We start from the raw sequence: 121896 nt of genomic DNA, 5'->3' as shown, positions 1-121896 counted from the left end.
GAGCTGTCGGTGTGCAAGAGAAGCAAAACTAAAATCGTGGATGACTGACAAATACGTGTCTGGTAAAACAGCAAAGTATCTATTTTACTAGTTATCATTCAGCTACGTCACCTAGGATTGTGCTGGGCTGGTGAAAAAAGATATTTACATCACATATGTTGCGCTCTCATTGACGGCAGATGAGTAAATGCATTTTTAACCACCAAATATAGGTTTATTTCACTGTATGCTGTTTATCTGACTTTTATAACATGGCCATTTTGGTGTTTTTACACTTGAGGGTGCATAAAATATTATTTTCTTTTGCCAGTGAGAAATAATGATCTTGATTTGAATCTTATTTTATACTGGGATGAAATTAAAAGAACAGTAAATTTCAGAATTTTGTTTGCGTACCCCCATCGTTACCTCACATACCCCAGTTTGGGAAATACTGCTTTAAAGGAATGTTCCAGGTTCAGTACAAGTTAAGATCAATCGACAGCATAAAAAAATATTTTGACTCATCTCTGCTTTTTTACTTTAAAAAAAGACAAATTGAAGCTACAATAAGGCACTTAGATATGAAATATAAAAATATCTAAAAATCCTTAAAACAAGAAACATTTACCTAAAGCAACATATCATATATTTAGACTTGCTTTCAGAGAATGTATCTTGAATATAACAATGGAAGTAAATGAGGCCCATTTGGAGGCCAGATATGTGACGCTTATAATTTTTATAAAAGCACTTGCATTAATTCCTCTGTTAAAACTCATGTATTATTTGAGCTGTAAAGTTGTTTAAATCGGCGTCATATTTGGGTTGAAATTTGAAAATTATTCATCATGCTCCATGAACCACTCTTTCACAATTTGAGCCAAATGAATCTTGGCATTGTCGTCCTGGAATATGCCTGTGCCGTCAGGGAAGAAAATTCCATTGATGGGATAACCTGGTCATCCAGTACATTCAGATGCTCAGCTGACTTAATTTTATTGCGGCATAACATTGCTGAGCCTAGACCTGACCAATTGAAGCAACCCCAGATCATAAACATTATTTAATCCAAATGGCGTCTTTTTATTTTTGGCCAGGCAGTGTATGTTTCTATGATTCTATGATTAAGTTTCTCCGGTATAAGCTATATATTCTGTATAAGCAAAGTGAGTTCTCAAATGAGATTTACATGTAAACTGGTCTTTCCATTCTTTTTACAAAGCACATGGCTTCCATACATTCTTCACTTACTCATCGGACCAAAACAACTAATTTGTTATTTATTTTCAGCAATATGCATTTCGATTGTACATTTATAATAAATGAGTGTGTGTGTGTGTGTGTGTGTGTGTGTGTGTGTGTGTGTGTGTGTGTTGATCATACTGTCTATATTATTTTGCTATGTTAACTATATTTTTCCTTACTTGTGATTGGTTTATTTTATCTGTGCTATGTGCATTGTCCTTAGGTCCTTTATAGGTGCTGTATAAATAAAAAAATATATATATTATGATTATTAACTGTGTTTACAAAGTGCATTACAAAGAAAATACTGTATGTAGGATATACTGTATGTAAGGTAAAACAAAGTAAAATGTGGGGAGAATTAAATAAAACTGTAGGAAAATCTGTAGGGGAAAATCTGTAGTAAGCAAGTGTTCTTTGTGATATTTGTTTAAAAATGCTAAGTGAGTCAAGTGCTCGAGTTTGACAGCTTGTAAACATAGTGACTAAATTAATCCTCACTTTTCAGCCATATTTTAGGTACAACCTGCAAGTTGCAGTTGGATGATCTGAGTGATCTAGCTGGGGTTTATTAAGTAATCATAACGCTGACAGGTGTGTAGAGGCAACCTCATGGAGACATTTAAAAATGTATCAGAGAATCTTAAAATCATTTCTGTAAGACACAGGTAGCCAGTTAGGGATTTAAGTGGCACAATAATGTGAGTCCAGTATTAGTCAACATTCTTACAACCACATTAATAACTCTTTGTATCTCTCTTCTAATGAGTCTGAGGCAAAATGTAAAGAAAATTCAAGGGACAGTTCATTTAGTTTCTTCCTTTGCAGAACACAAATTAAGATTTTTAGAAGATTATCTCAGGAAAGGCTATTCCATGCTCTATTGTTTTGAAAAAGAATCTCTAACCGGGATAGAGAGGGAAGTGGACGGCCCAGATGCACAACAAAAAGACAAGTACATTTTGAGATATTATTATTAAGTACATTGTAGCATTTGGTTAAATTATGTTTTATGATTTTTCATACCTTCTTTATATAACATCCATCCCTTGCACACTTTTTGACTCTAGTGGGTGAGTATTTTCAGACAGATTAACAGCAGCACATGGCAGGGAACTACAGTACAGCACAGTGAGCGAGAGTGTTACCCACTAGGACAGTTTAATTTGAACAAGAGGGATGCAGGAGTACAATACTGAACTAATGTGGATTGATAGAAGCATAGAGCCCATCTGTGCACGCAATGGTGTAAAGAACTGGGCAGTGGGAGATAAAATGTTCAGTGAAAAATCTAAAAAACATTGCAAGGTATGTAATTGTAACTATATGAGATTTTATTACATGTAATAAAACATGGGAACTCTTCCCCCATATTTTGAATTTTGGGGATATTTTTGTCAATTTCGTTGGCATTTTTGCCCTGATTCCCCATTATTTTCTGCCACTATTGGCATTGCATCTTTCTGTGGTATTTAAAAGTTTGTTTTAGACATATAGTAGCAAGTAAACAAGATATCCCCACATTTATGTCAAACTACATTGTGTTAATGTTTGACACAGTTAAAACATTGCCTAAAAACAAGTGAAGTTTGATCAGTGGTTAAAGTGGTCGTTCAGATGGTTCCCTCATACCTGAATGAATGGCTCCTTTCCAGAATAAAATGAAATGTGCAGAAAATCACAGTATTACAGTTCTTGTATAGTGACAGGGCAGAAAGTCTTGGAGAAGCTAGAGAAGAGAGGACACTGGCAGCAGTTTATGCAAGAAGCTGTGCTCATAATACGGTGCCCTGCAGGCTTCTGTCATCCCGCACACAGCATGTTTTTAGTTTATAAACAGATTTAGCGCTTATAGCTTGCTCATAATATCAGAAATATTATGTATTTTTTGTACTTTGTAATTGTGGTGAAAAATAACTGTAGCGAAGTTGAGTACTTCATTTTTAATCAACTCAAGTAAAAGTACTATTATTTATATATACTTAAACAAAATTTGAAAAATGTACTCAAGAACTGTAACGAGAGAAGTTGTAATTCGTTACTTTCCACCTCTGCATAAATGTAATCCGAATGTGAAAGTGGAGATTTATGTTAAAAAGGATTGGTATATTAATCTGTTTCTCACCCACACCTAAAATATCACCTTCGAAGATATTAATTTAACAACTGGATTCATATGAATTAGTTTTATGCTGCCTTTATGTTATATTTGGAGCTTCAAAGGTCTTTTCACCGTTCACTTGCATTGTATGCACCAAAATAGCTGAGATCTTCATTTGTGTTCTGCAAAAGAAAGAAAGTTATACACATTTTGGATGGCATGAGGGTGAGTAAATGATCAGGGAATTTTCAGTTTTGGGTGAACTATCCCTTTAAATTGACTTCACACTGAGATTTGGTTGACAGTAGGTAAGTTTACTCATACTAAGTCCTACAACACACAGGGCAAAGAAGATTCTGATTGGCTGAGGGGGCTGTCAGCATTTGGTTTTGAAGCTTGTGGTAAGATTAGATGAGAGAATAGTAGAACTGTGGCAGTGAAAAGAGGGACTTGGCTAGCAGGAAAGACGAACTTGAGAAAGCCCTCAGACTTTGCTATGACTCTCACTGAGATTATCTTTATCTTGACCGGGACTTGCGCTGTCCTGTTTTGTGGAGGAAAACTAGTATGCCTATTTATGATACTCACACCGAAGCTCTGCTATCCTCTTCCTGACTCTTTTTTCACCTCTCTGGGGAAATGGGCAGGTGAGATGCAAAACACTTTTTCATTTGTCATGACATTTGCCATAATCTTAATTCCTGTATTTTTGTCTCAGTCATGGAATTTTTATAAACTAGTTGTCAAGTTTAAAGTTTCAGATTTGGCACAGTCTGTCAGTTGCAACTCTTGTACAGATTTATAATAAAGTACACAAAAAGAAAAGAAAGAAAGATAGATAGATAGATAGATAGATAGATAGATAGATAGATAGATAGATAGATAGATAGATAGATAGATAGAAAAAGAAAGAAAGAGAAGGTTCAAGTTGCAGATGCTTTCCTCTTATGCAAAAATAACGAAGCAATTTTTAACCTATATTATTCTTAACCTATATTATAAATTCTGATTGATATATGATTTCATTCACACACTGTCCCATATTCAGTATTTTGCATAGCTTTACCTACAACATTTTCCACCAGCCCTGCTATGTGGCAAAACATATTCTGTTTATTCAGACCTACATTTACAAAGCCACTCATGTCTCTCATCCACCAGTGAGCACTATGTTTGTTCCACTATTTGCTTCCCAATATACACATAGCAACACACCTCGACCTGTGGCCCGGGAACAAGTTTTCATCTCACTTTGTAAATTTCAGTCACGCAAAATGTCTTGCTTCCCTAAATAGCTTTTATTATTTTCAAAAGTGACCCTTCTCTTCTGTCTTGAAATCAAACTGCGGTGTACAACTTTAGCAACAAGAAACAACAATTCCAGACACTTTTTCCCAAGATTTTTGATGTGTGTGTGTTTGTGTGTGTGTGTGTGTGTGTGTGTGTGTGTGTGTGTGTGAGCGTGTATTTATCACTTTGTGGGTACCAAATGTCCCCATAAGGATAGTGAAACCCGAAATGTTTTACCTTGTGGGGACATTTTGTCAGTCCCCATGAGGAAAACAGCTTATAAATCATACTAAATTATGTTTTTTGAAAATGTAAAAATGCAGAAAGTTTTCTGTGAGGGTTAGGTTTAGGGGTAGGGTTAGGTTTAGGGGATAGAATATAAAGTTTGTACAGTATAAAAACCATTATGTCTATGGAAAGTCCCCATAAAACATGGAAACACAACTATGTGTGTGTGTGTGTGTGTGTGTGTGTGTGTGTGTGTGTGTGTGTGTGTGTGTGTGTGTGTATTTCCAAGGGGTGTTTTTTAGCATGTTCAGACATAGTACATCTGTTTTTCCTTTCACTTTAATAAATAATCATGAGAGTCTTGTAGGATGCTTTGAACATTCTAGAATATCCCAGTAGGTTCAGACATGACTGAATGCTTAAAGGGATAGTTCACCTGAAAGTTAAAATTATTTCATAATTTACTCATTTTATGTTGTTCCAAACCTGTATGACTTTCTTTCTTCCATGGAAATGTTAGGTCAAATGACAGCCACAGTCACCATTCACTTCAATGAAAGAGAATGGTGACTGAGGCTAACATTCTGCCTAACATCATCTTTTGTGATCCATGGAAGAAAGAGTCGTATGGGTTTGGAACAACATAAGGGTGAATAATTATGTCACATTTATCCGATTTTAACATTCTTTGTCAAGCCAACTGAAAATGGAGTTCCAGACACAATCCAAATATATACCTCTTCCTGAGATTTCCCCGAGCTTTAGATTGTAAAGCAAGGTACTTGTACTTTTTGTGCATCAAGAACATTGGCACAAAGAAAGAACAAAAGCATGGGAAATGAGAAGGAAAGACACAAACACAAAAAAAAGTCAATTTCCTACACAGGAGACAGCACGGACATTAGTTCAAATCTTTGGCCTTTGTAGTCTGTAAAAGTAGTATAAGCAGTGATTACATATTACATCATTTCCTTGATATTATTCTTACATTGGCCAACCAAGTGTCTTTCCAGACCCCTTTTTCCTCCCACACCCTTTTACCACCTTCAATGTGAACTTCTCAGATGGAGTAATAGTTGTTAGCAGTGGAGAAAAGATACAGGCCCAGCCATTCAGATCTAACAGCCTCAGAGAAGATGACTTTCCACACAAATGCACCACCCATGGCTTGCTCCTTGTTTGTTTATTGAATTACTGAGTACACACAGCCTGTCCGAGTACATGCTGTTAAAACAAAGCAAACAAGTGTGTGAGATTATCAGAGGGAGTGGTGATAGGAGACTATCATGTTCTGGATATGGATTCTTTTAGTTATTTTCTTTTCTAAATTAAGTAAATTATTTACAGTTAATAGTTATTTAGATAGAATACATGGATTTATAACCAAAACTAATATGAATTTGTTCAGCTCTGATAAATCTAGAAGAGTATTGTCAATAATGCTATGTCAAATTAGGTTTTTCAGATTTAACAGTTAAAAAATCTGCACAAAACAAAAATCATCAAGCCATGTAGCTTTGTTAGGCCTAAATTATTTATGTTTATTTCAGTATTTGTTCACAAATAACTGCTGAATATCATACTGTTATTCACAACTTCCCATGTATGATGTAAAGAATAATCGTAAAAATGTCCTCTGTTTCAGTCGTCACTGGAGGTTCAGATGGAATAGGCAGAGCATACGCACAAGAGGTAACAAACCTACCACTTAAAGGAATATTCCGGGTTTAATACTCAGTCAACAGCGTTTCTGCCTAATGTTGATTACCACAATAATTAATTTAGACTCGTCCCATCTTATCTTTAAAAAAACAAAAACCGAGGTTACAGTGAGGAACTTGCAATAGAAGTCAATGGGGCCCATTTTTGGAGAGTTATAGGCAGAAATGTTTTGTAGATTTTATTACATTTTTTTTACACTAAAATAATGTTAACACGCATATTACGGATTGGCTCTCATTCACTTTCATTGTAAGTGCCACACTGTAACCCAAATCTTAAAAAAAAAAGAAGAGACAAGTCGAAATGTATTTATGTAGTAATTAGCATTATGCCACAAAAGCTGCTGATTGATCTTAACTTGTATTTAACCCGGAATATAAGTAATTTCATCCATGGTCAATGACAATATTGGAATAAGATTAGTTCAACAATTAGCAAGAATGATAAGATTTTAAATTCTGTCCATTAAATTCTTAAATACCGTAAATAGTCTGGGTTCAATACAAGTTTAGTTAAATTGACAGCATTTGTGGCATAATATTGATTACCACAAAAATGACTCATCCCTCCTTTTCTTTTTCTTTTTTATCTGAGACACAATGGAATTTAATGGGGTCCACTTTTTGAATGTTAAAATACTCACTGTTTCTTAAGTACAGCCACAAGAAATTAATAATATGTGTGTTAGCATGATTTTAGTGTAATAAAATCACCAATTAATCTTTTCTGTGTAAAGTTATCTTACAACTTCGTTGCCATGACAATGTAATGTCAACAAGCAATAAAATGACTGTAGAAATGAAGCTTTAAACAACTTTAAAGCTCAAATAATACATGCGTTTTAAAAGAATAATTAATGTAAGTGCTTATATAAAATTATAAGCTTCACATTTCTGTCTTTTTTTTAAACCCTCCAAAAATTGGCCAAATTCACTTTCATTGTAAGTGCCTTAATATAACCAAAACATTTTTAATGAAAAGGACAGACATGTCAAAATACATTTTTATTGTAATCAACATTATGCCACAAATGCTGTAGATTGACCTTCACTTGCATTAAACCTGGAACATTCTTTAAAAATATTCCAAATGAATAAATAAAAATAAAAAACTTTATTGGTCAGTCCATTATTCCATTATTTTGAGGAGTCCTCTGTTGATATTTTATGAAAATCTGTAAATTAATTAGAATTTCTCAAAACTGTCATGTTGAGGACATCTTTTTGTGTTTTCTGCTCTGACTAGTAGGTAAAACGGTATAAAAGTATGCACAATGTTTTCTTCTGTGAAACATTTTTAAAACCTGTCATAAGGACCTGTAAACAAATTACTGCATCAGAGCCACCATAAACTTTGTCATTTGGTCCCAGGCCCCATTAATTCAGTCAATGGCCCTACCTAGAATGATTTTGATGTTCTGACTTTTTTTGCAGTTTTGAAAACATGGCATGAAAGTGGTCATAATCAGCAGAAATCAAGAGAAGCTTGACAGGGCAGCCAAGAAGATTGGTAAAGCATTTTATGTTGGAATCAATTTCTCAATACGTCTGTAGTCTTTGGGCTCAGTTTAAACAGCTTTATCTTCTTTGATTTAACAGAGCTCAATACAGGAGGGGAAGTCAAAGTTATAGTTGCTGACTTCACCAAAGATGATTTATATGGAAACATTAAGGAAAACATTGAGGGTTTGGATATTGGTATTTTAGGTCAGTAAGCATCAGATGCATTTTTAAATAAATCAAATTACGAACAGCAATAATGTTAACTAGTATATTAACAAATTGAATAAGATGAACAAATTTCAGAGCTGTTTTTCTTAACTTTAAGTTCTAACCTGTTTGGCATTGCTGCTTAATGTTACTTATCTTTAAACACAGTGAACAATGTTGGGATTCTGCCCAATCAAATACCCTGCAAGCTGCTTGAAACAGCCGATTTGGAAGAGGTGAGATCACCCGATGTCATTGTTAATATAATCATTGTATGTGTCTTCCAGATCCCATTATATTACTACAGTATATTGTAATGTAGTCATCTTTGAATTGTTTAGATATTCAAACATCCCCCAGATGGTTGGGTAAAACTCTTACAACCCTTACAATGCTCATTTACAATGATTGAAAACCAAATAATAACATAAATCTACATGGAGAGACGTTGTAATGAAATATTATTTTAAGTCACTAATAAATTCTGAATTATACCCAGCAAGAGTTATAGATGTGATATTTTGGAGTGTTTATCCAATATTGTCATTTATGTATTTTTCATGTGGTTGCCTCTCATAGAGAACACATGCTGTTATCAACTGTAATGTGAAAGCCATGGTTAAGGTGAGTAAAAGCATGAAAACAACCACAGAAAATAGGCCCATACCTCACGGTATCTGAATAACTACATCCCAAAGGTTTCCATTAATTGCACATACTGTTTTTCTTTCTTATTTAGATGTGCAGAATTGTGCTTCCAGGAATGCAGGAAAGGTTTGGCTCTTTCAGTTGTATAGTTTGCTCTAAATGATCTGTTAATAGTTTTCAAAAACTTCAAGATCACATCAATTTGAACATAAATGTATGTTAAATATGACTGAATATATGTATTTCTTTAGAAGAAGGGGAGTCAATCTGAATGTGTCCTCTGGTATAGCCAAAATACCTTGTCCCATTTATACCTTGTATGCAGCATCAAAGGTAAATTTAGTTAAGAACTAGTCATCTTGTTGAAAGTTAAAAAGTGCTATCTGTCTTTTTCTGAATTCCTAAATAACATTCTGCTAGACTGCATTATTACATTAGCGTGACTTAATTGTCTTAGTCTTATCTTATACCTGCTCAATGTTGCTGGTGTTCGTTATCTGCTTTTCTTCATAAAATGTCATAAATTGAAATACATTCATTAAAAGCAAACAGTTTCCACAACATCTGTATGTTTACAAGATCAGGTAACTATCTACCTAAACATTTTATTTGAACATATCAGTATATGGATCTTGTAATCTGACTATAATAGCTATTTAAGAGCCATAATATCCCCATCACTTTGTCTTTCAGGAGACATTTGGTAATCAGCTAACGTCACTACACTGAATAAAAAAAAAGATTCTGTGGTTGATATAGACTATTGTATAGGTAAATATAGCAGAAATGTTTATTTTTTTTTACATTGAATAGGATGTAGGATGTAGAAAGGAAGTCCCGCCTTACAGTTAAAAGAGTCAATCACCTTTTAGATACAGACATCATCTGTCAATCAACTTAAAAACAGGCATGCGCAACAGCTATACAAGCCGGGAAATTTTTATTTTTTTAGCGTAATATGAGGTAAAGAATCACAATTGATGATACCAATGTTGTCAGATTTGATAGGGCTGCAATTTAAAAACAACTGTTCCCCGTCTGTCGCTCTCTCGACGTTGTGACGGAGAAGCGGCTCGAGGTAACAGCGGCTTGCCTCACGGCCGGCCGGTTCAGATGAGTCCAGAGGACGCCGCTACAGGAGCTCCTGCTCAGTCACCAACCCGCCCCCTGCCAGGTGTGCGGAGGAAGGTAAGTGCTTTGAGTCTTTTCTCAGCACCAGAGCCTCGGGATGCATCCTTGCCTCCCGACACTGTTTTACCTGCTCCGCCCCACTGCGAAGCCCGGCCGGGTATGTCAAAAATACTCGTCCCTTTGGTGCCCCTAGCACGGAGTCTGGATGCGTGGCTTTCACTTCATAAACCCGTCTCGCTGGCTGGCCCAGACCATCCGACTCGGTTATGCAAATCAGTTTGCCAGGCCTCTGCCCCCCGTTCGCGGGCGTCCGCTCTACCGCAGTCCACGGCGAACATGCCAAATCTCTGCTTTCTATGGGCAGGAGTACCCTTGCAGCAGGCATATCAATTGCCTAGAGTTGCTGACTGTTTTCTTTGCCCTGTGGAAGTTCCTCCCATTAGTTCGGGACAAACATGTCCTAGTCAGGTCAGACAGCACCACCGTGGTAGCGTACATAAACTGCCTGTCGTCTCCTCCTTTGGAGCCACTCACATCCCCGCCAAACTCAATGTGATAGCGGACACGCTGTCACGACAAAGCTTGCCCAGCGGAGAGTGGAAGCTTCACCCCCAGTCGGTCAAGCTGATTTGGAAATGATTCAGCAAGGCCCAGGTACATCTGTTTGACTCCCGAGAGACCTCCCACTGCCCGCTCTGGTATGCCCGAACAGAGGCTCCCCTCGGGGCAGACGCACTTGCACACAGCTAGCCTGCAGGGCTATTTCCATTTCCCCCAGTGAGCCTTCTTGCACAGGTGCTGTGCAAGGTCAGGGAGGACGAAGAACAAGTCACGCTAGTGGCTCCCTATTGGCCCACCCGGGTCTGGTTCTCAGACCTCATACTCCTCGCGACAGCCCCTCCCTGGCAAATTCCCCTGAGGAAGGACCTTCCGCACCCAGACCTTTGGAACCTCCACGTCTGGCCCCTGGATGGGACACGGAAGATCTAGCTGGTCTACCACCTACTGTCATAGACACGATCAACCAAGCCAGAGCCCATTCTACCAGGCATCTCTACGCACTGAAGTGGCGCTTGTTCACAAATTGGTGTTCTTCCCGGGCCGAAGACCCGCAGAGGTGCGCAGTTAGGTCAGTGCTCTTATTCCTGCAAGAGAGGCTGGAGGGGAGGCTGTCCCCTTCCACCCTATAGGTGTATGTCGCTGCTATCGCGGCCCACCACGACGCAGTATGCGGCAAGTCCTTGAGTAAGCATGACCTAATTATCAGGTTCCTAAGAGGTGCCCAGAGGTTAAATCCCTCCCGGCCAAGCCTGTTCCCTTCCTGGGACCTCTCGGTAGTCCTCGCGGGCCTCCAGAGACCTCCCTTCGAGCCGCTAGAATCAGTTGGACTCAGGGCCCTCTCACTTAAGACTGCCCTCCTGATCGCGCTCGCCTCCATCAAGAGGGTCGGGGACCTGCAAGCGTTCTCTGTCAGCGACACTTGCCTGGAGTTCGGTCCGGCAGACACATATGTGATCCTAAGACCGCAACCAGGCTACGTGCCCAAGGTTCCTACCACGCCCTTTAGAGACCAGGTAGTGAACCTGCAAGTGCTGCCCCAGAAGGAGGCAGACCCAGCCCCTTCGTTGCTGTGTCCGGTACATGCTTTGCGTACCTACCTGGACCGCACACAGAGCTTTAGATGTTCTGAGCAGCTCTTTGTCTGCTTTGGGGGACAGCGGAAAGGGAACACTGTCTCCAAACAAAGGCTTTCCCACTGGGTAGTGGATGCCATTTCATTGGCCTATCACACCCAGGCCATGCCCCCCCCTTGCGGGTCCGAGCTCACTTAACAAGGAGCGTTGCGCCCTCGTGGGCACTGGCCAGGGGGACCTCCCTGGCAGACATATGTAGAGCAGCGGGTTGGGCAACACCCAATACATTTGCAAGATTTTACAGTCTCAGGGTTGAGTCAGTATCATCCCGTGTTTTCTCAGGTCCGAGCCAGTAGAACTCGGTAACACGTTGATGGGCTGGCCAGGTGAATCGCTTGCATATAGCGTCCTTTCCCTCGGTTGAGTTAAAATTGTGCGCTTTTTCTCCCAGGAGATCCCACTCCTCGGATCCCTGGATGATTCTTCCCTAGCCCTTGTGGGTCCGCAGTTCAGCGGAGGAACTCGCCGACCCAATCCACTGTGGGTACTTAATCTACCCTGTACTGGAATAGGTGCTCCACAGGGCAGGACTCCTACGTGGACTCCCCCTGTGTGTATTATCCACGGTACGGTCCCCTTACAAATGTGGACCCGCGTCTCCCTTTAGCAGTCCCAGCTGCCCGGTCGCCGTGTTGTAGCAACTCCCCCCTCCTTGAGGCTGGATCTACCACTGTGCCACTTTCCACATGTCACCTAAAAACCCATGTGATGTTTCACCACTCTTACCTCCCCTGATGGGCAGGTGTGGTCTCTGCAGGGTCTTTTTCCCCTGAAAGAATAGGAAACTGGGTAAGACTCCCTTCCCTTGATGCATGTAAGGGCCCAGGCCGTTTATTGCTCTATGCGAGAAACATAGAGAGAAAAGAGGCCCAGCCAGGCTCGGCCCGTTCCCAGGTTGGCAAGCGTCACCTTGTTCCCCTGTCTAGGGTAACCAAAAGGATTCCGACAACTTTTTTGTGGCATTGGGGAAGGGTACATGCAGTCTGACACAGCTGGTCACCTGTGCACGTAAAATACCTGCCAGCTCCTGTGTCAGCAGAACGCGTACACAGCTCAGCGCATGGCGTGATTTAAATTGGACTCCCAGTGTCGCTTCTCCGACATAACGTCGAGAGCGACAGACGGGGAACGTCTAGGTTACGGATGTAACCTCCGTTCCCTGATGTCCTCCCGGCCACATCGCTGAGCCGAGCCACTGTAGTGGCCGGACCATTTCTGGCTCCTCAGAAAAATCCTGAATGAACTCATAGTATTTCCTCACCTTTATACCCGTATGTCCGGGGCCGGGGTATGCAAATACTATCTGCCAACTTCTCATTGGCCTTTTTTCATAGATCAGAGGCATATTCGGCACTCGCTTCTCCGACACAACGTCTCGTTCCCTCCATCAGGGAACGGAGGTTACATCCGTAACCTAGACGTTTGTTTATGCTTAAATATGTGGGCCCCACAGCTTATACAAGGCCCCCTCAAAAGGGCCCTGTGACTATGAGGGCCCCCAGCCCTCTTATAGGACCCTTTTGCCTTCCTGCTTCTAATTAAACTTTAATCATATAACACCACCTGGTGAAAGTTTCCATGCTTTTCTGGAAGTTGAAGACCTTGTAAAATCATTTCTAAAATAGCTACCTTCATATTTTGATGTATTCATGTGAAATCTTTGCTGATTTTGATAAAGTAAAAAAATGTCCTACTCCCTTAAAGATATTAATGAAATAAGTGTCCTGAGATATCTCACCGGTCTCTGTGATAGCTGTAGACTTTATAAACAGCAAACTAAAATATGCCCGTGGACATTGACACTTTTCACCTGTCAATCATTTTGCTTGTTCTCATAGTGTTGTATTTCAAGCAGATCATTGAGGCTATGATTCATAATTTTTGACAGTTGATGGTGCTCTTGTGCCGCTGTTGAATTTGACAGCCACAGGAACAAACCTGTCCTGGCCTGGCCCCAGGTCCCTACTAGTCATAATTCACCACTAATTCACAGGGAATAATGGCAATCGCTTGGCTACCCAGTGTTTGCTGCTGTTGATGGGATACACGCTCGTTTCATTACATCAACACTGGATGAAGAAATGTTCATCAATTGAAAAATCTATCTATCTATCTATCTATCTATCTATCTATCTATCTATCTATCTATCTATCTATCTGTCTGTCTGTCTGTCTGTCTGTCTGTCTGTCTGTCTGTCTACAGTATATATATATGTGTGTGTGTGCAGTTGAAGTCAGAAGTTTACATACAACTTAGGAAAATACATTTAAACAAAATTTTTCACAATTCCTGACATTTAATTGTACATTCCCTGTCTTAGGTTAATTAGGATCACTACTTTATTTTAAGAATGTGAAATGTCAGAATAATAGTAGACAGAATTATTTATTTCAGCTTTTATTTCTTTCAACACATTCCCAGTGGGTCAGAATTTTACATACACTTTGTTAGTATTTGGTACCATTGCCTTTAAATGTTTTAACTTGGGAAATTTTGGCCCATTTCTCTAGACAGAACTGGTGTAACTGAGTCAGGTTTGTAGGCCTCTTTGCTCGCACATGCTTTTTCAGTTCTGCCCACAAATTGTCTATCAGATTGAGGTCAGGGCTTTGTGATGGCCACTCCAATACCTTGACTTTGTTGTCCTTAAACCATTTTGCCAAAATTTGGAGGTATGCTTGGGGTCATTGTCCATTTGGAAGACCAATTTGCGACAGAGCTTTAACTTCCTGGCTGATGTCTTGAGATGTTGCTTCAATATATCCACATAATTTTCTTTCCTCATAATGCCATCTATTTTGTGAAGTGCACCAGTCCCTCCTGCATCAAAGCACCCCCACAACATGATGCTGCCACCCCCAAGCCTCACCCTTTTTCATCCAAACATAACAATGGTCATTATGGCCAAACAATACAATTTTTGTTTCATCAGACAAGAGGACATTTCTCCAAAAGTAAGATCTTTGTCCTCATATGCACTTGCAAACTGTAGTCTTGCTTTTTTATGATGGTTTTGGAATAGTGGCTTCTTGCTTGCTGAGCAGCCTTTGAGGTTATGTCAATATAGGATAATTTACTGTGGATATAAAACAAAAAGCATCTAGTGAGTAGCAGTACTGTGGACGGAAACGCCATGTAGATAAGAAAGGTCAACAGAGAATGGCCAGACTGGATTGAACTAATAAAGTCAATGGTAACTCGGTTAACTGCTCTGTACAATTGCGGTGAAAAGAATAGCATCTCAGAATGCTATTCTGAGATGCGGGTTGGCGCTGTTTTGGTGGCACGAGGGGGACCTACACAATATTAGGCAGGTGGTTTTAATGTTGTGGCTGATTGGTGTATTTACAGTACAACAGTTAGTTCCGGTCCTCAAATCTGATTGGCTGAGAGATGTTCGTATGAGTTCTGATTGTCTCACACCATCAGCACTTCGATGCTTCACTGTTTGTATCACTCTGCTTGTATTCATGCTGTTCTAAACTAGTGTAAGAGAAGTGCATATGTGTTAAGAGCTATATGTGTCCCTTTAAAATGAATTTTGTGACAGTACATATTTTAGCTTGCAGGTAGCAGGCTAAAATACTAAATGTGTAATATTAGTCAGTTCAGATGACAAAGTGAGTCAGTGTCAGTCAGTGATTTCATTCATCAGCACTACATAATCACTTGGATTACTACTACACTACTAAAGCTAAGAAATAACTTTAAATTACTTTAAACTAACAACTTCAGTATTAAGGCTCATAACAGCTGAGTGACACAACAGACTGATTAATTACACAAACTCATGGTGCTTACCTCTTAGCGGATTTTCCTCATTGGAGAGGACATACTGTTCAAAATGACAGAGGAGATTGCGGTTTCTATGGTGAATGATTCTTGCATACCAACTACTGTGAAATAGGGAGGAATACCCCTGCTTGAACAGCTATTTTTCCACTGAGAATACAGGATGAATTTGACCAAAATTACATTGTCTTCAGAAAACTGACTAACACACTACAGCATCTCTGCTTGGGAGTGGCACCAGAGACAGGTGATCACACACACTCCATCTCTCTCTTACACACACACACACACACACACACACACACACACATACACACACACTCACACACACACACACACACACACACACACACACACACACACACACAGCTCACACACACACACACACACACACACACACACACACACACACACACACACACATCCTTGTTTCTCCAATAACTTGTTAGAAACAGCCCAAGCCATGATACTAGTTGACATTAGTGTTTCAAAAGTGACATTTTTCAATTACTAATGGAGGCTTGGATACATCATTTGGTTTGAACTAGCAATGGCAGATTCTGATCCGTCATGTAAGAAAGTAGTTCCATGCACAAATGAATTTTTTTTTAATGACAACATTTTCCAAATTTTTAAAAATGTACTTTTTCATAGAACTGTTGTGTATAAGCAATATCACACTCACAATCATGCTATATGGCCCTAAATCAGCACTTCTGTGATTCGGACACAGACCGAGTGTTGCAGGTAATCAGCATATCACTCTCTTGGTCATGTAATATTACTTAAATACATGTGTATACACATCGTTGTCTGACAAATAGCAGTTTCCTGTCTACCAATCACTTTGGGCGATGTAAAAGAGCACACTAATAAAATGTGATGTCAATCATAGCAACAAGGTCATTCTCATCATTTACTCACCCTTATGCTATCCTGGATATGTATGACTATAAATTCTCCTCCCTGCTCAGTCGATCTTTCACTTTCAAGTTCTTCTTCTTGTGTTTTTGGTGATTCACATTCTTCATTCTCTACTAACTAAGGAGAAGAATTTCTTGCAAAAATGGTCTGAAATATTGATCTGTTTCTCACCCACACCTATGGATTTAACCACTGGAGTCATATAGACTTTTATGCTGCCTTTATGTGATCATCAAAATTTTGGCACTCATTCACTTTCATTGTATGGACCTACAGAGCTGAAATATTCTTCTACAAATCTCAATTTGTGTTCTGCAGAATAAAGAGTCATACACAACTCAGATGGCATGAAACTGAGTAAATGATGAGAGAATTTACATTTTTTATAAATAGATTTCCTTAATAAACTTGCTCTGAGCAGTTTTTTGAATAGGTGTTAAGCAAACACTCCTAGCTAGGAACTCTTTGGAGAACTCCTAGTGGTAGGATAGACATTCAATTTTCAGTTCATCCCTATTGTTTCACTGAATATCTTGGAATAGAAGCTCTGTCTAGGTGTCATTGGAAAGCTGGGATCCTCTCCTTTATGAGGATATATTACATTTTATATATTTATATTGAATAAAATTTTATTAGCAGTAGGTGTGGGAAAAGTTCGGAGAAGCCATGGAGAAGGACTTTCGGTCCGCACCGAAGTGCTTCTGGAAAACCGTCCACCACCTTAGGAGGGGGAAACGGGGAACCATCCAAGCTGTATACAGCAAAGATGGGACGCTGTTGACCTCAACCGAGGAGGTTATTGGGTGGTGGAAGGAACACTTTGAAGAACTCCTAAATCCCAACATGTCCTCTATGCTAGAGGCAGAGCCGGATGCTGATGGGGGATCAGATTCTATTTCCCTGGGGGAGGTCACTGAGGTAGTCAAACAACTCCGCAGTGGCAAAGCCCCGGGGATTGATGAGATCCGACCAGAAATGCTGAAAGCTTTGGAAGTGGAGGGGGTGTCATGGATGATACGCCTCTTCAACATTGCGTGGAAATCTGGGACAGTGCCTAAGGAGTGGCAGAAAGGGGTGGTGGTTCCCCTCTTCAAAAAGGGGGATCAGAGAGTGTGTGCCAACTACAGGGGTATCACACTTCTCAGCCTCCCTGGTAAAGTTTACTCCAAGGTGCTGGAGAGGAGGGTTTGGCTGATTGTCGAACCTCGGATTGAAGAGGAACAATGCGGTTTTCGTCCTGGCCGTGGAACGACGGACCAGATCTTTACTCTCGCAAGGATCCTGGAGGGGGCCTGGGAGTATGCCCATCTGGTCTACATGTGTTTTGTGGATCTGGAGAAGGCGTATGACCGGGTCTCCCGGGAGAGGCTGTTTGAGGTGCTGCGGGAGTACGGGGTGGGGGGGTCCCTTCTTAGGGCGATCCAATCCCTGTACGTCCAAAGCGAGAGCTGTGTCCGGGTCCTCGGCACGAAGTCCAGTTCATTCCATGTGGGGGTTGGTCTCCGCCAAGGCTGCGCTTTGTCACCAATCCTGTTTGTGATATTCATGGACATCGAGGCGTATTCGGGGTGGGGAAGGTGTGCGGTTCGGCGGGCTGGGGATCTCATCGCTGCTTTTTGCAGATGATGTTATCTTCATGTCATCATCGGTCCGTGACCTTCAGCTCTCACTGGATCGCTTGGCAGTCGAGTGTGAAGCGGCTGGGATGAGGATTAGCACCTCTAAATCTGAGGCCATGGTTCTCAGCAGGAAACCGATGGAGTGCGTACTCCAGGTAGGGAAGGAGGTATTGCCCCAAGTGAAGGAGTTCAAGTACCTCTGGGTCTTGTTTATGAGTGAGGGGACAATGGAGCGGGAGGTTGGCCGGAGAATCGGGGCAGCGGGGGCGGTATTGCACTCGCTCTGTTGCACCGTTGTCACGAAAATTGAGCTGAGCCGGAAGGCAAAGAACTAGGTCACGAGTACAAGCGGCCGAAATGGGCTTCCTCAGAAGGGTGGCGGGCTTCTCCCTTAGAGATAGGGTGAGGAGCTCAGTCATCCGTGAAGAGCTCGGAGTAGAGCCGCTGCTCCTTTGCGTCGAAAGGAGTCAGTTGAGGTGGTTTGGGCATCTGGTAAGGATGCCCCCTGGCCGCCTCCCTAGGGAGGTGTTTCAAGCACATCCAGCTGGGAGGAGGCCTCGGGGAAGACCCAGGATTAGGTGAAGAGATTACATCGCCACACTGGCCTGGGAACGCCTCGGGGTCCCCCAGTCAGAGCTGGTTAATGTGGCTCGGGATAGGGAAGTTTGGGGCCCCCTGCTGAGGCAGCTGCCCCTGCGACCAGACTTCGGATAAGCGGTTGAAGATGGATGGATGGATAGATGGAAAATGTTATTATCAATAGTCAAAAACATATTTTTCTGATGATTTATTTAGCATGTTTTTCTTGCTGGACCGCATATTTTGTTCTGGGCATCTAAGATGTAAAATTGGATTATTCAGCCAATAAAGCTCACAATCAAGTAAAAAATGGCTCATTTAAAAAAATATATAATTGGTGCATAAAAGAGTTTGTATTTGGTGACTTATATAAATCATATTTCACTTTGTTATTCATTTGGAAATCTTTCAAACTGTGGTATTAGGGAAAACAAATAAAGATTATTGTCACATTCCTGAGAATGAGAACGTCTAGGTTATGGATGTAAACTCCGTTCCCTGATGAAGGGTACGAGACGTTGTGTCAAAGAAGCGACACTAGGGGTCTCTCTTGAGAGTCTTTTGCATCTCTGATCTATGAGAAAAGGCCAATGAGAAATTGGCAGACAGAATTTGCATGTCCTACTCCCGGACATACGTGTATAAATGGAGAGAAATGCGTCTGTTTCATTCAGGATTGAGGAGAAAATGAGGCCGGTTCAGAAACGTGGCCGGGAGGACACAACATCTCGTTCTCTCCATCAGGGAATGGAGTTTACATCCGTAACCTAGACATTCCCCATCTGTCGCTCACTTTGACATTGTGTCAAAGAAGCGACACTATTACGTGCCAACGCGACCAGCTCTGCCAGGCTGCAAGTAACCTTCCCCAATGCCCCATAAAATCGTCAAAGCCTTCTGGTTCTTTACCCCCGACAGGGGGAAACAAGTCGACGTGCCAAGCATGGGAGAAGGAGCATTTCTCGCATAGATTTAAAGCGGCTGGGGCCACCTTAACGCTATCATACACTCTTGGGGAAGGCAATCTTTCCCAGTTTTCTATTCTTTCAGGGGGGAAAGACCCTGCGGAGACCACAGGTAAAGAGTGGTGAAAAACATCACATGGGGTTTTAGGTCACATGTGGAGAATGGCACGGTGGTAGATCCTACCTCATTGAGAGGGAGGAGTTGCTACAAACACGGCGACCAGGGGCCCATGAGGACTGCCCAAGGGAGACGCGGGTCCGCTCGCAAAGGGACCATACTGCGGAAAATACGCACAGGGGGAAAAGTCCACGTGGGAGCCCGTCCTGTGGAGCACCTATTCCAGTACAGGGTAAATTGAATACCCGCATTGGTCTTTGTCAGCGAATTCCTGCGCTGAATTCGCGGACCAGAGGGCTAGGGAGGACTCATCGAGCGAGCCGAGTTTGTGGGATCTCCTGGGGTTCTATATGCAAGCGGTCCACCCAGTCAGTTTGTCAGTGTGTACCGAGTTCTACCGGCTCGGATCTGAGAAAACACGGGACGAAACCGACTCAACCCTGAGATTGTAAAATCTCGCAAATTTATTGGGTGCCTCCCAATCCGCTGCTCTGCATATGTCTGCTAGGGAGGTGCCCCTGGCCAGTGCCCATGAGGACGCAACACTTCTTGTTGAGTGTGCTCGGACCTGCAAGGGGGGGGGCACGGCTTGGGTGTGATAGGCCAACGTAATGGTGTCCACTACCCAGTGGGAAAGCCTCTGTTTGGAGACAGCGTTCCCTTTCCGCTGTCCACCAAAGCAGACAAAGAGCTGATCAGAACGTCTAAAGCTCTGCGCACGATCCAAGTAGATACACAAAGCACGTACCGGACACAGCAACGAAGAGGCTGGGCCTGTCTCCTCCTGGGGCAGCGCTTGCAGGTTCACTACCTGGTCCCTGAAGGGAGTGGTGGGAACCTTGGGCACGAGTGTCTGCCGGACCGAACTCCAGGCAGGTGTCGCTGACAGAGAACGCTTGCAGGTCCCCGACACTTTTGATGGAAGCGAGCGCGATCAGGAGGGCCGTCTTCAAGGAGAGGTCCCTGAGTCTGACTGATTCTAGAGGCCCGAGAGGACCACTGAGAGATCCCAGGAGGGGAACAGGCTCGGCCGGGAGGGTTTTAACCTCTGGGCGCCTCTTAGGAACCTGATAACTAAGTCGTGCTTACCCAAAGCCTTTCCGTCTACTGTCGTGGTGTGCTGTGATAGCAGCTACATACACCTTCAAGGTGGAGGGGGATAGAGGAGTACGAGATCCGAGAACCAAGTCCAAGTGGGCCAATAGGGAGCCACTAGAATGACTTTTTCCCCTTACTCCCTGACCTTGCACAGCAACTGTGCCCAAGTGGAGCCTCCGTTTGGGCATACCAGAGCGGGCAGTGAGGTTTCTCAGGAGGCGAACAGTTCTACCTAGGCCTTGACGAACCGTTCCCAAATCAGCTGGACCGACTGGGGGTGAAGCCTCCACTCTCCACTGGGCAAGCGTTGTCGGGATAGCGCGTCCGCTACCACGTTGAGGTTGCCCGGGATGTGAGTGGCATGCAGCGACTTGAGTCGACGGGCGAGCTGTGACATGTGACTGGAGCGTACGCCGCCTTGCTGATTTATGTACGCTACCGTGGTGGTGCTGTCTGATCGAATCAAGACGTGTTTGCCATGAATCAGCGGGAGAAACCTCCCCAGTGCATAAAGGACAGCCAACAACTCTAGGCAGTTGATGTACCCTTTCCAGCGGCCCGCGGCTGCGTGCCCATTGCACACGGTGCCCCAACCCAATTTGGAGGCGTCTGTGGTGACCAGGACGCGTTGGGACACCTGTTGCAAAGTTACTCCTGCCCGCAGAAAGCAGAGGTCTGTCCAGGGTTTGAATGTTTGGCGGTAGGCAGGGGTGACCATTTCAAGTTGCGTTCCGTGGTGCCATGCTCGTCTCGGGCCTCGAGTCTGTAGCAAGTGCTGAAGCGGTCTCATATGCATCAACCCCAGCAGTGCGACCACCACGGAGGATGCCATATGCCCCAGGAGCTTCTGGAAAAGTTTTAAAGGGACCGTTGTGCCTGGCCTGAAGGTGGCGAGGGATTTCAGCACTGACTGTGGTGAGGCGCGCTGACATTGAGACATTGAGTCTAACTCCATGCCGAGAAAAGAGATGCTCTGAACCGGGGCGAGCTTGCTCTTTTCCCAGTTGACCTGAAGCCCTAAACGGCTGAGGTTCCTGAGCACCTGGTCCCTGTGGGCGCAAAGTAACTCTCGGGAGTGGGCCAGGATGAGCCAGTCGTCGATGTAGTTGAGTATGTGAATGCCAGCTTCTCGGAGCAGGGCAAGGGCTGCCTCTGCAACCTTCGTGAAGATGCAAGGGGACAGGGACATGCTGAAGGGGAGGACCTTGTACTGATACGCCTGGCCGTCGAACGCGAACCGTAGAAAGGGTCGATGTCGAGGCAAAATTGAGACATGGAAGTATGCGTCCTTCAGGTCTACCGCTGTGAACCAATCTAGATGCTGGAAGCAAGTTAGAATGTCTTTGAGTGAGTATTTTGTAACGGGAGTTTGTGTAAAGCCCGGTTAAAAACTCGCAAGTTCAAGATCGGTCGTAAGCCGCCGCCTTTCTTGGGTACGATGAAGTAAGGGCTGTAGAAATCCCTCTTCATCTCGGTTGGAGGGACAGGCTCCATCGCGTTCTTGAGTAAGAGAGTAGTGATTTCCATGCGCAAGGATTTGGCATCTTCGCCGTATACTGCGGTAAAGCGGACGCCCCTGAAGGTGGGGGGGCTATCAAACTGAATTGCATAACCGAGTCGAATGGTCCTGGCCAGCCAGCTTGATGGTTTTTTACGTACCCGTCGGGGCTTCGCATCGGGGTGGAGTAGGTAATGTGGCATAGGGAGGCAAAAACACGTCCCGAGGCTCTGGTGCTGAGAGAAGACTCAAAGCACTTACCTTGCTCCGCACACCCAGGGGGTGGGTTAGTGACTGAGAAGGAGGTCCTACGGAGGCGTCCTCTAGACTCATCAGAACCGGCCAGCAGGGGGACAACAGTCGTGGGGCTTGAGGCAAGAGGTCTGCATCCAATGTGCCGGGACTGTTGAAGTGTGGCGGCAGAGTGCCATGAGAACAGCATTTGCGGGCCAGGTGACCGAGAGACAAAGGGAATTGCTCTTTTATAGAGAATGTGGGTACCGCAGCCCGAAGGGCTTACCAGCTCTAGAGGAAACATCTTGGTCACTGGGTCGTCCATCTCAGGCATGCTTGGGAGCCTTCCGGGTCCTCAAAGGGGTTCGTGAGACGGGGGGCGTGCGCCTCCTTCGGGGTGCTCGACGCTGGGGCTGAGAACTGGGCCCGGGTTGAGGCAAAGCTGTGTGTTTTTTAGGGCTCGCAGGGGGATGCCCTCGGCGCTGGAGGTGTGGCGGGGCATGATGTGAGATATGGCCTATGTCTGCTTTTTCACCGCTGAGAACTGCTGGGCGAAGTCCTCTACAGTGTCGCCGAAAAGGCCGAACTGGGAGACAGGTGCGTCGAGGAAGCGTGTTTTGTCCACTTCACGCATCTGGACCATGTTCAGCCACAGATGTCTTTCCTGAACCACGAGAGTGGCCATCGCCTGCCCGAGTGACCGCACTGTGACCTTCGTGGCCCTGAGGGCAAGATCGGTCGCTGAACTCAGTTCCTACAGCACATCGGGATCAGGACTACCCAAGTGCAGAACTTTCAGAGCCTTGGCCTGGTGGACTTGCAGGAGGGCCATGGCATGCAGGGCGGAAGCGGCATGTCCGGTGGCACTGTAGGCTTTGGAGGTCAATGAAGACGTCATCCTACAGGCCTTGGAGGGGAGCACAGGGCGACCCCGCCAGGTGGCGGCGTTCTTGGGGCACAGGTGGATCGCAACCGCTCTGTCCACCTGAGGGACCGCCGTGTACCCGTGGGCCGCTCCGCCGTCAAGTGTAGTGAGAGTAGATGAGTGAGAGGCAGAAGGGTGTTCTCCATGAACTCGTCAGCTCATCATGCACTTCCGGGAAGAAAGGAACGGGGGGGGCATCAGCCTCAGACTGGGCGTGCTGGCCCGAAGGCGGCAGCCCAGTCGAGTCATCCGCGTCAGACGCAGGACCACTCTCCGATGCAGCGGCGAGCTCATCCAGCTCAGGGGGCTCAAGAGGATAGGCAGGCTGGCCGGAAGTCAATGAGCGTGTCGGGGGCGGGTGGTTTGCGGGGACGTACCTGGCGAAACTGTGTCCGCTGCCAACTGGGTCATCCTCAATCCCGTGGGAAGAAGGAGCGACACCAGACACACGAGACAGTGCCTGTGGCCGTCATGGGAGCGGAGAGCACTCTACCGCATCCAAGAACTACACAGGGGCGGAAGGGCATCTTTATAAAGACGCGTCCTGAAAAGGACGTTCAACGCCAGCTGTGTATATGATCTTTTAGAGAAAATAACTCTTTTAGAGAAATAACTCTTTTAACTGCGCTGTCGAAGCGCCAAGGGGCAAAGCTGCACTGCCGTGCAGAGAAGGAGAAAGCCACTGATATGCGCCATAGATCCAACAGCAGTCGCTCAGAGATGGGAGGAACAGTGTTTGACTCGCAGCTCGTTGCATACACAACCTGTCGGCTCCGAAGGAAATTTCTGAATGAAACAGACGCATTTCGCTCCCTTTATACCCGTATGTCAGGGGTCGGGACATGCAAATTCTGTCTGCCAATTTCTCATTGGCCTTTTCTCATAGATCAGAGATACAAAAGGCTCTCAAGAGAGACCAATAGTGTCACTTCTTCGACACAACGTCGAAAGTGAGCGACAGACGGGGAACTTTAATTTGATATATGACTTATCCATTTAAGCGCTATGTGAAAAACCTTCATATTCATATGATTATTTCTATCCCATTAAATTTGGGGTGTAGAATTTGTATTTCATGTACCATAAATGCAAAAGTGATGATGTTCTCTGAATAGAACAGATTCTAAGATTTCAAATGATACCTCATATGCCTGATCTATGTATACAGGGACTTTTCGCGATATGGCATATAATTTTGGACCCACCGCAGGGCCCATAGAGTTATTATTTAAGTACTATGTACATCAGATTTGTAAGTTCAAGTATTAACTGAAATGATTCATTTAAATTTACTCACTTTAATCAATATTAAGTAATGAAGTTAAGCAGATTTTACTTAAATTTATACCATTGAAATTTACTTCGCAAAAACGTGCTGAATAAACATTAAATAAATATTACAAGTCATTTTTATTCAGCTTACTACTGAAATAATAATATGCTTGGTTAATGTTGGTAACATGTTGTGATATACACTCACAGACCACTTTATTAGGAACACCTGTATAACTACTTCTTCATGTGATTATCTATTCAGCCAATCATGTGGCAGCAGGGCAATGCATAAAACCATGCATATATGGGTCAGGAGCTTCAGTTAATGTTCACATCAACCATCAGAATGGAGAAGTTCTGTGAACGGAAACGCCTTGTTGATGAGAGAGGTCAACGAAGAATGGCCAGACTGGTTTGAGCTTATAGAAAGGCTATTGTAACTCAGAGGAGCACTCTGTACAATTGTAGTGAGCAGAATAGAATCTCAGAATGCACAACATTGTCAAACCTGGAGGCGGATGAGCTACAACAGCCGAAGACCATGTTGGGTTTCACTTCTGTCAGCCAAGAACAGAAAGCTGAGGCTGGAGTGGGCCTACCATTTGTGTACTTCAGCAGAAATTGAGATTCATCAGACCAGACGATGTTTTTCCAGTCTTTAACTGTCCAGTTTTGGTGAGCCTGTGCCCACTGCATAATTAAGTGGTCTGTGAGTGTATATCATATTGATGGTCTTTTTATTGATGGCTTTTTGTCAATAGAAATACAAACCAGAGATTTTTTTCTCAGAAAACGGTGCCATTTGTGTCTGAGGTTGTTGCTAAATTTTTAAGAAATTATATTTTCCCACCTCAGGCCCAAAGTACCAATCACAATAGACATTGAAGAACCACCAAAAGTGAATGTTCCCTCATGTCACAGAATACCAGTGCTGAACAGAATGTGAGGGACTAAGCCAATTCTGTGTTTTCACAGAAAATGCATTAAACATTTTAGAAAAAAATTAGAATAGGTTGTGTTGGATTTTTGTTTTTTAATTATTATTCTACATAATTCATTAAAATGTAATGGTGGAAATGATCAATTAAAATTGCCAGATATTTTGATGAAAAACAATCATTTAAAACTGAAATAATTCCATTTTATTTATTTTATTTTTTGCATTACACACTAAAGAGTTAAATCTATCTAATAATGTGACTAAGTTAAGCCTTAGGGACACAAATGGAGCACGAATGCACAACTGAATAAAAACACATTCTTTTCACATACAGGTTTTTGTCGAAAGATTTTCAGAGGGTCTTCAAGCTGAATATAAATCCAAGGGAATAATCATTCAGGTACAGTGCCATACTGTAATGTTTATTAATGCTTGTTGTTTTGTTCTTCACCACACACAACTTTTCAATCATAAGGTTTTTCATGCAGTGAATTGGGTCAAATGGAAAGTGAAAACTGTAGAATTTTAAATAAAGTTAACGTTCTTTGTTTAATTTTGTTTGTACTTTTCAATCTCCCAATAAGGACTGGTTGACTTTTTACTCAATGGACATAGTAAAATATCAATATCCTCAGTCAAGATTACTTTTTTTCTCAGACAGTGGCTCCGTTTGGGGTTTCGACATCAATGACAGGATACCAGAAGCCAGACATGGTCACATTCACAACTGAGGAATTTGTGAGGATCTCACTAATGTATCTGAAGGCTGGTGATCAAACATATGGCAGTGCCACTCATACCATACTGGTGATGACCTCCAGTGTTATACATTGTTATGATGCTTTCTTTTAATAATCATATACAGTATAATCAGTGTTCAATGCATGTATTGTGCTACAGCAATGTGGCTGAATGACTATGGTTCACCTTTAGGGTTGGATTGTGCAGGGCATTCCCACATGGATCCTACAGAGTGAAGCATTTCAGCAACACTTGAAGGAATATGTGAAGGAGAGGATCGGAAGCTGAGATTTCATTCTCTCATGTATATATTTGCAAGGCTTAAACATACCTACATTTGTGTATTAATGATCGTGTTGGTTTGCACTAAAACAATTGTGTTCATGGTCCTTCAAAATACACATTATAAGAGTTGATAATGGAATGTTATTATCATTAATAAGGTTGTCTCATAATCATAATCAGTAGACAGGAGAGATACTGGGAGAGACCTTGATAAAATTAAACAGATTGTCTCCCAAAGGTCAAATGACACACTCAAAAAAATATTTTAGCCTATTCTTAAGATTTATCCATTTCAATTGAATAACAAATTTCCATTTAATTGAATTGAATAGTCTTGAAGAAAATGTAATTAATAAAACTTTTTTAATTTTATTTTGTTAAAGATTAGGCAATTCAATTAGATGGACATTTTTTATTCAATTGAAATGGATAAATCTTGAAAATAGGCTAAAATGTTTTTTGGAGTGCATGTAGATGTAGAAAGAGAGATATGTGACCTTTTATTTCAATTGTTTTCCTATATTATCAGATTTGAACATGTTTGGTCTTATTTAAAAAAACATTTTAAAATCATGTTTTCATCAGCAACCTATCTACAAAATATTTAGTGCCACACAGTGGTTAAATGTACTTCCACATGAGGCAATTTTCTAAGTTGGAATTGTTTTTGCAAAATGTCCCTTTTTATAATTTATAAGGTTTTGCGAAGTTTTTGCATTGTTGTTTGTGTTTCCTTCAAAATGTAAACATGTTTAAATAAATATTTTAAAGTCCCTCTACCAAAGTAATTGCACTAATCACTTTTAATCTCATTTACATAAAAAGGTCTGTTGTACAAAGTGCAGAATCTGCAGAATTTCTTAATCTTGACTTCTGCTAGATTTGTTCCTGATTGTGACATTCTGCCACCAGAGGGCAGCATTTTAAACTGGAACGTTAAAGAAGGAGAACTCTAAAGACAGTTCTCCTGTAATAAATCTCTGCGTAGTTTGATTTAAAAGATCTCTGAAAGATACTGAACAAGTATAGGTCACAAACAAGTGTACTTGATGGGGGATTTCCATTGAAGATGAAGTTTTTAATGAAGCAGTTCACCCTTGAGCGAGCTGGCTTGATTGAAATGCAATTGAAAAGATGTTTTCCAATCATATTCATATTCAGTTTTCCAATTATATTCAAAGGGGTTTGTGTAATTCCCGCTGCTATTTTATAATACAACTGTTTGTAAGTTTACAGAAAAGAGAATTATGTGGTATAAGACTAAGGCACTGATTAAAATGTAACAGGTTAATTTCACATTTTTATAACGTTTTATAATCTCACTTTCCAACTGCTTTCAATAAAAATGTTTATATCAGTGATTTCTAAAAAAAAAAAAAAATAGTGTTTAAAGGGATAGTTCATGCAAAAATTATGATTTACTCAACCTTATGTTGTTTCAAATCCATATGACTTTCTTTGTTCCATGGAATATGGTCAACAGAATTACAGCCTTTCACTTAAAAAAAGCAGCAGCAACATTCTTAAAAATGTTGTTGTCAATGGAAGAAAAAAGTGGCATGAGTATGGTCATATGACATGAGGGTGAGTAAATGATGACAAAAATGTTTTTGGCTGAACTAAGCCTTTAATGTTTATTTCAAAACAAGACATTCTTTAAAGGAATATTCCCACAGAATACAGACTACAAGAGTACAAATCAAATGAAATCCCAGATGCAGTTTATTGTGCTACTCCAATCCAAATCAATATTTACCGGAAGAAAAAAGTGGTGCACAATGCGGGACGTTTCATTATAAAGAAGCCCAAAAAACAGACTCTTATTTTGAAATATCTACGCTCCTGAACTCACTGACACTCTGAAAAAGTGTAAACTGCTAACCTGAACTAAAAGTTCAAGCCCTGTTCACACAGCGGATGGTATGTTGCTAGACTTTGCAATCTGTGTCGCTGGTGGGGGTTCCTACTGCTGCCGCTACACTAATGTTATTGATCTACTGCACAACTGGCCATAGTTAGCGATGGGAAATCTGATTCTTTTTTGCAAACTGGTTCTTTCGGACGGTTCAAAAAACCAATTCACCAATTAATTTCCATAATCACGTAATGACGTCACTATATATAATGCTAATACGCTGGCGTCATAGAATACACACGCACAAACACATTCAATAAATCCATATGTAAGGGCATACTGCTGATTATAATATTTTATTTAAGTTATAATAATATGTGTGTTTATTGTCATCAGTGTTTCATTCAGGCCTACTACATTAAAGTTTTGCACCTAAAGCACATATTACTTACACTGATACACAAACGTGGATGTTCTACACATGTTTAAAGCATAAAAGGTGATTAAACTAGTCTTAATCAAGTCACCCTTCTTTACAGAAACAATGCTCCAGCTCATCACAACTTATATAACAACAGGTATAATCTGCATGCACAATACTCTATAGTAAAATTTGTTTACATCTCTCCAATGAAACGTTACCCCTCAATCAAGTCCTCTGTTCACACATGCTCATCAGCTGCTCACTGATCAGCAGTTCTCTGTATTATGTCCAAAAGAGGCGATTCTCAGTTCAGTGTACTGGTGGCTCACAAACTGCTGTGATCGACTCAATGTACTGCTGACGTGAGAGTTGCTGTCCTCGTATCAGTGTACTGTTGACTCGAGAACTGCTGCAAACGACTCAATGTACTGTTGACTCAAGAGCTGCTGTCCTCGGATCAGTGTACTATTGACTCGAGAGCTGTAGACTGGTCATCTTCATAAGTTTGTAAAGTTTTGCACCTAAAGCACACATTACTTACACTGATACACAAACGTGGATGTTCTACACATGTTTAAAGCATAAAAAGTGATTAAACTAGTCTTAATCAAGTCACCCTTCTTTACAGAAACAATGCTCCAGCTCATCACAGCTTATATAACAACAGGTATAATCTGCATGCACAATACTCTATAGTAAAATTTGTTTACATCTCTCCAATGAAACGTTACCCTTCAATCAAGTCCTCAGTTCACACATGCTCATCAGCTGCTCACTGATCAGCAGTTCTCTGTATTATGTCCAAAAGAGGCGATTCTCAGTTCAGTGTACTGGTGGCTCACAAACTGCTGTGATCGACTCAATGTACTGCTGACGTGAGAGTTGCTGTCCTCGTATCAGTGTACTGTTGACTCGAGAACGGCTGCAAACGACTCAATGTACTGTTGACTCAAGAGCTGCTGTCCTCGGATCAGTGTACTATTGACTCGAGAGCTGTAGACTGGTCATCTTCATAAGTTTGTGAAACGGTTATACAATCAAGTCATAAACATATTTCCAGTATGTTTTATTTGTTACACTATCTGTTGTTCAGCAAAACACACCTAAAGCATACATTTCACCCCTTAATCACACACATGCTCAATGTCAGCAGCTCATCAGTTCTCAGTATGGCGGACACCTCCAAATGAGGCGATTCTCAGGTCAGTGTACTGTTGACTCTAGAACTGTTTTGAGTGACTCATTGTACTGTTAACTCGAGAGCTGTAGCAACCCGAGTTCAGTCCGATTTGTGTACTAGTTGTAGCGGTTAATTGACAAGAAGAGTTGGCAAAAGCAGATATCACCAGTTAATTTGGCTAGGAGGGAGTAAAAGATCTCATCTCCCTAATTAAGTTCTTTCTTGGGGGTGACATCAATCAAAAACAAATCAACTTCTTGTATAAAACCATGTGCGTGCAGATTTAGCCTTCCGTTTTGTAGAGTCTTATTTCAGTAGGTTAACATACTTGAGAAATTAAACAATATCAGCAAATTACTCAGTATATGATATGTCCCACGATGTCAGAGGAACTCACAGACATTTCCGGTAGCCTGGAGTGCTATCTGGTGGTGTTGGAACAGACAGCGGGTTTTTAAACCACCAGTAGAGTCTTGCTCTTGCTGCTAATCGCTCATTTCTTCATTTTGTGGTGTCTTATCCTCTGGCCCTCCTGTGGTACTTCCAGTGTTTCTAAATGTTAAACATGCATACTATATTTCATTTAAAAGTAATTTACTTGGTTAATAGTACCTTCAGAAATGATAGAAAAATAAATTATATTCAAGCAGTACATAATTTGATTAAACAATGAACATATTAAATTGAATGCTTAAAAGAAAAGGATAAATTACTTCAAAAAAATTCAAAAAAGTAAAAGAATAATAACTTCAGGAAGGGGCGTATGCAAAAATAATAGACATAACACCCTCTATCTTCCTGACTACTTAAGTACTACCTAATTTTGTTATAAAAAAAATGAGTAGGCTTACTCCCTTGCTATCCAAAAACAATAGAACATTTAAAATAAAGAGTCAAAAATAAAAGGCTCCCCTTCCCTACCACTCTTGTGTAATTCCAGGGTTTTATATTATTTCATCCAGCTCATCCAGTCCAGGACCTACAGTACATACGGTGGCCCAATATCAATTCCAGATGGCTTTACAGACACATTGATAATCTGTTTGGCTGCAGCACTGGCCAGCATTGATCTGAGGAGAGGTACAACACAACAAAACAACAATACAAAAATAACAACAGCTACGGCTATTATTATCCCACTTAAGTAAGCCAATCTTTCCAGGATCCAAATTGTTTGTCAAACCAATTTCCAAAATGCTGATCTCTCCCTGCATTCTCAGTCACCTCCTCCCTTATTCCCCTCAGATTCTTCATTGCTTCAGTAAGGGATCCATCAGGATCTGTATTATTTTGGATATAAGTACAACAGTCAGCTCCAAACATTACACAAACCCCTCTTTTTCCGCCAGTAGCCAATAAAGTGCTGTCTATTTTGCCATGCCATTTTACTTGTAGGTCCTAGTTGTTCTAAGGCCTTCAATGCATCTTCAGTATAATTAATTAATCTTTGCTGATTATAGTAAATGTAATTAATCTGTTCTGTATTCTAATTGGGTGTTATCCATATGTGTATTGACTCGAAACCTGATAAATTATACATTAGGGTCAGACAGATTAGCTCTTTTTACTCTATAATTTGTTTGTACAGTCTCTCTAGACTCATTTGGGGTTTCAACTTCATTTGGGTTCCATGTTAACATTATAATTTCTTAGTCTTACTCTAGTACATGTTCATTTCTACCCTTTGGGTAATATAGCTCTCAATAGTTTTCCTCCACAAATCCAAAAATAGTCTGCTTTGGCTACTGTGTGTTCCTCATACATTTTTATCACTGGGGAAATTAAAGTTTAGTTTTCACAATTTATAAGGCATCCTTCCCCAGATTTACCTGTGGGTAAATCTGGGGAAGGATGCCTTATAAATTGTGGGCTTCTATTACTGTAAAAAAGTCCTTCATCGTGGCTATTGCAAATATCATTCTGCTAAACGTATAAACTCCTTCCTGATCATAAATTTTTTCGTCCAGATGCCAAGTCATTGCACAGTAGCCTCAACATTTCCCCATATCTACCTCTCCTTTGGATTTATTAAAAACTCATATTCAAGAGTGCAATTTATTACATATACTAAGGGTTTTTCTCTTTTTCTCGCATCTATTTGAACATCTAAACATTTACAGTCATCTCCCCATCCTTCCCTGTTGTAATATTTTTTTTACATTTTGGATGTCCTAAAAATGCCAGACACTCGGCTGGACAAAAGGGTGCCTTTTCCCTTTTAACACAATTTTGTGGTTGGGCTCTACTGTAAGCCTTTTTAGAGGTGATGGTGAACATAACACACAACTAGACATTCCTGATTGTTTTACTGTGTACTCTGCCCATTTGATCCAGTCATTTTGATGTGCATTTTCTAGCAATCTTTATTTTTCCAATAATGGGTCTGCTTTATCAATACCACCATACGGATCATAGTCATCATAAGACGGGCTAAAAGACCTATTTTAATGGATTTATTTACTTAGGGACCTTGGGAAACCACTCAAGGGCTGAGAAGTCAATTATGGGAAAACTTCCTGCCTTGGATGTGGAGATTGGTCTATGGAAAGCCTTGGGTCTGGGGCAACTGCTGCATCAGCTGTATCAGCATAAATATTAATGTCAGAACCTCACAATCTCACCTTTCTGTTCTGTCTCTGCTGACTACAGCACCTCCTCCTTCAGCTGTAATAATATTTAATTTATTGCTTCATCATGTGCAGTTGCCCTAGAATAAGGTGTAACAGTGTTACTACTCTCTCCTTCCTGCTCTGCCCTTTCCTCTCCTTGTTCTGCTCTTGGTCATGAGCTTCAAGTTCTCTTTCAACTTCAGGAGGATCAATGTCTAAATCTTCCTGATCATCTTCTGCCCTATCAGTTTGATCTTCTCGTCTTCTTGGTTTCAATCTAGGCACTCTAGTGCAGTGATTCAAATGATACCACGTTGTACTACCCTCTACCTGTACTGCTGTTGGGGTTGCTTCCCTTCCCTTCTGGGTTCATTCCATCTCCTCCTAAAACCTCTCTGGTACACTTGGTCTCCAGGAACTATGGACAGGGTGCTTCTTCTTCTCTGGGTCCCATGCTTTGTTCCTGTGAATAAATGGCTTCATGTATAGCAGTTGGTTGTCTCATGTAAGCATTAATTCCATCTGCAACTGTTCTAGAGTTGGGCCTTCATAAGGACCTCTTAAGTATGGTACTGGCATGGGTCTGCCTGTTAGCACTTCATGCGGTGTTAGATTGGTGATTCTATTGGTCTGCATGTGGTAACTCATCAGTGCAAGTGGTAGAGAATCAACCCAATTGAGTTTAGTGTCAGCACAAATTTTGTTGAGCTTAGCTTTGAGAGTTCCATTTACTCTTTCTGCCATTCACTGTGACTGTGGGTGATAGACACACCCTAGTCTTTGTTTTATTCTCAGCTTTTGCAACACTGTGTTCACTGTTTTTTTTTTTTTAATGAATGCTGAGCTATTGTCAGAACTAATTTGAAATGGTATACCAAATCTTGGAATGACTTCTCTGGTCAAAATTTGGATCACAGTTTGAGCTCCCTGATTTGCTGACAGCACTGCTTCTACCCATCTGCTGAATCTGTCTATTATTACAAGCATGTATCTTTTTCCTCTCAGTGATTTGATCATATCCACATAGTCTATTACCAGATGCTTAAATGGTCCTTCTGGGACTGGTATGTGACCTATTGGTGCAAATGCATCCTTTCTGACATTATTTTGGGCACAAATTTCACATTCAGCTAAAAATCAATCTACCATTGCCTGTAGGTGTGGGGACCAATATTCCCAGTCATTTTATTTTTCTAATCATTTCCCCCTTGCGCAATGATCAAAACCATGCACATCCGTGATTAGAATAGTAAGGAGTGCTGTTGGAGCAATCATGTGTCCTTCATGCGATCGCAATATACCATTTACATCCCTGCTTGCACCTCATTGTTGCCATACCCTGTGTTCATAAATGCCAGCTTGTTGCTGCATACATGCTATATCATCTATTTGGGGTTGAGGCTGAATCAAAACTGAAGATGCCGTTACTGCTACTTGGCATCCTGAGGTCCTTTTGGCATATAATTCTGCAGCATTGTTACCTTGAATGACAAAATCATTGCCTTTTTGTGTACTTGACATTTGATGACAGCCAATCTCTTTGGATGCATCATGGCTGAAATAATCTTGATTATTTGGTCACCATGCTTGATTGGTGTCCCATCACTATGTTTGAATCCTCTTTGTTTCCAAACTGCTCCAAATAGATGGCACACTCCACATGCATATGCAGAGTCTATATAAATATTAACAGTTAGATTTTTAGCCAATAGACAAACTTCAGTCAGGGCTTTTAATTCAAATAATTGTGCTGAGCATGGCCGCTCATAATGCTGCAACACAAATGGGACAAAATATCTGTCTACTCTTTTGACAATAGCATACCCAGCATGATTTCCCAAATGATCTCTAAAGCATGACCCGTCTACAAAATAATCTGCCTCTGCTTCAATGATTGGTGTTGATTCTAGATCTGGTCTTAAATGAGTAAAAGCTAAGGAGTCTAATACACATTCATGAGGTGTTCCTTCCCCTTCTAGATTAATGTAATTGGCTGGGTTTACTGTTGTGTATCGCTTTATGGCAATGTCTGGGTAAGTTAGCAGTGTTGAATATGTCAAACACCTAGCTTGGGTTAAAACAAATATACATTGTTCTAATAATTCTGATACTTTGTGATGAGTGTAAATTATTACTGGTTTGCCCATTGTCACAATGGAAGCTTTGTCATAAGCAAAAAACACTTCCTCAACTCCTTGAAAGCATGGCGGTTAGCATTATCCAATTTGGTAATATAATAAACAATTGGTTGCTTTTTTCTTCCACTACAAGTTTCCTGCATTAAGACAGCTGACACATATCCATCTCCTCTATCTGCTACATACAAATGAAATGGATTGGCATAGTCTGGGGTTGCTAGAGCTGGAGCTGTCTGAAGCTCTTTTTCCAATGATTCAAAGGCTATCAATGCATCTGTATCAAATATTAGTCAAGCTCAGAGATTTTGATGACCTGTCTGTTTCATCAGTACCCCTCAAGGAGCTGTATGGATAGCATAATCTTCTATCCAATCAGCACTAAAACCTGTCATGCAGTGAATGTTTGAATCCCATGGGCATTCTGGTGTATGTATACTGTTTACCTTGATAGGTGAATGAAAAAATTTGCCTGCTTTCCTCTACTAAAGGAATGCTGAAACAGGTCAATAACGATAAATTAACATTAACTGCTCTCTCAAATTGTTACGCTTGCAGGATGAAGGCAGATGTGGAGACAGGATCTATTCGCAGTTTAACTTTATTTTATACGGAGAAAACTTAAACAGACAAAACCAAAACAAAGGAAATACCCGCAATGGGGGAAATAAACCAAGCGGAGCCGAGGGAGGCTCAGGAGGTGGAACTGAAGGAGGTTCTGGAGGCTCAGGAGGCGGAGCTGAGGGAGGCTCTGGAGGCTCGGGAGGCGGAGCTGAGAGAGGCTCTGGAGGCGGAGTTGAGGGAGGTTCTGGAGGCTCAGGAGGCGGAGCCAAGGGAGGCGGAACCATGGAAAGCCCTGGGGGAGGCTCTAGAGGCTGGGCCGAGGAAGGCTCAGGAGGCGGAACTGAGGAAGGCGGCGCCGTAGGAGGCTTTAGAAGCGAAGACCTGGAAGGCTCTGGAGGCGGAGTTGAGGGAGGTTCTGGAGGCTCAGGAGGCGGAGCCCTGGGAGGCTCGAGAGGAGGAGCCCTGGGAGGCTCGAGAGACTTGATAGGCGGAGCCCTGGAAGACTCGGGAGGCGGAACCCTAGAAGGCTCGGGAGGCGGAGCCCTGGAAGGCTCGAGATGTGCTGGCTCTTGGACGGTCATGGCTATAGGTGCTGGCTCTGGGACGGTCGAGGCTACAGGCGCTGGCGCTGGCATTTTAAAAGACTAAATCACTTTCACGAATCAACCCCCAAATGTAGTCTTCCATCATGTTCTCTTTATACTGTCCTTGGTAACGTCGTTCAAAGTCCAGTATATCCTGATGGAAGCGCTCACTTTGCTCCTCCATTTATGTTCCCATGTTCTCCTTGAATTTATCAAGATGAAAATCAAGGATATGGACTCTGAGGGACATCGTACAGCCCATTGTGCCATAGTCTCAACCAGCCTCAAATAGTTTTTGGCCTTGTGATTTCCCAGGAAGCCCCGAACCACTGCGACAAAGCTGTTCCAAGCCGCTTTCTCCTTACTAGTGAGCTTCTAGGGGAATTCATTGCACTCCAGGATCTTCTTTATCTGTGGTCCGACGAAGACACCGGCTTTGACCTTTGCCTCAGACAGCTTAGGGAAGATGTCTTGAAGGTACTTGAAGGCTACCGACTCCTTATCTAGAGCTCTGACAAATTGTTTCATAAGGTCCAATTTGATGTGCAGTAGTGGCATCAGCACTTTCCACCAGTGGCTCCCACTTGACGTTGTTCCTCCCCACAGAGAACTCAGTCTGCTGTGGCCAGTCCTGCCTGTGGTAGTGCACCTTGGAGTCCCTGCTGTCCCAAAGACATCCCAAAAAACAATACAAAATGTCTCTATTTCTCTACACACAGCCACATCAAATGTTCCCTCTGCTGGTCATTTTGTGTTTAAGTTTTTTGTTCTTTATTCCCATTTTTAAGAAAATTCCCTTATAATGTCTTTACATATTGGATACTCTGAACACATCAGCTCTACTGGTGTTGATGTCAATGTTGCTTGAAATGATTATCACAATGTATGTTATGTTTTTACATACCTCTCTAACCCCAGCTTGTGTCTATTCTTAACTAGTTTTCACCAGGCTGGTCAGACGAGGATCACTAAAAGTATCCGACCCACGACTTCACCTGTGCTTTTGCTGGGTTGTGGACTTGTCACAGGTTTTAATGTATTTTGTTAGTCTTTCTCCAGTATTTCAAAACCGCATTTACTTGTTTTCTAGTTAATAGTTTTCAGGCAATGTGTTTTTGCTCCTATCCAGATAATGTCTCCTCTTAGACTATTTATGTAAAAACTCCAAAGCTTGCCTTCAGCAAACCAGCGGCCTGTGGCAGCTATTCCTCCTGCCCAATACATAAAAGTGAGAGATTGAGTTAATTCTACTTGACACTCTCCCCACAGAACCACAGAAATAATGAATTCACTTCTATCACAATATTCTAAAGGAAAAGGTTCAAGGAAATCAATGAGAGCTTCTCTTCTTTGTTTAAAATTCTCCTTCCTCTCTTTTTTCTTTTCGCTCCTCTTCTTCTTCAATACATATCACTCATTATTTACCCTTACTTCACACTCAACTCTTGATTGTGTTGCCCCCTTATCTTTTGTGCTCTCTTGCAATTTAACACTCGCTGTGTAAGAGAGAAGCAAGTGTTTCTTAACTTTAATAATTAACTTTCTTTATTAATAATTGTGTTTCTTTATCTGGATCACACAGACAATTTGGATGATGTCCAAATAACCGATAAAGCCAATATCTTGGAATATTTTTTGATCTTGGAATGATTTTTCAAACTTTTTTCACACTTTTTTCATCATTCATTTCACAACTATCAAATACAGAACTTAATACACCTGTTTCTCTACACCACAGTGTTCATAAACGAATGCAAGAAAAACACTTTCATCCGCACACCCAGCCACACAATCGCAGTTTATACAGCACAGTCAATATAAACACAGCACAGCCAATATACAGTATATATGTATAAACAAACTATTCAACAGATATTTACACTATTCAGCCCGGGCTTATAAATAATATTACATACTTTAACTTTATCTCAATACCCCTCTTAGTCAAAAAACCAACCTGCCAATTCAGCCCTTAATGCAGTGCTATTTTGAGAAACAATGCCAACCATCAAATTGTGGGCTTGTTGCTCTCAGCCAGTTCAAAGGCCTTATCCCTAATGGTGTCACTTAAGAAAGTGGTAACCGAAGGGTTTCAACACCCCTTTTGTGTAATCTACCAATGCAGCACACTTGTCCCTAAAGGTTATTTACAACAATTATTTACATTTGCATGCACTGTTTTTGAAACCTGGAACCCAGTTTTCTATTTTATCCAATTAATCATTCAATTGAGTTGAATTGGACTGGTGAGGCTCTTTAAGTTACCACTACCCAGGCCAATCTTACAGCAGACTACACAAAACACCATTAGGCAAAATTGCTTACCTCAGTTTTTGGCGCCAGTGATTTTGTGTAGTCCATGTGAGCAAACCTGCAGTGGCTCTCCTGCTCTCTTGGCCCCTTTCCAGCCCCACGTTGGGTGCCAATGAGCTATGTTGTGGAATATTGAAGTCTCTTTCCCTCTTAGCAAGAAATCTCTCGAAGTCCAGGTGTTCCAGGTGTCAAAGGCTAGACTCTATTGAGCAAAACAACAAAGACGAGACACCAGCTGTATCATCTCATACAAAGCCTACTTGTTTATACACTTCTGTATCACACATTACCTCATAAGCACACTTCTCTTTGCCATTTTAGCCAATAAGTGTGCTTTTCCATTATCGTTGTTCACCACCGTTATCTCACAGACTCTCTGGCTTCTTTTTAATGGTGGAATCTTAACAGTTAGCTCATTTAAAAAAAAAAAAAAACTTTTAAATTAATTTATTATGAAAGTATACAGTCTAAGTAAATATAATATATCCGTCTAATAAGATAACTTGGCTATTGGCTATGCTATTCAGTGCTTTGAAGAGTACTTTTCCGTCATGGCTGAGTGCCCAGATTTCTTTCAGCAAGGTCAAGAAGACCTTACAGTCTCATCTTTGTATTCCTGGATAAAAATAATGCTCAAACTATTCTATATAAGTACTTTTTCTAAAAATATAATATAATATATAAAAATATACTATAAGATACACTGTCATCACTCTGCTTTTGTTTTGTGTAACAAATCAAGATTATGCTTATTCAAAATAACCACTTAATCAAAGGGTGCATAATTTCTTTTTCCTTTCAATCACATTTAACATTTCATTATATCTTAAGTATTCTATAAACAAATTAATCTCCATTGTGATTGGATCAATCAATGTGAGTCCACATTTAAACCTATTCACCCTTTAGAAAAACAATGTGTTTAATGGGGGCTTTTTTTTTTACCACAAATGCTATCCTTTCACTTATTGGACAGTTATTCAATTTTTTTTATTTAATTACCTTGAACAAAATATACAAAATGACAAATAAGTATTTTGTCTCAAAACAAATGTGATAATTTACCGCCGGGCCGATTAGGCCGGTGCCCGGGGGCCTCCGACCTGTAGGGGGCCTCCAAGACCCCACTAACTGTGTGGCCTCATCCTTTTTATATTTTTTTTATTTAATTTTTTTATTTAAAATTAAATAAAAATAAAATTAATTAATGAGTGTGTGTATGTGTTTTAACAATAATATATTTGCACACAAAAAAGTATCATGATCAGTTTTTTGGCTGTGTCGGCTGTGTCTGATGATGACAATGAGTCAGGTTACCGCGGAAACTGTTGATCGCGGCAAGAAAAAAAAAGAGAATTGTATTCATTAACTAAATAAATTTACATTCTAAACAATATTAAATATTAGATCAAACTGCCTCAAAATCAACCTTTAGACATTGCACGCAATTATCTTGTGAAAGAGGAAAAAAGGCCATTCATAGTTACAAACGGGTGTTTAGGAAAGTACTGTGTTTTGTTTTTTCCTATTTAGTGTTTTGGGAGAGAATTAAATCAAAGGAGCCTTTTTAATTTGATCTAATCCTACTAAATAATGTGGGCTCAATGAAACTTTGAGTTCACCTTTGCTTATTAAAAGTTGATTAGGCTTGTCTGCATATGGGTCTGTCAGAAACAAGCTGAACATGCAACACTATAACCACTCAAAAAAGTGAGTCAGGTACCTTTGGGCAAGGCCGGATTTACCAACGGGCCGATTAGGCCGGTGGCCGGGGGCCTCCGACCTGTAGGCGGCCTCCAAGACCCCACTAACTGTGTGGCCTCATCCTTTTTTTTTTATATATTATTATTTTTTATTTAAAATTAAATTAAAATAAAATTAATTAATGAGTGTGTGTATGTGTGTTTACAATCATATATTTGCACACAAAAAAGTATCATGATCAGTTTTTTGGCTGTGTCGGCTGTGTCTGATGATGACAATGAGTCAGGTTACCGTGGAAACTGTTGATCGCGGCAAGACCGGCGGTAGAAGATAGTGTGAAAAAAAGAGAATTGAGGACATCGAAAAAACAAACAACATGGATAAACCATAAGCCACAAAATGGAAAGCTAAAAGGGAGAAGGATAGTAGAGAGGATTTAATTAGGAGAAATATTCCAACCATCTCTACTTTTTTCAAAAGTCGGCTTCACGCAAATAAAGAGCCTGGCGGCGCCTGCGGTGATGCTAGCGAAGAGCAGTTTAGCACAACATCCAGCCTTGCTATTTCAGATGAACCTGAGCACCAGCACCAGCATGACAAGACAGAGAACCACAGCCTGGCTGGAGTGACAGACACCTGTTCAAGTGCCCCCCCCCCCTCCACTGATTAACCCTCTGGGGTCGACGGACGTGCCGGCACCTCCTGCTGGATTTTTCCGTCATTACAGCAGAAACAATAAAAAATTATCCGTCATTTTGGGGCATACAGATAAGTGTAAGACATCATTAGAGACTATAAAGGGTCTACTTTTATTTGTGTACACTCACTATAACAACAAAATCTTGTGCTTTTGTAAAATAAAGAAAATAATAAGTTTGAGCTATCAGACATCTCTGTCTCCACGAGCATATTTCAGAAACACGTCACAAAAATGAAATGAAACTCCGCGAATACTTATCACACAAACATGAAACATATGTCATTGTTTTATAGATATGTATAGATCTCATTTGCTGTCTAGTCAAGTGGTTTTTATTGTCTTTTCAACCATATACAGTTAGTACAGTACACAGCGAAACGAGACAACGTTCCTCCAGGACCATGGTGCTACATAAAAACAACATAGGACAAACACAGAACCACATGAGACTACACAGACTAAATAACATACCTATATAAAGTGCACGTGCAAACGTGCAAAAAGTACGGGACAGTACAAGTAATTTCTAACAATGAACAGGACAATAGACACAGTGAGAGACAGTGCAGCGCCGACCAGTACACAGTAGTGCAAAAAGATGACAGTTTCTAAAAATGTAAACATAACATACTATGAGATAGTGTTCTATGCACATAGCAGTTATTGAGGTAGCAGCCAGTTATAAAGTGATAGTAATTAAAGTGCAACTCAGGACACATGTTTGTGTGTCAGTCCAGTCTCTGAGTATTGAGGAGTCTGATGGCTTGTGGGAAGAAGCTGTTACACAGTCTGGCCGTGAGGGCCTGAATGCTTCGGTACCTCTTGCCAGACGGCAGGAGGGTAAAGAGTTTGTGTGAGGGGTGTGTGAGGTCGTCCACAATGCTGGTTGCTTTGCGGATACAGTGTTTTTTGCAAATGTCACAGTTAACATCACAAGAAATGGAGTTGGAGAAAGTGGTTTTGTTTTAAACTAAAGAAAAACCCACAGCTTCCTTTTACTGTTTCTAAAAATTAAGATGCTGTGTGAGTTTGGGCCACGAGTTCTGGGAGGGGGAGGGGGGCCTCCAAGATTTTGTGCCCAGGGGCCTCTGCTTTCTAAATCCATGCCTGCCTTTGGGACAATGCAGAAAAGGAATGAGAAAAGAGGAATATACATAAAATTTAAGAGGAACCATTATTATGCAATATTTCATGTTCAAATATTTTCAAAATTTTGTTTTCTACTTTTTAACTTTGAACAGCTGCATTTAGCCACAAGCAAACAATTCCAGAGTTTTTGTTTCTACTTTCTTCTGAAATTAAAGAGGGAAATGCTTAATGTTTATAATAGGCATTAGAACATGAAATCAAGAGAAGACTGCTTTGTCACCACATTGCATCTGACTGCTTGTAATCTCAAAAAGCTTTGCTTGTGTGGTCCAGCTTCAAGGGGTTCGGGTCCTTACACACATAATCAGCAGGCAGATGTAGGCGGATTGATTATTTACCAAGCTCTCGATTCTCTAAATAATGGATCAAATAACACTGAACTTTGGCATTCAAACAAAGAATCTGCCTCACTCCCCCATGAGTAAATATTTAGCCTAATATATCAAAACGTCCCACTCATGATTGGGGACAAAGACATAGTATGCGCAATTTGCAATCAAATAGAGCTCAAATAGAGCATATTAGTGACTATTTGTGTAATTTACCCTTTTTAATCAAATGAGTGCTTTTTTGTGAGTTGTTTACTGAAAAACAGAGAAAAATACACACTGAGAGAGATGAAAACACCCATCAATAAACAGATTCTGAGAAGTTTCTAACTGTGTTTAATCACTTACATTAGTACATGTTAAACACTTTAAATTAGGTCAAGGAAGGGAGGAGTTACACCTGAATATGTGGGAACTCTTTTGGGGTCAAAACCTCAGATTTATGTGAGTCAGTTTTAAGTGAGAATTGGTTATACTGCATTTTCCAATAGTTTTGTGAAGTGTCATATTAAATGTGTTACTCATGTTACACTTAATGGGAGAAAAAACAGTGTTGCTGAAGCATGCGGGCTCACCTTAATGGTGGTAAACAAGTCTTTTTATTAACCACAGCTATAATTTTCTAATAAAATGAAGTGATATATTTCTGTGGAACAGCTGAAATATTATAGGGACAAATCATCAGTCATCATTTACTCACCCTTATGTTGTCCCAAACCGAATTACTTTCTTTCCTCCATGGAACACAAAAGATGTTGGGGAGAATGTTAACCCCAGGCACCTTCTACTTTCATTGCATCTTTCTGTTATTCAATTCAAGTAAATAGTATTAGTGACTGAAGCTGTCCTTTTGCCTAAAATCTCCTTATTCTGTTCTATGGAAAAAAAGTTTGTCATATGGGTTTAGAACAACATACTGTAAGTGAGAAAATGATCACATACTTTTCATTTTAGGTGAACTATCCCTTTAAATCTAAACATAAAATCAGTTCTCAGCAAACAGTAAAGTAATATTCTGGATTCAATAAAAGTTCAGCTCAATAAACAGCATTTGTGGCATAATGTTGATTACCACAAATAATTATTTTAACTCGTTCCTCCTTTTAAAATGTTTTTTTTAAATCTAACTAACAATGAAAGTGATTGGGGCCAATTTTTTGGAGGGGTTAAATGCAGAAATGTAAAGCTTATAATTTTATAAAAGCACTTAACATTCATTCTTCTGTTAAAAATCATGTATTATTTCAGATGTGCATGTAAGGATAGTGTCTGTAGTTACAGACAGGCACTAAAAGCTGCCAGGTCAGCATATTTTAGTAAACTCATAGAAAATAACCACAACAATCCTAAATGTTTATTCAGTACTGTGGCTAGATTAGTTACGAATAAAGCCTCAACAGAACCAGATATTACATCGCAGCACAAGAGTAATGACTTCATGAAGAAATAGTGTCAATCCTTCTCTGTCATAGATCATGAAGAGCTAACAAAACTTATCGAAACATCAAAAGCCACAACATGTTTGTTAGATCCTATACCAACTAAGCTCTTAAAAGAGGTATCTCCTGTAATTTCAGAACCACGTCTTAATATTATTAACTCCTCGCTATGCTTAGGACATGTCCCAAGAAACTTTAAAATGGCAGTTAACAAACCGCTTATTAAGAAGCCACAACTTGATCTGGAGAACTGGCTAATTATAGACCGATTTCAAATCTCCCATTTATGTCAAAAATACTAGAAAAGGTAGTATCCTTCCAAATATGTTAATTTCTACAGAGAAGTTGTATATATGAAGAATTTCAGTTAGGATTTAGGCCTCATCACTGTACAGAGACTGCACTTATCAGAGTTAGAAATGACTTGCTCTTATCATCTGATAGCGGCTGCATTTTTTTTCAAGTGCTTTTAGATCTTAGTGCTGCATTCGACACGATAGATCACAACATTCTCTTGAATAGGCTACATAATTATGTTGGCATTTGTGGAGTTGCATTAACAAGGTTTATGTCATATCTGGCAAACTGCTACCACTTTGCTATGTAAATGAGGAATTGTCAAACCAAACAAAAGTAAAATATGGAGTGCTACAGGGATCAGTTTTAGGGCCTCTGCTTTTCTCCTTGTATATGCTTCCCCTGGGAGATATTATCAGGAATCGTGGAATAAGTTTCCACTGCTATGCCGACGATACACAACTTTATATTTCTTCAGAACCTGATGAGATTTCACAATTCTTGAAATTAGCGTGTATAGTGTAGAGTGTATCAATGAAATAAAAGATTGGATGGCCAGAAATTTCCTTCTACTCAATTCTGACAAAACAGAGGTACTAATTATTGGACCAAAAAACTCTAAAAAATAAGCCACTACAATATAATTTGACTCTCGATGGATGTACTGTTACATCATCTTCAACATTGAATAACTTAGGTGTTACATTTGATACCAATCTGTCCTTTGAAAATCAAATTACTAATGTTTGTAGAACAGCATTTTTCCAACTAAGAAATATTGCTAAATTAAGGCACATGCTCTCTGTTGCTGATGCCGAAAAACTAATTCATGCATTCATGACCTCAAGACTAGATTATTGTAATGCATTACTGGGAGGATGTCCAGGAATTTCAATAAATAAACTTCAATTGGTTCAAAATGCAGCATCCAGAGTGCTGATGAGAACCGTGATCATATTAGCCCCATTTTATCATCGTTACATTGGCTACCTGTTAAATTCCATATACATTTTTAAATTCTGTTAACTACGTAAAAAGCTTTGAATGGTCTAGCTCCGCAGTACTTAAGTGACCTTCTACCATGCTATATTCCATCACGTTTATTACGATCGCAAAATTCTGGCCTGTTAATAATTCCTAGAAAAGGAGGTAGTTTTCATATTTGGCTCCTAAACTATCGAATAATCTCCCTAACACTGTTCGAGATGCAGACACACTCTCTCAGTTTAAGTCTAGACTAAAGACTCATCTATTTAGCCAGGCATACACACAATTAGGCTGCTTTAGTTTAGTCTGCCAGAACCAGAAACACTGATCATGATTTATAACTCTGTAATAAACTGAATGGCATCTATGCTTATATTATTTTATTTGTTTCCCTGTCTCAACCTCAGGACTCCTATACTGAGGTCACCAGAACCGGCTGGATCCAGCGCCATTCCTGCTTCGTGTTGGACTCCACTACTACGTGTCGCTGAATGATGATGACTAAATGCAGCCGGTGCCAACCAAACATCACTTCAGTCTATTATGATGGACCTCAGAGGATGAACTGATGCCAACTCCAACCATAAGACATGGACACATAATGACTTCATATGTCATTGTCTGAACCTTGGATTTAGGATGGACCACATCGAACCTCACCGAAATTACCGGGCAGGTTGAACATCCCTGATCTCTGCCTGCATCATCTCGGTCTATTGATGGACTACGATCTTGAAATGGGATGCATAGACTAACAATTGCCAACAAAAGCCTTCATCAGCCAATTAACAAGGACAACTGCATCTATGTGAACTTCTGCAGTTAATCAAGGATGGACTTCAAAGACTGTGGTCATTAATCTTACATTTCAAACTAAATCGATGTTTAAACACTGACCCTTAACACTTACTTAGTCTAATAATTTTAAACCATGACTTGAACTATACATAAGTAATATTTATATAATATTCATGATGTTAGCCAGAGGGGAACTGGCCCCCACAGTGAGTCTGGTTTTTCCAAAGGTTATTTTTCTCCATTAATCAACATCTTATGGAGTTTTGTGTTCCTTGCCAAAGTCGCCTTCAGCTTGATCACTGGGGTTATTAAAACAATCATTACTTAATTACTTATTTTTAAACACGATTAACAATTGTATTTTATCTAATTACACAATGACGATTCATCGACATTATAGACATTCATTTTATCATCTGTTAATGTCTGATCTTCTGTAAAGCTGCTTTGAAACGATGTGTGGTGTAAAAGGTGCTATACAAATTAAATTGACTTGACTTAAATTGACATTTTTACATTCGTTTTAGGGTTTAAGGGTTTGTTGACATTACATTGTGATGGCAACAAAGTTGTAAAATTGGTTAGAACTTTGCACAGAAAAGGTTAGTAAGTGATTTTATCACAGTAAAATCATGTTAACACACATATTGTTTACATCTTGTGGCTATACTTTTGAAACAGTGAGTATTTCAAGTTTGGTGAGATCTCACAAGCTGTGGAATTGAGAGGCAGTCTCACATGTCCTGTTGTAGCACCAACATGTCTTTGCGTATTGGCATATTTCAGCATTTAAGATGGGGATAAGGGTGAAAATCCTACCCATCCCCTCTAAAGACCGTTTGTTTACATCAGCACAATAGCTGAAAAATGTCAAACAACAGCTGCGGGTCACACATGTCATTGCTCTTATAGAGTCACTTCTTAGGCAACTAACACTGAAAATGCAGCAGCACCAAGAGGGACAGCCACAGGGTCAAAGGCGTTGAGATGAAAAGAGCAGCAGTGGTCTCAAATTTCCATGAAAAGTGACTGTGGCAAAAAAGAAAGAGATTCATGCCACTTCGTCAAAGCAATTACACCACTACTAAACTATTTACGCCACTAATTGGTCTGAAGCTTCAAGACCACCAACTATTTTAGCTTGCCTGAAACCAAATGCAAAGCATTGATATGTGGGGGAAGATTTTTGTTGTTTCAAGTACAACAAAACAGTGAATAAATTGCTGTTTCCAATTTTCATATATCCTAGTAAATCGTGCCAAATCTCTTTCAACATTAATCTACCCCACATGCCTTTATTGAAAAGGATATTACATTATCTCATAGATTATTGAATACAAATTAGAATTACACATTAAATTCTCAGTTTTTCCAAGAATAGCACTTCTTCCAAAATCTGTACTGCTTAATGAACCAACGAACAAATCTTTTTAAATGTTGATTTATTGTAATATTCAATAATTTGAAGTGTTTTGAATGTTTTTTGAGATCTGAATTTTCCTTTTAAGAGACAATAAAAATGAAACTCTTGTGCACTCATTAAAACATGAACTCAAAATCATATAAATGAAAAAAAGACACTGTAATACTTTACATATACAGTGTACACTTAAGACTTACACTCTTAATAATTCAAACTGAACCCTCAAAAATCTAAATAAATTAATGAAAATGCACACCATTGATATAAAACTTAACATAGTAAAAACATTGTTTAAAATAAAATAAACATAATGGAGGAACTCTAGATTTTCCAGAGAAATTTCTCATTTTTCTTCCAGAGTTGAGAGCCTTTAGTTTTCTCATTATTCCTAGACATAGCAGAGACATTAACACTCTTACAGATCTTCTCCACCTCAGACAGATCTGTGAGTTTATTAATGCTCTCCTCATTTCCTTCATTCAAAATATCCCAAAAGTCCTTTCCTCTACTCTTTGCTCTCTCTGTGCATGTGGATGTTGTTGCTTCTCTCGGCTGCCCTACACTCTTCTTCTTTGATTTGAACAAGTCATTCAGAATGGATGTATCACCAATAAGGTCACTGATAAGGGAATTGTTGTTCTTGGTTGAGCTTGATGGTCCGCAACGCATTTTTGAGAAAGGAGATGACCCTGAAGGGTATTCCTGGTCCTCAAAAGGTTGTCTGACTGGTGAGGAACTCCCATTGTTGATTTTACTTTCTCCTGTTGGTGCACGGCTCCTCTGAGGAAGATGACCAGAACTCGTTGGCTGGAAAAAAGAGACTCCATTTATGTTCTGGTCTGAGTCACTTGTGGAGGACAAGGTCTTAATTGTGTTGTTTGTGAGGTCTCTACTGCAATGATGGTGAACCTCAGGGATTTCTCTACCACAGATTCTCTTTTTCTTTAATGTTCTTTTCTGATCCTTAACTTTAGGGGTTGGTATCTCAACCTGGAGTTTCAGAGACGAGCTTGGGTGGGCTCTTTTTGAAGTACGTCTTTGTCTGGCTGGACCGGACTTAGCGGGTGCCGATGATGTGGGTTGCTTTGGCTCAGCGTTGGGTTTAGAAAAGGTCTTTTTGATGATGTCCTTGATTTCAGGGCTCTTCTGGCCATAGAAGCAACATAATCGGTTAAGTCTCTGCTCAGAATCACTCTTCAGAATCTCTTCTGCGAAGTCCTTTGAACAGCTCCCAAAGAACCGAGCCATCTTCTCCAGCTGCTGCCTGCAAGAGCCAATAAATATCTTCTGAGTTTTACATTTTACAGAACATAGTGGTACAAATAACTACAAAAAATTGTTCAAGTTTACAAATGTTTGTTTGTTTGTTATTCCATGTCAACAGCATGTTAATCTCATCAACAAATCACTGCTGAAAACATTCGTTGATGAAGGGTTTTTTGACTGTCAACGATAAAGATGAAAAAGACCAATCATGAAAATAGTAAGTTTTTATTAAAGCACACTGTTGATGAAAATATGACTAGATTCAAATGATACTGTAAGATATTAACAGTGTAATATATAAAAAGAAACATTTATAGAATCTGTATATAGAAAATATTAGATATAGATTCTTCTAACCCATTAATAATTGGGGATTTCTCTGCTTGAGTTGCGTGAGTTGAACACAGGAAAAATAAACCTCTTCAAAACAGGGTAAATACCTCATTCAAACGCATCCTATTTATACATGATAATAACCATTATAGTAGCCTATATCCAAAACATATATGTAATATTACAACTTACATCTGCACAGTGAAGCGAATGAACGTGAACTAAATGACACGCTAGTTAGAATGTGTAATTTGCTTTGTGAATACACTGTTTCCATATGTAAATGTAACATCTTTTCATGGAAAATTAAGAGTGCATGAAGCATGAAGAATTCAGAGTGCAGTAGGCTAACTTCTAAAAAGTAGCTAATACTTCATATTATTTTAGGAGCTCAGATTTTTTCACAACAAAGACAGTAGACTATGTTTAGTTTTATGTTTGATACATTTTTTAATTAGAAAATGTTTAAAAAATGTTTCCCTAAAAGTTTGAATATTTGATTAAAGTTTGGTCTGTTACAGTTTGACCCATTTAAACACATCGATGACTAAAATTTAATAAAACAAATGAATATGAGATGATGATATATTGACAAATTTTAAAGGAACTTTTCGTCAAAAAAATAAAACTATGACTAAAACAAAAAACTGAAAAAATGTACAAGGTTAATAAAATCTATAGTAATTACAATATTTTTTTATAAAAATAAAAAAAACTGAATCTGATCGGATTTTATCTGGTTTATAAATAATAAACTTCTGCGGTCCATAATCTGTGGTTCATAAATTATTATGCTAGTATACATATAAACTTACAGACACTCACTGAGACTATTGTACTCTTCTAAGAGACATTTTTATACTCCATGCATTGCAAAATAGAGGCAAGGAGTTTATGGCAGTCTGTATATTATCTCATAAGACCACAACCCATAAGTTACAACATAATGAGAACCAGAAGCTTCACTTAATATTGAAAGCTATGAAACACGTGACATGAAACAACCATATGCACTCTTGATTTGAATTCAACGAGAAATTCCCAAATTACACGAATAAGAAGCCCCATTTGAAAACATAAATGAACACAGAAAATTCAGTGTTCAAGGAAAACCATTTAGTAGCTTGAAACTGAAATACCTCAAAAGTTGCTTGTGGTGTAACTTCTAACAGAGGTTGCCACCCTTTGTGGTTCCAAAGGGAAAAACTACAGTATGTACTAAGCAAGACCCTCAAGAAAGTGTCTGTGTGGAGCTGAATTATGTTGCTGCAAGTTCATCGAGGGAAAGGGAATATAAACTTGTGTGTATGTGTGTGTGTGTGTGTGTGTGTGTGTGTGTGTGTGTGTGTGCTTTCACCATAAAATGAGCAAACAGTAAAATCTGGGATATTGCACTGAGAAGAAAAGTAGTATAAAGAGGGTATTTTGATCTTGACTTTGGCCAGGCTTGGGAAATGGGTGGGTGAGAGGGCTCAGGGGTGGTCTCCCCTCTTCCCTCACTCTTGCAACCCCAGGGGCCAGGCGGGGGCAGTCCACCATAGCTGTGGGTAGAACTGGCACAAGGCCCTTCGCTACCAGGAATTTCATCTCACTGACTTGCTCACTTCTGCTTAATTGACACAAATTTTTGCTATAATGTAGAGATGATGGTGATTCAGATTCTCATGAGGGGAGAAAAGTAGAACAAACAGTATGAAAAAAATATCCACTAAGTTTTCTGCAGTGCAATAATTTTTTACCTGCGGATGCTACTGGGTGTCTCGCCTACAATGAAAGTCACATTGTTCTGGCGGTAAGAGGTTTTGATGAAGTGCGTGACCGGATGCTCCATGTGGGGTCTGTCATATGCCAGTGGTGTCTGACCTCCATGGCTGTGATCTGCGAGCATAGGCTCAGATAACTGGGAGGGAGTCTATAACACAAACACATACACAGTCCTAGCATAAGATTCAGCATTGTTAATCATCGTTCTTTTGAACATGAATAATTGATACTATTATTATACCAAACTAGATGTTCACTTTTTGGAGGGAAAATGTGAGTGGTGCTTGGCTGCGTAAAACTTGCAGATACAATGCTAGGATGTTGTAGGTGGTTGCCAAATTTCTTCTATGAGTTTGCAAATGTGTCCGCAGTAGTTTTTACTGCCTTGCTATGTCGTTTCTAGGATGTTCTGGGTGACTGCTCACTGGCACAAGTAAAAAGAGCTCAACCTCAAGTCTCTGAATAACCTGGCCCCTTGATGTGTAATGCAAGTCTATGGGATTTATTCACATTTATGCATAGGCCGTAGGCTAAAATCAATAATGTATGTCCCTTGATAACGATAAACGATGATAATGATAACGAATGTTACAGAATTTCCTTGAAAACTATGTAAGTGGCAAGCCAGAATATTGAACAGCTCTCGAAGACATAGCTTGGCTATTTCGCCGGTCACAAAGTTGTTGGCAATGTGCGTACATTCATAGAAAACTATTGTTTCAAATATTAAGACGCGGTTATATCATCCAACTGATTCGTCCGGTGCGCGACTCACTTAAACCTAGATATGAGCAACAGTAATAGTGATACTTGCCTTAGCAAGTACCAATAATTTTTTTAAACTGACTTAAAACATACATTGTGCAATAAATAATAACGAATGTAGAAACCTCTGATAAATCCAAAAGCTGGTTTGCTGGAAGCTGTGAGTGCATGTTGAGTTCAAACACATCTCTTATGGCAGCACGGCTCAGGCAGTCTTCTGCTCTGCTTGATCCCACTACCTTCTGATTAGAGTGGGTGTAGCTCACATGCTGAAGTTCACCTGTCATAGAAGTCAAAACATTTTGAATGATATTGCAAGAACACAGAAACATTCTTAAGACCAAGAAATTTATTTTGATCACTACACTGTAAAAATCACACTTTCCTTGAAATTTTGACATATAAGAGCTCATTCTACTATAAAAAAAAAAAACACACTGTAAATTTCAGAACTCAAAACTTAATCCCCAGTGCAATAAAAGCATTTATTTCAATCAAGCTGCAAAAAGCCTCGTTCTCAACTTCTACAACATTCCTTCGTCACTAGGGGGCTCATTAATTCTTGACCGCCTCTGCAGCAACAACATCAACTACTACTTTAAATCATTGAACCCTTGGCCCCACCCACTGGATGAGAGGGAGAGCAGGACAAACAGGCCTAGTGTGGGCCTAACTATTCCTGAACACCAAAGGGGAAACATATGACAAATTTTTGTATATAAACATGCACTACACAGATGTCTTTGACCATTGTCATGCATCTCACACTGCTTTTAAAAGATGCGGTGTGAAGTTACAATTCTGAAAAGGAGACCCCATTCTGTTTCATTCAGCTCCTCTGGGTCTTGCTGTGTTGAGCACAAACCCATCCTCGACATGTTCTTGCACCCCACTGTGCTATTTTTAATTGTATGTAAACATGCACTAGATGGACATCTTTCGCCATTTTTTATGGGTTTCTGGGGATGTGCACATCAGTGCAGGATGATACTGTATGTGTGTGCGTCTTTGTTTCATTGAGTATTGCAAATTGATAGTTTGGCTGAACAAGATATTAGTAGTTTTCCCCAACAATAAGTTTTGCCTTTAGTGAACAAACAAATTCAAATTGACTAAAACCAATGTTATTGAGGCAAATTCATACTCAAAAATCATACTGCATCATGTTGCCTTGCTTCTTTTACTGTGCTCAACAATTCTTTGTTTCACAGTGAATAAAAACAAGCCCAAACATTTCAAAATTTCCACACCCTCAATAAGTAAATGGATATTAAATTCTATACCTAATAATGAGTCTATGGTTCCAGTGTGTCTTTCTCTGGATTGGGTCTTGTCAGATCCAGGTTTTATCAGTGTATTTCGGTTCTTTAAGCCTGTAAACCTAACAGATCTTTGGGCAGTGTTATCCCTCCCAGAGGGCAGTTTGAGGGCTGGTTTATTCTCCTGTGGAAAAGGACCCTTCACAAGTTTTACTCTTTCCTGGGGCACTTCATCTTCAGAAGAAGAAAAACTTTCAATATCATCTTCAGACCTTTTTTCTGCAAACTTGTGAAAATTATTCTTGCCACCATTTATCCAGTCATTGCCACCATGTTCATGAGCTCTTTGTGGAAGAACCTCAAGTTCTGCAGACTCTTCCATATGTGTTTGTTTAACTAGATTCACAGTGAGATCTGATTTTGTCTGTGCTCTGCATCCATGAGGTTTACAGGCAGAGTCTCCTTCCTTCTTCTCCTGTAATTTACTGGCCAGATCCCAGCCTGTCTTAGATCTTTCTCCCTTAATCTTGGTGGGCTTTTCCCAGTTCTCCTCATCCTGACTCTGGTTACTTGAATCTTCTTCACTGCTGTCTGTTCCCTGCTGTATTCTCTGAGCTATATGTTTCTGGAGCAGAGTGAAAAGGCTTGAATTTCCAATACAGGATGCACCAGGTTCCATTTCCTCTGCTGTGTGTGGTTCTGAGGTCCGCGGCCTAGAGCAGCAGGGATCTTCATCCTCACTAGCACTACTGAAATCCAAAACTCCAGCAGGTTTGAATCCAGTGACTGCTGACCCACCTGCTCGCTCAGTAAAACCATCTGCTGACAGTGGATCCTGTGGTAAACCAAGATGGATTAGTTGTCTACCTCCATTTTATGAACCATCAACACTGTGCAGCATATTCATATAAGGTGCCATCAAGCTCTAAAATAAAAAAAAGAAACATAAATGTAGTCCATACAACTAGTGTTGCTTTATATGTGAATAACGACTTCAATCTCTGTTTATCATAAAGCTATCTTATATCTTCAGAAGACTTGGAATATAGCATACAATATGGACCTCTTTTATTAGTTATATGGTGCATTTCTTTTTTTTTTTTTTTTGGTAATTTTGGATCTTGACAGTACCATTTTCCATTCACTTTCATTATATGGAAAAGAGTGGCCAGGATTTTCTTCAAAATATCCTCTTTTTGTCTTCTACAGGAAAAAGGAAGTCACAGGTTTTTAAATGAGATACATGGAGACACCAATGATACCAGAATTCTAATTTTGGATGAAATATTTCTGTAAACAGAGCCATTTAAACAGTAAATAATTTAAACAAAAAATAATTAGCTTTTAATTTGAAGACTATATTTCAATACCAAAATCCAATTAAAAATGATGTCCAGCAGACATCAAAATATTGAATTTAACAGGCTGCTACACTGCAGTCTGTGCCCATCACAGAAAACATACAGTATGTGTGAGATTCCTTCCAGAGGAACAATTAGATAAGGCCTCTGCTGAGTAAATAAATGTGGTATAGATAGTACGTTTCTGTGTGGTCTTCAACATTGGGCTTGAGAGGGGGTTGATTATGACCATGTGTTCGCAGTCATACCGTGGGAAAAGATGATTATGGAAAAGAAGAGGGGTGGGAAAGAGAACATTTCAGAATCGGGTCTGAGAAAGGGTGAATACTCACTGGCTCATGCATCCTCTCGTCCACAGCTTGTGTTTTGGCCGTCATGTTACCCATCTCCACTTGGCCCTCCCTCTATGTGCCAAACACATGATTCCCATCATGTCAATGAGAAGGAATTAATTTAATATAAACAGCCATTAAAAGCATGTCATTAGGGACATGTAAGGTCTGCTAGGATTTTAAAGACAGTAGACCCCTTTAGGTATCATCTGTATGCTTGTCAGAACCACAGAATTACAAATCCAAATAATTTCAATTTCAGTAATGAATCTAGCATGAAATCATTCTATTTGGATAGTATTGCTAGTAGTCCAGCAATGTGTGCAAAAACTCCACATTGATATACAAGAGAAAACTTTTAAGTCAAACCGCTCCAAACCTACAGATGTTTACTAAAACATTGTAATACTAGATAATGACAACTGACATGAAAAAGAGTAATGACAGAAAGCAGGATATGGAGGAATGGAATACTGAGTTTGAGAGTTAAATTTTCCTTCTGACCTCCAGGATGCGGTGGGTTAGGCAGGTGCCATCGGTTTGCAGGCGAAAAAGGTTGTGGATGCCAAACAGCTCCCCTGCCTGGCCGTCAGTACCCTGAACAGCCTCAAAATACCGTCGTGCATTCTCTCGGCCTATAACTGACGACTGAAGTTGCTGTACAAAACAATTAAAGGTAAAACAAATAGGTCTCAATAGATCTTCAAGTGTATCAGCCTATTAATACACATTTAAATGTAAGGATAATGAAGCTAAATTATGTGGTAAAAAGTATGTGGATCCTACTACAAGAACATCAAATATCTTGTTAATTACATTGTTATAAATGTGTATTACATATTTATTTACACAAAACTACAAATAAACTTGAATGTGTCAATTGTATAGGCACATTATATAAACTCATACACTTTTGCTGAAAGGAACTGCATTAATAGCTAGTTAATTACATTGTTATAAGTATGTATTTCATGTTTAAACGTATACAAAAGCAAAAAACTGTTAAAGTGTCAACTTTACATAAACTTTTTCAGAAAAGAACTGCAAAATGTACCTGTTTGTAAATCTGGCGAAGGTATATAATCTCCTCTACTGTTCCCAGAGAGATGAGTCTAAATACTGTCACATCCCTGCATTGGCCTATACGATATGCCCTGTGAATGAAAAAAATCAAGGTTATAAAAAACTAACAATGAAGCAAGTATATAGATGCCTTAATGGAAGCATGATCAATTCCCTAAAACATGCAATTTTGAGAATATTTGTCAATATTCAATATTCAGCATTCCATCTCTTTGTGAGCCCAACCATGCTGTTTTAAATCCTTTAGTAAATATATTTCCTCCCTCAATTATGTAGGCTCACCTGTCAATAGCCTGAAGGTCATTGGCAGGGTTCCATGTTGGATCAAATAACACAACCACATTCGCTCCGATGAAGTTGAGACCAAGACCACCAGCCCTACGGATTAAACCACCATGAAGAGCAAAGTCAGTCACTTTACTTTAACAAATCAGACTTTTATGTTGTCATAAATGTACGTAGACATGGTAAATCAAAACTATAATGAAACAACTTTTTTTGAGCCCTACTTACAGGGTAGACACCAGACACAGGTTTATGTCCAGAGAGCTGTTGAACTCTTTGACTATCTTAACTCTGTCCTTAGACTTGGTGTTACCATCCAGTCTGCGAAACTCCAGACCCTCTGCCATACAATAGCTCTCCAGAATATCTAGCAGCTGTGAAAAGAATATACAGTATAGAAAGATATGTCTATCTATTTTAATAATAAAAAGAATATTAAAACAAGATATAAAAGACTATTAAGATTTTACAAATCTGCATGAATGTTTTCAGTCAGTATGAACTACCACGTTAACTTGGCATGCTATAAAATACATAAGCTTGCATTACCACCTCACCTTGGTGGAGAGGGAGAAAAGTAGAACTTTATCTTTCTTTATGATAAAGTGATTTAGAAGCTTTTGCAGAACCTGAAAGAGAAACAAAAACAGAACATGCCTCACAAAATTATGTTTAAAATAGAAACAATCTTGCATATCATAACAAGTGGTAAGCCAAATGTGTTCATTTGAATCTGATAGAGAAAATGTGAAAATAAAGTGACAAAAAAAATAATAAATAAATAAATTTTTTAATAGCCTCTTTGATTTCAACTTCAGTAGTAAAGATGGCATTATAGTTCATAAGATTGCTTCATTTCCGTGGATCCTTTCAAACTGTCAGTTTGAATGAAATGATTCAAAACTCGGATTCAACAATTTACATTTACATTTATTCATTTAGCAGATGGCTTTATCCAAATGAGGAAGGATATAACATAAACGATTCATCTTAAGGGGGCAGTAATACGAAAAGTGCTACAAAGTTTCAATTGCATTAGAAAAGTATTAGCCAAGATTAAAGTGCAACAATATATATTTTTTTCTGTATACATGTTCAAGTGCTCATGAAAAAGTGGTGTCTTTAAACATTTTTCGAAGATAGAGAGGCAGTCTGCTTCACGGACTGAGTAGGTCGTTCCACCTTTGAGGTACAATGTAGCCAAAAAAGTGATTTGGTGCCTTCTGGACCCTGTTACCATCTGATATTAAAATGCGTTTCCGATAACAACTGCTGCACTAAAACAAGAGTTTAAACTTTGCCGGTTATGAGCGGCTTTAAAAGGAAATAACCATCCGATCAGAAAATTGTACATACACAATCGGATACATAGACAATCAAGAGCTTCACGGATCTTCTTTAGTGTGTCTGATATCAAAATAGACGACAAGCATGAAGACCTGAAGCTCCTTTAATCCAGTTAATCCAATAAAATAATGGATAATTCTGCTTGACATGTTGCGTTTGTGCTTACATTTATGCATTTGGCAGGCGCTTTTATTCAAAGCGACTTACAGTGCACTTATTACAGGGACAATCCCCCCCAGAGCAATATGGAGTTAAGTGCCTTGCTCAAGGACACAATGGTGGTGTCTGTGGGGATCGAACCAGCGACCTTCTGATTAACAGTGCACTGTCGTTTGTTGTGTTTTAATACCATGTATTAACACACTGACAAAGTGGTTGATGTATGTCGTCATGAAACAGAGACCCTCCGAAATCTGAACACAAGTAGTCACAGGAGATGCATTTAAGTGACCAGGTGTAAACAGCCATGTGTCTAACATGACCAGATGTGATTCGATCACCCGAGACGAATCATAATACCAGGTGGAAACGGGCCTTTATGTTGGTTCCACAAGGTGAGTTTCAAAGCCTTAAACTTGATACGTGCAAAAACCGGCAGCCAGTGTAGAGAGACAAGGAGGGGTGTAGCATGTGCTCTCTTTTGTTGGTTAAAGACCAGCCGTGCTGCTGCATTCTGGAACATTTGCAGAGGCCTAATTGTACATACTGGTTAGACGGCTAAAAGAGCATTACAGTAGTCCAGTCTAGATTGACAAGTGGCTAAACCATGTATTAACACACTGACAAAGTGGTTGATGTATGTCATCATGAAACAGAAGGCTTGAAGAATGCTATGTGGCATGATCAGAATTTTTCTGTGGCAAATTTCATAATGTTTAAGTGTGGCATTTATTAATATGTTTAACAGTACATGTTGTATTATCATATTGGTGTACATCAGTAAAATAAATATTAAATATCAGTCTTTCTTTTGTTCATTTTGTGGAAAACATTGTGGGAAGCATCATGCCTTGATTATTTTTAACTAGAATTTTACTGAATTTTACTTTGCTTTAAATATTTTAAATCTAATTGGCTAAAGAGGCTTTTTAGTTTAAATAATGCGTCCTCATTTTTTTCTTCTTTTTAAATCAACTTTTAAAGCCATTTCTGAGCAAATATATACAGTACATTTGCATTACATCAAAAGGCAGAATACATTTTATTTTAGGTATATAGCCCAGCATCAGAGATAAACAGAGCAGGCAGTGTCTTTTCTTTCTTTGCTGAGGTTTCAGAAACCAGCTTCCATTCTTGTGAGAGCGCCAGTAACTCAGCATCTGCCAATAACAGCACCGTCAAGATGCTCCAGCTAACGGGAGGGTTGAAAACCTTTGAAAGGAAGGCTTGAAGAAATCTTAAATACTGTCCTTGTTACTTCCAAAGGAAGTGTATCCACAGTTTTCAGGGCAAGACAGCTCAGGGCCAGTGCTGGCCACAGGAGGGTAATTCATCCATATTGCCAGGGAAAAATACGGAGTGAACATACTAAGATATCTCAGAGGAGCAACAACTCTATGCTGTACTGCCTGTTTGTTGATGATGTGGACTTGCTTATTTCAATAACTTTGGCATGTAACTAAACATAATATTACACTGTCTTGAATACCAGAATTTAAGTACAAAACTAGATTTTTACATTGTCTAATACTTGCCCATGCAAAACTTACCACAGCAATGCTAAGGTGTTGTGCTTGGTTGCCAGTACATTGCTAGTAATGGGGTTGTTAGGATGTTCTAGATTATTGTTAGGTGGTTGCTTACTGACCTAAGTAAAAAGAGCCAACCCCCAAGTAGGGCTGAAACAATTAGTGAACATTATAGACAACAATTTTCATTGTCAAATAGTCGTTTGATCTCATTTAATGTAACATGAGATCATATTAAACTCTAATCATGATGACAGAGCAGCACTGCACTTTGCTCCTGACTGAGGAGAGGAAGAATCAGATCACAGTCCAGATGCACTAAACTTTTCAAACAGCTTCAGGTGATGTAGATTTATATTATAATGCAAAAAATACCAAATAAGTTCATACAGAAGCACTGTCATTGTGAAATAATCGGAGCTGGAGGAAGCAAAACGTACACATCAAGCGTCTTTAACTCTTTCCCCGCCAGCGTTTTTAAAAAAAAGTTGCCAGCCACCGCCAGGGTTTTTGATGATTTTCGCTAAATTTTAATGGCCCGCAGAATATTTTCTTCCATGAATATATGAAGATGCTGTATATCAAAATAAAGATCTGGGCCTCTGCTTTTAGGCAAAAAAAAAACAATTTTATTTTATCTTCATTTGTTCTTTTTTTATTGCGACTTGAACAGAGGTAGGTTTTGTCAAAAAACAACATTTCAGACAAAAAGCTGATAAAAAGGCATGTTTATGTCTGATATTTTGAGCTTCTCATACTCCATTTCTTCATGTCTGAGACGATCGCAGTCTGTTTCTTTGATCAAAGAGTTGCGTACGCTTTCAAAACATGCGCAGGGGTCTTCCTTACCGTATAACACCTAAAACACGGAAACCCGGAAAATTCCGTGTTTGGCGGGGAAGCGTTTTTTCATAAAACACGGAAAATTCCGTGTTTGGCGGGGAAAGAGTTAAAGGAAACACCCAACGTTATATCTTAAATGCAGTTATATTTAATGCGTTATAGCTTTATTAAAGGTCAAATAATAAGGAAGCAGGTCATGTAAATAACTACAAACTCCGAAACAGTAATTTCTCTGTGCGGTCAGCTCCTCTTCTATAAGATGAGCGAAGCATCTCAATCTAAGGAAGAGATATTGAACTGCACCCGGCTGTGGTACACTCTGTCGCGGGGATGCTCACTGAATCATTATATATATATATATATATATATATCTCTCTGTGCATTTCTTATCTTGAAGAAAATTGGCAATATGCAGCTTTATTAATGAGTTTTTTTCGTCAGTTAAAGATGGATTGAAGTGAACAGAAAGGTGAGAGTTAGTCTTGAATGAGAATGTTGAATATAATATTAAAAATACAAATATTTAATCCATAAATAATAAATCCTTAAAAAAAAGATGCATTCACCTGAGAAGTAGCACATAAGATATTTAGACTTGCTTTTAGAGAATAGATCTTGACTAAGTATATTTTGTTTTTTCTGCACTTGCAAGTATAAGTGTAGCTCGGATCCTGGCATCCTCCATCAAAGTTGCTGGTTTTGTTGTTGCTATTGAATAGCACATGCAAACAACGTAGGCAGAAAAATGTTCGACACTAGAAGCATGGGGATTGCTTCTGTGCGTGCGAATGCAAGAGGGGAAATGTCTCCTCAGGTGTGCAGTTCTTCTGAAGAGTTATCATCGAGAAAGTTACGATGTGTAAAGTACTGGGACTGTAAGTGGGAAATGGACTCATAATATTCTAGTCTCTAGATATGGCTTGAGCCCCTCATTCAAAGTTTAAGGGATTTTTCCACCCATTTTATTGTTTATCAGGTGAAAACCGTCCCCTGTAATGATCATTTAAAAATGTAATAGCACACCTCTTTTCTACAAGCTGCACGGTTTGAGGAATCATTCATTTCTGTAGCACAAATATGATACATAGGTTTATTACTTGAGGTTAGAGGTTTTATAAAATCCCTTACCCAAAATATGAGTAAAAGTAACAGTGATGCTTCCCTTAGAGAGCATTAAAAATAGACTGATTTCTTGTTCTTGATAAGGAGGAAAAATGTCTCACCTTCATTTTTCCACTGTACATGGGGTCTGACATTGCTTCAAATGCTGCCTGTTTGCACCGCTCTGTGAAGTCTGGAAATTTCTTGAAAACTTGCTCACAAATGGCTGTCACATATTTCTCCTGTGGTTAAGAAAAATGTATTACAAAATGAACAAAAATACAACCTCAAATTTGATGGTCTGAGTCCTTTCCAGATTTACACACACAAAAAGTCCAACCTCAAATGTATTTTACACAAAGGACCAATTGCATTGGCTATACTGAATGAATTGTAATACACTACCCATTATTTCTCATTTAAGTCTATTTACCTGTTTTTTGCTGGTTCCTTCTTTGGTCTGCAGTAGTGCAACATGATTGGCCACTTTCCTCAGTATGGCTAGATAGCTGAAGTACAGGTGTCTGACAGGCACACCATCTGCATTGAGTTTGTAGCAACACTTCTTCCGTGGACGTCCACTGCTACAGTGACAATTTCTTGAGCTCTGCAACAGCAAGGTCACATCATCTGTGTCCAGCACAGCACGGTACACTGTCTGCTGGAAGTCTGTGAGAGAGCAATACACCACCTGCAGAAGTGCAGGACCAACAGGAGCTCAGATCAGAGCATGTATATATGGGATATCAGTTGTGAAATCACTTTTAAAATGAATAGAACTCAACTAAACCAGCAGATAACTCACTCTGTCATCTTTCTTAGGTAGCTGGTCACTAATGAGGGCCTTTGTTCTCCTGAGGAACCAGCGTGAAAGTTTTTTGGCCAGATCCTGAACTGCCTTACGACATTCTGCCAGAGATCTTTTTGTAACACTGTGCTTGTGCCCGTGCTCAATTGGTTCTGAAAACCTGTTTTTAAAACCCGCCAGAGACCCCAGGCATCTGGGATTGGCCCTATGAACAGAAAATGTGCTTTTCAAACAAATTAATGGACACACAATACAGAATGCATGATGCATAGTCAAGTCTGTGCAAAAAGATCAATTTGTCATGTAATAGGGGAACTATATACTTCACAGTTTAAATCAAGGGTGCTCTGTGTGTGTGTAGAATCAAAAAAAGTCTCACCAGTCCATAACACACCACAGCTCCTCCAGGTTGTTCTGAAGAACAGTTCCTGTAAGCCCAACCCTTACTTTACATCGCATTTCCTTCATGGCCTGAGTGATCTGGGACCTGTGGTTCTTTATTTTGTGAGCTTCGTCCACAATGACAGCATCCCAATCAATACTGTACAAATCAATGACAAAAGAAAGAATTTAGATGAGTGCTCTTTAAAGTGACAGTTCAACGAATTTCCCCTTTGGCCGATTTGTTTCTTGAGGGTGCCGAGAATCACCTGCTTGCATGTGAAGCAACTGAGACATCTAAATGACCAGTCATGGTTCGTTTTGTTGTTACGTGCCATTGTGTTGCTACAATAATAGACCGTTGTGCAACACAGTGTCACTACAATAATAGACTGTTGTGCAACACAGTGTCATTTAAATGGTCCGAATAACAGAGTCGCGGCAGACGCATTTGAGCTCATAATGTTAAAGTGCTCGCCTGTTTCATTCTCCCTCTCTTTCCTCAACAACTCCCTGTAACTTTTAACTGTTTTGTATAATGATAAAAAGGCAAATATCAATAAAACTAATATCATATACCATCTGCAAATATGCACATATCTCATTTAAAAAGATATAATAAACCAACCTCGCACAACTTCAGCAGATACAGCTCATAAATCTTCCTCTGCAGCACGTATTCTAACAGCCTCTCCTCAACAGTTGCCTGTTGCTTTTGACTGTCTTGTCAATAATAAAAAGGCAAATATCAATAAAACTACTATCGTAAACCCAGGGGTGCATTAACGCACTGGCTTTTACAGGCTGAATCCCAGGGGCCTACATTTCCATGGGGCCCTACGGGAGGAGCGCTTTTAAATGCTTTCAGCGGGAGACGTGTTTGTTAACATGGTGACAGTGTGCAACCATTGAAGTAGTCCATCTAGAGCTTGTTCAATGCGTGTGAGTACAAATTCAAAGTAAAAGTGCTTCAAGTGCGCTAGGAGTAAATGTCTTATTCACTGTTTACTGTAATTGGTTTGATTCTGTATTTTTTGCAAAAATGGGATTACTAACGTGAACATGCCATCCATGTTTGCTGGACTACTGTGTGTACTGTTATTTCCTTCTTCCTAATATATTAACAATTTCTTCATGTGCAAATAAATGACTCAAATTTGACGACTCAACAGAAATCTGAAGAAACTGCCATCTACCATTTAAAATACAATATTATAATTTTTTAATTATTTTTCACATAGTTAAAGTTGTGTGTGAAATTCAGTAATTATAGTGCTAAATAAGAGTTTATTCATTTTTTAGAAATTTTTGGTTTTTGTTATTTGCTATATTAAATTATGTGATACATCGGTATTGTATCGGCATATCAGCCACCCTGCTCTCTAGATATCGGCATCAGCCATTAAAATACCCATATCGGTCGACCACTAGTTAGCACATTAACGTCATGAATTCAGAATGTATTCAAAACAAATGCAACATTTTCAACTGTATATTATATAAAATCCTCATCGAGTGGTTAAAACAACTTTTTATTGATTTTTACTTAATTCTACTCATAGAATGAGGAATAGAAAGTCATCGATAACACATTTTAATGTCACATTTGTTTAGGTTTTATTGAGAGTCCTCATATTTAAATGTACTTCTAAAAGCCTCCCACAGTGGTGTGGCGGTTGACTAAATGTTCGCAAACAGTATACCGTTGCTCAGCTGTGTAGAATTTATAATTACCCCTGTACAAAGAATGAAGAAGAACTTCTCCGGAAGTATATCAGGGCCTTTAGTCTCCATTCACTTTTATTGCATCTTTTATCCATGAAAATGAATGGTGACTGATACTAGAATTCTGCCTACCAACTCCTATTGTGATCTACTGAAGAACGGAAGTTATACTGTACAGGTTTAAAATCAAATGAGGTTAAGTAAATTATTGATGAATTTTCCTTATTGGGTGAACTAGGCCTTTAAAGGGTTTTTTATCCTTTAAATTAGCATATTCTCCTCCCTGCCCAGTAGGTGGCGATATGCAAGAAGAATGCAAATGATAGTAAATATCAAATTGACTTAAATATTGATCTGTTTCTCACCCACACCGAACCAAACCTCTGGAGTCTTATGGACACTGACGTGTGGTCTGGGTAGGCAAACTAGGCACTGCCTACCCTGCCAAAATTCAAAAATAAAATGTTTATTAAATAATAAACTTGTATTTGTATTTTTACTTTTTATTCTTGTGATTTATATATGCAACATGTGTGTTATTCCAATTGTTTAGACGTTATGATGACAAATGTAGCAGTTACGCATAATCAACTAAAAACAAATGGTAGAATAAGCAGTGTTTTTACGGTCCATTCATTGAAGATGACAAGCAGAAAACCCATGTTGCGCATGCGCACTTCGATCCTGTATTCTTTAACATGTACGGCAAAAAGCACAAATCTGCTGTGCCTTTTGACGTAAATATGTAATGCCCGTAATCATCTCCATTAAGTATCAGACATGGACCAATTAAAATCGAGATATTCCTGGACATTTGCGTAGCTAACGTCATTACACCACAGCTAGCGTACATGCCTAATCCCCGCCAAATTCAAAATCAAAATGACAGGACCGGCCGTAATCACGGAATTAAGAAATTTTTCCAAGCTCGATTTTAATTCCAAATAGGAGTTAATTGCAAGAGGGAGGTCTACGTCAGCCTTAGATGGACTAGTACAGCAAAAGGGCCCAAAAATTATCCGATCATTTCAAACTGATTGGTATGTAAGAAAAGATTGGCTATGTGGCTGTGCTAACAATCAGCGGCTGTACTGCTATCCCTGCCTGTTTTTTTCAACCAGTCAGACTGTTTGGACTGTTTGGCGGGATATTGTGATTTGAACAACCTGCCCGCAGCTTTAACCAAGCATGAAAAGTCGTCAGCTCACATCCAGTGTCAAATTACACTGAAAACCTTTGGAAAATCTCGGATCGACCCTGCACTTGACGAGAAATGGAAGCTGAATATAACCTACCGCAATGAAAAGGTAAAGGAAAACCGAGAGGTTTTGAAGGATCTGATAAATGCGTAACGTTCACTGTTTACGCACTTGTGTGTGTGTGTGTGTGTGTGTGTGTGTGTGTGTGTGTAGAGAGAGAGAGAGAGAGAGAGAGAGAGAGAGAGAGAGAGAGAGAGAGAGTAGGCTACATGATATACATCCTGATTTGTACATTTCTTGATATGCCGCGCTTGTGCGTAACGTTCACTGTTATTACGTATTATTAGCTTAAACAATAAATCAGGTAATCTGGCTTTCATAACTCAGTGCCTAGCCTCTTTAAGACATCACCGCACGTCACTGCTTATGGATTACATTTATGCTGTCTTTATTTGCTTTTTGGGGTTTCCAAATTTTGGTATTCATTCACTTGTATTGTGAGGACCTACAGAGCTGAAATATTCTTCTAAAAATCTTTGAGATCTGCAGAAGAAAGAAAATCATACACATCTGGAATGCCATGAGTGTGAGTAAATGATCATTTTAGGGTGATCTATCCATTTAACTGCATGCAATCCCAATGTAAGGTTGAAAAAGAAAGCATTCCCCCCCAAAACAACACCAACAATTTTCTTCATATTATGGATATTTATGTTCAGTATGAACAGAAACAACTATTTTAATATGGTTTTGATTTACAAATACCACACATTAAAAGTGAAATAATGATATACAGTAAGTTATACGTTGCTAAATAACAATAGGAAAAGCTGGATACAATTTTCATAACCAGTGCAGATGAACATTCTAGTCTAGACCAATTCAGTATGGTTCAATATGTTTTAATTAATCATTTCAAAATGCCAAACTAATGACCAGAAAGTAAACATTGCTTTAACATTATATAGCAAACTCTATAGTAGAGTACCTGTTGAACTGCTCAAGACAGAGTCTGAAGGTCTCATAAGTGGTAAGAGCAACCTCACATCTTCCTCTTTGCACACGTGCCAGTTCTTCATCCTTCCTCACACCGTGCACAACCACCACTCTGAAATAACCCCAGGTATCCAACTCATCTTTCCAGTTGTATAGGACAGATAGTGGAGCCACAATGAGGAAAACCTATTAAAAGAACAAAACACTATTAATGTAGTCTTATGAATGTGGAAGTTATGCAATAGTAAAATAATGTCCCTCACATTCAATATCAAAAAGAACAAAAATTTTGAATACCTTCTGAATTTTGGCCTGTTCTGATGTTTTTTGTGAAAGCAGAAACTGTGGCCTATTGTTCTCTACATCATTCCATGTACCTGTTTTCTGCAAAACTGCAGCCAGAAAGCCAATGACCTAACAGAGACAAATATGAATGGTCTTACCTTGTAGCTGGGTTTGCACTATGCACTATAATGCATTGATCTGTGTGCATTTACCTGAACGGTCTTTCCAAGGCCCATATCATCCCCCAAAATGCATCCTCTGGATTTAGCATAGTTATGATAGATAAATGTAATGCCTTGTCGCTGGTAGTCTCGCAAATATCGATTGATGGTGTATGGAACCCTCACATCACTTCCTGACAGCACAAATGGCTCTGAGGAACCCGGGGGTCTCTGATTACTGTGAAACAATGGCCTTTCGTCCTCAAACTGGGGAACCGATGTTCTTGCATCCTCTTCCATCTCCACCAACACAAGAGGGATAATACAGGAGGCTATCGAAATAATGGCTTTAGTTGTGACAGGTGTCCCATTTGGAGCAGCATGAAAGAATAAGTCCTTTTTGTTCCCATAGTGGGAGCAGTTATAAGTCATACCTGCAAAAAGGGGATGACAAAATAAATTTGATTTAAATTTTAATAGTTTGACATGGAGAGCATGGTTGAGGGAATTCTGAAACACAGGCAAAACTTCATCTGATCACTGAATTAGACTGAAGTCCTCATGTTCCTTTAAATCTTACAAGACTTTTGCGTAACAGAGGTAACATTTCAGCAAAATGCTAAAGTTCATTATCTATTAATGATAGTTTCGAAGAGTAGTTAACTGTCAATTGAAACAAATGTTTCCTCTCACACGAATCAAATCAACAAGTTCTTTAAACAGGTATAACGTGAAGTATTTTGAAACAAACGTAAATCTTGCTTGTTGCGATCATATGAACTGCTTTCCCCGAGTTTAAGCGTTAGTTACACATTGGCAAGTCGGTTTGTCTTACCATTATCATGTTATTTCTGTCTTGATGCAGTTTCTGGGGTAATCGAGGATTTCTGATTGCTCTGATGTAACCTACGGAGTCGTCTGTTGGACTGCGGAATACACATATATATTTATCTCTCTGCATTATTGATATATCTGTCTTTATTTACTTTAACTTAGCAACATCCTGCATGTAGCGCCTCTTCCCAGAGGATAGTTTCTTCTTCCGGGTTTATGGCGGTCGGCAAACCATATATTGGTGCATTTCCGCCACCTACTGGTTTGGAGTGTGGAGCATTGACGTAAGGGAAAATAACATCCTATCAACTAAATCCTACAATACACATTTTCTTACAGTTTTTCTCAATCGCTTTGGCTTAAATCTCAAAGGAGAATTATTATTATTATTTTCAAAACAACAAGTTCAAATCTCTGTACAGTAAATTTATTTTTCACAACAGATTTGAATGTCTTATTCATTTAAGCTAAATGTATTTTTTGGCCAAATGTGAACAAAAGAGTAAGTAACTAAATAACAATTACTTAACGCACATGGCTTGCTGATCAGAACTGATGTGTTGATTCTCAGTGAAACTGTCATACTCTTCACAACTTCTAAACATTCTTTCATCAGGGTTGACTGCCATGGTGAAAAAACATCTAAACATTTTCACCAGAAATGCTAACACACAAAAAAAAAACTTTACATTTTGGCGGCATTGGAAAATTTACTGACACAATCAAAAGTTTTGAAGCATGAATTAAATGTTTTGGTGAGTTACTACATTTTGCAGACATGCAATAGAGTTGTGATGTGCCATAAAACAGCTGTGACAGTTGCACTTACAGTTTAGAGAATGTTAAGACTGTTTCAAAAAAATGAGCCAAAGCGACTGACAAAAACGGTAAGATAAATTAAAAGAGCATTATACACTTTTGAAGAATTATACAGCAGATTCTGAATAGACTCACTTTAATTCCCATTGACTTTAATTCTTCTATTATCTGGAAATCTTTCTCTATCATATGCAACACAATTTAACAGCAGATGTTCAACTGTAAATTGTAACTGTAGTGAATTTTTATGTATTTTTTGTGTATTTTAAATACGTATTCTCTTTATACTTCCAACCCTGCCAATGTAATACAATGATTGATTGAGAGCAGAGTGTCCAATCCAGAGTCTTGATAATAACGTGTCATCCCTTCTATTTCATATGTAATCCTCTCATATCCAACTTGGCTTTGAATAGTGTATGTCGTCCCTTAACTTCCTTATTGCATTTATCTTGCCAAATCCCTCTTACCACTCCTTTAACTTCTGAATGGGATATTAACCTCTATTTTAGAATGTTTCAGAGCCTGCTTAACCATACCATCCACCTCCTCATTACCCTCCACACTCACATGAGCTGGTACCCACAAGAAAGAAACTATTATTTGTGACTGACGTATCCTAAACCGACCCGGAAGAATTTCAAATAGATTATCTTGCCTAGATGAGGTGTCGAGGAAACCCCACTTCTTAAACTTGTTAGCACTGAATATGAATCAGAGCATACTACTATATTTTGAGGGCAGATTTCTTTAACCCACTGAAGAGCCAAAGCTATTAATTCTGTTTCATAAACTGATAAATGATCAGATGTCCTTTTTGCAATTCTGTACTTAAAATATGGAATGTAAACTGCTGCTGCTGTACGACCAGTATCAGGATCTTTCGAACCGTCTGTGTATATTTGCATAATTTAATAATATTTCTGATCCAAATACTGATGAACAGCTACATCTTTAGGAACATTCCTATGTTTATCATTGATTTTGTCCAGGAGCTGGAAGTCAGCTAATGGCATAGGAAAATGCCAAGGGGGTGTTACATGTACAGTCACTGTTGGGCTAGTATCAACATTTGTCATCAGCCTGATTAATTGCTACCCATCAAAGCTATTTCATTGTTTATATTAATACTCCCAGCACTCCTTCAAAACATTATTTTCCAGATGAGTATTATGATGACCTTTTATTGATGTCCAATAAACCATTTTCAGTTGGAGGCCTCTTATGTCTAAAGGCATTTCTCTTACTTCCAGAGGAGCACGTTTATATACCTATCTGTGTTGTGAGAACAGCACTTTACATACAATCTGTACATCTGGAGAGAAAGAGAAATATGTGAAGGTTAAAATAAAATAAAATATTTATATTTAATAAAGAAAATTTATTGATTTTGACATTACTATAATTTATTGTTTAGTTAAAAATGATGATATTTAGTTTGAGGAATATTCCGGGTTCAGTGCAAGTTAAGCTTGACAGCATTTGTAGATTAATATTGATTGACCTTTTCTTTCTTTAAATAAAAAGAAGAAGCAAAACTCTGGGTTCCAGTGAGGCATTTACAATGGAAGTGAACATGATTTTAGTGCGATTAAAAAAAAACTTCTGTGTAAAATTATATCAAACTTTACAACTTTGTTGTCCTGACAATGTAATGCCAATCCTAAATGACTATAAAAATTATGAATACAAATTTACAGCTCAAATAATATATGTTTTAACAGAAGAATTAATGCAAGTGCTTTTAAAAATTATAAGCTTTCTGCCTTTAAACCCTCCAAAAATTTGCCCTTTCACTTCCATTGTAAGTACCTCACTGTAACCTCGATTATTGCTTTTTTAAAGTAAAGAAGAGAGGAGTCGAAATTATGCCACAAATGCTGTCAATTGAACTTAACTTGTATTAAACCCAGAATATTCATTTACTATTATTATAACAATAATATATCATTAATAATTTCATTTTTATTTTAATTCAAAATGTGAATCAGTGATCTATAAAATATTAATTTAATATTTAGTTTAATACTTTGGTACATTTCTTAGATCAAAACTGAAATTCTCAAAACTACTCGTTCAACCTCCACATCATCTAATCACTTGTGCACACCATAAAAGCAATTTCTCTTTCTTTTGAAGACATTGCCAATACTTTTGTATATTCATCCAATTGGTTATGTACAATTGTCTGCTGTTTCCTACATTATCAATTGCTTATGTCATGCTAATCTAAATATATTATACTGGTTCTCTGTTGAATAGTCTTACCACCAAAGCATCAAGGCATTAGTTCTTTGCACAAGTCACTAAACCCAAAATGGTTGAACCTGTTGACATAATATTTCAAGCATATTTTCTAAACAATTCTATTAGACTTTTTTGTAAATGCATCATGTGAATCTTGACTTTCACTATTGAAGGGGAAGTGTGAAGCATTATATCAACCAATGATTAACCAGTTCTCTAAAATAGCTCAGAGGTGCATCTCATGAACCCTCAATTAGCAAGTATATATAGACAGAGCACAAAACAGAGTTACAATTTCTAACAATGGAAGGACAACAATAAAACAAACAGGGTTAACAGCTGGGAAGAAAAGGACTGAGGATGCGTGGTGGAAGTGTAGGCAGGCATAACAGAGGAAGTGGTAGAAGAGGCCGAGGAGACAGGCGTGTTTCCGATGAAATAAGGGTAACTCTTGTGGACCATGTTCTCAATCATGGCCTTACGATGACTGATGCTGGTCGAAGGGTGCAGTCGAATGTTTGGAGAACAACCGTGTCCTCAATCATTCAAACATTTCGCAGACAGAACAGGTTTGTAATCCAAGAATGTGCACTGCACTGTAATACTACATACTTTAATACACTGCAATCTTCCTCAATCTTGTGTTTGGCATCACTGTATTTTCCCACATAGAACTGCAAGACTACATCACAAGGGTCGGAGAGGGACCCTTTTCACACCTCAACAGCAGAAGGCTATTTGCACCATGGTCAGAGAAAATAATGCCATTAGACTAAGGAAGATTCAGAGTGCCATTATAGAAGACAACAATGTCTTTGTAAACATCCAATCTGTTAGCATCTCAACCATCGACAGGGTGCTGAAAAGAAATCATATGAGCATGAAACAGCTGTACCATGTACCATTTGAAAGGAATGGTGACAGAGTGAAGGAGCATTGGACATTGGACACAAAGCTACTGTGGATGTACCAGGCCAAAAGGGAGGAAACATCACTATGTGTGTCAAAGAATGGCGTGGTAACACGTATCCTCCTTATAGGGCCATACAACACACAGTGTCTCCTCACGTTCTTAAACACTCTATACAGGGATCTCATACCTGCTAATGAGGGAGGTCAGGTTCATGATGAGTTACCAAAGTATGTGGTACTTTGGGATAATGTGAGTTTCCATCGCTCAAACACATCACAAGAGAGGATATCAGCTGTAATGTAGATGAGAATCTATGGCCCAACAGACTGGAACATCAGGTTCCCATACCATTCTGATTGTAAAGAACTCTCTAAGAAGAGTTTCCTATGGTAACCTTTTCTATGTTAACATAGTATGTTTTTCCTTTGTGCTATAAAATAGTTTTGTGTTTTTTCTTTTTGAATCGCAATGACACAGTAATTTGTTGACAGACCAAAAGTCAAAGCAGAAATGTGAATCCTGTCCAATCTCTTGCAATCCTAATCTCACATAAAGGAATGTGTGACTTTGTACTGTGGAAATGTATAAATGCCATACAGAAAAAGAGCAGCCTTGTGCATTTTCAGTCATTGTCATCAAAAATGGATGGTGCATGATTTGTGCATGATTTCCTGCAAGACTGGAATGTCAGTGTTCTGCCATGGCCAGCGAAGAGTCTGGATCTCAATCCCATTGAGCACTTCTGGGACCTGTTGGATCTGAGGGTGAGGGCTAGGGCCATTTCACCCAGAAACATCCAGGAACTTGCAAGTGCCTTGGTGGAAGAGTGGGGTAACATCCCAAAGTAAGAACTGGCAAATCAAAAAAACAAAAAAAAAGTTTAAATAAGCCCTTAATGTTAAGTTATGACAAAAGCTGAATGAATGTTTGCAGAAATACTATGCCTATGCACCTGATCAATCATATGGTGAGAGCCAAATCTTCAAATTCATATATTTTCAGTTGTAATTAAAACTAGCATCTGGTTGCAAGACCAGACCTGGGCAAATTAGCACTTCATCCACAGCAACAACATGACCTGCATTGGGGGCTAAAGTATGGGCTATGACTGGAAAAGTTTTGTTTGACATGCTCCTAACTTGCCTCTTTTCTGAGAAGCCACCAAATCTGCTACCTAAGGTCAAAGAAAGTGGTTAATGGTTGTTGAGTGCACGGGTGGTCCATATCTCTGTTATACATTCATTCAGACTGACCTCACCATTACCACCCATCTTGGGCAGACCTTTATTCATAGAGGGCAAAATGGACCAATGTGGTTCTGTCAGTGCTCAGTGCTATGTAAACCGTCTGTCATGAGTGTTTGGGCTTCTTTATATGAACATCTGCAACAGCTGCCCTATAAATTCCCAGTGTTGAGAGAGCAAAAACAGAAAGTTCCATTTTTTTCTTGCAGTCTACCATAGCGGAGGCTGAGCTGACAGCACCGGCCATCCCCGGCCATCTCGGGCTCCAACCTTTGGGGACTTTAAAATTCCTGAAATTACTGATTGCAGTGAGCAATGGGGAGAGCATTATAAGGAGGAACTACACTAGAGACTGAGAGAGAGAGAGCTAGCATACACAAGCCCTGACTGTGTTCCATTTAAATAATGTTTTTGAGTTAAAAAAAAAAGATTACCTGTTTGAGTTGAATTCACATTTCCCATTTCCTCCTTGTCTCCACAAGAACCCACAGAATCTACTAGATTGAATACTGTATGGAATATTTCTCATTTATGAAACTACATTTCTAGTAGACAAATAAAATCTTATGAGGAAAAAAATTTCCACTGATATTGCCCAGGAATAAAGATACCAAAAAAAAACACAAAAATTTAAACGAGAGGGAAAAGGCCAACGCAGAGCAGCAGTGAGAGAAAGAGAGGAGAGCGAGATGAAAAAAAAAAACCTACTCGCCGGTTCTCCGATACACCGTTGCATGGTCCTCGATCACTCCTCCACCCTCTCAAGGTGCGTACACACTGCCAGCGACATCGCGCGCGACAGCGACTCAATACCATTAATTTTCAATGAGAGCACAGCGACTTCCGGCGACACGAGCTGTCGCGACCGTTGGCGCTAGATGTTGGCGTATCCAGCGACGCGACAAATTTCAGAAAAGTTCAACTTTGGAGCGACTAACGGAAGCGACAGCCAATAGGAGAGATGACGGGAGAGCTCACGTGATCCTTCTCTCTCTCTCTCTCAGCTCCTGCAGTAACGGAAAGATGGATGAAAGGCTAATTCTTGCTGTTAGAAATTTTCCAGTGCTCTATGATATGTCTCTTCTCATTTACAAGGACATTTTTAAGAAAAATACTGCGTGGAAAGGTGTATCTGAGATCGCGGGGATTTTATGGACCCAGACAGACCGGCATTTGCATTTTCGCCGCAGATAAACAGACGCTATGGCAAACAGCACGCCTTGTTTCTCATTCATCTTTGATATAAAGCATTTTATGTACTGATTCCATTTATATTTAGTCTTTTCCCTCCAAAATGTTTGTTTTTAGTGGCAAGAAAAGAGATTCGCTGTCAACAGCAATGGAATGACATCCGTGAATGTCATTTATAAACGTTACTAGGCAACCAGTAGTGGGAACACCCACAAGCGACTTCACCGCCAGCCACTGGCGACCTGCAGCGACAAAGTCGCTGGCAGTGTGTACACACCTTCAGGTGGACGACAGCTGCTTCTTCCCGGGCGGACCAGAGTCAGACTCACGACCCCCAGCGGTCAGAACGCCCCTCCGCGTTCTCGGCGACTCGTGGGGACACTCCTCCGCCCCTGGCAGCGGCTCTACCGCTCCAGGCGGTTGGGGAACACTTCCCTCCTCCCCTCGCGGACAGCGGTCTTCCTCTGACCCCTCCACATTTCTGGGGGATGGCAGGGCTCTCCTCCGCCCCTGGCAGCGGCTCCATCGCTCCAGGCGGTCGGGGAGTCCAGTCCCCATTTGCCTCGCGGACGGCGGACGTTCACCGGCTACTCCCTCCCCCGGTGGATGGCAGCAGCGCTCCCCTGGGTGGATGGCAGTGTCGAGGACTCCACGACGGGCATCCCTCCTGTAGCTGCTTTTGTTATGTTCCCAATCATGTCACCTTGTAACTGAGTAACATTTTGTGTTGATACGACAAAGAACTCAAAATCTATAGCATTACAAAAATGTGCAATCCTAGAGTCCAAAAACATCTGCAAGTGTCCAATGCCTCACCATAAAATAAAAATAGAATAATTGTACATAAAAACTAATTACACATGCAAATACAACAAAGCCTATAGGTATGCTCTCTCTCCAACGCATGCAAGAATGAATAATGATATCTTACTGAGTTCCATTTTGTGTCATTTGAGCTATCATTTAGTGTGTGTCATGTACTTTGCAACATCTCCAGGTGGTCACATGTAAATCGCATGAACGATCCTCTCTGCCCATATTTGGATGACTTTCACCTCTGGTTGCAGAAACCTGAATCCTTATACGATTGGTTTAACGTTCCATGACGGTGACATGAAGTTTTACATAATTTCCAATGAAGTCATCTGATCTAGGAAAGCTAACATATATAACTTTCTTACAATAGGCCACAGTGTTGCAATTCTGAGCTCCAGACACATTATGGCATCCCATAGCATATAGTGTGAAGGGCATTTTTCCTTAGTAGTGTGAGATTGCAGGCAGGAGAGACTGCCGCAGTTCCCCATCACTGCAGATGCTGAATAGGAGATTTGTCCTCTTCTCCTGAGCTTAGGAAATGCTCCATCTATGTTTCACAGACATTCTCCCATGAGTCACTCAGGCTACGAAAGCCAAAACCAATTACAACCGAGCCAAACATGACAGTTTCAAGCCTTGATTACGGACATGAAATATATGAATGGGTTTTGCTGTTGTTATTGTTTTTATTCGTGTATTAGCTTGCAATTATTCATGTTGGAAGAATGTGTACTATCTCTGTTGTCAAATAGACACTGGATGTGTCTTCCTCTAGCCATCTTAACTAAATCAACACCTCATTATAATGCTTTATCATGGCTATTTCAGTGAGAGTTTAAAGAGAAATAAAACAGAGTTACTGTAAGAACTTCTGTGTTTGCTATACACCCTTAATTTGTAATTATAATTTCTGAAGCAATTAACGAAAAAAAATGTTTTAAACTGCACAAATGTTGATGTAACTCGGTTTAATATACAGTATGTTAACATAAACATACAAAAATAGAATAGCATTAGTTGATTGTAAATGGTGTTCCTTAAGCCTGTAGAGGAATGTTCCAAGTTCAAAACAAAAATAATCAAATAACAGAGTGAGTTTTTGTTCTTGGTGTAAATAGCACCTATTTTTAGATATTTACACTCCAATAGTCTAGTTGAAACAAAAATGTATGACAAACTGCCACCCTCAGTGTCGTTGCAGTGGCGTGGATTACAATAACGTTATATACATTATGTCCTTTTTTTCGTGTTGACGACCAAGGTTTGATGGTGTTTATACAGTAACAATATTTGATTTTGTGATTACTATGATTTATCACAAAATACCATGGTGATACTATGGTTATTTATGTAAAACCATGGTTAATTTTTGTAAGGGAAGGTTAGGATTAGATGTCTGTGGGACACTTATTAAACAAAATAAACATAATGCAGCGGTACTGTATTTTAGTATAAATTAGGGGTTTAAATAGTATCTGCCACAACTTGCACCGAGGTGCAAATATCATCAATCTCTATTTGCACTTAGTGCAAATAGCCTCTGCCTTACAGTAATCATTTCAACTCATCCCTCATTTATAAAAAAAAAAAAAAGATGCAAAAATTTTGTAAAAAAATTGCTTACTAAACTTTCTGTGTAAAGTTATAGCCAATAGTAAAGTTCACAGCTTTGTTTCCATGACGATGTAATGTCAACAAACCCTGAGACCCTAAACAAACTTTACAGCTCAAATACTACATGAGTTTTAACAGAATAATTAATGTTAGTGCTTAAATAAAATTAGAAGTTTCACATTTCAAAAACTGTAGATTGAGCTTAACTTGTACTGAATCCAGAATATTCCTTAAAGTGCCTCACTGAAATTGTTATTTTCATTTTTCCAAAATTAGATTTGTGGTAATCAATATTATGCCACAAATGCTGTCAACTGAACCCAGAACATTCCTTTAACCTGAAAACTGTGTAAGCAAATGTAAATGGGACATGAATTTATATTGGACAAAGAAAAACCAAAAAGTCCACCACACTCTACTACAAGTTACACGTAATTAAACTGCCTCAAATTGTATGTTTGTCTATGTGGCTCATCTGTGGAGTCACGACAAAAAAACAATAAGCTCTCATGCTTATTGCTCCCATGTTCCCCACCAATACATTTCCTCATATCAACAGTTAAGATTTACAAAATATAGTTTCTCTCCAGCTGGAAATTTCAGCTGTGTGTGAGGTCTGTCTCTTGCGAATTCCAGAAGTTTTGCGTCATTTCTCCACATGTCTCTGTTTGTGTGGTCAACATCATAGACACACCACTGAATCTTTCAAACAGTCTGAATGAGGTGCCTGATAGAACTGTAATTTTTTTCCTGTCCCCCATCCACAAGGAATCAGTCTTCTTTTCCACACAAATTTGTCAGGATCTGTGGCAGTCTAAGGCGGCAAACTATTAAAACATTGAGGATGCACACAATTAAATTTTTTATGTAAACTTCGTGCATGTCTCGAGTTCGACATAAACGGCTGATTTGTGGTGAAATTCGCCAGCCCTTCATGCTTGAACATATAATTCTAGATTGCTGGAAAGAGAACATAGACATTTTTTGATTTCTTTGGACCACACTTTGGCAAATTGTGCTGCATTCTGTCAGCTATTTACTCTCACTGTTAATTTAAAATGTCACATTGCCTAGAGACTAATGCATTTAGGGTGGAAAGGGCTTCTCTTTTCTCTCTTTTTTTCCCAACTCATTTGTATCTAAATGTAACAGAAAACTGTCGACATGTCAACAGTGCACATAGAGAAATTATTTTTGAAAACTCTCATTCAAAACTATTGCCCACATCCAAGACAGGGATAAATAGAGTGCTGCCATGCTTTTCAATGTAGTTGTACAATACTTGAACATTCTCCAAGCTACTCAAGCAAAATCCAGCCCCTTTATCCCTCTTTCTTTGTCTCTCTCTCAGGCAATTATACAACCACACGCGCACACTTGAAAAGCACTCAATGACCATCTTGAAGTGGGGTCCATTATGGAAAGACACAGAAGCCAAAGTTACATACAGAAACATTACAAACACATTACAGAGATTTACATTGCAAAATACATCCATTTTTATCACCATTCTCATTGTGGGTTGGCATCCTCTTGAGACAGCAACTGTCACGCAAAGATTTAGCTCAGTGAGCTACATCGCCAAATTCAGGGGTGACCTGAATTGGATGGGTTGGTCTCTTTTGTTCTGCATTGAGATGGAATGACTGGATGGAGAGAAAAAAACATATTTACAACTGAACCAGTCCTCATTATGCTGGGACCCCATAGAGGGGGCCTTTTGTTTGTTGACTTGGGCTACAATAAACACATCAAGCATCCAATATAACTCTCCCTGTCCTTTATCCGCCATCATCAATAGTCTCGATGGGCCTCTTACTGGCCTGAGCCTGATTTGATAAACAAACAAAAACTCAAGACCTCAGTGCAAAACCTGCTGATGTTGGCATTTTTGTCCTCATGGATTAGTCTGATACAGTTGATAGGAATTCCCTATTCATACTTGCAGTTAAACATTCCTTAGACCAACAGCTATGCATAACTGAACACAACAACAAAGGCTATCTGAAAAGTACCAGCTCAGCAGAACCCAATGTCCACATCCCTGGCACGTAGTGGTCACTGGTTACACAATTTTTACTTCAGTGCAGGGGAATTATTCTCTCTAACATTATAAATGAATTTATGCTCATATAAATACCAAAAAAAAAAAAAAAAAAATTCTGAACTGGATAATTAATTTGTCCCTTGTTGATGAATTTGTCATCATTTACTCACCCTAATGTTGTTCCAAACCTGCATGACTCTCCTTCGTGATCTTTGAGACATGGGTTCTAATAATGCATTTCATTAAAATTGGAAAGACAATTTTTCTAACTTCCTACTAGGAAAAGTGCAATGGAATGCCACTTAAAGTCAGAATTCCAACTTGGAAACTCGTGCAGAAATTTTCAACTCTAAATTTCACTGTGATGCAGGTCCGGGATGTCACACAAACATGTAGACACCCTGGGAGACATTCAAAGTAAGTGATAAACATTCACTTTTATTAAATAATATTGATAAATGAGTCTGACATTAAATAAAAGTTCCAAAGTTACATGATATTAAAGCTTGTTTAACAAACGTTAAACAATGATTACTTTCTTTTGATAATCGTACACTTGTAGCACAAATACTAGCGTGGCAGCATTTATTGTTGCTTGGAGATGTCTCTGGTGACAGTCAAACCCCTGATAAGCTAAAGAGAGCGTTACAGTTTGGTTCCCTTACACGTCATATTCCGAGCATCTGGCAATGGAATGCCTTTATGGTCGGAGTTTGGAGATGTCAAGTAGGAATACCCCACATCCGACTTGAATGGAACGCAGCATAATCTCACTGAAACCAGGAAGTAGTCGCATTCACTCTGAGACATGGGATTTGGTCTGGTGAAAACCAGGAAATAATCATGATCATATAATTAAGGGTGAGTGGTGCTCTTTTTCATTCTAAAATAAAAATTTTGCTCCACTGATGTTTAGGTTTAGGGTTGGGGCTTGGGTTAGGGGGTAGGGTTAATACAATCTGCATTCCTGAGTACTATTTTACATAATTTACAACAAAAATAGAACTTACTTTGGGCGCAACCCTGTGGATATTTCACCTCAATAGCGCTTCCAACTTGCGCCACAAGGGGCAGTGGTTTCAAATTTCGGTAAACACCGACTTGTGTCATCTGCAGAACTTTTCACCTTCTGTCACCAAATTCACAGTGTGATCAGTCTGGAATGCAAAAAGAGAAGTTTAGCCGAATGTTGATTCTGCTGTTTTCCTTTCAATGAAAATGAATGGTAACCTGGTGCTGTCAAGCTCCACAACTCACAAAATGCACAATAAAAGTAGTCTGTATGGCTCGTGAGCTATATTAAGTCTTCTTAAAGCATAAAATACAATTGCAATCTTCTCCTCCATTGGAATTTTCAAATCTCTTTCCTGTTTGCATTTTCAAATATGGCATGTCAAGTCATGTCACGCCAGGTTTGATGACAATGAAAACAGATGTCATCAATCGATCATGACATGCCAAATATAGTCCTTTAATGTCCTTTTTAATTTTTTCATTATATGTAAAAGAGTAGTGTGAACAAATAAGGATGACAGAATTGTCATATTTGTAAGAACTATGCCTTTAAAAAAAAAAATTTATGTAGCATCCTGTAACATTGTATATGTTAGACGTCAATTAGATGTACTAAGAGATTGATGATTGCTGGCATCAAACCACACTGCACATAACCGACCTCACTGACCTCTCAAAGATTCTCGCACCACTGCCACATATGGAAACTGTCTGTAACTCACGCCATGATCCTCTCTCTCTCTCTCTCTCTCTCTCTCTCTCGCTTTTTTTTTTTCATTCTTTGTGAGTGGCCCATATACGTACAAATACTATTTCTTACCCAGCCAACAGCCAAAGTAGATCTTACCAAATCTTACATTTTCAGAAAACATCTTTCCATAAAAAAAACTTTTTTTTTTTCTTAACTACAAATTAATATTAAGTGAACTTAATTACACAAGCTCTATTTTATAGTTGTATCTTACTGTATAATTGTCAACAATTGTCTCATTTCTGTGAGGAATTTTAGGAGAAACATCTGAGACAAAGTTGATACTTCAATTGCAATTTGGTCTCCTGAGCTATTTAAGAGAAACTTTTGACCAATAGAATTTTCCTCTGGAAGATACACATAACCTAATACAACATAATAATATTTGGATTGCTTAACATGATGAGGCTGATGGATGAGGCAGAACTGAGGAAGAAGTTTTCTTTTCAATTCTGTTTTGCCACTAGGGGGAATGCACACAAGGAGCAATCAGCTGAGTTGCCTCTTTGTGCTGTTAACACCATACAACTACATCACAGAGTCCTTCTTATGACCCAAGTTATTATCTGAAACTCTAATAGAAAATCACACAGTGACTGGCATTATTGTTACATATACAGTATATAAATGCAACCAAAGGTGGTGTCAGTGACCTGGGGCTGTATAAATACACTCATGTGGGTGGTCATATAAAGCAACAAATATTATACTTTGTTACTGACCTTCAGAAGTTCATTTCAGCAAGTTTTGGGTCATGTTTAAATACTGATACCAGATAGCAAGCTGAGCACAGAGGCGTTCTGCCTAAGAACAGTGTAAACTAAATACTGCTTGGTGTGTGGTCTCCTACCTCCCAGGATTGTTCCGGGAGCTTGCTTTCTTCCTGGGTTCCAGGGAAAAATTGTCTGGCATAATGAATTGAATGTTCGCCTTAACTTTACCAGAGAAACCACAACTCTATTATTTTCAATGAGGATGCAAGACTTGTAACCCACACAAGAAGAGACAGTCACAATGTAAAAGAAAACTGCTTTTATTACAGAGCAGGCAAAAGTACAAAAGGGCAAATCCAGAGAAGAGTAGTCGTGGGGAGCGAAAAGGTCGAAGCCGGGGAATCAGAATATGGCAAAGGGGCAAATCTACAGAAGAGTGGTCAAGGGAAGCGTAAGGTCGAAGCCGGGGAATCAGAATAAGTATTTCGAATAAGACAAGCGAGTTGAATAGACAGGGGAAGCTAGGGGAACACTAGAGCTGGCAAAGCGAAGGGGTAAACTAAACAATAACCAACAAGTGTGAAACGAAAGGGCAGCGTATATATAGGGGAAAACGAACAGTGCAGGTGAAACTAATAATCTAGTGATTGGGACGAGTGTGGGTGAAACTAATAATCTAGTGATTGGGACGAGTGCGGGTGAAACTAATACTCTGGTGATTGGGAGCGAGCGTGAGAGCCAGAGGGGGCGGGGTGAACTTGAGGATCAGAGTTCGTTACAGTACTTCCCCCTCTGCTACGGACGGCTCCGGACGGCCGCGCTCGGTTGCGAGGAGCGCGACCTCTGGGAAGTGGTGCGGGACGATCGGGATGCTGGCGATGGTAATCTAGCTTGAGCGCTTGGTCCAGGACATCCCTTGACCGTACCCACGACTGTTCCTCAGGTCCGTAGCCCTCCCAGTCTACCAGATACTGCAACTCGCCACCCCGACGTCGGGAGTCTAGCGAGGCCCGGACCGTATAGGCGAGTTGTTGGTTAAACAATAACCAACAAGTGTGAAACGAAAGGGCAGTGTATATATAGGGGAAAACGAACAGTGCAGGTGAAACTAATAATCTAGTGATTGGGACGAGTGCGGGTGAAACTAATAATCTAGTGATTGGGACGAGTGCGGGTGAAACTAATACTCTGGTGATTGGGAGCGAGCGTGAGAGCCAGAGGGGCGGGTGAACTTGAGGATCAGAGTTCGTTACAGTACTTCCCCTCTGCTACGGATCGGCTCCGACGGCCGGCCTTCGGTTGCGAGGCGCGACCTCTGGGAAGTGGTGCGGGACGATCGGGATGCTGGCGATGGTAATCTAGCTTGAGCGCTTGGTCTAGGACATCCCTTGACCGTACCCACGACTGTTCCTCAGGTCCGTAGCCCTCCCAGTCTACCAGATACTGCAACTCGCCACCCCGACGTCGGGAGTCTAGCAAGGCCCGGACCGTATAGGCGGGTTGACCTCCGACATCGAGTGATGGAGGGGGTATTTGGACTGCCATGGGCGGGAACATGGGGCTATAGAATACTGGCTTTAAAAGGGAAACGTGAAACACAGGACAAATTTTGTAGCGGGGTGGCAAAAGCAATTTAGAAGTGACTGGGTTAACTCTTTTAACAATTTTAAAAAGGCCGACATACTTAGGGCTGAGCTTCTTAGATGGGAGACGGAGACGGATGTCTCGGGTGGAGAGCCAAACCCTTTGGCCCGGATGGAAAAGGTGGGCAGGACGGCGTCGGCGGTCTGCCTTAGACTTCTGGGTCTGGGTGGAGCGTTGTATCCGGTCATGGGTGGCTCTACAGACCTGGGCACACCTCCGGGCCCAGGCATCCACCGCCGGAACGTCGCTGGGATCAGCTTCCCACAGGAAAAAGGGTGGTTGGTAGCCCAGGACGCATTGGAAAGGGGTAAGACGAGTCGAAGAGCTGACCAGGCTGTTCTGGGCGTATTCGGCCCAGGGGAGGTAGGTGTGCCAGCTGCCTTGGTTCTGGGCGCAGTAGGCTCTCAGGTATCTGCCAATCTCTTGGTTGAGGCGCTCGGTCTGACCATTGGTCTGGGGGTGGTATCCCGAGGAGAAGTTGAGTTGGACACCCAGTCTGTCATTGAAGGCTCGCCAGAAGCGAGATGTGAATTGGGTACCCGGATCTGAAGTGATCTCCTCGGGAATACCGAAGTTTCTGAAGATGTGGTTAATCATGTGGTTGGCCAGTTGTGTAGCGTTGGGCAACCCGGGTAGGGGAATCAGGCGGCACATCTTGGAGAATCGGTCTATCACAACTAGGATCTCGGTCCGACCGTCGGAGGGGGGCAAGTCGGTAATGAAATCCATGGCGAGGTGGGACCACGGTCGGTCAGGTATAGGTAACGGTTGGAGGAGTCCGGCGGGAAGGTGACGAGGCATTTTGGACTGGGCACAGACTGGACACGAGAGAACATAGTCGTGGACGTCGTCCTTGAGTGAGGGCCACCAAAATCTCCTAGCGAGTAGCTCGGTAGAACGGGTAATCCCCGGGTTGCCAGAACAAAGGGAAGTGTGAACCCACTGCATCAGCTGAGGGCGAATAATGGTGGGTACATACATCTTGTTGGGGGGGTTTGAGGAGGCGCGGGCTCGTCGCCTTGAGCCTGCAGGATGGCCTCCGTCAGTTCCCACCTAACGGGTTGAAGAGACGAGAGAGGGCGTCAGCCTTGATGTTCTGGGAGCCCGGGCGAAAAGTAACAGAAAAGTTAAAATGGGTGAAGAACATCGCCCACCTGCCTTGTCGAGGGTTCAACCTCTTGGCTGAGCGAAGGTACTCCAGGTTCTTATGGTCGGTGAAAACGACGAAAGGGAACCTAGAGCCCTCCAACCAATAGCGCCATTCCTCCAGGGCTAGCTTGATGGCCAGCAGCTCTCTATTCCCGACGTCGTAGTTCTGTTCGGGGAGGACAGTTTATGGGAGTAGAAAGCACAAGGGTACAGCTTTGCGGGAGTCCCGTGTGGTTGGGAGAGTACAGCTCCCACCCCTACCTCTGAGGCGTCTACCTCTACCACGAACGGGAGAGTGGGATTGGGTTGTTGGAGAACTGGGGAGGTCGTAAAGGCCTCCTTTAGGGCCTGGAAGGCCTGCTGGGCGGGTGCGTTCCAAGTGAGGAACCTCGGGTTGCCTCGTGTCAGAGACGTGAGAGGTGCGGCGATCTTACCAAAGTCTCTGATAAAACGTCTGTAATAGTTGGCGAAACCCAGGAACCGTTGGAGCTCCTTGAGCGTCCTAGGCTCAGGCCAGGACAAGACTGCGGCAACCTTGTCGGTCTCCATCTCCATAGTTCCGGCAGACAGGACATAGCCCAAGAAGGAGACGGAGGGACGGTGAAAGGCACACTTCTCTGCCTTTACGAACAGGTCGTGTTCTTGCAGTCTCTGTAACACTCTCGAGACGTGAACGGTGTGTTCAGAGAGTGTGGAGGAGTAGATTAAAAGGTCGTCTATGTAGACGACGAGGAAGAGGTCTAGCATGTCCCGGAAGATGTCGTTCATGAACGACTGGAACACCGAGGGGGAGTTGGCGAGGCCGTACGGCATCACCAAGTACTCGTAGTGCCCCCTGGTGGTGATGAACGCAGTCTTCCACTCGTCTCCCTTGCGGATGCATACAAGGTTGTACGCGCTCCTGAGGTCAAGCTTCGTGAAGATCTTAGCCTTACTGACCTGCTCGAGGGACGGATGAGAGGCAGGGGGTAGGCGAACTTCACCGTTGCCTTGTTTAGGGCTCGGTAATCGATGCAGGGGCGAAGCCCAGCGTCCTTCTTGCCCACGAAAAAGAAGCCGGACGCCACTGGGGAGGTGGACGGCCGAATTATGCCCAGACTGAGCGCCTCGTCGATATAGTCGATATAGGCTTTGGTTTCGGGTAACGTTAAGGGGTATACCCTGCTCTTAGGGAGTGGGGACCCCGGAAGGAGATCGATGGCGCAGTCCACACTACGATGTGGGGGGAGACTAACCTGGGTCTTCTCGAGCACATCAGCGTAGGAAGAGTACTCAGGAGGGATGGAGACCGGAGACTTCACTTCGGGGCTCTCTACAAAGGTGGAGAACACCGGAAGGGAAATACAATGGGACAAACAGTGGTCGGTCCAGCGCAACAGCTCCCCTGTGCACCAGGAAATGTGGGGGTCGTGAAGCGCTAACCAGGGGTGGCCCAAAACCACTGGGTCTCTAGGTGACTGAACAATAAAAAACTGGATGAGCTCTGTGTGAAATAAGCCCACTTGGAGTGACAATGGCATGGTCCGAAAGGAAATAAAACCCGATCCGAGGGGTGCCCCATCCAGAGAATTAACCCTGAGAGGTGGTACGACCGGACTGAGTGGGATAGACAGTTTTTGGACCAAGCCATCATCTAAAAAATTCCCCGCTGCCCCGGAATCAACTAGGGCTGGGGTAGAAAAGGAGACATTGTTAAAACTCAACACCACAGGGAGGCAGACTTGTTTCTGGGTAATGTTGAGAATGACTGACTGGTACAGGGACAGACACAGGTGGAACAAGGTGAAATTGATCGGAAATAGTACGTACTGTGTGCAGTATTTCCTGTATCTGCTGTCCCTGAGCCGTGAGCGCTTGGTCGTGTTTCCCAACCGTAGATCCTTGGGCAGAACGTGCCGTGCAAATCCGCTCTAGCGAGCTGCAGAATCCTCCGTGGGTTCCATTGTGACTGTCTTCAGTAGGGTTGGTTATTCTGTAACCCGCACAAGAAGAGACAGTCACAATGTAAAAGAAAACTGCTTTTATTACAGAGCAGGCAAAAGTACAAAAGGGCAAATCCAGAGAAGAGTAGTCGTGGGGAGCGAAAAGGTCGAAGCCGGGGAATCAGAATATGGCAAAGGGGCAAATCTACAGAAGAGTGGTCAAGGAAAGCGTAAGGTCGAAGCCGGGGAATCAGAATAAGTATTTCGAATAAGACAAGCGAGTTGAATAGACAGGGGAAGCTAGGGGAACACTAGAGCTGGCAAAGCGAAGGGGTAAACTAAACAATAACCAACAAGTGTGAAACGAAAGGGCAGCGTATATATAGGGGAAAACGAACAGTGCAGGTGAAACTAATAATCTAGTGATTGGGACGAGTGCGTGTGAAACTAATAATCTAGTGATTGGGACGAGTGCGGGTGAAACTAATACTCTGGTGATTGGGAGCAAGCGTGAGAGCCAGAGGGGGCGGGGTGAACTTGAGGATCAGAGTTCGTTACACTTATTAACGATAGATAATCGTTAACTATAAATAACAAAAACAATGTTGTTTAATGTCACTTTATACATTATCTCCAATACATTATACATAATATAAAGTAAACTATCGTGAATTAAAATGAAACTCTAACAATCAGTTATAACAATTAAAATAGAAAAAAGAATAAGGGAGATTGTATCTACATGTGTTTTTTTATTATAAACATTTTAAAATATTAATACATTTTAATATTAATAACAAAAATTAATACATTTTAGCAAGTACTTGTCTCCTTATGTAAATAATGTAAAATAAAAATGCACTATGTCTTAGTATGATGAACAGGTTTCTTTCTGATCCCAAATTGAATCTTTCCAAATAATAGGTCTAAAACCAATTGACAATAAAGCTGTTCAGCTTGCAGTCCAAAAGCCTGGAAGATAACTCACCAAGGGTTCCCTCAGGATTTAACTTTTTTTTTTAACTTATGTGTAAAATATGGGCTGTGGTATACCAAGGTATGACTGTGTGTAATATATGTTGTAGAAAAAAACGTCCACGTATCGTCAATTAATGTTTACCACAGACCTTATTTTACACATACAGTAAGTTTATTAAACCCATAGGAACTCATGGCGAATTAGACTTACGGATTCGCCAACAAATTGATATAACAGCTGAAGAGCTCTATAGGATGGTGGAGATGCTAGCTTACAATTATTAAGTATAAGTAGTACAAATGTCGGCAAAATTGGTGGAGAGTGCAAAATAATTGATTGCTAAAGTTCTAAGGTCCTAATTTAATCAAATATGCACATTTATATACCTATACAGTATGTATAGACCATTTCAAGGACATAAACAGTAACAAAGGAATTAAAACACTACTGCGCATGACTGGCCCTGAAGCAATTCTAGTTGCAGCAAACCAGAACTGTCAAAATAAAATGACTAGCACGTCATTTTAGGGTCTTGCTAAAACAGAATAAGGAAGATATTTGCAAAAAATAAAAAAATAAAAAAATGAAAATAAACAATGAGGTATCTTTACCGGATCCTTTAAATAAGACTGAGTCAACAAATTTTCTCAAAGAACATCAAACTTTTACCTGAATTGACTTATCCAGATGTGTTGTTGATACTGAGCTTGTTTACGCAAGAGAGGTGATGAAATTGCATCATAGTTTAAATGCTTACAAACAATTATTTCCTCAGCAGGGAGATCGGGAATACTGGGTTATAATCAGGGATGTAGTGGAGGCTAAATGCACGTAAACGCCGTTTACGCACCTCCCAAAAGTCGGAAATAGCGTTTACCCACCTCCAAAGTGGGTTTATCCACCTCTAAATTGCGTTTATCCACCTCTAAATAGATAGTTCCTAAGCCATTTTAAATTAAGCTTATTTCATTTTAGTTTCATATTGTTCATTATTAGTTTCATAGGTTGTTAAACCTAAGACGAAGTCTTTCATAATGCGCTGCTGCCAGTGTTTCCCATGCGCGTGCATCGATATTAACTACTACCAGCTATATACAGCGTGCTGACCTCAAAAATCCAGCTGTATTCTAACAATAACTTAGCTCTCCTTATTAGCTAGGCTCCTTGCATGCTGGCTAATAAGTAATAACTGACAGTGCTGTGTTGGACAGATTTATGCAGCGGTGTTCCATGACGGAGAGAGCGCAAGAGGTACGGGTGAGAGAGAGAGAGGGACGAGCGAGAGGTAGCCTAGTGCTGCTTGTGAATGCTTCTGACTCTCTGCAATCAAATATGATTTTAAATAGGCTTAGTAGAAAATAAAAAATAAATCGAAAATCAATGTGTGGCGGTCAGCGTTGATATTGTGGCGGGCCGCCACAAATAAATGAACGTATGGGAAACCCTGGCTGCATTACTGTCAGTGTTGACCAATCAGCAGGAAGCAGCAGACTGCATCAAGATTCATCCGTCACTCACTAGCCCAAACGTCTCATGTAGAACCACTGTATATTATTTTGTGTTCAAAATGGAACTTATATTGTCTTTCTTCTGTTAATTACAGAAACTGAGTTTTCTTAAAATTAAAATATGTGGCACCAAATTCATTCTTCTTCAGATTCATTTTACTATCTAATCTATTTTGATAATCAATTAGTCGGGTTGAGTCATTTTTTAAGACAAAAGTAAAAAATTATTTGATTCCAGCTTGTTAAATGTGAATATGTTCTAGTGTCTTCTCTCCTCTGTGACAGTAAACTGAATATCTTTGAGTTGTGGACAAAACGAGACATTTGAGGACGTCATCCTCCTGGGCTTTTGGGAAACACTGATCCACATTGTTCTGACATATTATAGACCAAACAACTAATTGATTAATCGAGAAAATATTCAACAGATTAATCAACTATGAAAATAATCCCTAATCATTATGTACAAGCGCATTGCATTGGAAGCCCTGGATATAAGCCTCCCTCTCTATCTCTCTTAAATATTTTTGTTCTCTCTGTTTTGTCTTTTAGTAAACTTTATAGATTTCAACCATATTATTCCTTCTTGGGTCTCTTTAACAAGAACTTAGATTAATGTATGAATTGAATAGTGATTGTGTGACCTATGATGAGGGAACAACCAGTGATACCCTTGGTAGTACCATCAAATGATAGCCTATAGCGATGTCATCAGGATACACATACACCGGTAGGCAGTGGCCCACCTTACCGGGTGACCACATCGTGGTCCACCAGAATTTATAGTTTACCCACCTCTTTTTTTACCACTACACCTCTGGTTATAATCAATTAAGCCTTTCAATAAAGCTGTCTATGAAACCTGCAGACAAGTTAAGGATTTATTTTGTAATGATAAAAATTATTTTAGAGCTTAACTTCCAAACTTCCAGTTATTTGGCATACATTTAATTCACGTTCCAGAGATAAGATGTGTGCTACAGTTGTTAGTACTGCACGGTACTTCGATGCAGCAGTTCATGCGTCCATTTGTCATTGCTGTTTCGGAGATCTAAACACTTTAATTTCCAATAACTGGCATTTTATGGCAGTAGCGTTAACGTTAGTAACATTAATTGGGTTAAAGTCACTATAAATGAAGAGCCTACAGCTGTTGATTTGTATGAGGGTACGTTCTATTCCGAAGTGACCATCCCTATGCCCTATTCCATTCAAAATGTTACCATCCACTGTGAAAGGCTAAAAGGTGTGGGTCTCAAAAATAAGGTCATTCAGGACAAATTTTTAAAGTCATATTTATTGGAAACTCAGTATGAAGCGATCTTAAAGCATTACTATCATGATTCTTCTCCCTTCAAAGTGCCCTTTGATGGGGGATTTATCCTGCTTGAAACCAGTCTGAGTTTGCGTCTAGCAGGAACTGTTCAAGGAACAAAAAGATGTGATACATTTTTAAAAATTTAAACACCAGAGACGGATTAAGAACTGAGAGGCCCATGGGCCGGTACACCGTGGAGGCCCCCCATGACGTTACTACTGTAGGTTCACCTTTATGTGCTACAGGACCCTTGGCAGATTTGGTTGGATTTTTCAAAGTGATGGAAGATAAGTTTAGAGCAATGTCTTACATGACCAGTTACATGTACTTTTACATGCGTTATTAATAGGGATGTGCAAGGTATTCAAATACCAAAATTACTATTCGGTTATTCTGCACATGTTTACAGGTCGTCAACCGATCTGAGTCCAAAGGTACCTGGCAAACCTTCAGGATTTGGGCCAGGTTTGGGCCACTTTTTTAATTAGGCTATGGGGCATTATGGGCTATTCAAACGTGCGTCGAGGTCACGTAAACATGCACTGGACGTATTGTTAATTTTCTACATGTAAAGCACTTTGTGATTTTTATCTGTGAAAGGTGCTATATAAATAAAGTTTACTTACTTACGTTCCTTTATCTGTGCTCACGCTGCTGTAGTCCAGCACGCATTCGGCTGAACAAATGGTGTTCAGCCGAATGGTGTTCAGCCTACTGAGGGCAGTGGTGGCTCAGTGGTTGAGGCTCAGGGTTACTGACCAGAAGGTCGGGGCCCCAGCACCACCAAGATGCCACTGTTGGGCCCTTGAGCAAGGCACTTAACTCCAGGTTGCTCCGGGGGGATTGTCCCTGTAATAAGTGCACTGTAAGTCGCTTTGGATAAAAGCGTCTGCCAAATGCATAAATGTAAATGTAACAAATGTTATTTCACATAAGGTTGACATTTACGTGGCTTTATAATAAATATCTTTAAAAAATTTAAAAAATTTGAGCTCAGGGCCCTTTGGGTTTAGAGGTTCCTGGGCAACGGCCCAATCGGCCCGGTGGTTAATCCGTCCCTGGTAAGCCCTATACATGTATAAAAGAAAATTTGTAAGCAGATTTGTATTCACAATCAAATGTAATTCACAATGTGAGAGGTAAATTCCAAGAGTAAACATTATACAGGTTCAAAACCATTTTAAAACATTGAGATTTGTGTTGTTCTTTGAATCTTGTCAGGTGTTCACTGTAAATCTTCTGACTCAAGAGACTAGATTCTTGTTGTTAAAAGTTTGCATTTTAACTGGATATATGAACTCACAAACACATTCAAACACACACATGTCTCTGTTAATCAAGAAAGTATGACCATAATTCACAGTTGTGTTTGTATAAACTGCCTGTCAGTAACAATCCTCACAATTTCAGGAAAGACCAGCCTGCTCCAGACGTGAATATACACACAAGACGAGACACACTAACCTAGGGCGAATTTTGGTGGTTTAAAATTGACTGCACTTTTGGAAAAAACATTGTATACAGGGGAGTATAGCCTTTTACCTATCACAGAAGATTTTAATTCACTCTAGAAACCAATACAGTCATCATGATAAATCATAAGTTGTACAAGATGGCAAATTCAGAAATATTCATTCACAACTCACAACTTGTTAATAACTTCTTGTGATTTGATTAGATTCCTTGTCTCATAAGTAATCTGCCTACCACCAAAAACACTGTAAAATCATCAGTCCATAGGGTAATGTTGTTTAAAACTCTGACAATTACTTCAGACATTTCTTTCACAGCAGTTTAGCTGAATATAAATGATATTTGAACTAGTTATCAAAAATCTCAGATGTTTTGAAAGATTACTAAAATACTCAATCCCAGTGCTCTTTTTGTCATCTGTGGGGCCTGTCCAAGACTTACAGAATGAAAAAAGACAGGCATCTGCTTCACAAATACAATTGTAAGAAGTGTTTATTTTCCCATGATGTTCCTCTCAGTCACTGCACACGTGCAAAGACCAATGCAGCACATGTGGCCATAAGTCTTCCCTAATGCAGTGTTTGACAGTCAAGAATAATCACTTTCACAATACAAACAAGTTCTGGCACCAGGCTTCTCTGTGTAAGCTTTCTGACCAAAAGACAAAAGGTATTTCAATGAAGCTCTCCAGGTGTCACACTGAATCTGTGTCAATCCTGCACACCACAGTTGAGATAAACCCAATTGAGGACACATGAAAAGAAGTTAATTCATTCTTTTTTGTCCCATTTCTCATTATTGTTATTATTATTTTATATGATTATTACCTGGTGTTGGTTTCAAAGTTAGATAAGAACAATAATTATATTTCTGTTCATTTCAGATTAACTTTTTTCAAGAATGTGTCATTGCAAATACTTTATGATCCATATTTACCTGCACATAATTGTAAAAAAAGACTTGCATCTAGGTCCCACTGTCATAAGATGCTGATGCTACCAGGGGTGTAAAAAGTACTCAGATATTATACTTAAGTGAAAGTATGGATACTGGTGAAATTTTTATTCAATTAAAAGTCCAAGCATCTAGCCAAAAACATACTTGAGTGAAAGTAAAATAGTATTCACATTAAATTGTACATAACTATTAAAAAATCTAAAAGTAATTAGCTAGAATTAAATTAAGAGAGGAGATTATGTGAGAGATGATGTTGTTAAATTTGATTGGTTTTAAAGTCACCTTTTTATTGTCTGTGACGACTGTCATATTTCTCACCCAGCGGCATTCCCAACCAGGTCATACAATTATTTTACAATAACTAGATATTTGCAAAATTACACTGGTGGAGTGAACACTGGGGGCACTAAAACAACTACTTTTAACCATTCTCTCAAATCACAGGTAAAACAGCAGATTAAAAAACACTTCTCACTCTGTTCCTCTTATCACATATAAACACTTTTACTATAGCTCATGACTCATTTTAACGTTTGCAATACATGACCAACTCAATTTACAAGATTGTTTGAGTGTGATAAAATTGCACGGTAGCTCACCTGATGGAGTGTTGCATATGCGATGCAAAGAAATGTGGTACGAGTTCTGAAGAGCATATGAATTTTGATGTCAGAGCACCCAACCCCTTCAGACATAGAGAAAGCTAAACCTGCTACCAAACCTTGCTGTTGAGCAGATGGATGAATTCAATAAAATTCATAATTATTATTTAGTCAGATTATATTATATTTATTATCATTATTATCCTCATTATCATTGATGGTTTTATAGTTGTTATTATTATAATGAATAGTTGCCTAACAACAACAAAAACAACAATAATAATTCAGCAATTATTAGAAATTCATAGATATGATTGAAATATGTAGGCAAGTGTAGAAATAAAGACATGTACACATTTAATTAAAAAAGCCTTTTGTTTTTATATATATTTGTAGTGAATCATCATTTTTTATTCATAACGTCTAATCTGTAGAAGTAGCAGGCTTTTAGAATAAAGTTTAGGACAAAACAGTCAATGTTTCTCACTTCGTGCTTATATGTTTGAATGAATATGTCATGGGTGGTCACATTCGGTCTAGTCACACAAATATTTCATTGTGTTCAAAGCTCAAATCAGATCAGAAATTCTGCCTCTGCAGGTGGCCAGAACTCCACAGAGACACCGTGCAACACTGCCATTTGACAATCTGTAATTTGTTGGATGCAGTGAAAAGGTGGCTTCAGTCCAGTAAGACAAATGAAAATGATCTGCAAAAATATAATGAATACTTTAAGTTTAAATAAAATTGTATGGAGAAAAAGTACAAATTTTCTTTGGAAATGTAATTAAGTAAAAGTACAAGTATTCGTTTTAAATGGCACTGGAGTAAAGTAAAAATCCCCCAATATAATACTTAAGTATAATACTTTAGTTTAATACAATTACTTTACAACCCTGGATGCTACTAAAAGCTCAGTGTGAAAAACAAGCCTATTAATTTTCTTTGAACTTAATTTCTTAAAATTCCATATGCTTAGATTTTAAGTGTTGGGGGGCCAGGGTAGCTCAGCAAGTAAGACGCTGACTACCACACCTGGAGTCGAATGTTCGAATCCATGGCATGCTGAGTGACTCCAGTCAGACTTCCTAAGCAACCAACTGGCCTGTTTGCTAGGGGTAGGTACAGTCTCATTGATGTAACCTTCTTGTGTCACCATAATGTGGTTCTCGCTCTCGGTGGAGTGCGTGGTGAGATGTTTGTGGATGCCGCAGAGAATAGCTTTAAGCCTCCACACATGCTACGTCTCCGCGGTAACGCACTCAACAAGCCACATGGTAAGATGCACGGATTGACTGTCACTACACCACCATGATGACTTAAAGCACATTGTAATTGGGCATTCCAAATTAGGGGAGAGTAAAAAAAAAGATTTTTAGTGTTTCTTTCTTTTCTTTCTTTTTTTATTTAGAGAAACAGGGACAGCGTACAATAAACATTAACCTCTAGGGGAAAGATGCATAGTACCAGGTTTTAGCTCAAGAGCTAATTTCCACCCGTAGTCCCTGGGCAGGCTGATGTTATAATAAAATACATAATACATCATACATACATGAATAAATGAAATTTACATTGACCAAATAAATAATAATAAAAAATTCAAGTCATTACATGCACAACATCGGTCACATATGGGTGCAAATTTGATTTGACAAAAGCCATTTCTTTGCCAGACGTGAGAATGTGTAAAAGTTTGTACTTCTTATCAACTCTATAGGCAACATATTCCACTGACGAGAAGCCACACAAGAAAAAGCACAGTTTCCATATGCTGTCCTGCATTTAGGGTCCTCTGGACTCGTCTGAACCAGCCGGCCGGGGAACAGTCGTGGGGCTGAGGGCGGGGACACCGTGTCCGGGGAGCTGGGACTGTTGAGGCCTGAAAGCAGAGTGCCGTGAGAACGGCATTTGCGGGCCATGTGACCCAGAGACAAAGGAAATAGCTGAGAATTTGGGTACTGCGGCAAATGAAAAAACACAAGATTCTCCTCCCGGCCCTCCACCGGGGGACAGAGCGGTCTTACCACCTCCGGAGCTAACGTCTTGGACTCTGGGTGCGTTGTCTCAGGAGTGCCTGGGAGCCTTCCGGGTCCTCGAGGGGGTCCGTGAGACAGGGGGCGTGTGCTTCCCGCGGTTTGCTCGACGCTGGGGCTGAGAGCTGGGCCCAGGTTGAGGCGGAGCAGAAGGTCTTCTAGCAGCGGGAGGATGCCCTCGGTGAGCAGACGGGGCAGAGGCCGTGGCGGCAGGCTTGCGGCGAGGCATGATGTGAGAAATGGCCTCTGTCTGCTTCTTCACCGTGGAGAACTGCTGGGCGAAGTCCTCGACAGTGTTGCCGAAGAGGCCAAACTGGGAGACAGGGGCGTTGAGGAAGCGAGTCTTGTCAGCTTCACGCATCTCGACCATGTTCAGCCATTGCTGACGTTCCTGGACCACCAGCGTGGCCATCGCCTGCCCAAGCGCCTGCGCTGTGACCTTCGTCGCTCTCAGGGCGAGGTCGGTCGCTGAGCGCAGTTCCTGCAGCGTGTCGAGGTCAGGGCCACCCCGTGCATGTTTCGCAGTGCCTTGGCTTGGTGGACCTGCAGGAGAGCCATGGCATGCAGGGCGGAAGCGGCGCCTCCGGTGGTGCTGTAGGCCTTCGCGGTCAGCGAGGATGTTGCTCTACAGGTCCGGGAAGGGAGTACAGGGTGGCCCCGCCAGGTGGCCCCGCCAGGTGGCCCTATCCATCTGGGGAATCGCCGTGTACCCGTGGCACGCTCCGCTGTCGAGGGTGGCAAGGGCAGATGAGCAGGTGGCGGTGTGACGAGTGGAGAAGGGTGCTCTCCACGAAGACGTCAGCTCATCATGCACCTCCGGGAAAAACGGGACCGGGGGGCGAGGCTGTGAGCGCCGCCCAAACCCCAGGAACCAGTCATCCAGCCGTGATGGCTGTGGGGAGGATGGAGGGTTCCAATCCAAGCCCATGCTGTTGGCTGCCCGGGAAAGCATGTCAGCCATCTGTGCGTCGGCCTCAGCCTGGGCATGCAGGCCCGAAAGCGGCAGCCCAGGGGAGTCCTCAGCGTCAGATACCACGCCCTCTGATGCCGCGGCGAGCTCATCTGCTTCGATCGCTGGAGGGTAGGCGGACTGGCTGTAAGGCCAGTCGCCATTGCCTCGAGCACGGACGAGAGTCAACAAGCGTGCTGGGGTGCGGGTGGTCCGAGGGGGGTACCCGGCGGAGCTGCACCTGCTGCCATCCCCAAATCGCTTCCATCACCAACCGCATCGTCCTCAATCCCGTGGGAAGAAGGAGCAATGTGGGGGGCGGCTGGAGTGGCTTGCTTATGGTTGTAAGCAAGCCGCGACCGCAACGTTGTCATGGTCATGTTCTCGCAGTGAGAACATGAACAGTCCACAAACGTAGCCTCGGTGTGATCGCTACCCAGACACACGAGACAACGCCTGTGGCCGTCTGAAGCGGAGAGCACTCTACCGCATCCAGAAACAACACAGGGCGGAAAGGCATCTTTATAAAGACGCGTCCTTAAATGGACGTTCAACGCCGCTGTGTTTTGCTCTTTTAGAGGAAATTACTCTTTTAAATAAAATCACTCTTTTATGAAAAAACTCGCGAGAGTTCTTTTAATCTGCGCTGTAGAAGCACCCAGGGGCAGGAATGCACAGCCGTGCAAACAGGAGAAAGCCGCTGTTGTGCGACGTAAGGTCCAACAGCATGCAGCAGAGGAATGACAGGAACTCTGTGTGTAACACGCAGCAATTGCAGACATGACCATCGGCTGCGAAGAAATTTTCTGAATAAACTCCCGTATTTGCGTCGCTTAAATATCCATATGTCCGGGGGCGGGATATGCAAATACTGGCTGCCCATAGATCAGAGGTGGATATCGGCACTCAAGAGAGACCCCTAGTGTACAACGTGGAGAGAGCGACAGAAGGGGAACGTAATTTTACAGTCGTTTTATGGTTTGTTGACATTACATCATCATAGCAACGATGTCACGATTCCCTTGTTGTCTGCCCTGGGTTTCACTTGTCATTGTTAAATGTACTACACTTCCCAGAATCCACCTGCCATCACCACTGCCATTTTGTTCATTGTTCTCACCTGTGTCTAATTCAGTCATCACTCCCTGGTTATTTAAGCCCTGCTTTTTGTTCACTCCTTGTCGTTCGTTGAATGTTGTCAAGCCTGATCTGTGTTTCCCTGCCTGAGTTCTTAGTTTTTGTTTGTTTCCCCATTGAGGGTTTTTCCTTTGTGTTTGTTTAATAAATAAAGAAGCCTGCATTTAGATCCTCTCTCCTCGCTGCCTCATTCGTAACAGAACGAACGACCAGGAGTGAACAAAAAGCAGGGCTTAAATAACCAGGGAGTGATGACTGAATTAGACACAGGTGAGAACAATGAACAAAATGGCAGTGGTGATGGCAGGTGGATTCTGGGAAGTGTAGTACATTTAACAATGACAAGTGAAACCCAGGGCAGACAACAAGGGAATCGTGACAAACGAAGTTGTAAAATTGGCTATAACTTTAATCAGAAAAGGTTAGTAAGTGATTTTATCATACTAAAATCATGTTAACATGAAAATTGTTTACGTCTTGTAGCTATACTTTTGATACAGTGAGTACTTTTAGGTTTACGGATTGGCCCCATTCACTTAATTTGTAAATGCCTCACTGTAAAACTGATTTTTGCTTTTTTTAAAGAAAAGGAGGGGCAGTTCTAAATATATTTTTGTGGTAATCAACAGTGTCACAAATGTTGTTGATTGAGCTTAACTTGTTTGAACCTGGAATATTCCTTTAAAGAGCAAATCTGAGTTCAGTCGTCTTACATCTAGTTACCTTAAAATAAGTAAATTCTGTATGACCGCTAAGTTAAGTGAACTTAATTACACAAACTTTGGAGATGCCATTACTCAGTTCAATTGAGGGAACAAATTTACTCAAATTGGTTTATTAGGGTTTTCAGTGTGGTAGAGTTGTTTGACAATTTAAATAACTTTTTGCAGACATATTGTCTCGCTGTTGCCTGTGTACAATTTAAAGAAAGAAAAGAAGGAATGCAGAATTTTGGTCACACCAAACATATTTTCAATATTCAATTGTTATTAACTCCATGACTTACTACATTAATATTTTAGTATAACAATTAATTGGGCTGTACATACTGCTATACTATTGGAGTTCTTTCTGCAAAGTATGGTTTTCGTTTATCTTATTCTCTGCAACCCTCATCAAAATATCACCCTGCAGGTCCACGGTCCCTGCAGACCCGCAACTGGACCACAACATCTGCACCAAACATATTCCCTTTTCTCAGCCAATCACTCGATCAGTGAATGATGCCTGTTGTTCCTAAATTATTTCATAAGTGCTAACAGGCTCTCAGAGCACCCAGCTATTGTGTTCTGAAGAAAGATCGGGAAGGCCATAAATCTTAAAGGCAGGCATTGATTGGATGATCTCAAAACGCATTGCATTTCAGTTTTGTGTTTAAACACAGATTTTAAAAGCTGAGTGAAAGGATGATATGCACTGTATACTTCACATAATGCAAAATGGTGTAATGAAGGAATAGGAATTTATTTGGCATTGCAAAAAAATCTAAATAAAATATAGCAGAGGGTTTTTTTTTGCACGCGTTTGTTCTAATCCAAGCACTGTGTGTGGTAAATGACTACAGATGTCTCTCTGTCGTATGTCAAACGTAATAGTAAACATGATGAGTAATATGTCAGAGCCTGAAAACATCACATTTGATTTAACACGAGGACGTAGACATAAATGCCAATGATGAATGCCAATGATGCTGTAACGAACACTGGTGAGGGCACCTCCCCCTTCAGTCATCGGAGATCGGGTTCACTGGTGTATTAACCAGTAAAACCACATTCCCCATTAACCCACATATCTAGGTCTGATTATGCTCCAGCTGTGCCTTGTTGTCTCTTCCCTATTTAAGTCATGTCTGTTTTCCACTTCACTGCGAAGTCTTGTTTGCTCCGGCTACATTACCAAGCGTTATCCTGTTTACTCTGAGATTTACCATGTACCAACCTTGCTTTGTTCTCCGACCCTGTTTGATTGCCACTGCCCTGTGAGTACCTTGCCTGTTTATCGATCTCCATTGTCTGCTGCCTGCCCCGATCTTCTGTCTGCTCTGATATCGTATCTGCCTGCCTACTATATTCCTGTCTGCTTGTGGTTTGACCCTGCCAGTACGTTTGATTATTCCTCTGTCCAATAAAACCACTTATGGATCTCAACCCACTTGAGTCTTCATTACAGAAGACTTCGCCAAACACCGATCCAGCGGTGATTTCACGCATGGCCGAAGAACTCTCTGTGCAAGCTAATCTGCTGGCTACACAACAACACCAACTCGGTCGGCTCACGTCAGCGGTAGAAGAGATGATGCACTCCATGCAAGCCTTCCACCAGCCCGCACCTGCACCGGCGCCGGCAGAGCCTCAAGCCAGCGCGGAAGCCGTTGTCAATCCTCATCTTCTCACATCCGCCAGCCCACAATTCGCGCTAACCGACAAATTTGACGGTACGCCCTCTAGGTGTAAGGGGTTCATCATGCAGTGCTCGGTTTTCCTCTCACAAAAAAAAAAAAGAGTAAAATTCTCTTTATGAGCTCCGTGCTCATGGGGAGAGCCCTCGACTGGGCCACCGCGGTCTGGACCAACCAGGGGTTCACCCAGTTTTCCTTTGACTCGTTCAGGCAGGGACTGATTGACGTCTTTGATCACCCCGAGGGTGGTAAGAAGGCCGGCGAACAGCTCCTGGTTCTCCGCCAGGGAAACCGCACGGCGGCGGATTACGCACTCTCCTTCCGCACCCTCGCCGCACAAACTGGTTGGGTGGAGTCCACTCATAAGCTCCTCTTCCGGCAGGGGTTGAATGCGGAACTCCAATCCGAGCTGGCCTGTCGCGATGAGGGAACTTCACTAGAGCAATTCGTCTCCCTGGCCATCCGCATTGACAGCCTCATCCGCTCCAGACATCCAGTTCAGTGGCCCCCAGCCCGGCGGGCCACACCTTTCCCAACGGGACACCAACACCATGATACATCGGAGCCTATGCAGGTCGACCGAACCCACATCTCTCCCGAGGAAAGAGAACGCCGTTTCTCCAACCACCTTTGTTTATACTGTGGCCAAGCTGGACATCAACGTGCCAGCTGCCCGACACGTCCACCACAACCACAACGGCCTGGGGTGAGTCTGTTAATTTCCTCCACGCTGTCTAAAACCTGCCTCGAAGTTCCCGTTAAGCTCATTTACCTAGCGTCCAGTACCGGTGCGCATGCTATGATAGACTCCGGGGCTGCGGACAACTTCATTGACAAAAATTTTTGCAAACAGTACCACATTCCCTTGACGGCTTGCACTCCTTCTTTGACAGTGGCGGCACTAGATGGTCATCCCCTGGGATCCGGCCAAGTGTGTCACACCACCATCGATATTCTCCTGCAGGTGGGTTTACTACACACTGAGACCACATACTTTTATGTCATTCACTCCCCCCACAACCCAGTCATTCTTGGTCTTTCCTGGCTCCGATTACACGAACCACAAGTTTCTTGGCGGAACAGTCAAATCACGCGGTGGGGTCCGGACTGCGCGGCAAGATGCATGAAACCCGTTCTACCTGCCACCGTGGGGGCTACCAAAGTCTTAAAGGGGTCTGATGCCTTCCCCTTGATACCCCCAGCATACGCCGACTTGAGTGAGGCATTCAGCAAGGCCAGGGCGTCACTACTTCTGCCTCACCGTCCCAGCGACTGTGCCATCGAGCTCAAGCCAGGTACTACACCACCCCGAGGCAGAATCTTCCCCTTGTTGGAACCTGAGTCCCTCGCCATGAAATCATACATCGAGGAGGAGCTGGCCAAAGGATTCATTCGTCCATCCACTTCTCCGGCGGCAGCCGGGTTCTTCTTCGTAGGCAAGAAGGATGGTTCTCTTCGTCCTTGCATAGACTATCATGGCCTAAATGACGTCACCGTCAAGTTCTGGTACCCCCTGCCCCTGGTTCCCGTGGCACTAGAACAACTGAGGTCAGCGAAGATCTACACTAAGCTGGACTTGCGCTGTGCTTACAATCTGATCCGCATTCGGGAGGGGGACGAGTGGAAGACCGCCTTCTCTACCACCAGTGGGCATTATGAATATCGGGTCATGCCGTTTGGCTTGTCCAATAGCCCCCCTCGGTGTTCCAGTCCCACATTAACGATGTCTTCAGAGACATGCTCAATCGGTGCCTGATCGTCTACATTGACGACATCTTAATTTACTCAAACTCTCTCGAGGAACACATCATCCAGGTCAGACAGGTACTGAAGCGACTGATCGAACACCAGCTATACGCCAAGGTGGAGAAATGTGAGTTTCACCTGAAGTCCGTCGCCTTCCTAGGGTACATCATCAGCCCTGAGGGGGTGGCCATGGACGACAATAAGGTTCAAGCCGTTCTAAACTGGCCTCAGCCCAACACGGTGAAGGAGCTCCAGCGTTTCCTGGGATTCGCCAAATTCTATCGGCGGTTCATCAGGAACTTCAGCACCGTCGCCTCACCACTCACTGCCATGGTAAAGCAGGGTCGAACCAAGCTTCTCTGGTCCATCGATGCTCTTCAGGCCTTCGACCAGTTGAAGGAACGCTTCACCTCCGCACCGATCCTGCATCACCCCAACCCTGACATCCCTTTCGTGGTGGAAGTCGACGCCTCTGCCACAGGCATTGGGGCCATACTCTCCCAGCGCAAGGTAACCTGCCTAAACTCTTCCCCTGCCTTCTACTCCCAAGAACTCACATCGGCCGAACAGAATTATGACGTTGGCAACCGCGAACTCCTGGCCATGAAGGCCAGCTGGAGGTATGGCGACACTGGTTGGAGGGAGCCAGACATCCCTTCCTGGTCTTTACGGATCACCGTAATCTGGAGTACCTCCGCTCTGCCAAATGACTCAGCCCCAGACAAGCCAGATGGGCCTTGTTTTTTACTCGCTTTGACTTCTCCATTTCCTACCGCCCATGATCCAAGAATGGCAAGGCCGACTCACTCTCACGACTGTACGAGGCCGAACCTCAAAGTTCCGTTGCCGAACCCATAATTCCCTCTGAGTTGATCCTAGCTCCCATCCAGTGGGACCTCCTATCTGACATCTCCCAGGTCCAGGCCATGGCTCCGCCTCAACCCGAATGTCCGCCCGACCGGACATTTGTGCCTCCCAGCATCCGGGAGAGGGTAATGCGCTGGGTACATGATGCGCATTCGCAACTCTGGGCACCCTGGCGTCACCTCCACCGTTCGCCTCTTAAGGAACCGCTTCTGGTGGGAGACGCTGGCCACTGACACGGCCGACTTCGTGAGTAGGTGTCAGACCTGCAACATCGCCAAGACCCCAAGACAACCACCTGTAGGTCTGCTCCAGCCACTACCCATACCTCAGCGCCCCTGGTCGCACATCGCCGTGGAATTCATCACAGACTTACCCAACTCCCGAGGCCATACCACGATCCTCACAGTCATTGACCGGTTCTCCAAGGCCTGCCGGCTGATACCACTACCCAAGCTTCCCACAGCCCTCGAGACCGCCGAGCAGCTGCTTCAATATGTCTTCCGCTACTACGGACTTCCCGAGGATATCGTCTCGGACTGGGGCCCTCAGTTCACTTCCAGAGTCTGGAAGGCCTTCCTCCGGCTCTTGAACATTAACGTCAGCCTCACTTCAGGGTATCACCCGCAGTCTAATGGTCAGACGGAGCGCCTGAACCAGGAGATCACCAAGTTCCTCCAAGCGTACTGCCATCGCAACCAGTCGGACTGGAGCCGCTTCCTTCCTTGGGCCGAATATGCACAGAATTCCCTCCTCAAACCAGCTACCAACCTGACCCCCTTCCAGTGTGTCCTGGGGTACCAGCCCCTCTCTTTCCTTGGTCCGGCGAACCTTCGGAAGTCCCCGCAGTGAACGATTGGATCCAGCGCAGTGAGGGGTGTGGGACCAAGCTCACGTCCACCTACAGCGGGCGATAAACCGTTCCCAGGAACAAGCAGATCGTCATCGCCGTCCGGTCCAGATTACTTCCGGGCCAATGGGTTTGGCTCTCCACCGAGACCTTCGTCTTAGCTACCATGCAAAAAGCTCAGTCCTAGGTATGTGGGTCCCTTTAAAATTCTAAGAAAGATTAACCCTGTCTCATTCCACCTTCAACTCCCTGCTAATTACCGCATTTCCCCCACTTTTCATGTCTCCCTGCTGAAACCGGCCGATGCTCCGACGGCTGAGGAGGAGGTGACCCCTGGACCCCGACTGTGGGTGGCGAGGAAGCTTTCCTGGTGCGAACCCTGCTCGACTCCTGATGACACCGAGGTCAGATCCAATACCTGGTGGACTGGGAAGGGTACGGTCCGGAGGAAAGATTTATCGATCTCCATTGTCTGCTGCCTGCCCCGATCTTCTGCCTGCTCTGATATCGTATCTGCCTGCCTACTATATTCTTGTCTGCCTACTATATTCCTGTCTGCTTGTGGTTTGACCCTGCCAGTACGTTTGATTATTCCTCTGTCCAATAAAACCGCTTATGGATCTCAACCCACTTGAGTCTTCATTACAGATGCACACAGTTCTCTTTTAAGTTGCACGACTTAAATTTTTGGTGCTGTCGTGCATATTAAATGCATAACCACAAATGATGTCACATCAGTAACAGTTAAAAAAAATATGTGTTGAACAGATGGCATTTGTAATATTGGCAGGGCCTGGAGAGCAATATTTCGTTTAGAATGATACAATGATACAATATGACTCAAATCTGTCCAGAGCTTGTAGATTTTTCAAAGAAAATAAAGTTCTCTTTTCAGAGACAAGATGCCACTGAGAAACTCAATCAACTGCAAAGTTTGTATATGTAATACTTTTTGGCTGTCAAATTGAAGTAAAAGCAATAATCATGATGCAGCCAATGAATGCACTTATATTACAGCCAGCTGTGTTTACTTTATAATTGCCAATCTGAAAATGTGTTTCAAGGTACAGAGGGTCCTTTAGGGCTCGGAGCCACAGGGCTGTGAGCTAGTTGTGGGTACTTTGCATATGTAGCCACATCATAATAAAATCCACTCCAAAATGACTGCTTTTGGAGAGTATTTTACCTCAGTGCTTGAAAACAACCACAGTGTTTTACCCATAAACAGTTGATCGATTACGATAAAGCTCAATATGCCCTTGTAGAGTTTGGATGACTTTACTATTCAACATTACTATTCGACAATGGAAAAAATAAATAAATACTGAAGCAAATCATGTTTTAGTATGTTCATTCCTCATTATCAGTAATTCAGATGAGAGTCTGTAAACCATATCATGATGCTTATGGGACAAACACTCACAGCTGTGAAGCAAGACACCCATAATTTCCAAGGACCTCTCATGAGGTATAGAAATTATACTGTAATTAGGTAAGAAATGCATGACTTGATATTGTTCAGGGACACTGGGGAGCCACTCAAAGTGGTCTTTTTAAACACACCATGCTAACGAGATTGGAACGATTAACAGTATGTATGGCGACTGGACAACAACACAATAATCTCACATTTACAGAGTGTAATGTTTCTGAGAAATAATGGATTTCTATGGAGATGCAATGAAAACAATACACAAAAGTCATTGCATAATTTGTAATTTTGGGGAATATATGAGAAGGGTTCAGTCTTAAGCCTAAAAATGATGATTGCTAAGATTATAAACTAAGCATAGATCAGGATCTGGGCATCTTAGACCCAACTGTTCTTTAGGGATTTCAAAGTATCTAACAAACAAAACATCTACAGACTACTTTTCTAAGTTTCTTTTAATTAAAGAAACTTAGAAAAGTATTTTAAGATGTATAATTTCTATTGCTTATAATTGCACACATATTTTGAAATACTTATCATACAACAGTTAATTCCGGTCCTCAAATCTGATTGGCCAAGCTGCGTTCCAAGAGTGCTGATATTTTCACCATAGATATTAAAAGCACTGGGCTGCTACTATTTATCACAGGTGGGAGTTTTGATCTCAGTTACTGACCCTGTTTCCACCTGGCGTTATATGCATTTTTGGTGACCTGATCACAAGTGGTCAGCGCAAAATACAGGTGGAATCGGGGTACAAAACGTTTTGTGATCAGATCACTGAAACCACATACAGAGGTAGTAAAAATTGCAGTAAAGGTGTGAAACGCAAACCATCCTAAATGCATTCCGGAAAGCAACGAAGTACCATCCCTCACCTGTCAATCAAACGCTGTGCTAAAACAAAGGATTAAACTTAGCAGGTTATGAATGGCTTTAAAAAGAAATAATCATCCCATTAGAAAATTGTAAAAAAATAAATACATAAACAAGCACAAGAACTTCTTCAGTGGGTCTGATATTTACATGCAGGAACACAGATGACAAGCATCTGAGGCTCAGGTTCATTCTTAAATAATGGAGAATTCTGCTTGAAATATGTATTTGTGCTTAGATAAATTGTCAGCTGCATGTGGGAGGAACAGTGCACCATTTTTTTAGCTTTTGCAGTTTGTTTTCATGCAGTAACACACTGACAGAGAGACTGATTAGATTAGATTAAACTTTTTTTGTCATTGTGCAGAGTACAGGTTCAGAGCCAATGAAATGCAGTTAGCATCTAACCAGAAGTGCAAATGGAGTGCAAAATTATGAGGTAGAGAAGCAGAGACCAGCACAGTGCAAGTGTCTATGAATACAGTACAAGGTGCAAATGAAGAAGTATAAACACTGAAGGTGCATTGTACAGAATGAGGTATAATATATGTAAATATATTTAAAAGGCCGGTGACCATAACAGTGCAAGCGGCATCAAGAGGTAGAAATTATATGCAAAGAAATGTGCAAAAAAATATGCAAGAATAACAGAAGGCAACAATGTAAATGATGTATGTCATCATGTAATCAGAGACCCTCCTTTCAATATCTGAACAGAAGTGGTCACATGAGACACTTTTGAGATGCATGGTAATACCAGGTGTAAACAGGAATGCATCTGGGCTGACCCCTTGAGATCGGATTACTGAAAACACATCTTAATACCAGGTTGAAACAGAACCACGGATTCGTTCAGCGAACGTTTCTGTAGATGGCATTTTTATGCCAGTAGGGGGTGACAAAAATTTATTTTATGTTATGAAGGAATCACTGAATCATTTACCCTGTTTCCACCTAGTATGATGCATGATACGGTGATCCGATCACATGTGGTCAGCCTAAATACAGGTCTAAACGGGGTCTAAAACATTTCGTGATCGGATCACTGAAACCACATATGAAAGTGGTCAAAAACGCATGTGGCCACATCACATTTGAGATGTAAACGGGGTTTGCGATTTCTGAAGCCCCAAGCATCCAACCAAGCCGGGGCCCCATTTCGAAAATGTTTGCTTATAAAATTAAATAAATGTATTTGAAATCCTAATTTTAAATTCAACCCATCAACCATTGTTCCCAAGTACATTCAAAAATCTAGTTTAAGATAATGAATACATTTTTTCCAGTTTTTCCACAATACAGTGATAAAAAAATTTTTAAAAACGATATTTACCTACATACATTTGTACAAAACAATTTGTATTTTTATTTGATTTTTTTAATTTTGTTACTTCACCCATTAATATTTTGGAATTCAGTTGTTATTTAATAATATTATAACCCAACAATTATTTATCGTTGTCCAGTTTGCCATTATAATATGATACAGTATTATTACCATTATAATATGATACAGTATTATTACTGAGGATTTGTTGTATACAATAGTAATATATTCCTGTCTTATTTACTTTCACCTGGAGTTTATATTCTGATGATGAGGCTGTATTTTATGTAAGCATCGTAGGCAACATTCGTAACTAACAATAAACATACAAGGCACGGCAGCACCTCAGCACATTCGAGCAGAAAGGGGGAAACCCATTACCGTTTATCAAGCGCTGAAACTTTGCTTGTTGCAGAACAATCTGGAATAATGTTAAACATTGTCACAGTCCTCTCTTTGTAACCTGAACCTGTTCAGAATGTTAAATCTTTGTGACACATGCGCTAAAAAAAAAAAAAAAAAAAACAATCTAGACACAGTGCATCGACTGAAACTGAACGCAGGTGTCTCGGCATGCATTTTTGAAACCTGAAGCTCTTAACTTGACATAGTGTAGTATAAAATGTGCCAGTCCTTCGTGAGACACTGAAGAAACGGCGAGACGCGGATTCAGCAGGTATGGACGTTCGTCCAGCGCGTGTTTACACAGGATAACAATGGAAAACCAGAGCAGACGCAGGCGAAAACTCGTTCGGAGTGAACGGCCCCTAACTCATCCGTGAGTGAGAGCGCGTGCGCGAATCAAGTTCGGATGGCCTAAATGTGGGTGAGATGAGAGCGAAGCGATTATCTGTGTTCTCTAACTGCTTTCGAGTCTTGAATAACTTATAACGTGCGAGGACGTTCAGCTGGTGGACGTTGTGGTGCCCCCGTAGGGTGGTGCCCTACGCAGAGTTGGTATTCTGCTATAGGGTGCGGCGGTATTCTTATGACATTACCAGTGGTAACTTCCTATTTTATTTTCGTTTTCTCACCAAACTTTGATTTTTATTTCGAATTAGAGGCCATAAATAAATTATTAAATAAACTGTGGTGTTGGGAGTGCAGGAAGTAGAAATACTCAATGAACAACCGGCACGTGAGAAGCTTCATACTGTGGGCACCCAAAGGTATTTCACTGTATCTAAATACAGCCGGGAAAATAATACAGGACAATAATACAGTGTTACGCAAATAAAATATGTGTAATTTAAATCTGTATTTCTTCCACTCCAACTGACAAAAATAATTATCTTCTGGAAATTATCTTAAATGTTTGTTATTGTTAATTTAAATCACACACACACACACACACACACACACACACACACACACACACACACACACACACACACAAATGCAGAATAAAACATTTCCACCATTGAAAACATCCAGTCTCCGCACAAAGGTAAATAGCCAGTTTTTATGAAGTGTTCTCCTTTCTCTAGTGTCACACTGATTATACAAGAACCGCACAATCGCAGAGGAAATTGGAGAGTGTAAACACTGGCAGAGAAGTGCTCAAAGCTGTCAAACACATCTGTGTGATTGAGCACAACCTTGTGCTATAGAGTAAACATGGGAAAAGTCATGGGTACATCAATGTAGTGGGAACCATGGCAAACTCTAGAGGACTGTTGGGAGAGATTGAGTGAAACATAGTGCTCAGGACAGATCATATAGCAGCAGAGGAAGTTAATGACTAATGGTCTAGTTTTTTTTTTCCTTTCTGAAGGAAAATAATATGGCTATAATAATTTCCTGATGGCAGGGTGGGATAGGAAATGGATTCTTCATAACGTTGTATCTCATTTTCTTACTAATGTCAAAGCTTTCCTCCCTAGCCTCCTAAACTGATGATATCACTACTTCAATAATTGTTCAGTGTTTATATAGGACACTGTGTGGCTGCATATATTTGCATTAATTGTGTTGAATAATGTGAGTTGTGTTTAGAAAAGAGATTCAAGAATGTGATGGAAAACTAATCATGACATACTGTATTGCAGAGCGGCTTTGCTTTGTAAAAGGCACATTTCTCAATCTTAATAGTCATAAACAGTTTTTGTATGTGTGTTATGCATAGCATACAACCTATGTAATAATTGCACAACATCATGAAGAAAGAGCAACAAGACAAGGAATTCCCATGTTTTGGCACAGGCTTGTTCAAAACTGTAACCCACCTGTGAACTATAAAAGACAACCCTCATTAATTGCATTTTTTATTTGCCCTGTAGCCAGGAGTCAGTGCTCTCAGTATGGCCAATATCCAAACTGCCCAGCTGGGACTGAAAACGGGAAGTCAATACAAGTATAGTATACAATTATTTACAGTTATGAGCTTACTTTTTCAGTACACAAAGGGAGAAATTTAGAAAAAATATTATTCTCACTGATGTCATACAATGGCAGTGGATAGTGTCCACCTCTTTAAGTTTCAAAAGGATGCACATGTAGCCTATAATCCAGATGTCTAATCAATTATTCAATGCGACTCATGCCTTATTCTGAAGGCATTCGTATAAACCGGAGTACTCTGAAATCAAACTGAGAAACGAAACAAATTCAAATTCATTATTTAGTTTAAATTATCATGACTGTTTCTCTCATGTGCACATTCATGTAAGTGCACGAGAGCAGCGGTTCACACAGCCCGTGACCGCAAGATGGGCTTTTAAAACGAGAACTCTTCGTTTTGCTTCAGCCAGACCACCAGTGATATTAACAATAGCGAACGCAACACAGCTGCTCACAAACCTGAGAAACAAACTTACAAAACATGTCTGAAAAATTTGAAGTCGAAGAGGAGATGCATTTTATGGAATGATTTGTATAAACTGGAGTATTCAGAAGAGGCATTTATAGTCAGTCACACTGTGTCCTAACCAGACCTTTTTTTCTGGACATGTCCTCTGTTTTTGGACCTGAAAAAGCATTTGGCCAGAATTTCAAAATTTGCAAAAAATGTCCGGGATTGGAGGCCTGGGTAGGTCAGCATGTATTGACACTAACTACCAACCGTGGAGTCTTGAGTTTGAATCCAGGGCATGCTGAGTGACTCCAGCCAGGTCTCCTTAGCAACCAAATTGGCCCGGTAGCTGAGGAGGGTAGAGTCACTTGGGGGTAACCTCCTCTTGGTCGCGATTAGGGGTTCTCGCTCTCAATGGGACATGTGGTAAGTTGTGCGTAGATCGCGGAGAGATCTCCGCAGTGTCATGCACAGCGAGCCATGTAATAAGATGTGCATATTGACTGTCTCAGAAGTGGAGGCAAATGAGACTTGTCCTCCACCACCCGTATTGAGGTGAGTTTGAGGAACCGTGCCACCATGAGGACCTACTAAGTAGTGGGAATTGGGGATTCCAAATTGGGAGAAAAGGAGATGAAATAAATAATAAAAAAATGTCTGGGATTTTCATATTGATCAGTTTTCACGTGATTATTCTAGCTGAGAAAAGCAGAGCATGCGTTCTTTCAAAAAAGAAAAAAGTCACACACTGTTAGTTTACAATAAAATTACAGTGAGTAAATAATTACTTAATTAAAATTGTTTAGTGAATTATCACTTTGACGTTTATATAAGCAAAGGAATTTGCTCGTACTTATATTCATATAAACTCAGTTTTTCACAATTCCTGAAATTTTATCATAGAAAATATTCCCTGTATTAGGTCAGTTAGGATCACTACTTTATTTTAAGAATGTGAAATATCAGAATAATAGTAGAGATAATTATTTATTAACTTTTATGTTTGTAAACATGGCTTCTTCCTTGCTAAGCAGCCTTTCAGGTTATGTCGATATAGGACTTGTTTTACTGTGGATATAGATACTTGTCTACCTGATTCCTCCAGCATCTTCACAAAGTCCCTCGCTGTGAAAAGCAAACATTTTGTGTACTGCTGAAAAGAAGCTTTATTGTGTGTGACTGAAAAGTGCAACAATAAATGTCTATGTGTTTTGTCAAGCCGGCCCCAGCTTCCTCCTTTCCATAATTGTTACACTCTCTTTCCTGAGAGGTCAAGTCAAGTCAAGTGGTTTTTATTGTCGTTTCAACCATATACAGTTAGTACAGTACACAGCAAAACGAGACAACGTTCCTCCAGGACCATGGTGCTACATAAAAACAACAAAGGACCAACATAGGACCACATGAGACTACACAACGAAATAAAATACCTATATAAACTACCTATATATACCTATATAAAGTGCACGTGCAAACATGTGCAAAAAGTACAGGACAGTACAACAAATTACTGACAATGAACAGGACAATAGACAGTGCAGCGCCGACCAGTACTCAGTAGTGCAAAAAGATGACAGTTTCTAAAAATGTAAACATAACATTCTATGAGATAATGTTCTATGCACATAGCAGTTATTGAGGTAGCAGACAGTTATAAAGTGACAGTTATTAAAGTGCAACTCAGGACACGTGTGTGTGTCAATCAGTCTCTGAGTATTGAGAAGTCTGATGGCTTGGGGGAAGAAGCTGTTACACAGTCTGGCCGTGAGGGCCCGAATGCTTCGGTACCTCTTGCCAGACGGGAGGAGGGTAAAGAGTTTGTGTGAGGGGTGTGTGGGGTCGTCCACAATGCTGGTTGCTTTGCGGATACAGTGTTTTTTGAAAATGTCTTTGATGGAGGGAAGAGAGACCCCAATGATCTTCTCAGCTGTCCTCACTATCCTCTGCAGGGCTTTGCGGTCCGAAACGGTGCAAGTCCCAAACCAGGCAGTGATGCAGCTGCTCAGGATGCTCTCAATAGTCCCTCTATAGAATGTAGTGAGGATGGGGGTTGGGAGATGTGCTTTCCTCAGCCTTCGAAGAAAGTAGAGATGTTTGTAAACATGGCTTCTTCCTTGCTAAGCAGCCTTTCAGGTTATGTCGATATAGGACTTGTTTTAATGTGGATATAGATACTTGTCTACCTGATTCCTCCAGCATCTTCACAAAGTCCCTCGCTGTGAAAAGCAAACATTTTGTGTACTGCTGAAAAGAAGCTCAGTGTAGTCTCATGTGGTCCTATGTTGGTCCTTTGTTGTTTTTATGTAGCACCATGGTCCTGGAGGAACGTTGTCTCGTTTTGCTGTGTACTGTACTAACTGTATATGGTTGAAACGACAATAAAAACCATAAGGTATGAACCATAAGGTATGATGGTTGCATGGTCTCATGGTGTTTATACTTGTGTACTATTGTTTGTACAGATGAACGTGGTATGTGGTAGGATAAACCAGACTTGTGGAGGTCCACAATTGTTTTCTGAGGTCTTCCGAGTTTGAAGGTAGGCCTTAAAAGGCAGTTTCAGCCAGTTCAGTACACCTCCTATCAGAAGCTAATTGGCTAATTGTGTAAAGGCTTGACATAATTTTCTGGAATTTTCCAAGCTGCTTAAAGGCACAGTAACTTGGTGTATGTAAACTTCTGACCCACTGGAATTGTGATATAGTCAATTAAAAGTTAAACAATCTGTCTGTAAACAATTGTTGTAAAAATTACTCATGCTATGCACAAAGTAGATGTCCTAAAGTACTTGTCAAAACTATATTTTGCTAATATTACATCTGTGAAGTGGTTAAAAATGAGTTTTAAGGACTTCAACTTATAAGTGTATGTAAACTTCTGACTTACACTATAATATAGATAGATAAATAGATAGATAGATCAGCCTTTCTCAAACTTTTTTCAGTCAGGGCACCTTTCAAAAGTGCATAAAATCTCAAGGCACCCCATTGTAAAATATAATTTAAAAACACTGCATAACCCAAATGTAAATGCAAATGTCCTGTTTATTTAGACAGAACAGTAATGAACAGAGCATAATACGAACTGTAAATAACAATAACAATAATAATAACAACTTTATAGCACCTTTAAAAACACAGGTTTGCAAAGTAATTCACAAAATAATTAATCAGAGACACAAATGCCATAAAACCGTAAGAGGTGGACCGCCCAATACGAGAACCCAACAACAAATCCAGACCAGGAGAACTAAAATGAAGTGCAGGATGCAGTTAAAATAAAATAAAAAGGGGCAGACATGAAAAAAAATATATATACAATACGATAATAAAAAGATGCATGTTAAAAAATGCACCAGAGATAAGCAGGAATGTTTTTCCATTTAGTGCTTGTTTTCATCCGTGCCATGCGCATGCACATACACCCACACACACAAACAATAATCCACAACGAGAGAGGGAGAGTTTATCTTTACGTTTCTGTCAGTCTGAGGTGTTGTTGCTATAACGCGTTGCTATGGGTTGCGTCACTTGCGTCAAGTTGTGTGGGTGTCTTGCTTCGGTCTTGTGAGACGGATTTTTATGGTTAATTTTATATATATATATTTATCTAAAATGAATTTACAATTTTATTAATACGTTCATATGTTTAAAAAGAAGAAGAATGTATTTATGTAAATTCAAATATATTTATATATGAAATGTCAGATTTGTTTGTTTTTTTTGTTTGTTTTTTTTTTAGCCTACGTAATTTTTTGGCGGCACCCACTTTGAGAAAGGCTGCGATAGATAGACAGACAGACAGACAGACAGATAGACAGACAGACAGAAAGATAGATGATAGGAAGAAAGAAAGCAAGCAAGCAAGAAAGAAAAGAAAAAGTAAATAAAGAATAAAGAGAAAGATAAGATAGACAGACAGAAACAAACAGACAGATAGATAGATAGATAGATAGATAGATAGATAGATAGATAGATAGATAGATAGATAGATAGATAGATAGATAGATAGATAGATAGATAGATAGATAGATAGATAGATATGAAGAAAGAATTAATGAAAAAATAAGTCAAATAAGAAAGCAAGAAAGAAAACATTTAGACAGATATGAAGAAAGAAAGAAAGAGCACGACTTGAAAAAGTGCTCTGTTTCGTCTCTGCTCTACGTCGATTTGGACCCAGTTCTTGTAGACTGCAGAAAGTGGGCTTTGCTTCTTTAAGACTCCCCTGAAGTCTGAGATGTACACACGAGGGCTCGCGGCTTGGGTGGTCTCTCTACTTTGGTGAGCTGTTGCTAAGCAGTTAATAATAGTCGTGTTTGCTGAGTAATTTTTGCCCTTCTGGAACCAATCAGATCCCAGGATCCCCGGCCATCTGACAGCCCCGGAGGCGGGATTTCGAGTCGCTTTTTGCCACGCCCCTCCTCCTCTTGTCTCCGTATGGAGAGAGTGGACTTTTTTCCACATCTATTGAATCTCTCAGAGATCGTCTTGTCGCGCGGCCTGAGGAGCGACCACATAGATCACAGAATGCTTCAGCCACCGCGAGATCGACGTTTCCACAGTTTCCACTTCGCCTTCTGATATCGCAAACCCTTCAAGAAGACGGCGTGAAAGTGGGGGAATTGTTGGAGACCTCCAGATTCGCGAAATGTTGGAATGGAAGGCGCAGACTCTGACTCGCCGTCTCAAACAGGAGTATGAAGTGCTTCGCGGATCTGACCTCAACGAGAGAGAAACCTGGTTTTCTTCGGATATCGCCAATCGCTCGCGGGGAAATACACTAGCGCGGATCACGAGAAGTTCGGCGCAGACTTTGCAACATGGCCTCGGCTGTTAATGTCTCCTCCGAGCAGGAACACAGAGACCCCGGTCGGTCGAGGTTAACGCGGAGAAATAGGGGGGACTATCGGACCGCCGCAGCGGATTTGGACTATTTGCAGCGGCCGAGTTATTGCGATGCCGCCTTTGCTTTGGAGCAGATATCAGAGGTGCGTTTAAGTTTGTCTCGTTTGTATTTGGACTTTGTTGGGAAAAAGTCTGAGTAAATGTCCAACTTTTAGTATAGTCGCTAGGTAACGGGATAGCCACGGCACGGATGGGGGCGTCCTAGTGTAGCAACCTGTACCGCTCAAGGGATTCCCTATTGAGCATTGCATTTGTTCTCCGTTATGCGCATCTGCAATTACAGCAATCAGAGTTTGTTAGTTTAAGCCTACATATAACTGCCAGATGCGGAAGAGATGAATAACTAAGAGGTCTTTATTTTAGTTGGTGATTTAGCCCATTAAATAGAAGCACCATAGACATTACAGCCATAGTATCTGCATGGGGAGCAGTTTTCGTCCCGTACAGCTCAGTCACAATCCATGTGGCTGCCCTCTTCCGTTCACAAATATTGTCGGAACTCCCTCTGTGATGGCTGCAGCACTTCCCAAATCACATCGCATCCCTCCAGCTATACCCCCCACGTGCATCTCCAATGTTATTTTTCCTTGCATGGTGTTTTCCAGTTTCCCTATTACACTGTCCAACATATCTGTCTCAGTCAGTTATGTTTAATCTATTCGTGTTAATTTAGCTCCTTTGAGTTGCATCGCTCTTTGAAAGCCGAGAGAATAGTGGAAGTACAGAGACTACTTTAAACAGCACTGGCTGTTTCATGTATTTCAAATAATTGTTTTGAAAAAAACCCCGAAATCTTTGCCATATAACAAGTGCCAATTTAGCTTATTACATGTCTATTGGTCAAATGTAGTTAAAAGGCTTAGATAGATCACGGAGTTTAATATTTGGTCTCTCTTGTCTTGTCATAGGGGAAGGCTACTGGGAGGAAAGCACCGCTGTGGCTGAGAGCAAAGTTTCAAAGACTTTTGTTTAACCTTGGCTGTTACATACAAAAGAACTGTGGAAAGTTTTTAGTTGTGGGCCTTTTAATTTTCGGAGCTTTTGCTGTTGGTTTAAGGGCAGCTAATCTGGAGACGGACGTGGAGAAACTCTGGGTAGAAGGTAAGAATCTAATTTTCATATACCTTTAAAGTTTTTCTTATACATTTCCCCGCAAGTGTAATGTAGACCTGACTGAAACGGTGGGTGGGGTGGGGGTCTGTCATGTAAGCTGGAGGAATTGTTTATTGTATGGAAGTCTGGCAGAATTCCAAATTAAACGTGAAAAGAATGCACATCGGTTGGAATTCGCCTCGCGCTCACTTCTGCATTTTGTTAATTGAGAGATTGTCGCTCGCGCGCGCCGAGTGTTTGTACGTTCGGTACCTCGCTGTGATTTAATTTCGAGAGCAATGCTAGTGTTTTAAACGTGAATAGATTTGGTCAAAGCCGCCATTTTGTGTGTGTGTGTGTGTGTGTGTGTGTGTGTGTGTGCCTTCAGCAGTTGAATCTGATCCGTGCTGCTCAGAGAGAGGCTGTGTGTGGTCCTGTTTTGGACAGCTTTCAACTTTCCAAAAATATTTGTCTCAGAGTTTCTGGAGGAACCGAGCGAACTACAGACACAAACGTGCATTTAAATCCGACTCGAAAGGCCGTCTAAAAAAGTTTATAAAAAGTTTCTTTATTTTATGAACAAGTCGATTGTGAGATATTGGGGCCTGTAGTGTGGGTGGCAATTTTTTAAAGGGGGAGGGGCAAACAACCCTTTATGCTTTGATCCACATTCCAGCAGTTTAAGAATATTTTACATGATCATATATGATTCAAGGGCATTCTTTATAAATAACCCTACAGTGATTATTTTTACATTAAGTTGTTTTAAATAAATTGGCATTGAGTGTCCACTTTGGAGCATGTTATATATGGCAGTGTACCAGGAATTGTATTAAAGAATTTAGCTATTTTTCAGTTAGTAAGCACTGCATTTGAGATTAAACATTTACATGTTGTGAGTTTCTGAAATATACCAGCATCTGTGAAAATAGTCTATTTGACACTGTATTCATCAGTGATTTGTTGCACTAAATACTTTTGCTTGCATGCTCTGGCATTTTGTTGAAATGTTTGTTCTACAGGCCTGGTACATTTTTAATAGCTTCCACCATTTGAAACTGTCTTGTATTAACTATGAGATCAGTACGTAATCTCATTGGGTTTAGCCTGAAGTCTATGTTCCTTTTCTCTTTTACTTTACCAGCTTGCCATTTGGCAGAAACTTTTTCATCCAAAGCCATTTAAATTACACTAGTTGTAGGAACAGTCCACATGGAGGTGCCTTGCTCAAAGCAATTATAGTTATGTCGCAGTTGGAGGATCTCTGAGGCTGTGTACATATTCGGTCAACCTTACATGGGACTCTGCTTGAAACCTTTTGCAGTAGCATCCTAGGTCCTTAAACATCAGTCTACCCCTCAGTTAGGGTGATACGTTTTGCAGTAATACAAAATTGAATGAGCATTCAATTAAAAAGAGTAATAATCTATATATGTATGACTAAATGGTGTTTGACACAACATTTAGCATTAAAGATAGGGATGTCCCGATACCACTTTTTCCACTTCCGATCCGATATCGGAAATCTCAGTATTGGCCGATACCAGTGTTGTTTTTTTTGCATAATCAGTTTATAATATCTTAACATTATTGTGTGGATCTAATTGGGTGTGCTCTTTAATATGTAAAGAAACACAAACCTCTAACTACACATTATTTCAATATAAATGTATAGCTTATTAAGAAACACTTTGTTATTAACTAATATACTGGATAATGTAGCAGCAAAATTAACAGTAATTCCAGTATAAGTCATCAGTAGATATTTTGGCAAATTTTTTTTTTTAACATGTATCTGGACTTCAAGGATTCAGATTTCTTATTTTGTTCAAATTAGTTGTAAGATATCAGCTCACTTTTCATTCACACAATCACTTTTTGGAACCCATTCTACTTAAATATTATTATAATTTGTAAACAGACTCCCTGAGTTCTGATTACATTTCTGATTAGTGGCTAATCAAAGACTGCATAAATACTTTCTCACACACACACACACACACACACACACACACACACACACACACACACACACACACACACACACACACACACACACACACACACACTTTGCCTGTTCTCATCAATAGTATCTCAGAGACTCCAGAACTTTCTACTATGTGAAACATACCCGTGTCTTCATTATTGCCTGCAAGTATCATAAAATTGTTTTGAGTTATCTCTTTTATCATGTCTATACATTGTCTGGATATTACTTACCTGCTGTTTGCCACTCTGCTCAACTAGATTTACTCACAATGTTTACATCACAGTTTCAATCCTCTGCTCAATAAACCCTGTGTCACGAACCCCGCTCCTCTGCCCCATCCCCGCTTCGTCGCACACACACTCACTCCCTAGACCTCACTCCCTCGCTCCGCCCCCTCAAGCTTTTCACGCTCTTTTTGCTCGCTCGAGCCCTCACGCCCACTTTGCTCCTACTCGCTCACATACTCGTAGGTTATCTCCCTTCCTCGAGTTTCTCACGCGTTTCCAATCCCCCAGAACATTATGACCACCTGCACTCGCGTCATCTGCACTCCTGCACATTAGTTTCACCTGCACTCGTCTCATCACCTATCATTGTTTACACCTGCACTCGCCCCTATATATTTCACAACCCGTTCGTCTCACTCCTGTTGGTTATTGTATTTAGTTTCCCGTGTCTTTGCCCCCCGCTAGTCTCGTCTAGTTTTGATCTCCTCTTGTCCTCCTCTTAGCTTGCCAGCTCCCCTTGTTCCCCTGTCTTTTGCTCCCACTAGTCCCGTCTACTCTGATCCTGTTTCCCGGCTTCGACCTTCCCACTCTCGTTGACCACTCTCTCCCGGATTTGCCCCTTACTCGACTTTGTTTCCCCGGCTTTTGACCCTACGCTACCCTGACCATTCTCCCTCTGGATTTTCCGTGCTGTACTTTTGTTTGCCTGCAATAAAACGCAGTTTTTGCCTTACATTGTGACTGTCTCTTCTTGTGCGGGTTACACCTTGCTACTGAGTTTATATCTCTGCCTCTGTGAGAGCTTTAACTTTTAAAACCTCACGCTTTTTATTCACAGTTAAATACTTGCCATTCTAAGTCCATATTATAAGTGAACCAAACTATTGAGCATCTACATCTGAGCTGTTGTTAGCTTGTAGCACTCAAATATTATGCACGCGTGAAAGCAAAAAATAGCCGCGGGTGTGTGTGTGTAAACAGAGAAGTGCCATTCACTAACGTGTTGCAGCTGCTCGTGCATTTTATATGTTTACTTATTAAACACAGCCTATTGTGATTCACAGAGCTATCGCACATCTTCAAGTGGCTTTGAATAAAATGCACGAGTCATACGAACTGCTTTAATGGCGTTTTAACAGTTCTTTTGTAATTTTTTGAGCTTGACAGTAACGAACACGACTAATACACAGTATCGGATTTGCGTCATGCTCGTCGGACCGATACCTGATCCGTCTAAAAACGTCAGTATCGAATCAGGACATCCCTAATTAAAGATATTTGATTCTGCATTAATCAGAACTATATCTAATAGGCTAATGTATAATAACAATGGTGTAAATATGTTGTTACACAACATAATGTCCTATATGACACATACACGTTATCGTCAGCCACATTCTCAAATCCTGTAGCATTTGTGTTCTATTTATTGATTGTTGACCATTTTGATGGTTTTCTACAGTTTTACAATGGATTTCAGATGATCCTTAAGGTTACCAGTACATCCTCTCCATTTCAATTCAAAAGCAATGTTTAATGTGACAGGTAGCACATTCAACTTTTCATTATTATCAAATGTGAGCCCTATTAAACACACTTTGCAAGACCACAGCTTTATGTTCTAATAGTTTTATCTTTGTTGCTTATCTTGGTATATTTCCTTTCCAAGAAGTGCTGGAGGTTTGCAGATGAAGTATGACAGTCAGTTGCTGGACACACACTCACACCTCAGTCGTTCCCATGTTGAGGCACATGACAGCTTCCAGATTCAGTAACATTGAGATATGTTTGTTTAGATTAAACTCCACAGCTGAGAGATAGATTAGTTCTGGCTGGCCAGGTTTTGCACTGGGAGATGTCAGCCCAACGTCCATTAGGATGCATGTTTATGTTTCATTTGGAACAGTCGTATGCTAGCGACCTCCAAATGAACCTTCAGTGAAGCTGCGTCTCTTCCTCTCCCTTAAGTTCGGCTTGAATGGGATTCAGTGTGATCTCATGTTGGCTTTCATCACTTGCAATTGAGGACTGTGCGGTCCAACCATTATAATTTGTTTGGTTGCTCTACAGATTTTTAGTGTTCCACAATTGGTGTAGATAATGGTGTCATAGTTTGTAGAGTCACTGGCTGTATCCACTCACTGATCTAATCTGAATGTAGTTTTGACTTTTTTTGGACACTATGTTAAAATGCTAATGATGTTTTGAGTTGTGGAGCATGGTGGACCTCTCAGACTCAGAGAGGAAAGGCCTGAAGTCCTTTGAAGAAATTCTAAGTTATAAGCTATTATTAGTACACCGCAGTTGCATACTGTATTATTTAGTTGAACTGCCTTTAGCTTTGATTATGGCGCGCATTCATCATGGCATTGTTTCGACAACCTTATGCAAGTCACAACATACATTTCCGTCCAGATTTGCAATAATATTTGGCTGAGATCATGTATTGATGATTGGAGAGTAGGGCTGGGATAAACGATTATTTTTTAAACGATTAATCTAGCGATTAATTTTTTCGATGCATCGATTAATCTAACGATTCATTTTTTCCAGTCCGATTCGATTTCGATTCGATTAATCGACTTGTGACAACACCGGTAATACCGGTTTCATCGGGGGTGGGGGTGTATAAAATGTAAAAAAAAAAACATTTGCTGGGAGTTTGATTGACTGGCGATCTGATCAATCAATCATAATACGCCATTTTTGTCCGAAAAAGTAGTCAGGAGAGAGAAGATTAACGTCGGTGGATTTGAATTTGAATAATGGATTGTAGGCTACTGTACTGACATCTTTCCACGGTTAAGACAACAGTCCTTCTGATGTAGGCTACATTCATGTTTAGCCTATTTGATGCTATAAATTAACCAAGGAAAAGATGATCGGTTCACGAGCAGCTTTAACTGAGGCAATCTGTCACGACACATTAAAGAGCCACAAAATAGTAGGCCTATTTATGGTTTAATTTTCTTTGAATGACCAAATTTGAAAGTTGAGAATTTATTAAATGTTACCTGCTTGGTCCTGTCTGTCAGCCGTTGTCAGTGTCCTCTATGTATTTTTCACGACATTCATAGCTATAAGCGCATTATTAATAGCTATAAGCGAAAACTTGAGCTGTCGACAACGTATTATAGCCTACTCCAACATCGAGTGCAAAGTGGGGAGTTGAAAAAAAACTTACGGTGCTCTGTCATCTGCAGCTGCAACCGGGTGGCGCCTCTTCAGATGCTGGTGCATTGCCGTGGTTCTAGAATGGAAGGCCATCTCCATTTGCAAAGACGACATATCACGGAATTTTTTCCTTTTAAATTAAAGAATTCCCATACTTTAGAGGAACGAGTGCATGCCGCCTTGCACTTCTGGTAGTCTGAGGAGCCACTCGTGTTTCTACTACTCGCCGGCGCCGCCATCTTTGTTTTGGGTCTGGCGAATCGACGCTCATATTTTGCGTCAACGTATTTTTTGCGTCGACGTCGCGTTGTCCCAGCCCTATTGGAGAGTCGAAACACTCTGTAAAGTCTTCTCCAGCACATCCCAAATACTTTCAATGGGGTTAAGGTCAGGACTCTGTGGTGGCCAATACAGGTGTGAAAATTATTCCTCATGCACCCTGAACCACTCTTTCACAATTTTAGCCTGATAAATCTTGGCATTGTCATCCTGGAATATGCCCGTGCCATCAGGGACGAAAAAATGTATGGGATAACCTGGTCATTCAGTACATTCATTGTATTGCCGCATAACATTGCTGAGCCTAGACCTGACCAATTGAAGCAAACCCAGATCGTAATATTGCCTCAAGAGACTTGTACAGTCAACACATTCTCACACCCCAACTCGTCACATACGGACGCTCGGGCAGGACCCCTTGGCGTCCGGTTTCGAAACATAAAAAACCAGTTGGAGGGCCATTGTAGCCTATTCCTTTTGATTTTTATTGATTGCGGTCTCGACTCTCGACCCATTCGCGGCGTGAGCTTACCCGAGACGTGACATTTCAACGCTACACGCTCCGGTTCGGAGATATGTAGAACGGCGTCATTTTAGGACGTGTCCGGGGTTTTAAACATCAAAAACCAGTTGGAGGGCCATTGTAGCCTATTCCTTTTGATTATTATTTATCGCGGTCTCGACTCTCCACCCGTTCGTGGCGTGAGCTTACCCAAGACGTGACATTTCAACGCTACACGCTCCGGTTCGCGGAGATACATAGAAGTCTATCGGACTGCCCTGCGTGTCGAAAAACGACGCCAAAGGTATACCTGGCGCGTCAATATGTGACGAAACTGCCCGAAGCGTCCGTATGTGACGAGTCGGGGTGAGAATGTGTTGGTACAGTGGGTACTATACATGACGGGTGCATCACTTCATGCGCTACCCATCTTACCCTGACGTGCCCATCGCTTTGGAATAGGGTAAATATGGGCTCAACCTTTTTCCATTGCTCCACAGTCCATTCTTTATGCTCCCAAGCAAATTGAAGTCTCCTTTTCCAATTAGCCTCACTAACAAATGTCTTTGTTGTGGCCACACAGCTGTTGAGTCCCAATCCTGTAAGTCCTTGGGGCATTGTGAATTTGGAAATGCTCTTATTTTTATAAATAATTTTAATTTTAATTTATTGAAACAAAAAAAACCATAAAAGCCATTTCTAAATTCAAACTGCACTTTAAACTAAACAAAAAAGCAATAACATAACGAATAGGGTTGGGCACCGGTTCTTATTCAGAACCGGTGCCATTATTTAAAAAATACGGGAATCATATGATCTTCGTGACTTTCAGTTCCGTTAACGGTTCTCCAGCGTGCAATATTCCACCTATGTGGCTTGAAAACCATCCTCAAACTCTCTGACAGTGTTTCCAGCAGTGCATCTCTGCAGCAGCACTGCACTCTACTGACTCTACAGCATTAAAACACAGTTCTATGAAGTAAAGACAATTATAAATGTAAAGACAATAATAATCATAATAAATAAGACTAATAAATTCCCTTGTGTTCCCAAAATAATGCTGCCAAATGTGTGTTCTTCTCGAGTTTGTGTTTGTATTGCATTTTGGTAATACAGTTAATGCTGCCTAAAGAAAAGAAAATAGACTTCAATTTTAGGTTCAAGGTGAACGTGTCTTGTATTACTTTGATTTAATCACGTTCATATTTGTTTCTGTAATACAAAGGTATATATATATTCTGAACCTACAGAGTTGCATTCACAATGCATGCTAACCTCCTGAGATGATCGGAGATCATTTGCAGCATTCACATAGATGACATTATTCTTGCAAACAGTTTTCAGATAA

The 121896-nt window shown here is 40.8% G+C and overlaps 3 protein-coding genes across 6 annotated transcripts in view; 2 read left to right on the top strand and 1 right to left on the bottom strand.

The window, feature by feature from the left end:
* Positions 1-3773: 3773 nt before the first annotated feature.
* hsd17b3 (hydroxysteroid (17-beta) dehydrogenase 3) lies at positions 3774-26983 on the top strand. Its single transcript, XM_052094923.1, has 11 exons — positions 3774-3975; positions 6492-6538; positions 8002-8077; positions 8167-8274; positions 8446-8513; positions 8857-8901; positions 9017-9051; positions 9177-9258; positions 26053-26118; positions 26376-26525; positions 26652-26983. Exons 3-11 carry the CDS (start codon positions 8017-8019, stop codon positions 26745-26747), a joined length of 711 nt encoding a protein of 236 aa, XP_051950883.1. The 5' UTR covers positions 3774-3975; positions 6492-6538; positions 8002-8016; the 3' UTR covers positions 26748-26983.
* Positions 26984-47344: 20361 nt separating this feature from the next.
* Positions 47345-77493, bottom strand: ercc6l2 (excision repair cross-complementation group 6-like 2). 2 transcript variants are annotated; one of them, XM_052094024.1, is made up of 18 exons: positions 77405-77493; positions 66268-66650; positions 66068-66184; positions 65763-65956; positions 61849-62010; positions 61467-61674; positions 61095-61352; positions 60784-60903; positions 56240-56311; positions 55911-56056; positions 55680-55775; positions 55369-55468; positions 54819-54971; positions 54315-54386; positions 52646-53456; positions 51488-51642; positions 50573-50745; positions 47345-48498 (listed from the first exon to the last, which is right to left on the bottom strand). In XM_052094024.1, exons 1-18 carry the CDS (start codon positions 77424-77426, stop codon positions 47556-47558), a joined length of 4185 nt encoding a protein of 1394 aa, XP_051949984.1. In that variant the 5' UTR covers positions 77427-77493; the 3' UTR covers positions 47345-47555. The 2 variants fall into 2 exon arrangements, with proteins under 2 accessions (XP_051949984.1, XP_051949985.1); XM_052094025.1 differs by lacking the exon at positions 77405-77493 and adding an exon at positions 67052-67231.
* Positions 77494-112860: 35367 nt separating this feature from the next.
* The window catches only part of ptch1 (patched 1), an 89583-nt gene continuing 80547 nt past the window's right edge, over positions 112861-121896 (top strand). For all 3 annotated transcript variants that reach the window (XM_052094023.1, XM_052094021.1, XM_052094022.1), the window contains exons 1-2: positions 112861-113367; positions 114193-114385. In XM_052094023.1, coding sequence (XP_051949983.1) covers positions 113200-113367; positions 114193-114385 — 361 coding nt within the window. In that variant the 5' untranslated portion in view covers positions 112861-113199. The remainder of the gene's footprint in view (positions 113368-114192; positions 114386-121896) is intronic.

This window comes from Xyrauchen texanus, chromosome 27 (genome assembly GCF_025860055.1).
Source record: "Xyrauchen texanus isolate HMW12.3.18 chromosome 27, RBS_HiC_50CHRs, whole genome shotgun sequence".
Taxonomy (NCBI): Eukaryota; Metazoa; Chordata; class Actinopteri; order Cypriniformes; family Catostomidae; genus Xyrauchen; species Xyrauchen texanus.
The sequence above is the reverse complement of the archived record's forward strand: the minus strand, read 5'-3'. Positions and strand labels throughout refer to the sequence as shown.

Bases quoted from the DNA above. Each gene is read 5' to 3' on its own strand.
- hsd17b3 (XM_052094923.1), top strand. From the start codon at position 8,017: ATGAAAGTGGTCATAATCAGCAGAAATCAAGAGAAGCTTGACAGGGCA. The intron at 9,259-26,052 runs GTAAATTTAGTT...TTTCACATACAG, and splicing joins CCTTGTATGCAGCATCAAAG to GTTTTTGTCGAAAGATTTTC. The intron at 26,119-26,375 runs GTACAGTGCCAT...TTTTTTTCTCAG, and splicing joins CCAAGGGAATAATCATTCAG to ACAGTGGCTCCGTTTGGGGT.
- ercc6l2 (XM_052094024.1), bottom strand. From the start codon at position 77,426: ATGCCAACCCACAATGAGAATG. The intron at 55,469-55,679 runs GTGAGCCTACAT...TTTCATTCACAG, and splicing joins GACCTTCAGGCTATTGACAG to GGCATATCGTATAGGCCAAT. The intron at 54,387-54,818 runs GTCAGAAGGAAA...TTTGGCACATAG, and splicing joins TAACCCACCGCATCCTGGAG to AGGGAGGGCCAAGTGGAGAT.